Raw genomic sequence first — 126083 nt, 5'->3', positions numbered from 1 at the left:
AACCGTCGTATGAGAGCGGTGCAGGGCGGCGGCCATGAGCTAACCAGGGCTATGTGCATGATACGCTCTTTACATGCATAGTGTCCTTTCAAAATAAACTTCCGTTTTCACAGGAAGTTAGGTTTAGGCAACACAAACATGTAGTTAGGGTTAGGAAAACGGTCATGGTTGACGTTAACTGACTGACTCGACTTACGTGACTAATGACTTACGTGACTGACGGGGTATACGTTAACAAGTCACTTTCACTGACGATACCGACGAGTCACATGACTAACGGCGTACGAAACTAAATAAGTCAATGTTACTTTTAGTTTCACAGGGGACAACAGCGGTCTCCTGGTTGAAAGTCTTGTGTTTGTTTGACCCATTCACCACCGCTCCCGTCCACCTTCAGCAGACTTTTCACGCTATTAATACTACATCACTTGCTCCGACCGCCGCGGGTGGGTTTACATTGGAGTTAGTTAAAAAGCCCGGTTCGTCACAAACTGTCGCTAAAGGGTGCCTCCGTGTATCGGTTTCCGATGCTGTGGGGCGTTTCACGAGTTGGGAGTGAGACCGGGTTGAAAATGTAACGCTTTCTGCACCTTTTCATATAGGTAGCGCCCTGTGTTCGTAAACTTAATTCCCAGATCGGCTTTAGTTAAACCCTTATTTATTTCCTCCCTATTTCTTATATGTGACTGCACTGTGGTTATATTTATTCCTAATAAAAATCATAGAACAACTATGTCCCCAACAATTTACTCAATTTATTAACTAAAAAGGTAATGACAATATCAAAATTATATATAAAATAAATAAGGTTCACAATATTCTCAATAATAGTATACCAAGAAAATAGTACTTTGACCTTTCACAGAGATAAACAAGTCAGTATTAACCCAAATCAATCTTCTATGTTCCTTTAATCTTCTGAGGTCACTAGCATATATGTCACCCTTTAATGTATTTGGTCTAGCCAAAAATAACATAAAGCAGTACCAAAGGATATGCAATGAACTCTTATGGTTTCTTTTACTTCACCAAAAATAACCTCGTGGGCCCACACACTCACACACACACACACACACACACACACTCACACACACACACACACACACACACACTCACACTCACTCTCACTCTCACTCTCACACACACACACACACACACACACACAAGCCGGCAAACAGAAAAGGACTATTAATGAAAACAAACCTGTTGCAGGCCTGGTCGATGCTTGGGCACGTGGTGGCCAAAAACAGTTGAGACCGTTTCGCCCTAATGAGCCAAAACAATAAGAGCTGAGTACTCACGGTAGCAGAGTTTGTGTCACAGAGTCCTAATGTTGCACCTCCAAGCGGGATGCAAAAAGCTGGAAAGGCTGATAGCTGACCGTGGCAGGCAGGTGAAATCTTCTTTCTCCCGCGTTGCCAGAGGAGCTACCAGGCTTTATCCTGGTCACCTGGAGGCTATCTGGGCAGTCCTCAATGTCCTTCAGCGGTAGTTAGCTTGGCTAGTTAGCTGAAAAGGCTAACGGCGCGATATCAGCTACAGCGTTGATAGCCACTTAACTACTCGCAATGCATACATACGGCGTTTCACTGGCTTGCAGTCCTATGCTCTAGTTTCTACAGCACTATAACTTACAAACACACTTTACACCTTAAATCTCTAATAACTCCGTCTCTCAGTCTTCTTTTCGTTCCACTGTCTTCTCTCGAGCTCCTCCTTCCCGCCTCCCTCACTTCTCTCTCGATCACCCGCTCCTCGCTAGTCCCGCCCCACAGCCAATGGACTTGGACTTGGACTTATATAGCGCTTTTCTAGTCTTCCGACCACTCAAAGCGCTTTACACTACATGTCAGTATTCACCCATTTACACACACATTCATACACTGATGGCAGAGGCTACTAAGGTGCCAACTTTGCCCATCAGGATTTAATCTAAATACTCATTCACACACCGATGGCTATGCCTCCGGGAGCAATTTGGGGTTAAGTGTCTTGCTCAAGGACACATCGACATGTGACCCGGAGCAGCCGGGGATCGAACCACCGACCTTCCGATTGGTGGACAACCTGCTCTACCCTCTGAGCCACAGCCGCCCAATCACAACCAGGTAAAGTGACAGGACACATAAACAACCAATTACATGTAATAAAATTAAACAACACAGGTTGTACTCTAAATAAACCACATGCTCACCAAGTACACTGCAACCAACCTATTTAAAGTGACAACATCCTGTATGTGTATATTGAACTGAACATGTCAATATTAACCAAAACATATTTATTCTGAGCAGAAACACCAGGAAACTGATAGTAGATAAGGAAATCAGCCACAATGGCACTCAGGGGCAGAATAAATTGCCCTAGGGCTACAAAAATGTCGTGCAGGAATACAGAAAATCTGCGTGTGAATTTTCCACATGACACCAGTTCCAGTGCAAATTATCTGTTCCATTTTTGTTTTCATCTGCTGGCTGATTTCAAGCCATATTTTTTCCGTTATTTTGTTGCAGAGGTCGTAATGTTTGTTGGACATTATTGGCTGTTCAGAAGTGGACGGCCCAAACACCACAAATCCGAAAAATGGCCCACTAGACCCGAAAAAAGCCTATTTATCCGACAGTCCGTTGCCCCGAAAACAAACGCTCACTGCTCTGAAAATACACACTCTCCGTGCAACGAAGAGATGTCTGAATATTTTTTTCCCCCACACGAATGTTCTGCCGGGGTGTGACAGCATTCATAAGAACCCACAAAATCAGTTTTTATAAATTTCCCTGCAAATATTTCGGACGAGAATCCGTGCTTGGTGTGGCTGTAAATCATTGGTATCGTTACACTCGTCTCTTTAAACAACAAGAAGGAGCGTCAATATTCCACAATCACAACAAAAGCTATTTGGAGCTAAACACGTGTTAAACACTTGTTTCCATAAAGTGTTTTTCTCTGTTTGTTTCTCTGTTTATCTGCTAGTGGCCCGCAGGACGCCTGCAGGGTCAGATATCTGATGTTAGAATCCACTCATCCTCCATAAATACCAGATAAAAAGTGATTTGATTCAGTGATTCAGTTCTTTGCCTTCTCAAATGTAAATCTGAACAGGAGACTGAAAGGAGAAACCTTACTCAGAAGATGTACCGACAATCAAAGAATGGAAACAACAAAGAAATCTTCCCACGACCCCTGGGGATTAAATGTGTCTTTGTGAATTACACACATATGTTGTACATTAAAATATGATCCCTTTGATGACACGTAGCTGTTGTCCACACTGTGCACTGTTTGAATCTTTTGCAAAAAGAACTATATATTATTACTGTACTTTTCCATTTGTGTTTCTGTCCGTGAAAAAATACAAAAAAACCCACCAAAGAATTCACAGCCTGTCACGGCTCCTCTGTGTTAATACCAAAGCTAATAAAACACTGATGGAGGGTGATTTCATGTAATGATGATAAATCTACTCTGGGGAGTTGTTCAAATATTCAACTCCTGCAAAGGAAATGAGGAGCTCTTTCTTCCCCGAGGCTCGTGAAAACACGACATTATTCTTGTTAGGTCTGCAGTTCATTTGAAGCCCAGATCATCCTCCCACTGCTCACCATGTTTAATGTCAGAGATCGATTTAACCTCTTAACCCATCGTGTGCAATATGTGGCTATTTTATGCCCCTTATCACACACATACACAGTCCATCTCTCAGTGGCTGCTGTGGGCTCCCTCTCCTCTCACTCCGGGGAAAGCCACCAACATCACTTAGCGTAGTGCTGCCCATCTGCACCTGTCAGGCAGCATCTCGTCTCTGCGGTTAAGCTGGCAGAAAATAGCCCTGGGAACAGAGAGCACTATGGGAACTGAAGAGAGGAGGTATAGGGGGCCTTCATCCTGGAGACCCCGTGGCTCATTGTGCTGCTGTGATTACTTCTTAACCTGTTCTCTGGGCAATGTGCTCTGTGACAAAATGTTGTGCCTTAATATAAATCAACCTGATATCACGCCAAAGTGTGTAATAGACTTCACCTGTCCAATAGAGGATAGCGTGTCAGGAGCGACGGCGAGATCGAAAAGTGGGCGATGGTGTGCCACTGTGGTTCAGAGGCATAAGCTGGTCTCTGGATTGGTGTGTGCCGCTCATGTTCCTCCGCCATATATTGTTTCCTATCGGCGGGCCACTGTCAGACTGTCACACCAGCACCGCCCCCCGATCCACCCATCCATCCATCATCTGCAACCGCTTATCCCGTTAGGGGTCGCGGGGGCGCCCTGGACAGGTCGCCAGCCTATCACAGGACTGACACATGGAGACAGACAACCGTTCACACTCGCATTCACACCTACGGGCAATTTAGAGTCAACAATGACCCTAATCGGATCCGGAGTACCCGGAGAAAACCCACGCTAACACGGGGAGAACATGCAAACTCCACACGGATTCGACAGTGCTAACCACTGCACCACCGTGCAGCCCCCACCCCCTGATGCATATGCAAATTTGATGCAAATAAGCTTATTTCACGACGAGTACTGCCGTAAATGTTTATTTTTTTATGTCTTTATTGACAATGTAGTGCAGCACAGCGCCGTAAATAAAGGAATCTATGTCCTTTCTTTGGTCTGTTCTGTTGTCGGGATAGTAAAGCAGTAAAGGAAAGTAATTTCATACTTGCCGATGTATGATTTCAAGAATTTAAAGAACAAAATCCAGTTTACAGTTTTTCATCCACTTGTCCAGTGAAAACCACGTAATTCCAGATGTGTTGATGTTTAATGGTTGTGATAAACTGAAGGATGGAAGTGTTCCTTTATGCTGTGTAATGCATCGTCACAAAGCTGAAAACAGGCTGTTTCTCTGACATCATGAAAAGTGGACTTTTTAGAGATATGTGGTTCTCACAGGACAGCAACGCTAAAAACATATGATGACCTCATAGAACATTGCTGTAGATTAAATTCGCCAACAGGATATAAAGGAGTTCAAATTAGCACAAATTGTTCTTTCTTCCAACTGAAACATTTGGTGGGAAGATAAAAGGTATGAGAACAACTTCTCATTTAGCCCTCTTATTGATCAATATATGATCTTGGGTTAAGCATTGTTAAAAGTGTATTGTTGACAGAAACTGCTGAAACAAAACAGATACTGTAAGAAATAAGCTTCTTTATTCAATCACAGTCACTTAAAAAGAAACTCCAACTATTATGCTAATGTAGAAAACAGAGACTTGTACTCTCTCATTTCACTTAGTACAGTAGGATGTCTCCACTGAGGTGGGACGGGGGCACACACAAGTCTAACTAACAATACGAACACATACACATCTAATCCATCACATCCTGCGCACACAACGATGGCTTCAAAATAATCTCTTAAACATGCATCGGCAAACAGAACTGCATCTGAGAACTTTAGAAAAAAGACATCAGGGAAACTGAAAACAAAAGATTTAAGGTCTCAGGTAAAGGAAATGATCTTCATAGTGGCCAGCAGTCAAATATTACAAAGAGGGAAATGTCATGTTTAGAGGATTGGTCATAGCTTCACATTCTCACTCCCAACTCGTCACATACGGACGCTTGGTCAGGACCCCTTAGCGACACTTTTAATGCACTGGGTACCCCTTCACTGGGTACCCATTAATGTCACCTTTTAATGCAATGAGTACCCTTTTAGTGTCCTTTTTCGACATGCAGGGTAGTCCAATTCAAACAAGTTTTCGAATTCGAAGTCCGAATTCAAACAAAACCACTTTAGGTTTAGGAAAATATCACGGTTTGGGTTAAAATAAGTATGTTTGTTACGTAACTTAAGTTGCGTTCGTAAGTTAAGTACGTTACGTTAGTTAACTTACTTACATACGTAGACTAAAATAAGTCAACGTTGACTTGGTTTCACATGGGACATGAACAGCGGACTCACGGGTAAAAGTCCTGTGTTTGTTTGACCCGTCCATCCACTCCTCCCTACGCTGACTTTGTCCAAGTAGGACTATCTGACACACATTAGCTACTGTTAGGGTTCCGAAAAGATGTCGGAGGGAGACTTTTCACTTTGTCGTTCTTTATATTACATCCCCTGACTTCCTCCTTTACTCCCGTCATAATTACTACGGCCACTAGAGGCAGCCCTGCACATAGTTTGGACACATAGGGCTACTGACAAAGCTGACGAGTTGGGAGTGAGAACACACTGCTCATAAAGTACAAGAAAAAAAATACATGACACGGTCGTAACAATGGCACAATATCACACAATGTGTTGGTGGCAGTGTTTTAACTTTCCATTCCATGCCATTCTATAAACCATCTCTTGCTACAGCTCTACTACCACATACTAACACCTCCAATTCAAGTGTCTAAAAACAAAATCAACATATGTTTGCAGTCTAGCTACCAACAAGCAGCACTTCATTAGAAACATGAAAAAACAACTCCAACAGCCAAATTTGGATGTCTGTTGTTCCAATCTAAAATTCAACATTATTCTTAACAGCTACAAAACCTTTGAGGAAAGTACAGACGCACATGGCTGGGGAATTAAATTTTAATTAACACAAGGCAGTGGAATCCCAAGCAGCAACATACCTTGTTATCTTAATGAAAATGCCGTAAAATCCGACTGTCCAGCAGCAAACTGCTGCTACACTAATTAAAGCCTGGCGTAATGGATTCGCTCTCCACAGAAATTATAATTATTACAGTTGCAATTAGTGCCAATTAGAGAAAAAAATCATTTATTCATGCAGGAAAATGGATGTAAATTATTTGTGGCTGGGCTCTGTGGGAACACTTGTGTAATTATATATATATATATATATTTATAACACGTAAAGGAACAACTTAAAGACAGTGCTGTTAAAGAGCAGCGTCTTTCATCACAAAAATGCTCCAGAAGATGAAATTACACATCTCTTTGCTTTCAGGGTCAAAAAACGTTCATGAAAACTCTCACTTAACACTTCTTGTACACAATGTCTTTAGAGATGAGGTTTAAAACGGTATAAATCTGAGCAAATATGAGAGAACATGAGAAAATTAATATGGCATGAATGATGGGAAATGTTGCTTTGGTTTTGGCTAGGTTCTGCAAATAACGGTGTATGTAATCAAACAACTGGTAGATCAACTAAGCCACACAGGCATCACACACGCACGCACACACACACACACACACACAGTAGACACTGGACAAGTCAGAAAACATTAAAAATCTTGCTATTCTAAAATCTTTCTCGCTCTCCACAGAAAAGCTATATTGCATACTGTAAAAGGTAAAGAACCAGTGGTTTTGACTAATACTAAAAAAACATGTTTTATATATATATATTATTTGCACATAAATAAATCTGCTGATTTGAATTCTGGTATTTTCACTAGAGACGTGGTTTAGCACTTTCTTTCTTTCTTTCATAGGTATAGGAAATATACTTTCCATTCATTAAGGGCTGTTGAGTTCTATCCCTTTGGTTCAAGTCTTTTTGCAGTTCTTCCAGAAGTCTCCATGTTGTCTGTGCCGGTCACGGAAACATGACTGTGCAAGAGTTCAGTGGCCTGTTCTCGGATTGTAGAGATAATCACATTTGCCAACCCCCCACTGGACAAATCACTGTTCCAATTTGATTGTCTGGATGACTCAACCTTTGCGTAAAATGCCACAGCGACAAACTGGTACTAGGTCCTGCACGTGAGAACATCTGCGAAGGGGCCCAGGAGGTTCTTGTTGAAGATACACCTGACCCACACCAGGTAGGTGGTGAAGGGCTTAATGTTCTCTGAGAAGGTGTAGTTCTGCTGGGGAAGGATATAAGGCATGTAGGTGTTCTCTCCCTGCTCCTGGATCCACACCTCGTACTTCACCTCTCTCACCTTCAGGTATTTGAGGTTCCACGGGATCTGCCAGGACACTGTGAGTTTAGCCTCATTGGTGGTTTGTACCGAGGTCTGACACTGGGGCTCCCTGACCCGGCCCGGGTGGACTGTGCTGGCCGGCTTTGACTTCTTCACGCTGGGCTTTGTCTTCATGCCCTCTTTAAGGACTTCCAGGAAGGAAGGGATGTCCACCAAAGTGTCCTGATAGATCCGGAAGAGCCACTCTGGGTTGCGGCAGCACAGGTGCCTGGGGACGTCTTTGCTCGCCAGTATTCGCTCTTGCTCCTCCTTCTCCAAGTGAACGATGCCCCCTTGTTCCCAGGGTCGGTCTGGGTGGGTGATGGTGTTCTCCTCCTTGGTGTTCCTCCAGGAGACGTAGTGGAGGTCCATGCCCGGAAGGGTGGCTAGGGTTTTATACGGGGTGTACTGCTCCGGGTTTACAGCGAAGGGGAACAGCTCCACCACGACAGCTCCTCTGGGGAGGAAGAGCGAGGTGATGAGCTGAGCTCCGTGCATGCTGACTAACATGGAAGCACCGCTGATCACCTGGACGATACTGGGGAGAGTCTGGTCCTCTAGGTTTACTGTGACCACTCGCATCTGGTACTCCTGGGCCAGCGTCATGATTAGCTCCGCTTCATTCAGTATCAGCCTTGTTGTCGAGCGACTAAACACAACAACGTATTCCTCCTTTTTCTCATCCTCGCTACTCCCTCCATCCTTCTCCACCTCCTCCGCCTTTGTGATGTTCATTTTCTCCATCAGAGCCCTGGCGAACTGCCGGATCTCATTTCCTGAGACCAGCATGTTGGCTTTGGGCCCCTGCGGTTGAACAAATCCGTACTGGTACCAGGTGGTCATCTTGGACAAGCCAACGTAGGATTTGGTAAAACACATGAGCTTGCCAAAGTTTCTGAGCTGTTCTTTGAGCAGTGGCTGCTTGCTGCTGAGGAGTCGGTAGAGGTCAAAGTGTGGGCCTTCACCCCAGCCCTCCATAAAAACCAAACGCGCCTCGTCATCTAAGTCTGAATACTGTTTCATGGTGTAGTAGGCTGGGATCAGGTCATCATGGAACACGTGCATTAGGTTGTCTGGATTAAACCGGTTTAGGATCAGTGTCACATCTGGCACGAACACGGGCTTAGGCATAAACTTTAAAGCAGCAGCTGGGAGCTCTAAAAAATTGAAGTACTGGGTGTTGTGATCCTCTACTGAGGACAAGTCCAGCAGGGCAGGTTGGAAGCGCCTCGACCCCAGGTTCGGCAACATGACGGAGGAATTGGAGTGGAAGAACACAAACTCCTCGGCCTCGGAGCAGTAGCAGAGGTAGTCGAAGCGGCAGATGCGGTCGGTGTGCATCTTGCCGGTGCAGACCATGCGGGTGCCGTGTTCCTGAAGAGCCTGCAGGGCGACGTGGTAGTCGATGCGGGCCTGCGAGAGCTCCTGGGACTGCCGGGTCATGTGCAGCTCCTCCTCCAGCAGGGTGGCGTGCTCGTTCAGCTTGGAGTACTTCCAAAGCAGAGCTGCGACCACGGAGACCAGCAGCCCGTTAAGGAGCGCGCCCACGCTCATCCTGCAGCCTGCCACTGAAGCCCGCATCACTGCCGCTGCGGACCCACCTCCCGACTCCGGCTGGCCTCCGACCTCAGAGGGAGGCGACGAGACATCCGACACCAGACAGCAACTTGGGAAAGGGGGAAGATGAGGGTTGACCACAGGGGAGCGGGGAGGATAGGGCAAGGTAGGTGAGGAGAAAGCGAGGAAGGGAAAAGAAGAACATAAGGTTTAGAACAAACTGATCATAAAGTCAAGCTAAAACCGTAACTGATTATTTGGGGTGTAAGAAAATATTGAAAAATCAAATATAGTTTTCCAATATATCACCTTACAGTATCGCAATATATCACAATATATTGAATCGTAACCCCTGTATCGTGATACGTATCGTATCGCCAGATTCTTGCCAATACACAGCCCTACTGATTATTGCAAATAATGACCTGATTAACAGTGCAGGAGACACCAAAGAGCACTGATATAATTAACAAATCAATAGTCGAGCCTATAAATGTTGCAGTGCTCTTTACGTAAGCGATACAATGCAGTGATTCACCGGAGCAGGTTTCAGCTCTCACCTTTGGGAATAGCGGTTGTTTACCTTGGCGAACAAATGAGACATTTTCCTAACCTTACATCCCCTGTCACCCTCTCTGGGTATGTCAAGACAAATTACACCGTGAGGAGGCACAGAGAAAAAGAACAAGAGTATTGCTCTCAACTCGGCTCATCTGCATACTGAGAGAACAAGTGAGTCATTGAGAGACTCTAAATCAAACCAACAGTTAACGGCCAGCAGCTGCCTGCAAGCACGAGGCAACTAGCATGCTAAATACCCATCTGAGGGGTAGCTCAACCAACTTACAGCTAAGGTTTCACATCAATTCATTGGTTTGCCATTTTATTCCTCACTGCATGCAACATGCACCAACACACAGCTGAGAGGAGGGAAATGGACGATCTCAAGTCTGTGCTTTGGTATCACATCCAATATGTGCCAAAATGGGATTTAGAAAGCTCTTTCCTACTCTGAAACTGGCCTTCTGATAGAGAGTAAACTAAATCAAGTCAAACTAAACCAAGACAGGACAATTTGGCCAAAACAGCACACCACACACTAACAGATTCATTCATGAACAACAATAGACCCCATTAAAACAAAACGGAAATCTCGCAAAATATCTCGCGATCAAACGTGACTTTAGTGTAATTAACCATGGCGGACGACAGTTAGGAAGAATTAGCGGTTAGTTTTCGCTTTACTTTGTACTGAAAATTCAAGAAGAAAAAATAAAAATGATGGATGAAGTCAAGGAGACACGTTAAATAAACACTTGTGTTGTTGCCAGAAATCAACAAGTTGGTTCTCCATTTCTGAGCTCCATCTTACTACTACTTTATGCTTCGCGTTTTGCATTAGCTCATGCATTAGCCACGGTGGTTGTCCTTCCTTCTTCAGTCAGCTTGGTTCCCAATTGGCTATCGTTGTTTCCCACGTGACGCCGTCATCGGCTGTCCTTGGGATTCCCCACACACAACAGGAGATCCCATCGTAAATGTTGAACATGTTTAATATTTACGATTTGAAATCAGTGCATCCGGGATGGACTTCCGAGTCGATCTGGGATGTAAAAAACACTCTTAATGCACCTCACACCCCAGGAACATCTGGAAAGATAATCTTTAACTCATCAAACAATCAGGGCTTTGCTGATCGTCGGGGGGAATCAGGCCCAAAATCGGCTTGATTCTCGTGAAGTGTTAGCGATAAATGAGCACACACGCAACACTAATTCATAAGTCGACATGGACAACACGCTGACACAAAGCTAGACTGGCAACATGTCGATCTTGGATCAGTAGTATTCCATAACTCACTAAACAACTTCTAGTGCTGCTCTGTCTTTTTCCTAATACTCCTTTTTTATCATGTACACTGTTTCATTTTATTCCCTGTTTACTGTCTTATATGATTTGCACTTTTGCTTTTTTGTTCCCTAGTTGTCTCTCTCTCTCTCTCTCTCTCTCTCTCTCCTTCCTCTCATCCTCCGGTTTCTTGCGTGCTGCCTCTGTTCTGCAGGAGCAGAGCAAAATCCTTGGGCTATTTTTGACATCCCAACAAGTACAATATGTCACTGGCAACAGGGTCACTCTTTGTGATGAAACTCGGCAAATGCACACAGGCACAACATGCACAATTCAAAACACAGCGCTGTTCAGCTGCTCCAGAGAAGAGAGGACAATGTCAACTGAAAAGACAAAATGCATAAAAATGTAGTAAGTCTTACTGCTGAACACTGACATATCCAACCATCTATTGTCTACTTTAGGATGAGAACAGCAATACTATTATAACATGACAGTTACCAAATCCATCAATCTGTATCTTAAATGCGACTTTCTCTACAAGGATTGATTAAAACCCACAGACTGTATAGAAGAAGTGGACGTAGTCTCCGTGACGTCACCCATTGGTTTGTGGACTGCTGTTTTGAAGCCTTGAGTTCGGCATTTTGTCCGTCACCATCTTGTTTTTTTGCAACCAGAAGTGATACCAGAGTGTGGAGCTAAGTAAAACCGAACGCTGAATAAGACGTTTTTAGGTGACTTAAAATGTTACAATTAACTTTAATGAACAGAAAACACACTGTGAAAGGGTTAAAGTTGTAAGACGAAAACACGGACAACTCCCAACGCCGTGGTAGCGACCTGTCAATCACAAGGTAGCCACGCATTAAAGCATCCTCTGCTTTATGGTCTATTTGACTCTAAATGGGACCATAATTTACTAAATGAACCTCACGCTGTATTGAAGAAGACTTGAAACTAGAGATTGAGACCATAAACTCATGTTTACAATGTTTACTGAGGTAATAAATCAAGTGAGAAGTAGGCTCATTTTCTCATAGACTTCTATAATGCACTAAAACGGAGCGTGTCAGACAGAGTGTAAATGCAAGTATATTCAGGCAGACAGTGTGAGGAAAATAAAGTTGTTGTTTTTTACATTACAGCATGTAAACATGTTCTAGTAGAAACACAAAATACAAGTATGAACCTGAAAATGAGCATGATATGGGACCTTTAAATCACTCAGTGCATAATGAGCCTAAGAAAGCATTATGTTATTTCCCATGATAAGATGTCATGGACAGTGGATGTGAATATATACTGTACAGTTGCTTTGATGCTGACGCAGCAGCCAGAATAAAGTGAAATGAAGTGTGAAGAGGATGCTGCTAGTGAGGCTAACATTAGGCAGGCATCCTGCATGCTCCATCAGTCCACAAGGACAAGGGCAGCACGAGGCTCACAGTGCCAGCAGTGCACACTGGCTCCCACAGGGACGCGTGTCAATGCCCTCTGCAATTTTTCCCGAGCCAAGCAACCGAAAGCTTCGAAATGTCAAAGCCACTGCAAGACGCCGCAGCACACACAACACCCTCATTTGCATTAGCACATTTAACAGGCTACAAACAGAGACCTGTTCTCTGGTTCTGGTCGGGTTATTTAAAACATGCAGGTTCTTATCAAGCTAAAAAGGAAAACCTACAACATGAGCGCACTGTCCTGAATCCGCTCTCTGTGTGCGTAGCAATTTAAAGTGACCTTGAAGACAAGTGGCTTTTGTATCTCGTCGGCAGAGTGGAGGAGCGAGCCAAGACACTGCCCCAGAAGAAAAATGTTCAAATTAGGAAAAAGGTCACAGCAGTACCAAATATAATCAAATGTTAGATGAGATCCATCTCCTGAGCTATGCTAACGCTGGGGAATGGTCTCATATCCATATTCTATTTCTGAGTAGGTATGCTATTAAGTAAGCCACTGCTTTTGTGTCCATACTGGTAAGTATGGACACAGAAGCAGTGGCTCTCCCGTTTTTCATTGCCCTCTCCCGGTTTCCTCCTGGGGTCTATTTGGCATGGAGAGGAGGTTGTGTTACTCTTTGCTCTACATATCTGGCATGAAGAGGAGGTTGTGTTGCTCTGGCTCTACATATCTGGCGTGGAAAGGAGGTTGTGTTGCTCTGGCTCTACATATCTGGCGTGGAGAGGAGGTTGTGTTGCTCTGGCTCTACATATCTGGCGTGGAGAGGAGGTTGTGTTGCTCTGGCTCTACCTGTTTGGTGTCGAGAGGTCGTATTGCTCTGGCTCTATCTGTTTGGCATGGAGAGGAGGTCGTATTGCTCTGGCTCTACATGTTTGGCGTGGAGAGGAGGTTGTGTTGCTCTGTCTCTACCTATCTGGCGTGGAGAGGAGGTCGTGTTGCTCGGGCTCTTTCTGTTTGGCGTGGAGAGGAGGTTGTATTGCTCTGGCTCTACCTATCTGACGTGGAGAGGAGGTTGTGTTGATCTGGCTCTACATATCTGGCATGGAGAGGAGGTTGTGTTGCTCAGGCTCTACATATCTGGCGTGGAGAGGAGGTTGTGTTGCTCTGGCTCTACCTATCTGGCCTGGAGAGGAGGTCGTGTTGCTCTGGCTCTTCCTGTTTGGTGTCGAGAGGAGGTTGTGTTGCTCTGGCTCTATCTGTTTGGTGACGCTGGGAAGCTGCTTGACATCCTCCTGGATCCACCTTCTCACATATGGTCACATTATATGTATTATTTTTTGTCATATGGATTGTCTGTGTTGTATTTTTATTATGCTGTTACTCTGTACACACGACATCTATTGCACGTCTGTCGATCCTGGAAGGGGGATCCCTCCTCTGTTGCTCTTCCTGAGATTTCTTCCATTTTTTTTCCCTGTTAAAAGGGGTTTTTTTTGGGTACGTTTTTCCTTATCCGATGAGAGGGTGGTACTGTAAAGGATGGAGGGTGTCGGATCCTGTACAGATTGTAAAGCCCCGCAAGGCAAATTTGTGATTTTGGGCTATACAAATAAATTTGACTTGACTTGACTTGACTTGACTTGACTTCCCTTCACTTGTCACAATTCTCCCATATTTCTCCCGATTTATGGCAAATTTCCACACTTTTTTTCCCCTTTTCGTTATCTCAGCCTGTTTCTGGAACTGAACAGCATGTGTAATCCCTACTGTTTACACCCGGATGACAATACAGCTACACCAACTGTCGTTTCCTCCTGGCGGAAGAGATCAGTCTACGCACGCAACACAGCTTACAGCGCCCGAAGTTGGGCTTTGCTCGATGCGGCGAAAAGCCAGCGTGGACTAACGCAAGCCATTGGAAATAACGGGTTTCAGAGCGCAGTGGTGCCGTTGTCGCCGTTGTGTCTGAAAGGACCTTTAATGAGTGAGAGAAGGAAAGAGAAATGGAGAGAACTAAGAGAAAGAAATACTCAAGCAGATGAATGAAAGGCATCGTTGATAAAAGTACTAAAACCTTGCTTGAAGATTTGCACTTGTACTGAAAAGCTGATCTCAAGTCGGGATCCAGATCTGCTATTTCTAAAGACACATCAGCCTCAGTTGTAGATCAACAGCAGCTGTGATCCAGTAACAACACAGTCCCCCGTTAGCCTAGTTACATCACCATTTGACTCGTACTGACTATCATTTTCTAACAGGAAAATAATTACAAGAGATGTAATAAATTCAAGAGTTGGGGGGGGTAGTCAAAGGCTGACTACATTATGATGACATCTTTGCACTTGGTTTGACATTAACATTCAAATAAAGATCCCAAAGCAGAGCTGAGTACACTCCACTGCACAACGCTGTGCTCACACACTGGCTGATCTGAGAACCACCATATAGGCTACCAGGCAAGTTACAAAACACACAACCTTTTTGTACATCAGCACTTCTGCAGTTGGATTTCTCTGCCCAATAAACCCCGAGGCAGTCCGCCCACATGTGGAATACTTTACATGAAAACGCATACTTACAGTACATACATGCAGCGATGCAGAAAATATCTTTTCTGAGTGAGACATGATTTAGGGAGCAAAGATTTGTTTCGTGTGTGCATTTCTTCTAGAGCCTTGAGCCCACTGTAAAATGAGCACGATACGGGTCTTTTTGGTCAGAAACGTAAAACTGTTGAAACACGCAGAGTTGGATTTATGCTTGATGTATGAGGTATGGTAAATGGAAAAAAAAATATTTGTCTCTTGCCGTTGACTACCGTTCATATTTTTTTTTTGCAAAATAAGGCGGGACTTCGGCTTTCTAATATATTTCTATGATAATGAGTATACATTTTCTCTTGACTGTGTGTTTTCCTTTCATCTTCAGAAGTATTTCCACTGACCTGATCACCACATCCCCTTGGTAAACTGTCAGTCACTGCTCTCTCAGCGCTGACGCTGAAGCTCCGGCTTTCCCAGCGTTACTGGTTAGCATATCTGTTTGCTCTGGAGACGGAGAGCAAAGCAGCCCAAATGATGTGGTGGCAGACTGGAGACTCTAATGCATTTTAATGAGAATCCTGGAAAGCTAAGGGGGGCTTTGGGAGTCGGGAGTGCCGGCAGTAGCCCTGCGCTGTGGCGGCTCATTCGGGCCCTGATGTTCATCATTCATTGCAACTCACCGTCCCCCGTCTTCCCTCCTTCTCTGCATATCTTCCCCTTTTCAAATAATTTCAGAGTGCCTTGACATGTCTCTTCAAAAGAGGAATTAAAAAAAAGAAGAAGAACATCGACTGCATCACTTTTTTTCTTCCTCCCTCCACCTGCTTTTCTTTCCCTTCGGCCACTTGATTGCTGATCTCCTCTGGCCGTGATGATGCGTCCTCATTCGTTGTCATCTTTATTCCTGGACCAAGTGTGGCCTGTCAGGTTGGATCAAGCAGCTAGGAGCTCAGTGTGGCACTATAGGGAGAATTAACGGCCCAGCAGCCATAATATGGCTGTGTAAAGACAAGTCTCATAGCCTTTTCTCTCACTTTACGTCTTTCTCAAACACGTTTGGACAGAAAGACACACACACACTGTCCTGTTACATAAATGCAGTGCAACGCCATTCAGTCTATTGGTGGAAAAATAGGCTGGCTGCTTCATAATGACTGGCAGTGAGTGTCAGAAAATGCCCCTGGTCTGTGTGAGACTCATGGCATGTCTGTCTACTCGCCTACTCCAGACAGAGACTGATTACTCGCCTGATTGATAGCCTGCTACTTAACAACATTCCCTCTGTATCATTCGCTAACAGTGACCCACTATGCCTCATGAAATACAGCAGATATAAGAGCAAAACTGTACACTACACGGTGCTGTCTCTTCTCCCGAGGGACACAAGAAAAACAAAGGCGGATGTGGACAATCTGCAGACTCTGTGTGTGTTTGTGTGACAGACAGACAAAGAGGAACAAAGTGAGAAGGACATCCTCTAACACATAGCACTTCAGGACTGGCTGAGGACAACAGGCAGAAAGGGACCGAAATATAATATCGAGGCTGGATGGACACTTGAAGATATCTGCAAATGCTCACGACTTTATGCTTTGTGTTTTGCGTTAGCTCATGCATTAGCCGCCATGATGGCAGTGGCTGTCCTTCCTTCTTCAGTCAGCTTGGTTATTAATTGGCTGTCGTTTTTTCCCGCGTGACTGCGTCATTGGCCGTCCTCGGGGTTGCCCACACACAACAAGATATCCCAACGTAAATATTGAACAGGTTTAATATTTGAAATCGGTGCGGCCACGATGGACTTCCAAGCCAAGATGTAAAAAACACTCTTAACATACCTCACACCACAGGAATATCTGGAAAGATAATCTTTACAACCATAAAAAAAAATCGGATCTTTGCTGACGATCGTCGGGAGGGGGGAAATCGGGCCCAATATCGGCTCGATTCTTGAGGCGGGGGTGTAGATGGACTCGCAGGTGACGAGGAAGACGTTGACAGTATGGCTTATCCATTTTGCAGAGAGAATTGGAGGTAAGCTAGCTATGTTTTACTATATCTGTTGTACGTTGTTATCTTGATAGCTGCGCTCTGATTACTGTAAGAAAAGCAAAAAAAGCCGCTGACGTTGGGGAATCGGCTCGTGACTCCTCTTCAACTGTGCGAGAGCCTTTGGACGGTGGACCAAAATTTCTGACGTGTCAGAAATTTATCCGACGGTTGGTCGGGAGGAGTTAATCGATCCTCGGTCCCCCCTGTACACTGCATAGCAAATGACGCCTGACAAAGATGAAATTCGGTCCAACTCTAAAATGAGTCGTGCGGCTCAAAATTCGGGCCAGAACTAGACTTAAATCGTACAGTGTATGCCCAGCTTTAGGGAACGTACATTTGCCAAACTGACCACTTAGTTGTCATCCTTGAATTCTTTTCCCTTGTGAAGCCTAGTAAAAAAATTTTGTTTGAAAACATTTCAGACAGAGCCTAAATCTCACCTTTGTGTCGCTTGTCTAAGTACATTTTCCAGTGCAGCGTGTTCTTCGCCTGATTGTGGTGCACCGAGCCGTAAGTGGCTCACCCGAAGCCCGAGGGGGCAACAATGAGCCCGTGCCCCTCTTGAAAACAAACTTTGGTAAGCCAAATAAAGGTGAGATTCATGCTTTATCAGAATTTCAAAATATATTTTGACTTTAGGACTTTAAGGATGAAGACTTAACTGGTTTATTTTGCAAAGGTACATCCGGATAACTTTCCTCAGTGAAAGCACAGAGCGTTTCTATGGGAACCATCCAGGACTGTCTCCCACTCACTAGATGAGACAGTCAACCCCAACAGGGCTAATAGATGTCTAACAGACCAAAGCACTCACATGTGCACCAGAGGGTCCTACATTTACCGACCAAAATATAGAGAGAAAAACAAGAAAACTTGACATCAATTTCAAACTTGAAAAATAAAACAGAAAGTCACTAGTTGCATTGTAGACTTTCATGCAGAAACAGACACAGCCCAGAATGACAACAGACACTTATTAGATGCACCTCTTTTGGTTCTGTATAGAGGTCGTCGTGCCAGAAATCCTGTATTACATTTGACACCCAGGACCGAAGATGTGACACGCATCAGCTCCTCCACAAGCCTCTTGAACTATTATGATCGCCTAAAAAGACCTTTTACAGTGTAAATCTCTCTGCAGAGACGTTTATGTGCACCTTTGCAGAGGTACCCTAATACATAATCTGCTTTCTAACACAGTACTGAACCCCTATACTATGTGTGAGTGCATCCAATGTGACACATTTGAAAAAAGCCACGTAAGTCTGCCTCAGCAGTCAGAGGACGTGGAAATACATGAATATCGGTTATTTTAGAGACGAGACTGCGAGCGTATTGTTCACAGAGGGTGAGCCAAACTCATCTCATTCCTGCACAGGTCAGCGTTTCAGTTTTGTGAAGAGAAGCAGAGAACGGTTTTAAATTATTCCCAAAGACAAGAGCAGGAAATACAGATCAGAGTGACGAGTATAACGAGGAGAGCTCTGGGTCTGTCACACAAGACCCTGTTGAACGTCCACACTCCTTTCAGACATAAAAGAGGGCAGGGGAAACAAAAGAAACTGACAAATTAAATTAAATTGCATGTGGTGATGTAATCGAGATGGGACGAGATTTCACAATAGATGAGTCAGGCCTGCGCAGAACCGATCACTGGCGATCTGCGCACAATGCATGCTGGTTAGATATGATCCCGACTTGCTCTGACGCCATGCACATGTGGACAACGATAACCTCGCGAGATCGAGGCGGCTGCATGTTTTAGAGCCAGGTGCCGCAGTTGCTCTCAACCGACTGCAAGACCCAGGGCATGATGGGAAACTATCGTTTTGACAACAAACACCACATGTTGTAGAAAGTCCAAACTTTCTGTGTAATTGTAAAATTAACACTAGATTGTAGGCTATAAAACGTCGGGTCGTCGGCTTTTTAAGAGGTTAATTAAAACTCGATGCAGCATTTTGAAGAATCGATACAGTATCGCAAAACATAATATGGCGATACTCGTGTGTATCTATACTTTCTTACACCCCTAATGCAAAGTGGCCTCACATGAATATGCAACAGCTTGCAAAACATATTTTTTTTCAATTTTGAGGTCTACAACCACATTTGAATGGCAGGGGGATTAAAATAAACCCCATCAATATTAACTGAAGTGTAGTTGTCACAAAAATCAAAATCAAACTTAAATCAAAGGGCCACTGATGCACCATAGGTATACGCAGGCAAAAGAGTCCATTGTCCATGCAAAATATACGTGTTTCTGATGATTTATTTATAACACAAAGAAAACACGGCTGTCGTTGCCTCTCTTGTTCTGGTAAAAAACAATAAGCCCACCCAGGTGCATGCTGGTCCTTCCTGCCTACCTACCTATATAACCACAGGTGCCCACAGTTTTACACGATTCATAAACAAAATTTAAAATACTAATTTAAACAAGAAAATAGTTCAACTAAACAAATAATTAGCAAAAAATCAAAAATCAAATCTAAATAAATTAAACATCTAGACTAATAAATCAAACAATACTACTTATTATTAGTAAAACAACAACTAAATACCAACGACAAATAAATAGCTCCAACATGAAGTATTGTAATTTCCAGGTGTCTTTCTATAACTGTAGATCTTATATGAGTCAGAGATCCATCTGAAGAATAAAACAAACTCCAGGGACAAGAAACAGCATCTCGCCTTGTAGCTGATGGACCGTAAATACCACACAAGACACAAGCAGCATTGTGGTATTTTCATTTCCACAGTGCTGGTGTCATTGTGGAGCACAGACAGACAAACAGACCAAGAGATACACCTCTCAGCCTGTTTTCATTTGCTCAGTTAACTGCTGAGTTACAATGCAGCACACTGAATGAATATGATTATAATAGGAGCGATTCTTCTTAGAGTTGTGCCCTAAACATTACTTTCAGCCTACATGTTAGTGATACACACTAGGGAGCTGGGTATTGATGCAGTGAGGCAGGTGCATCCACTGAAACTCAATTTACTCCTCTTTATTTGTGGATTGGAGTTTAACTACATTGTTTAAAGTAGAGATCCACAGAATGCATGGGAGTTATTAAATTGAAGAAAAGGATATCACAGCGGGGTATATCGTGGGATAAGCAATGATTTTTTCTTTTCTCAAAAAAATAAAGCTGATGTGCATATTAATGATGACTAGAGGTCAGCTTGAACACATGTAGCGCAAATACACATAGCCAGGTAGTTAAATAGTAAATTACAGGTTGGTAGTAGGGATCCAATCCAACTTTTTCAGTCCACATACTGATACCTGGGCTTTGGGTACTGGCCAATACTGAATACTGATCTGATACCAGTGTTTAATTAATAACCTGTATGCCTCACCGTGTGAAAGTGACTGGCATCATTCTTAAGCCAACATCAGGCTTGACTTAAATATTGCTTTCCCAACTTTGTAAAACAAAATGTGACAAATAAATACAGATAACTGAATTGTTATTTATCAGGGCTTTCAAAGTTAACGCGTAATAACGTGTTAACGCAAATTAGTTTTAACGCCACTAATTTCTTTAACGCCATTAAAGCAACTTGTGATTTTTAGGTTGTAGTGGGCTCAGTTTTAAAGCAAAAGTGAAGATACTGGCATCATATGAAACTAGAAAAACCTGTGGAATCCATTGGTACCAACCATATCATACTAGCTTGGTGCTAAAAACTGTCATGGCCATTTTCAAAGGGGTCCCTTGAACTCTACCTGTGAGGGTTTCTGGACAATATTTGTCATTGTTTTGTGTTGTTAATTGATTTCCAATAATAAATATATACATACCTTTGCATAAAGCAGCACATTTTTCCAATCCCATGTTGATAAGAGTATTAAATACTTGACAAATCTCCCTTTAAGGTTCATTTTGAACAGATAAAAAGAGTGTGACTAATTTGAGATTAATCACGCGATCAATCGTGACTAAATATTTTAATCGATTGACAGCCCTGTTATTTATTATTAAAATAATAAATTGCACACCACCTACTTGCAAAAAAAATCTTCAAAATTAACAGGATTTACAATTCAAGTGTAAATCCTTTTTAAAAGAAGCAACAAATTGGTCAAACAGGAATTCAAATTAAAAATGTAAATATGTAAACATAGAAATTAATTGAATAGATTGGCCACACTGTAGCAAAACCCAATCCAGCATCCCTAGGAGAAGGTAGGCTACTACATGTTCAATTATTTAAATTATAAAATGATGTATTCATATCTATATATATATATACGTATATATATATATATATATATATATATATGTATATATATATATATACATATATATATATACACACACATACACATATATATATATATATATACACACATACATATGTATATACATATATATATATACATACATATACATATATATATACACATATATACATACATATACATATATATATATACACATATATATACATATATATATACACATATATACATACATATACATATATATATACACATATATATACATACATTTATATTTCTATATATACTTATATATATATATACATACATACATACATACATATATATACATATATATATATATACATACATACATATATACATATATATATATATATAAAATACTCATTCATTCACTTAATCTTATAAGCTTAATTTTAATGCTATTTTTTAAAGGTGTCTGATATTATATATAACAGCACTAAAGAGTTCTAAGGACATATACATGTATTAGATAACTAATTAGATATATTTATAGCCTACACATCTGTAAGCATATCTTGAACTATAAGTGTATGCCGGCAGGACACACTCATTTGTGAGATATCAACACCTGCAACAGTGACAGCCAGGCTAACAGCACCGATTGTAAATAGGGTAACAGATAGAAACCATTATGTGGACAGTGATTCTTACCTGAGGTCTCAGTGAGAAGGTGTCTGCTGTGTGTGAGGACAGCTGAGCGGTTAGCTCATCAGGAGGCAGCTCAGAGTCTCCCTCACCGGGCTGCAGAGACGATCCTCCACATCAACACCAGCCGGGTACCGTTAGAGGAGATGAACAGAAGATTAGCGGCGGACACGAACACTGTTAGTAAAAACAACCGCGTGTTCAGTCACTCGGTTGTCCGACTCCCAGGCGGTGCTTTGCGGTGTTGTTTACCAGCTAGCCTAGCTGGCTGTCACAGAGCAGAGAGGCGGAGAGAGAGCAGCTGCCTGGATACCGACTCCGCTCTGCTGCTGCTCCAGCAGGCTCCGCCCACCACCGAGGGAAATCGCGCGCTCAGATCTCGCGATAACACACGACCTATCTAGTTTTAGTTTTATTTAGAAACTAATTTCATACTTTATTTCAAAAGTTCAATACAATATATTTGCATGTTCACATTTTTCATTACAATTCTGTAAAAACATTTTATAGTATACAAATTATACAAAAACAAATTATAAATGATACAACAAATAAAATGTAAGGAAAGGAAAAGATTAATAAAAACAAACAAACAAACAAAAAACATTTGGGGTCTGTTAAACAATTGGAATAAATGTAAAATGTCTAAAAAATTTAATAGTTTTAGTCAATTCAGAATTTTTGAGTTGTAAGTTATCAATCATGGTCATATTATGTTTTTAAAATCAGTATCTTTAAAAATAAAAAAGGAGGGTATTCTTTTAAGCCATATCATTTTATGTAAATAATATTTTGCTAGGATAATAATCAAATTAATTATGTAAATCTCATCTGCCGAAAAACTCGGATTGTTGATAATGAGTAATATCTCAATCTTTGTTAGTAACAACCTCTCTAATTGTCACATCTGCCTCTGATCTAATTATTTCATGTTGTGCATATTTATCTGATACAAAGAAGTATTGAGATTTATAAGGGGAGACACCACAGGCGAAAACAGTGTTTTTTATGCACTGGTCAATTTTGAGATTTTAAGCTATTTTGCTTCCATAACATTTCTTCTTTCAGACTAGTGGATAGAGAACATCCAAATACACATTTAGCTGTTTATTTTATTATTTGCGTCTGTAGATATCTCCTAAAATCACCATTAGATGTTGCCTCATTTACATATTTAAACATAACATAGGGTGAATTAACCTAATGTGGGCCATTTTTTGCATTTCAGACTTATTTATTATATTATAATAACAGATTATATTATGATATGATGCCAATACATTAAATCCACACCCAGTACCAATCTGAAATCCCCAGGATGTGGTCTAATCAAACCAAAAAAAAGAACATAGACATATCAGTACTCTCATGCCAAGTATTCTCAGACAATGACAGTCATGTCTGAAATGTGGGACACTGAAAAGTCTGTTGAAAGGCCTAAAATCACCTTAATTAATGTAGGAATGTATGTTTGAAAGGGCTTCAAAATTCATAATAAATCTCAGAGCTCCATGGTAGACAGTATCCAGCATGTGTAGGCTTTGAGAAGATGCATATGTAACGTCCCCATAGTCCAGCACAGACATGAAGGTGGCAGCGACGAGCCTCTTTCTGGCCTCTAAGGAAAAGCAAGACTTGTTTCTAAAAATAAAAACCCAATTTCAACTTACGTTTTTTCACCAGCTGCTGAATGTGAGGCTTAAAAGACAGAGAATCATCAATCACGATTCCAGAAGAGTGAGAATGAATGAATGATTTGGAGTAGTTGCCTGAGTGTTCATGGATCATGTGTCATACTAAGTAAGGCTGTATGTTCACAAACGACCACTACAGTACAAGAGCTGTTGGAAGTTTGAGTCTAACTGTCCAAAGAGAGTAAAGGGAGACAGAAATAATCAGGGTTAGATCTCAGAAAAGCACGAGGCAGTGTAGGTGAGACCTGGTATGGTGTGAGACAGGAAGCCAGGGAGGACAAGTCGACTGACATGAGGAATTTTGCTTTTGTAAGGATCAGGTGTTTCTGGGGAATGTGTGCAACGGCAGTTGAAAGAAGCTTTTAGGCTCTCTCAAACACCTGGGAAATAGAGTGGTGCAGGGATATTTTTGTAGGCCAACCAGGAAGTAGGAACCACCCTGGTTCCCTGGACAAAAAGCCAATGGAATTGTTCCATTAGCTTTTGGATTATTGCAGAAAATAAGCTCTGTGGCAAACAAATGTTTATGATACTTACATGTTTTGTTCAGCAAATGAACACCACTTTTATGATTTTTTAAGTGTAAATACAATCGCCAGAAGTAAAAAGCAAACGTTAGGCTATAAACGAACTACACCACGGTCGCATGAGCGTGAGTAAACACAACGAGGCTGTAAAGGAGGACGAGTTGGCGTGATGCCGTTTAGTAGTCTCAATTAGCCACTTGTTAACAACCGCCTTTTTTAAAACACATAAAGGCTTCAAAATTCACCAGTGGGGTATTTATTGATGTATTTTATGTCGTAGAACAAAACACTAAAATCTCTTCAGCATGTGTAAAACACAGACCTTATTTCAACCATCTAACTAAAAACCCATTGACTTATTATTATTATTGGATATTTTAGTTTAAATCCAGTAGTTGGTGGTAATGCAACATTTTGGATGCTGGAATAAAACTAGAGGAAAAGAAGAAGAATTCATATCCATGATGTAAGTTATGATCAAACTTATACTATGACATATGGGTTCATCACGATAGCTTTAAGTGAGACCTTCTTGTGAGTCTTGAATACCTCCTTTTTCTGAAGCTCTTATAGTGGGCCCAGTGAATGGAAAAGGTATGAAATAAAGTTATTAGTCCCAGAATGCTGTGCTGTAATGTGATCAAGAGGTAATAAGATGATCATTTAACAAAAAACAACTCATTTTCATTTTAGATTTCCTCCATCAACCTTTGAAGCAAACTGAAATGTTGAGAGCAGTGGATAAGTAGCCTCCACAGTGTGGTGGCAAAACAAATAGAAAGCAACACTCCCACCTTGAGTTTAAAAAAAGAAAAGCAAGCAGCATATTGAGTATGACATCATAATTAAATCATTGACATGTCAGTTTGCATAACTATTAAAGGCTTAAAGGCATGGCCTATAGACTGAAAGATCTGGTCACCTTGTCCTCGTCTTTCACACTGTGGTTAAAAACCCCAAACACCTCCGGCTGGATGACACATTGAAGGACCAATATAACATAAAGTAGCCTATGTTAATAATGTATTGGTCCACAACAAGGTGCCAGAACAGCTTTAGTGCTCCTTGTTATAGACTATCCAACAGCATTCTTCCCGACAAGGAGATATTTCCTGAAGAAACCACTGGCATCAGGAAAGAGAATAAAGTAATAATTTGCAGTGACTGTTTTCTGGGTGAATGCCACAAACTTGCCGACATCTGACGATATTACTTTTTTCCTTGTGACTGAAGCTTATCATTTTGATCTTAAATCCAGGTCAATTGGACTTGCTCAGCATTCCTAAAGATGTCACAGAGCACCATACAATGTTTACTGCTTAACAGTATCATGCAGGCTACAACTGTATGAAGCACCTACATCTGTTATGTTTCTCCAGTCATTTATTTATTTATTTTTTCAAATGTTTTTTATTGTTTTTGAAGAACACGGTAGGGTGTCCATGACATGAAATAAAAACATAGAAAAAGGACCATGCACCTTCCCTGCACCACGTGTTGGTCTTGGTCAGACAAAAGGGAAAAAAAGAAGAAAAAATAATAAAGAAAAAAAATAGCATATTAGGAAATAGGAATAGGAATAGGAAATAATATGAAGTCAAGCACATTGTTAAGTAGAAATAAAACAGTAATGACAATAGTATTGGTTAGAATTAACGTAGGTGAGGTGGAGAGAGGCATATGTTATTAGTAGTAGTTGACGAGTTGAAGGATGCTGGTAATGTGGATGCTGGCACATGGGCATGATTAATGGGACACCTATTTTCCACATATTTCCATTATGTATGTGTGAAAACAGTTATAGTATGCCATACTATAAGTAAAAATATACAGAACTCAACAAAAAACAAACATGTCATACAAAAGTAAATGAGCACTGTTGTGAGGAAACACATAACTTTTGTGAGATAATGAGACAGAAACACAAATATATTCTGAGGGGACATGTCCTTATTGCAGACATGGGTGTAGGCAGGCTGAGATTTCTCAGTAAAACTAACATCCTACCTACATACTCAGGTGAGTCAGGCTAAAACAAATGGTCACTAGATGTCACTGCACGCCTTTTATTGAGAAGACCAAGCAACACGGACCAACACTGAATCCATCCCACAGAAATGAATGCTGTGAAAACCTTGTACTATGAAACACAAATGGTCACCATATCAAGTATTGTGCCTGGTATTAAATTGTATGCTATTTAGGGGACATATTGGACCTCCTGCTCATTTAAAAACAATTTATCACGCTCCCTTTCATTAAGGCCACACTGCCATACTTTTATCATTTAGATACTAATTATATCGTGTATTAATTATAGGTGTGTAAATAGAATAATGTTTCAGAAACCTTTTCAAATCAAACGACTTTGTTTGACGTCAGAGTAGAATGCGGTTGGTGATGCTCTTATGCTTCCTTTCAGTGATCCTCGTAAAGACGGACTCTAAGCTCCCAAATTGTGAATAGGACTACATGCATCTTGTCCCGCAGGAGAGAAAGCACTTTTAAGTTGAACAATATTTGAAAAATAGTGAAATGAAAAATCATATTTTTTTGGAAATAATTTCCGGACATGTGCAAAAGTATGGTAGTGTTAAAAATCTCGACGTTTCTTCAGTACGTGAAGGCAGCATCACAGCCCCACCGCCTCTTGCTGGGAGGATACAACGACTCCGATTTAGTGATGGGAATTCCGGCTCTTTTTAGTGAGCCAGCTTATTTGGCTCAGCTCACCAAGAAGATCCGGCTCCTTCAGCTCCCAAACGGCTCTTCGTTTTACCACTTCTGCCTTTTATAATTCAGCCAAATTTAGCGCTGTTTTGATTTGTGATTAGTATGTTTGCGCATATATCACTTAAATTATTCAATATAATTATACTAATCCCTATAATTTCTAGAATACCATAATTTGACATGCTGCTTCGTTTCCGACTGTCACTCATCTTGTCTGCTATTCGCGCATCACACTCCTCTCTCTTTCTCTCCTCCTCTCCCTCCTGCTCTGTACCTGTAGACCGTCTGCACGCCGCGCACCACCTGCCCCTCCCTGCTTGATGGTATGATCCTTGTCTGTCATCACCTGATTGGTCGCACAGACGTCATTAACACAACATTCAGTCACAGTCAGTGCATGGAGTGCCCGTGGTGCAGAGAAGATCATCCTATCATTCTGCCTTGAATTAATTAAAGGTCCCATATTGTAAAAAGTGAGATTTTCATGTCTTTTATATTATAAAGCAGGTTTAAGTGCTATATAAAAAACTGTTAAACTATCAAAACGCTCAATATATGGAGAAATGCACACAGTCCGTATTCAGAAATTGTGCGTTACAAACAAGCCGTTAGGATTTCTGTCCATTTGTGATGTCACAAATATACAATATTTAGACCATTTCACGGTTTTAAACGTAAACATTCTAAATGTGTCCCAGTTCATTTTCTGGTTGCAGTGTATGTGAATGACATCAGCTGGCAGGAAGTACACATGGACCCAAGCTGTTGCCTAGCAACGCAATTCTGTTGCAATTTTGTCGCAATTCCCTCGAAATATGCTAAAATGGAGCGTTTCAGACAGAGGGTAAATACAGACATATTCAGGCTGACAGTATGAGGAAAATAAAGTTTTTTTGAACATTACAGCATGTAAACATGTTCTAGTAGAAACACAAAATACAAGTATGAACCTGAAAATGAGCATGATATGGGACCTTTAAAGAAAAAAGAAGAAAAAAAACGTCTCTCTGAAGGGAGGCGGCTCCCATCGTTCGCTTAAAGAGCCGGCTCTTTGAACCGGCTCGTTCGCGACCCACACATCACTACTCCGACCAGGGCTGCCGTTGCCAACGATGCAATGCTTCGTTTTACAGATGAACCCCGGGCATAGGCACCTTCCGAGTGCCGCGGTCAACCTCCAAGAGGCGGTACCCTCCTCGTCTTCTTGGATAATTTACGACAAGCTTCAGTAGAGAGCACCTGAAGGACCCAAGCTACCCGGTAGAGACCGGACTCTGGGCTTTATGTGTACCGCAGCGACGCTGGAGAGGTGAGCTGAGCGTAGTAACTTTAGCTTGCTACATGCTAACTACGGCTAGCTGTGTGATATAATGTAAAGCACCCGTGTGACTGTGTGGCCAGCGCTTTGTTACACAGCTGCATGCTAAATGTGTAGACAGTATTGTTGTGTGTGTGTGTGTGAATTAGCGGGCTATAACGTTAAAGAACCAAAGCAGCCAGCCAGTGAAGCTAACTAACGTGTGTTAATCAATGAACAAGGAGCTAGCCGCTGCTAGGCTAACGTCAGTATGTTGGTGCTACCGCTGGGCCCGTTATATGCAGCTCTGACTGCTGGACTAGTCTGTCAAACTCGTTGCAAAACAGCTGCCTGTAGATGCGACTACAGGAAGCCTTTGATTAGAGTTTAGGAAACTTGGTTCACTGTAGCAGCACGAGGCAGCACGCCAGGATGTGTTAGCTAACGTTGGTTAGTGCAGCACATCCTGTCAAAACAAGCCCAACGCCTCCTCTCAGTGTTCAGCAAGCAGGGGAGACAAAGTTTCTATGCGCTAACGTACATATATATAACACTAAGGCTGGGACGATACACCTCTCTCCTGATTCGATACTATCACAATACTTGGGTGCCGATTCGATATGTGTTGCGATTCGATATTGCCATTTATTGCAATTTTTGTTAACTTTTTTAAACACTAGACCATGGGGAAAAAGTTGAATCATAAACTTCTAGGGACTTTTACTTTGGAAAATATCTATAATCTATAATAATCGACCTCTAATTGATAATAATCAGAACCAAGAAGTATTCAACTGTCAACTCAAAGAGTTACAGAAGTTTCACAATAACAAATCATAACACAATCATCTAAAAGCATCTTTGGAAATGTTTGAACTGGTAATCGACAGGTGCAGCGCTTTGTTTCCAAAATGATGTAGGCTTACAGAAGGGCTGGGACGATACACCTATCTCCCAATACTGTCACGATACTTGGGTGCCGATTCGAATTATTGCGATTTTTGTTAACTTTTTTTAACACTAGACCATGGGAAGAAAGTTGAATCATACACTTCTAGGGACTTTTACATTGGAAAATATCTAAATTAATACAGTTAAAATGTTTGATTTCCAGCATGTATGTAGTCAGAGATATCCGGAAGTCAAATATATCAGTCATTGTCAGACATTATTTATTACATTATTTTCAGCAACCTAAAAAGAAAAGAATAAAGACATTTCTCTCACAAATTAGTGGTATTTTCTTTTTGATTTATAAGAGACATGAAATGTTTTATACTTCTGGTGAATATAATCCAATCAATCTTATTTCCATATATGTATTTTGTATATACAGTTCCCTTTGTTAACATCTTTTTTGGAAAACCGGACGCATTCACATGTATATACTTCCTCTAACTTCTCCAAGGTGGTCTCTAGCTCTCCCGTCAGCTCTGTTCTTTTTATGCATCCATGGTCAGCTCCATCGGGGCCGTTTGAATACATTTAACATAAATGTCAGTATATGGGTGCTCTACAGTTGTAACGTCGGCCTATTTGACCACAGAGATGAGAATGACGGCTGGCTTGACAGCACGTTACCGCGATACGATAACGTTTCCTGTCCATGACAGAGTTAGAATGCAGCTTTAACAGTGATGTCTAGCTCTGCTTTTCCCGGCCATGTGTGAAACCCAAAGTGTCTCCATACTTAACTGTATGTGTAGTGTTTACCACTTTGGATTTAACATGTGAGGGTGCAGGTCGTATCCATGAGGACCCTCTGTCGTTTTTTCCTTTTTTGTTTCGGTTCACGGTGGCTGCTTGCCGTTTTGGTTGAAGGATACGGAACGGAAATGCCGTCACGTTACTCAGATTACACCAATAAAAGCAGTAACCTCCTTATACCTCCGCATAGACTGAAATTGAGCAAATATATATTTTCTGGCATTAAAAAATCAATTTCAAAATCGTAAAAAAAAAATTGCGATACATAGGTGAATAATTTTTTTCCCCACCCCTAATATCCAAGAATTATTCTGCTCAATGCTTCATTCTAAGTAAGGGAGGGGGCTGGCACATATTGTCATTCAAATATTACAATGAGGTGAACATGAGAAATCCTTTACATTAGGGGTGTAACGATATGTTTTTACAACGATACGATACGTATCATTTTTCACGGTTCCGATACGATTCAAGGACGATATTTGGCTCATCTAGAGTGATACGATATGATACGAATCAATGACTTGAAATCAATACAGTAACTTTTTTTTTGTTGCCAAAAATTCAATCAATGTGACTTGGAAATAAATAGCTGGATACTGGACTGAATCTGGACTGAATGATCTGAATCGTAACCCCTGTATCATCATACATATCCTATCACCAGATTCTTGCCAATACACAGCGCTAATAAAAAGTGCCACTTGGGTTTCATGGAAAGATTGGTCGTGTTGCCGTTGTATATTATCTGGCCTTTGCATATTCTGCAAACAGCGAGCGATTTATCAAGGACATCTCCCTTTTTGCAAAAGCCAAAATGTTTCCACATACTGGACCTCAAATGTGGCTTGAAATTTTCTCGCTCGTCTGGCTTTTTCCCGCCATCAGCCATGCTTCGTTTTGTTGTCGTCTTTCTGAGGTTGGTGCTGCTGGCGCATATTGATGACGTCATACAGGGAGAGCAAACCGGAGTAACATTTAATATTTCTTTACTATTTAAGTGCTAAAAAATACATCCATATAATGTTTGTCGTGCTTAAATACATGTTGCAATTCTTGGTATTGATACAGTCGATTATTTACCTTGCAAATTGATTTGGGATCAATATACGTCCCCCGTGAAGGACAACTTACCGAGTACCTATTGATGTAGTAGGATTGTAGGAATATAAATCGTTGCACCCCTACTTTACATTTTTATTTGGAGTCGTTATGTCTTAGTTAGTTTAATGGTCAACTTTGCATGTGTAATATAATAAGTGAAACTGTAGTGATTGTGTGTGTTTCATATAATTTAGGAAGCTGGAGCCATGGGTTTCTCCTTCAGCCTTCGATGAACTGAATTAAGCTGGACCTGCGCAAATCAGCCAAGCTGCCCCTGCCTACAGTGGGGGCTCCCCTCACCCCATCGCCCTCTCCAGCTATGGCAGGCTTCAAGCGGGGCTACGATGGCAAGATTGCCGGCCTGTATGACCTGGACAAGACGCTGGGTCGTGGCCACTTTGCCGTGGTCAAGCTGGCGCGTCACGTCTTCACCGGGGAGAAAGTGGCGGTGAAGGTGATCGACAAGACTAAGCTGGACACCGTGGCCACGGGCCACCTTTTCCAGGAAGTGCGCTGCATGAAGCTGGTCCAGCACCCCAACATTGTGCGTCTGTATGAAGTGATAGATACTCAGACCAAGCTCTACCTCATCTTGGAGCTGGGCGATGGAGGGGATATGTTTGACTACATCATGAAACATGAGGAGGGTCTGAATGAAGAGCTTGCTAAGAAGTATTTTGCCCAGATTGTCCATGCTATCTCCTACTGCCATCGGCTGCATGTGGTGCACAGGGACCTCAAGCCAGAGAATGTGGTGTTCTTCGAGAAACAAGGGCTGGTCAAGCTCACTGACTTTGGATTCAGTAACAAGTTTCAGCCGGGAAAGAAGCTGACAACCAGTTGCGGATCTCTGGCATACTCTGCACCGGAAATACTGCTGGGTGATGAGTACGATGCTCCAGCTGTAGGTATGTAAAACATGCACTCTGATGAATGATGCTAAAGGAAATGAGTCACAGTGTTAAGTAGGAAATGGCAGAGTGATACAGTGCAGTACTACCAGACAGGATTTGAGCTAGATCTTTTGATTCAGCTCATTTATGAAAGTCTGGTGCTTTCACACAAGCATGGTTGTTCATCTTTTATGATCCATTGTTTTAAGTTGTATGGACCTGGCTTGTTGCCTGTGGCACCAACCCAGTGTCCAGTTCACCTCCTGGAAAGCTTGTCCCTGTGTCAGAACACAGGCTTTTGGCATCAAACTACACAGGACATCTTTATCAAAGTCATATTAAAACCCAGCTTCAGCACAGTGGTGTAATGAGGTTGGCAGAGTGGTTAACACCTGTTTCACACATTTTTGTCACACTTTGCTGTAACACCTCGGCTGTTAGTTTGCTTACAGAGCCTGAACACGTGTTCCCCATGGCTTGTTTTGTGTTTAGATCGCCTCAATCCTATGCCAGGGCCCTGTGCAACAGAATATGCAGAGTTGGACTAAATATCAAGCTGTGTGTTCCAGTAGCATTATGCTGCTAACCGTACTTGACGCTGATCATTTTGCAGGAGGCCATGTGCTACAAGGTCAGTTCTTCTAGCACTGATGTCCGTGGGTGTCCCATTGCACTAAATTAACTGGCTCATTGATTTTCTATGAGAGTTGACAGAGTGCAGACAAACAGATTGTGTGTCCTCCCATTACTGATATGATATCTTTCACATCAGGTAGCTTCAATGATGGCAAAAACATGGGACTAAGTCCAACTCTTGAATTGAATAATGAGATGTGCCCGGTTAAGCTTGTTTTTCGGCCGGTGTGGTTGTTTGTGTGGTGCTAATATCAAAGGAGTCTGAAATCGGTCTCATGATTGTTTATGCGTGTAGAAAATGCTTTCAGAGGCAGTCAACTAGGTATTATTTGCTTCCCCTTTTTTGGTCACGGTTCTCACAAACAAAAGAGGTGCGGCACAGGCAATGAGGAAGCTGTGGTTACTTTCTCATGAACTTTATGCACACACAAATCCACACATGCTCACTCATCCTAAGAACTTTGATATGGTTTGTTTGACCCTGGAAAGTGACGTGAAGGAGGTAGTATATTGCTCTGCAGTGCTGCTCTGTGCTATTTGAGCAATTGTTCATAGAGGAAGTCCATTGCAGTACTCCTAAGAAGTGACTGGAAGCTTTACCTTGTCCTAGAGCTAGGTGATGGAGGGATTTATCAGGAAACAGGAAGAGAGTCTGAATGAATGGCTGGCTGAGAATGCTAGATTGCTCTCTTGCTGCTGGCTGCATGTGGTGCATAGGGAGCTGAGGGTCAGGGTGCGTGGGGTTCTTACAGATTTCTGACCTGTAGTATGAGCTGTGATATGATCAGCTATGTAGAACTGGATTTTTCAGTTAAATTTTCTTGAATGTACAGTTAAGGTTTTTAATTAAAAGGTTCCCACTTAGGGACCGTTACTACAGAGTCAGATTTTGTGAAGGTAGAAGTAAGTTACCGCTTATATTGTTGTAGTCTGAGTAACATGATGTCATATCCGTCCCGTATCCTTCAACCAAAACAAACCGCAGCAGGCCGGAATGAGAAAGAAAACGGCGGAGGGTCTGCGTGGATACAACCTGCACCCTCACATGTTAAATCCAAAGTGGTAAACACTACACATACAGGAAAGTATGAAAACACTTTGGGTTTCACACATTGCAGGAAAAGCAGAGCTAGATATCATGGCTAAAGCTGCATGCTAAATCTGTCATGGACAGGAAACGTTATCGTATTGCGATAACGTGCGGTCAAGCCGGCTGTCACTCTCATCTCCGTGGTCAAATGGGCCGACGCTACAACTGTAGAGCACCCATATACTGACAGTTATGTTAAATGCATTCAAACAGCCCCGATGGAGCTGATCATGGATGTATAAAGAGAACGGAGCTGACGGAAGAGCTAGTGATGACCTTAGAAGTTAGAGGAAGTCGTGTGACTACGTCTGGTTTTCAAAATAAGGTGTTAACAAAGGGAACTGTATATACAAAATACATATATAGAAATAAGATTGATTGGATTATATTCACCAGAAGTATAAAACATTACATGTCCCTTATAAATTAAAAAGAAAATACCACTAGTTTGTGAAGGAAATGTCTTTATTCTTTCATTTTTGGGTTGCTGGAAAAAATGTAATAAATAATTCCTGAATATGACTGATATATTTGACTACAGGACATCTCTGACTATATACCTGCTGAAAATCAAAAGTTTTTACTCTATTAATTTAGATATGTTCCAAAGTAAAAGTCCCTAGAAGTGTATTATTCAATTCTTCCCATGGTCTAGAGTTAAAGAAGTTTACAAAAATCGTAATATCAATACTTGTAGAATTGCAATACTTAAAAATCGCAATACATTTCGAATCGGCAACCAAGTATCGTGGTAGTATCCGATCAGGAAATAGGTGTATTGTCCCAGTCCTAGTAAATAAAGGCAGGAGGGTCTTTATTGTGAAAGAAAAAAATATTTTCTTATGACAAACGTGCTGATTTATGATTTGTCCAACACTTGAAGTATTTAATATCCTTTCTTTAAACCTACTGCACTGTTGAGGTCAGCATCTGAAGACTAGAAGTCCTCAGTTATCTTCACAGTAACTGTATTCCCTCATGTGCTCTTATGTAGCTGTATATGCCTTTTCCATTCCATGAATTTGTAGTGAACCACCATCTGCACTGGTTGCACTAAGAGGCTGTTTGCCACCCTGCACTACTCAGTATTATTGATAGTCACTGTCTGTGTGCAGCTCACTGTACTTTACTGTGCTGAGCTGTGCTCTCTGCCAGGTAGTTGTTGTGTATGTGATGCACTTAGGCACTGATAGGAAAGGTACTACTTTTGGCTGTGCTATACAGCCACAGCCCTCTGCAGTTGTTGTGTTGAGAGTACTTGGAGCCATTGATGGCCACTCTCTGGTGCTGTGTTGTCTTGTCTGTTCTCTTCTGTGCATCACGGTGCAGTTTAGTTAAGTGTTGCTGTGGCTGCTGTAGGGCTTGTGATGCTGTGGTCGGAGCCATTAGCCTTGTGTGTTTGTTGCTCTGATAATAAGTGTAGTGAGGTGAAAGTGCTTATTGTTTGCACTACTGTTGTCACGATACTGGAATTTCTAACTTCGATGCAATACTTTGAAAAATATTGATTTTCAATACCATGGGGAAAAATTGACACAACACAATTTTTATTAGGGCTGTCAATCAATGGAAATATTAAATCCCGATTAATCGCACAATTTTTATCTTTTCAAAATGTACCTGAAAGGGATATTTGTCAAGTATTTAATACTTTTATCAACATGGGAGTGGGGCAAATATGCTGCTTTATACAAATGTATGTATATATTTATTATTGGAATTCAATTAAGAGCACAAAATAATGACAAATATTGTCCAGAAACCCTCGCAGGTACTGCATTTAGTATAAAAAATATGCTCAAATCATAACATGGCAAACTGCAGCCCAACCGACAACAACAGCTGTCAGTGTGTCAGTGTGCTGACTTGACTATGACTTGCCCCAAACTACATGTGATTATCATAAAGTGGGCATGTCTATAAAGGGGAGACTTGTGGGTACCCATAGAACCCATTTTCATTCACATATCTTGAGGTCAGAGGTCAAGGGACCCCTTTGAAAATGGCCATGCCAGTTTTTCTTCACCAAAATTCATTGTAAGTTTGGAGCGTTATTTAGATTCCTTTGCGACAAGCTAGTATGACATCGTCGGTACCAATGGATTCCTTAGGTTTTCTTTTTTTATCTATATTTATATTTATATTTTTATCAACTGATTCCGTCTGTGTTTTCTGCATCGTCAACAAAGTCACAGGGCCTCACATTAACTCACATTTGCAGCCCAGGCCACAGAAAAGTTTTCTTTTTAGGGCGAAGCCCTTTTTATCCGCTAGGCTTACTTTGAGCTAAATATGAAGGGACATAAAAGTGAAGATCATCTGTATAGCTTAATTGAGAACCACATTCCTTATCTTTGCATTTCTTCTTCGTATAAATCACAGTTGAGGCAGGATAATGTGCAGTGATAATTAGTTTCATTACAGAGGGTGATGTCTTACCTTCATGTTCAAACTGATAGTGGAGACAGGCTAAAGCTTGTATTGAGAGGTTCAACATGTTCTTAAGGTGATGGAAAGCCCTTGACTCCCAAAAGCCTTCCTGTCTTCATGTACCTATTGATGATCCATATCCACCTCCTCACCGCGCTGTGTGCCCGTGCCCTGCAGAACTGTTGAGCAGGCCTTGGCGTCTGCACCACGAGGGCATCAGAACTGTGTCTCTAGAGAGCAGCCAGAGGGGCTCTTAATTGCAGTCCTGGTTTCTGTTGCCTGCTGCCAATAGATGGGAAGAACAGTTAATCCATGCTATTGTTTGGATTGGGCCAGGAGAGGATGAGAGGGAGGCAGGACGCAGCGATTACACAGTCCTGTGTTGACACAGACTGGCTTGCTTTGATTAGAACTCATTCATCTGGTTCTCACCACTGGGCGAAAGACCAGCCTCATTATCTGTACCATTTTCCTCCCCAAACAAAATAAATGTTTCCACTAGAGTCGGGTACAAGTAATAGTTTACATAATTACTCCTCGGGTAGATGTGTTTAGTCTTGAATCATTCTTGTGAGCGCAGAATGAATAACTTAATGATGACAGAAAAACTTTGTCTATATACTTAATGTGCACATACATTTTCTATACACCCAGGGGTGCTGCATGGCCAAGACGGGTTAAAAAAAACGAATTCCCTGTGCGAGCAATTAATCTCGACTGAACTCCATTATGTTATTACTAGGGCTGTCAGTCGATTAAAATATTTAATCGCGATTAATTGCACATTTTTTATCTGTTCAAAATGTACCTTAAAGGGAGATATGTCAAGTATTTAATACTCTTATCAACATGGGAGTGGGCAAATATGCTGCCTAATACAAATGTATGTATATATTTATTATTGGAAATCAATTAACAACACAAAACAATGACAAATATTTTCCAGAAACCCTCACAAGATGGCAGAGTCAAACAATATTCCTCTGGCTTTTTATGCTTCCGCGGAGGTGACAGTTGTGGCTGTAGGCATTATGTTTTCGGGTTGTCCGTCCGTCTGTCTGGTCCATTCTCGTGAACGCGACATCTCAGGAACGCCTGGATGGAATTTCTTCTACTTCGCATTTCTGCACTTAACATAACAAATATGCTCAAATCACAACATGGCAACCTGAAAGCCCAACAAGCATCAACAGCTGTCAGTGTGCTGACAATGGCCATGCCAGTTCTTCCTCGCCAAAATTTAGCGTAAGTTTGGAGCGTTATTTAGCCTCCTTTGCAACAAGCTAGTATGACATGGTACCAATGGATTCATTAGGTTTTTCTAGTTTCGTATGATACCAGTATCTTCACTCTAGCTTTAAAACTGAGCCCATTACAACCTAAAAATCACAAAATCACAAAATCACAATTTGAGTTAATGTGTTAAAGAAATTAGTGGCGGTAAAACAAATCTTCACTGACGTGTTATTATCGCGTTAACTTTGACAGCCCTAGTAAATACTTGATCTGTAAAAAATGTGAATAACAACCCCTTCTATCTTTGTTTCTGGTTTGCTTATTATATAAAGCACTGGTCCTTTTGACTCATGTGTTAAACGGCCAGGGTCACAGAAGGCCTTCTTTCATTACCATTAGAGTTTATCCAATGGGAACAGAAGAGATGCAGTATAACACTTGTATAAATGTTATCTGGCTTAGCTTCAATGTTTACACTTGCATTTCCGTCCCAGTAAATCTGTCTTAGCTCCTCTTTGGATTGCGTTTCATGGATTGCTGTCAAGTAGCACTGTGTTGAAAGTGAACCCTGGTGTATGACGGTAATACAGGGCTAACGGTTCAGTAGTACAGCCACTGTGAATAGGAGATGATATGATGCAAAATGAGGAGTTGTGTCCTTCTTATGAATTTGGACTATACACACAAAACAAAATTCAAATTTACATTGTAGGTTAGATTGTGAGTGCAGCACATTGACAATCAACATGCCGTTTATTTATCTTTCAGCTGCATTTTGCTCAGTGCATGGTGCATTTTGTAATGGCAGACCAGAGACCAGGATGGAAAGATGCATACACAGGCACACACAAACATACACACTCTAGTACAACAGTTTTCCAGTCACGTAGAGGTGTAAAAGAGGCGTGTGCTAACACTATGTGTTGCATAACTCAGCATAACTGACTGAAGGTTTGGAGGAATTGTGCATGGACAAACAGGTCCGTCAGGATTTTACTAATAACCATGACTTTGTTCTGCCCCAGTAACCCATGACCCTGGATCAGTAAGCCAGTATGCACAATAGCAACTAAATGCAATTCAGACATCATCCATTTTATTAATTAAACCTGTGCTTTTCATACTGTCAAAATGTCTTCTTTACAAAAGGCCTATGCTGCTGGTTTTCAAGTAATTGGCCATTTTTTTTGTAGCTTTATTAGCTAATACTGGTCACTGGCAGATAGATTACATCACTAGTAGGGCCACACAATTATGGCCAAAAAAGATAATCACAGTTGTTTTGATGATTATTGAGATCACGATTATTCATAGATTTTAGGGACAATATATTTTTATTTTTACTTCATATTTAAATATACAGAGCACTGCAAAAGAACATATATTGCTAAGGAGTGAAAGTCAATTGTTCGTTCCATTGCAACATCAGCGCCCAGCAGCAGAGCTAAGCCTCCGCCGTTTTGGACTGAAAACAACTACCGGTAAAACGTCTGCCTACAAAGTGCCGTACAAAAGTAAAACAAAATTAAGCCAGTTCTGATGTTGGATCTTAATTTTGGACTCTGCTGTACAGTTATCCTTATCAGGTATCAATTTCTTTTCAACTTCACAGAGGCTAAGCATGTCTGCAGCCAATATGCATCATTGTTGTACAAAATGTTGGTGTGCTGAACTTTTCTAAACTGTCATACCAAAGATATTTAAAAGTCATGGGAATTGGGGAAACAAGTGGTTTGTGTTGTTTGTCAACACAGTTTTTAGAGGGTATGTAATAGACCTTCTCAATCAATCTTATAGGTACCTTTACAATACTATGAATACAATGAAAAGTATCACAACTGGTTAGCTCTGCAGTTTGATCCATGGTGTTCCTCATCTTAATGTTTGACATCCTGCTTGACAGCATTGTGATACTCGGTCTGGTATAATTGTTGTTGCTGCAATTACCTTCATTGACCACGGACATGGAAGTGGTATGAAAATGTGTTTCTGACTATTACTGAATAGATGATCCAGTCTTAATTAAGTGGCTGAGAAACTATGGGCCTATAAAGCCGGTTAGACTGTCATGGGAAATGTAAGTGTGTCTGTTTGTGTCCTACTTAAAGTCTGTGAGGTGACACAAGAAGTAGTGAAGCTGCATCTCAAGGGAGAGAGGAAGGCTGTGGAAGGATGTTGCATGTGAATGAGGATGGGAATGCCATAAGACATACATCATGTTCTATTTCCATTAAAACCAATGTTATTCATGACACCAGGAGTTGGCAGGTCTGGTATAGGTCTTACCAGGCTGAGTCAGGGCTGGGCGAAATGGAGAAAATCCAATATAACAATATTTTTGACCAAATACTTCGATATTGATATTGTAGGTTTGACCATTGATGCTTTTACAAAATATTTACGCAATGAGATTATTGATAAGTTATCATCAGTAATGTGGACATAATGACTAAGTGGGTAAAGGCAAATAATAGAACTGCTGGAACAGTCGGGTAAGTTCCGAAACTTTACAGTAATGCAGCCTTTAAAACCAGGAAAAGACAACACTTATGCCATATTACAATATCCAAAATCTAAGACGATATCTAGTATCATATCACGATATCTATATAATATTGATATATTGCCCAGCCCTTGGCTGAGTTGGGTTGATTTTTGTTTTTACTGGACCAGTCCGGTGTACAAAACTAAACCAGTTTGATGTTAGCACCCTTCTGACCAACATCTTTGGTGGAGATGGCCTCATCTGACTCAGAAACATTTATAGGCACCTTTATTCCAGTTTACAACCATTTACATAATGAAATTACCTATGTGTAGGCCTATGGGAACTTTCAAAACGCTTAAAATGTATTATTGCGGTGCCAAAAGGCGCGGTGAAAAATTTTGGGTGCACCTAAATCATGTGCTGGTGCACCTACACCGTGCACGTTGTGTTTGTTTACTAGAAAGTTCATGTGTTTTTTGGGGTGGCGAGATGAGACATGGCAAAGTTAGTCTCAAAGAAATCTAAAACTGCACTAATATCGCAACATTTTGGATTTGAAACTGACGAAAGAACCGAAAAACAGACGAGGCAAAGTGTAAACGCTGCAGGAGTTGTTACATTCCCATTCTTGGGCATCAAATCGAGGTCTGAACCAAACCGTGGATTTGGAGAATCATTACACCCCTATGAATGGACCCTTAAACCTCGTGCATTAATTTCAAAGCATAAGAACGCAGTAAAAGACAGTGGGTAACCTGATATGCCTTTGCATTACTGTGTGTGTGAAAGAGTGATTTTAGAAAGCCAAGGAAGGATTGAGGCCTACTTAGGCACGGTGGCTAAGAGAGCAAGTGTTCAGCTGTCGGTCAGTTTTGGTGGGGATTAGTCAAAGCTTGCCGTGCTCCTAAGACACCAAGAGAGACACATACCAATGTATGGGAAGACAGGTGGCAAAAGTTGTGAGCTGCCCTCAGTCTCAAGACATGAGGACATGCTCTGAGTCAAGCTGCTAGACTTCATTTCAGGATGAGAGCTTACATTGCTAACAGGCAAATTAGTCGCAATATTTCATAACTTGGAGAAAAAAGCATTTGGTTTATTTGTTATAGATATAGTCGCGCTAATCAGAGTTCCTCTGCAATCTGTTGACATAGCTGGCTGGCTGTGTGTGCTTTTAGTACATGTTAGTGCATGTGAGCGTGCCCCACTCATGGCCGCCGCTCTGCACTGCTCTCATAATGGCCATGCCAGTTTTTCCTCGCTAAAGTTTGGAGTGTTATTTAACCTCCTTTGTAACGAGCTAGTATGACATGGTTGGTACAAATGGATTCCTTAGGTTTTCTAGTTTCATAAAAAACTGAGCCCGCTACAACCTAAAAATCGCAAGTTAGTGGAGTTAAAACAAATTTGCGTTAACGCTTTATTATCGCGTTAACTTTGACAGCCCCAAAAATAACATGTAATTCTGATCTCGTAGTTATCACATAGTGCTATTAATGCTCACTTATCAAACAATCGGACCATTCAGTCTGATCTTAAAGTGGTCTTATCTTTCATCCTCTGCTGCTCCTCCACCTCCTCCACTCTCATTTTCTCTGCTGAATGATTTACCTACAAGTCCCAACTAGGCACAATTTAAGGACCTGTCAGTAACAGTATATTGAGGAGGGTATCAACTTCAATTGAGTTGAAGAATATGTGAGGCTAGTCAATAAAACAGTCATCAAAAATGACCAGACATTCATCTTTGGTGCAACAACAGGATCCAGGCCAACTAGCCAGCCTGTAAGTTACAAACATGTTAGTCTGCATATCAACCAGTCATCAGTTAGCATGCCAAACAGCCAGCTAGGCCTACCCAGTGGCCTGTGATAATACAGAGTGATGTGTCTCATTGCACACAGCAGCAGCACCACCTCTCATTTGTCGTGGATCACTGAAAGGAATAATTACACTTAATCACCTGTGTTTCCATGCCTGCTCGCTGCCCTTTGTCTACAGTGGAGTGATACTGGGATAATCCAGCAGCTACGGCTTTGGTAAGACCAACATCAGATCCTTTCCTCAACTCCCTTCAAAAAGTCCGGATTTAGTCTGTGATCAAGAAAAAGACTAATAGAATGTGTCTGTGATGAAATACCCTAAAACCGTCACTCCCATGTCCACTGGCAGTAGAAAGAGGTACTGACAGCAAATGTGAACTCATTGGACTGATTCACTGTTTGGCTGCTCACCAAGAGCTGGCCAGATGCAGTACAGTGCTGGCTGCTTTATCCAGGATGTGAACTTTTGGATAAGTCAGCCAGAGAGTGCCTGTCCTACTCAGCAGCTCATAGTGTGTATTAATAGTAGATGTGTCAGATCCAGAGCACAGCTCAACCTGTTGCACTGTCGTTAGGGAAGTAAGGGAAGGATGAAGGGAGAAGATGACAGAGGAGTACAGTAGAGGACAAGCTAAAGTGAGATGGAAACATGTCATACTGAGGTTGACATATCACACACACTGACCATGCTGTAAATTCTGGCTGACTTATACAGTATAATTTATAGTACATCACAGTATTTTTGATATTTTCAATGGTAACAGTGGTACACCATGATGCTGTATTATCTTGGGAATGAATGCTGATTGTAACCTTTCCCACTGAAGACAAAAGCCAGATGTTAGTGGGTTTTTTGCCAGTGGGAAAGGGGCTTAAGTAAAATATTGGGTGTGTATTTTATATATGGAAAGTGCTTTTTTTTTTAACACAATCCCACAAGTGCCCACAGTGTTTTGACCACACTATAACACAGTTTTAAAAAGCATTGGGACTTGATAACTTTAGTAGTGTTTCTAGTTTTTGAGTTTAAAGCGATTAATTTGAGTGTTTCTCAGTATTGATCTGGTCCAGTTCCTTCAACACGGTCCTGTCATTTCAAGCTACTTTGTGGTTTATCAGAGCAAATCGCCTGAATGCAGAGTAAGGAGAGGAAAAGATGCCAAGAGACAAATCCCACTGTCACTAATTAAAGCATCATGGTGCCACTGTAATGCAGAGAGGAGGAGGAGGAGGAGAGGATGCTCAAGAGATAGCACATGTATGTATGTGTGTGTGTATTTGGCGAGGAGGAAGACAAGATAAGTGAAACATGGTGGGGTCCAACACCAAAAACTACAACTTAGGAAAGGTGAGTTAGGGAAAAAGGGAGTGGTGGTTGGGCTGTTGTGGATTTTACTTAATATATCCTGATTTTAGTGCTGTATAAACAAGCTTTATTGTTAGGCTACTAATAGGTATATTGTTGCTTTTTAAATGAGAGAGAGAAAGATGACAGTTTTGAAACAAATTAAATACTTGCTTATTATTAAATGCAGAACAAAGAAGGGCAATGAGGCTCAGCGATTTTTAGCTCATACGCTTTCGTTGCGTCTGGTTGCTATGAGGACATTGTCGTTGTTCAGCACTTGTAGTGTGCATGTTGGATGTGACGATGTTTGTGGTCTTTGTCCCGCCCCTCCTCCACTGTGATTGGACAGCTCGGTAAAACGTGACAGTGAAGAGTACAGCGTTTTACCCAAAGTTGATTAATTTTCAACTCTCGGCGAGAGTTTTAGAGGGGTTGAAGATTGGGAAGGAGCGAGATAGCTGGTATGAAGGATGGGAGGATGATGGTGCAGGATGCCAGGACGATAGCTAGCTATTGGATTGAGGTGTATGATTGTAGAGAAAGCCTACAATATAAAAACAAATAAGTAAGTTTGAGTAAGGGAGGGGGAAGGCAAGTAGAGGATAGAGGAAAGAGGGGCTGGGTTCTCCCCCTCCTGTTTCCTCTAAGAGCATTGTTTGTTTGTTGAGGCTGAGATGGGAATACATAAAGAAAGTGCTATTTTCATTTTCATTTCCTTATTGTATTTATACAAACAGAATAATTCATGCTGTCATTACCGACGGCTTGAATTACTGGTGCAAATATGAATTCAAGCTTCTTCTTGTAAATCACTTGAGAACATTTAAAATGTAAATGTTTAATATAGACTTCCATGCCAGACTGTGTGAGATGGAAAGATTATAGACGAATATTGATGTGTAGAGCTGCCATGTTATTTTGTGCCAGAGGGCCTGACAGAGGCACGTTTCTGTCTCTAAATTGAGACGGGGAGAGTTGCTATAGTAACGGATGCTGCTGTGAGGGAGCCAGGTGTGAGGTAGTATGCCTGTGGTCCCTGGAGGTCTCTGGCTCTGGCCCTCTACTCCCCTCCCCTCTCCATCTCTGGCTCAGGTCAAACTTGGGCACATATCTACAAATGCAGACTCATGCAAGAGACAATGTTGAACACTCACACAAATAAATTGATAGCACAAATGAAAAGATAACCTGAGTAATAGCGGTGGGGGAAAAAAAAATCGATTCGCCTATGTATCGGTCCGTCTTTACCAGCATTCATTTTGAGACGTCACCCACTTTTATTGTCTTCCAGTGTCCGTAGCATTCTCTGAGATGTCCAAATGATTACTTGGTCCATTTACTACCAATCACTTTAGATGCCACAGTTGGCTAACGGCATAACAAGAAGCAGTAAAAGTGAAGAATTGTTAAATGAGAATGAAAAGTAATTCAAACATGCTGAATGGAGGCTCTGAACAGGATAAAGGCTAAAGAGGTACTATGCTTTTGTGTGAAATTCAGGTTTAAAGCGAGTATATTGTGCAGTGCCCCCAGGTTTCAAGGCTAATGTCACACACTGACAGTCTGAGACGATGCTTGAGCTGTATTTGCGTGTGTGTGTGCATTTTTACAGTTGACTGCAGGCTATAGCGAAATCATTAGCGCATTGAGACGTGTCAGGAGGATGTATGTGAGGAGGGGGGGATGCTTCATGAAACTAGCATCATGACAGCGTTTCATCTTTTTCCAAGGACTCTACTGCCGTTGCCTGAATTCCTCTCCCTTTTTCCTTAACACATAGTTAATGCTATACTCCTGGGTTGTTGTTGTTTTTGGGAGTGCACTAGTGGTACAAGTGGTTGCTGCCATTACAAATTGAAGATGGGCAGATTTGGAAAGCTTTCAGTACAGATAGAGATCCTGGACTCTTGATCTTGTGTGATGCTTCTAAAATGTTTATTTTGAACCACATTGATTTTACATGGAACAAAACCCTCTTTTATGCTGAAGGATACATTTCCTTAGTGACATTTTCAACCATTGATTTTTCTAAATAGAATCAGACCATGCTCTATTCATTTCATTGTCAACACAAGTGCCACTTCAATCTCAAGAATCTATCATTTGGAAAGTTTTAATCCCTTTTTTGATGGTCTCAAGTCTGCTGAAACACCAGACTACAAAGGCTCAATAGTGTCAGACAACCCTGATATTTTGCAGCACAGACCGAGCGCTCCCCCGAACCCCGTATAAAAGCAGAGCCGTGCTCGATGAAGCTTCAGACAAGCCAGCAGAGGAAAGCAAAGTGCAGTAATGGCTCTCCAGATTGAGGACAGTCAGTCACTAACAAAGGCTTTGAAACTACAGCCCAAGATGAGATTCAGACCTTCTATCAATCAGACACTTTCAAACAGGAACGCTGTATTTGACGTGAGACAATGAGCAGACGTTCTACCTAGAGCCGTTCTGGTGTACGAGCTTAAACCGATTTGATTTTATGCAAACTGTCTGAATTGGCATTCGTCATCATGGCACGTTCTGGCAAATAAAAAAGTAGCCGACATCAGCAACGTGTGCCGACGGTTTCACGGCGCTACATCCAACTTGTATTCCATTAGTAATGACCAATATGACAACATGATTAACATAATATTATTTTTGTTTTAGGGCTGTCAAAGTTAACGCAATAATAACGCTTTAAAAATTTGTTTTAATGCCACTAATTTCTTTAACGCGTTGACGCAACTTTTTAGGGTTGTACCGGGCACAGTTGTAAAGCTAGAGTGAAGATACTACTATCATATGAAACTACAAAAATCTAATGCATCTGATGAATCTAATGAATTATGGTACCAACCATGGTATACTACCATGTTTCGAAGGAGGCTAAATAATGCTATAAACTTACGCTAAATTTTGGCGAATAAAAACGGGCATGGCCATTTTTCAAAGGGGTCCCTTGACCTCAAGGTATGTGAATGAAAATGGGTTCTATGGGTACCCACGAGTCTCCCCTTTACAGACATGCCCACTTTATGATAATCACATGCAGTTTGTGGGCAAGTCATAGTCAAGTCAGCACACTGACACACTGACAGCTGTTGTTGTCTGTTGGACTTGGTTTGTCAGGGCCTTAAGTCGTTGCAGTAACTCTCTGCAGAGCTGCCTCCTCTGTGCTCACTGTCTTTTTCTACTTACAGAAGTAACCAGATGAAATTGTCTCAGATGAGTTTCTCTCACTCACCCACTCATGTTCTCTCTTTCTGTCTCTTGCATTTTTTAGACTTGTCGGGTGGTAGGTTACATAAACATTGTTTAAACATAAGTAACATTAAACAAAATCCCTTAGAGCTAAAGAGCTAGCAATAGCTAACTTTAACATAAGCTGACAGTCATACTCCAGAGCATTTAGACTGGGTAGCGCATGGCAGTCCAGCTACAGTAACTCAGTTGAACAACAGTCTACCTTGCAGGTCACAAAATGCTTTGAACAAAAATAAGTAACAGATTTATGTACAAATGCAAAGGCTTTCTAGCTTATTCTATCATAATTACAGAACTATAGAGTATTGTAGACGCTAGAGCCAAAACAATTAGTCGATGGTTAAAAAATGAATTCAAAACTATTTTGATAATCAATGAATCGTCTTCTTTTAAGCAAAAGTACCAGAAATTCATGACTTTTCGAATCCAGAAATTGTCCAGTTGTGATAGTAAACTGAATATATTTGGGTTTTTTGCTGTTGCTTTGACAAAACAAGCAATCTTATGACATCAACTTGCTTTGCGGGATTATCACTGCGACGATTAGGATCAGCGATTTAATGAACATGATCTGACACCACCACCAAGAAGTACTGGATGCATGCTATATAACCGAAATTGCTGAAAGCTTGTCTTGGAGCAGCGCGTTGATAAAACACAGACATAATTGATCTTGAGGATTTGCATGTTGAGCGATTATATACACAACAGTAAACCTGCTGTCTCCTACATGTGGAGCTGCAGCAGGGCTGTCTGTGACAGCGGATCTACAGCCGTCACCCAGAGTGCTCTCTTATCTGCCTGCCAATGACACTACCATTATGTTGATGTGATGAGAGCATGTGTGTGTGAGTGCCTGAAGTGTGTGTGAGTGCTCTTCTGGTTGACAGCTCCGTATATGTTGGTGACAGCCTCGAGAATTGAACACGTGACTACGGTGTGTCTGTGTATGTTCCTTCTGCATGTCTTCTAATCTTCCAGCTGTACGTTTCATATGAAGATAGCTTGAAAACGATTGTCTGATGTGAAGCTCAGTAACGGACAAACTGAAGACTCTTTTTGCATACTTCAAAATGATAGAGTTGGCTGTGTTCCCAGTTTTATCTGCTGTGTGTTATCAGTCTGTACTTTACTAAAAGTAAAATTCATCCGCTGTATGTAAACTGGTTGTCAGTAAACTTTTGAGAATTTAAATTGCTGTGAGCAGATGGTATAATCAAGCAATAGCTCATGACCAGGGTTTTTCCTGCATAGAGAATTACGAGGTGGATTGCACTTGATGGATTTCTGTCATGTGTAACTGCAATTGCGGCATTACGCAGATGTAGTGGCGCTGTAACATAATCAGCACAGTGAACCAGGAAAGGCGCTGCCAAAACTGCCAAAGAAGAAGAAACGAGCCGTCTATTTAAGTAAACAAAACTCATTTTCCCTGCCGTTAAATGTTTTTTTTTTTTTTTTTACAAAGCTTATTTCTGAATTTTGTTAATACAACTCTGACAACCCACTGCACAAACATGTTTGGACTGATAGATAGCTGGCGTTTATAAATGCCGTTGCAAGCGGCAGTCAGCGTTTGTGAAAGCCGCTCCTCACGTCATGAACAGTTTCATCACTTTAATGTTGCAGCTGGTTAAGGTGTTCGTTTTAAGTACTTTACATGCTTAATAATGATATACTACTAAATAATACACCACAGTTTATTAGTTGATTTATATTTAGTGTTAAGAATCTGAATCTGCACATAGCTAGTAACTAATATTGTCAAATAAATAATTGAAGTAAAAAGTACAATGTTTCCCTCTGAGATGTAGTGGAGTAGAAGTGGGCTATAAAGTTTTGTAAAATAGAAATACTCAAAGTACAAGTACCTTAAAACTGTACTTAAGTACAGTACTTGAGTAGCCTACAGTCCATCACCGCTAGAGCACAACATTGTTTACAAGAGCACAAGATCTAGTCTCTTAATTTTGCTTTCGAAGTGCACCAGATCGATCTATGCCTTTTTTTTGTTAGGCAGAGGTGTGTTACTTGGCGTGGCGAGGATGTTGCTCCACTTTCTCCGGAGTTTCGGGTTGCCGATAGCTCTGGAGAGAGGTTTCACACTTGTATTGAATCTAATCGGGAGATAGGTGTAACATCCCAGGCCTACTGAACAGGTAGAAGTGAGGTGAGAGTGCGGCTACTGGTGTGAAATAGTGTCAGCAACACATAAAGGGGACTAAGTGTAAAGTGAAAGCAAACTTGTTGTTCTGGTCATAAGCGATTGTGACAGTTGGAGGTCTGAACACAGTGAGGAAGACAGCAAGAGGAGGATTGTCATAAAGCATACAGCAGCACATCAAATTGTTCTGCTATGACCCAGATCCTTTTTAGGTATTGATTTCTTTTAAGCCGCCCTTGCTGGAGTTAGGCGTAGCCAGACTGCCAGGCATCTTCTTCTCAGTAAGGTATAAAGAAAGCAGCTGCCAGTGGGAGATTAGAAGTGTACTTATTTCAAAAAAAAAAAAAAGATTCAAACAATTCATGACATTTATGTTCACACGTAATTAGATATCCAGGCTTAAGTTGAAACATGAAGAGGCAGGGAAAATAAATACATGTATCTTTTAACAGCCTCACAAACAACAAATCGAGTGTTTGCTTAATTAAACAGGCTCTTTAAAGCAAATGTTTAAAGCACTCTCCCAGACAACTTTATGGGCTGTGAAGGATGGTTTATTTCTTAGCACATCAACCTGTCCCTCAGATCAGACGAATAGCACTTTGGCTGAAATGAACAATTCCACTGCTTGGGTTTCAGGCCAAGGTTGCCATGTCTGCACGCTAGAAGGGCACTTGGTCGGAGAGCCCAGTGAAAATATAGCAGTGAATGCATCTTGATATTAGGGGTGGGAAAAGAAATCGATTCACCTATGTATCGCGATTGATTTCTCTAATGCCAGAATCAATATATTTGCTTCATTTGAGTCTATGCTGAAGTAGAAAGAAGTTACCACTTTTATTGTTGTTTTCACACATTGACAGAAAAAGCAGAGCTAGATATCCTGGCTAAAGCTGCATGCTAACTCTGTCATGGACAGGAAACGTTATCGTATCGAGTTAATGTGCGGTCAAGCCGGCCGTCACTCTCATCTCTGTGGTCAAATCGGCCGACGCTACAACTGTAGAGCACCCATATACTGACATTTATGTTAAATGCATTCAAACGGCCCCGATGGAGCTGACCATGGATGTATAAAGAGAACGGAGCTGACGGAAGAGCTAGAGACGACCTTGGAGAAGTTAGAGGAAGTATACATGGGTGACTACGTCCGGTTTTCAAAACAAGGTGTTAACAAAGGGAACTGTATATACAAAATACATATATGGAAATAAGATTGATTGAATTATATTCACCAGAAGTATAAAACATGGCATGTCCTTTATGAATTAAAAAGAAAATACCACAAATTTGTGAGGGAAATGTCTTTATTCTCTGATTTTGGGGTTGCTGGAAAAAAATTAATAAATAATTCCTGACAATGACTGATATATTTGACTTCAGGACATCTCTGACTACATACATGCTGAAAATCAAACATTATTACCGTATTAAGTTAGATATTTTCCAAAGTAAAAGTCCCTAGAAGTGTATTGTTCAACTTTTTCCCATGGTCTAGTGTTAAAAACATTAAAAAAAATCCCAATAACTCGTGATATCGAATCGCAATACTTGTAGAATCGCAATACATATCGAATCGGCACCCAAGTATTGTGAAAGTATCGAATCGGGAGATAGGTGTATCGTCCCATCCCTAATTGATACTGGCAGTCCTGAATGTCCATAGAGTATAGACTTTATCTGATAGTCACACAGAATTAATTGATTGCTTAACATGCTGGGAGAATTAAGCATTACATCTGGAAGACGAGACTTGAAATCGGAATATCAAATCGCAATACATAAAAATCGGCACCCAAGTATCGTGATAGTATGGAATCTGGAGATAGGTGTATCGTTCCAGCACTACTGGACACAGCATGCATAAGGAAGCAGCTGTGGCAGACAGTGGTCCAAGGGTTTAACTTGTCTTGTAAGAGCAGAAACACAAGCAAAACACAGGCTGTGTATCCGTTTAGAGCATAATTCCCGTTTCCTGTCTGACTTCCAGATGGCATTTGTTCTGAGAGTAGGCAAAAGTGAAAGGCATTAGTAACACTGAGCCACTGCTAAAGCTGGACAAATGGAGTGTTAGAGGGACAACAGAAGCAGTTGATGGCTTTGTCTAAAATGAAAAATGCATCAGTTGGGTCACTGTGTCCCCATTTAAAAAGCACCAACCATGTTTTGATTTGACAAGTTTGTGTAATGGCTATTAGCCAAATAGAACAAGCCTTTCCTTTCAGGCATGTTAATGCACCAAAAAGCTGCCTGAATACAAGATGATATAATGTCCAAAGAACAGCTGGCGTTACATTTATAGGTGCTCACTGTGCTCAACATCACAACATCTGCAATACTTTGGAAACCTACGACAACTCTCCTCCAGCCTGCACTGATGTCTCCTCTCCAGTTGAAATATGAACAGACACAGGAGTAGACAAAGGTTAGCTCAGCATGATCAGCTCGCTGCTCAGTGTACCAATTAGGTCTCTACAATGTGTTGGCTCTGCCTCTGTTTCCACACTGAGGAAGGCTGTGGCTGAGCGTGTGTGCAAACACATTACAGCCAGCAGAAATGTCACTCGCAGTCTCATAAATGATGGACTTGAGCCCCCTTGTTTACGTTGGATTTAAAATGTGAGGGTGCAGGTCATATCCACGCTGACCCTCCGCCGTTTTCTACTTTCTCATTTCGGCTCGCTGTGGTTTGTTTTGGTTTTGGATTGATACGAAATGGATATGGCATCACGTTACTCAGACTATAACCATAAAAGCAGTAACTTCCTTCTACCTCCGAATAAACTCAAATGAAGCAAATAAATCGATTCTGGATTAAAAAATCTATTTAAAAATCGCCACCTCTCCTTTCCCACCTCTCGTGTCCAGTGTTTACATTGCCTTGTTATATCACTTCTGCTGAGTGAACATGGGTAAATGAGATTGGTATAAAGCATGCCTCAGGGACACTCCTCTTCTATACTGTGCCATGCTTGATGGAGCAGAGACCTTGACCCTGGTGGCTGTGACAGACAGGCTGGAGCAGAGCCAAGCTGAGCTCCATAGACACGAGCTAGAGCAGCAGTGTCGGTCAGCCGTGTTGGTGGGGCACAGGTGTGTCTTGAGATTGAATTTGATGGGTGGTATTAAAATCCAAACCAAACAAATTACATTTACGTCAATCAACTGAACCTTTCCCCTCAAATAAGTGCTCTTAAAATCAGCTCAAGTCCAGCTCATTCTGTTAGCTCTCTGAATGATCACTCACTCAGTTTAATTAGACACAGCAGCACTGCCTAGCCTAAAGCTAAGGCCTGCAATGCTGATACTAACCCAGCAAAGCCGGGTCTAAAGATAGTGCTAGCCCAATTTAGAATGCATCAGATAGCTAACTCGAGGCCAAGCTTGTGGCTGAAAGCATTTCGTAATTTGCGTGAAAAGTCTTTATCATGCTTTTCGGCCACAAAAAGTAGTTTCGATTTTTTTTTAGTATGTGGCATTTTTTCTCGTGCATCATCAGGGCTCCATTCTGCCAACCTCATTAAGTATTGAGGGCATCTGAGCATTTGAGCTTAATTGGGAAGTTACTTAAAATTCCTCATCATGGTAATTACTTCAGAGCTGCCAATATTTCACTGGAGCTGCTGTGATGTCTTTTTCTCTCCCAGCCTGAGTGAGTTGGCACGGCTTCGCTGCTGAACACGGGAAATCACGGAGCGGGTTGCTAACGCTGGTATAATTTGCTCCTCCTCATCCAACAAAGTTATCCCACCTTTCAAAACAATGCGCCATGCCAACAGCTATTTTACTGAGGAGTTTCCACCTACTATGGGCTAGGTGTAAGATTTAAGTTGTATTTTATGTCTACGTTGGAACTATTTCAGCTGGTGCAACCATTCAAATGTTAGTAGCTCGTAAACTCTGAGTTAAGTTAGAAATTACGTTCAAACTAGGCTACGTCTGAACTTACGCACAGCTGGTGCAACCCAGTGCTGGGCTGTTTGTTTAGAAGTAGTATGTGAAATGTGTTTAATGACCTTGCTCAAATATGTGTGTGTAAGAGGGAGAGTTAAGGACACTGCACACTATAAGTAGTGACAGGAAGGCGTTTGCTGTCCTTGCTCCATGCTGGAGGCTCTTTCTCACCCTCCTGCTGTTAGCACTGTATACACTGCTGGAGCAAGGTGTGTGTGTGTGTGTGTGTACATGCATGATGTGTTTATGGTTGCATAAAGTCTGTACGGCCCAGTGCTTCTGCATGTTGACAGTTTGCTTTCTCAGGGTGCAACTAGCAAGTGCATATGTGCACACTTGAATAAGCACACATACACACAGTGGAATTGATTTGACATTCATTATACTGTTGGCATACTCGCACACATTCACACTTTTGCATGATGACGTTGCGCATGAGAGCTTGTTTTGGGTTTCTATGAAATGGATATATTGTGCACCTTTTCCATTCCACCTGTGATGAGACAGCTGTGAGAGTAGAGGATTGGTTAAAATACCACAGGAGAGAGAAGACAGGAAAGAACTGACATTTACTGCAGGGTTCTCACACTTCCCTCCATCCCTGATGTGCACCGGACTCTGAGTGCATCCCTACTTCCCTTAATTGTCTCCTTGTTTCCATTCAATGGCGTCTTTTCCATCATAGTCACCCTTTCTTCAGACAGAAGGAAGACATGAGAGGAAAGAGGTATCGAGGAAAAACACATTTGTAAAAATGAGACGTCCTTTCCACTCAAGTGACGTCAATTAGCGACGATGTCTGCACAGCAGAATCAGCTGTCAGTGGGCTTTAACTTCTCTGCAGCATTGATCGTTGCCTCGGAGTTTATATTTGAACAGATAATCTACAATTTAGCTAAAATGAAGATACTGGCATCATATGAAACTAACCTAGGAAATCCATTGGTATCAATCATGTCATACTAGCTCGTCGCAAAGGAGAATGAATAACACTTCAAAGTTGTGCTACATTTTGGCGAGGAAAAACTGATATGGCCATTTTCAAAGGGGTCCCCTTGACCTCTGACCTCAAGATTTGTGAATGAAAATGGGTTCTATGGGTACCCACGAGTCTCCCCTTTACAGACATGCCCACTTTATGATAATCACATGCAGTTTTGGGGCAAGTCATAGTCAAGTCAGCACACTGACACACTGACAGCTGTTGTTGCCTGTTGGGCTGCAGTTTGCCGTGTTATGATTTAAGCATATTTTTTATGCTAAATGCAGTACCTGTGAGGGTTTCTGAACAATATTTGTCATTGTTTTGTTGTTAATTGATTTCCAATAATAAATATATACATACATTTGCATAAAGTAGCATATTTGCCCACTCCCATGTTTATAAGAATATTAAATACTTCACAAATCTCTCTTTAAGGTACATTTTGAACAGATAAAAAAATTGTGACTAATTAGCAATTAATCGCTATTAACTATGGACAATCATGCGAATAATCTTGATTGAATATTTGAATCGATTAACAGCCCTAACTCAAATCCCTTTTCAGACTTAGTACAGATTCAGAAGTGTATTTCATCTCATCCTCAACTTTTCCACGAGGCTGCTTTATTGACGTTAGAGCACATTAACATGTTTTTGGTTTTTTTTATTAGAGTCCACAACTACTACAGGGTGTGGTCAGATTGGGCTGCCACAAAATATAATATTACACAAATACAGAAATTGAGTGTGACTAGAGCTATTTTTATCTGCAGCAAGCCCTTGCATTGCCATTCATAGATTTTCTCTGTTTTTGCATGTATTTCTATTAAATCCATATTATGATGACAGTGTTTCATATTGTGTAGAAAGATCTTCTTATTCTATCCATCTTGGAAAAAAAGTAAATTATAGCCCCCATCACAACTATCACATTGTGTGATTTCCCCATTCTGACTGAATGGAAATGTGTATATGGTTTTATGTTGTATGCTGTACACATGGATTCAAACTGTGTTTCTGTTTGGTTCCCTCTGTCTCAGATATTTGGAGTCTCGGTGTGATTCTCTTCATGTTGGTATGTGGCCAGCCACCCTTCCAGGAAGCCAACGACAGCGAGACCCTCACCATGATCATGGACTGTAAATACACTGTACCGACCCACGTCTCCAGCGCCTGCAAAGAGTGAGTGATGCATACAAACTGCGGCATTCACACACTGACCTGCTCTGTCTACTCTCTCTACTCTCTGTAGAGATGGGTACCAAAACTCGGTACTAAACGACCCCGGGGGCAAATCTTTCAAGACCGTAGTATCGATAAGCTCCAATGTTAACGGTTCTGCTATCGGTATTGGAGAAATTAAGAAAATTGATTTATATTTAAGCTACATAAGCGTCATCTTGAACCTTTGATCTCACAAGCTCTGTTTCTAATTTTTAATAAGATTAAAACATTTGTCAATGATGCATTTTCCAACCCAGAAGAGAGCTCTCTCTCCCACACAGACCGGAGAACCTGCTCTTAGCGCCAATGGCGTAGAGAACAAAACGGCCCAAGGTGTGGTTCTACTTCACTCGAGTCGATGCAGACAATGATCGTTGCTAAAAGTGTAACATGTCTTTTGCTTGTAAGTGCAGAAACACGAGCAATCTGTCAAAACATCTAGCCAAAGTCACCAGATACAGGAGAAATGCACCATTTTCAACAGACTATCTCGTAGTTTATCCCTCGTTATAGTTTATAATAGCGATTTGTTTGAAACATGACCGTTTCTTATACTACAAATAATTACTTTATGTATTTTACATTTTAATTATCACATTACCAGTGATTTGTTCAAAACAATGTTTTCGCAGTTGCTAATTGAATGTTAATTTACATACAGTACCTATGACAGTATGACCTATACATATACTTAATTCTGTTATTAATTTTTTTAATTTTTTTCTCTTAAAACACAACAAAAAGAATCGTTAAACTGTTAAAGTACCGGATCGATAAGCAGTATCAGTAACAGTAGTAGTCCTGTTAAATCCCTACTGCTTTTTGATGGATACAGTTGGAAATAACTCTGATAGAGATTGGTGCGCTCTATTCCCCCGGTGTCTTCTGTGTTTTCTGTCCCACCTACCACTGTATCCCTCTGTGTATTAGTTTAGTTGTATTGGTTGTATCGCAGTCTTCTCCTTCTCTCTGTGTCTGACAGTTTAGGAGAACAGCAAATCACATTAAGCCTGTTGACCTGTAACCATACTGCAGTTACTGTAGCTTGCACCTGCCCACAGCAGGAGAAACATCTAATATTAGCACTGTACAGTAATTATGTTTCCATTAGCAACCTTCTCTCAGTTATTGTTTGATTACATTACTGACTCAGTTCACACTAAATAATAGACTAGTAATGAGTTTAACAGCACAGTCACTAACAATACAGCATGTTCAACCACATTGGAACATCTTTTTCTGTGTCTCATATCTGTGTATATATACTACTGTACAGATATATACTGCATATATAACGTGGGCTGTAGAGCCACAGTAGGAACAACAGTTTTCTGAGAACTGCCTCGTGGCTGAACAAGGAGTGGAAAAAAATATACGTTTATTACATATTTTGTCACAGAAAATATGTTTTAAAACAGCTTTTCAATTGTTTTTCATTGCTGCCTTTTTTAATTAAGACAAAGTCAGCAACTTCAGTACTTCATTTAGCAAAAACAATATGCTCCAATCATAACATGTCAAACTCAAGCAAAAACAGCTGTCAGTGCGTCAGTGTGCATGCCAGTTTTTCCTCACCAAAAATGTGTATGAGTTTGGAGCGTTATTTAGCCTCCTTCATGACAAGCTAGTATGACATGGTTGGTACCAATGGATTCCTTAGGTTTTTTGTAGTTTCATATGATACCAGTATGTTCAGTCTAGCCTTAAAACTGAGTTGAAGAAATTAGTGTTGGTATTAAAACAAATTTGTGTTACCGCATTATTATCGTTTTAACTTTGACAGCCCTAGTATCAACTCATCTGAGATATGCCGATTTTTTCCCCCCAGGATGGTAGATGTGCAGTAACATGAAAACAGATCAGAAACAGAAATGCTACATCCACACTACGAGGGACAAAAGCAACAAAACGATGTGGCAGGCAACATTGTCACCGGGTCGCTGTTGAAGTGTAACTCAAGCACTCGTTGATCTAGTTATGGCCTGAAATAGTACTGGGAACTGGATATTTTTTATAATGTAACAGGGAGACTAGCTCAACTTCAATTTGTAGCGTGTCACGCCCGTCGCACAACGGCAAATGTCGGGCGTCAGTTTATAGCTTCATGTCACCGGCTTCCATTGAAAATAACTTGTAGCCTGTTGCTGTGTTGCTCATAGTGTGAACACAAAATCTCAGTCAGGGTAGAAACAAAATCCATTTTCAACACAATTGTTTGTAGTTTTCTGGCACAACTCGCTTCACTATCACAACAGCATTTAAATGATATGTCCACCTGTGAAGCCTGACCCAGGCGCTGGAGCACGGCGGTAGCACACTCATTTATTCCAGGCCCCGCAGACCAATTTGCTCCAGTAGCTGGCAGAGACTAAAAGCCTTCGAGCAGTTTGAGCAGCCCAGCTGCAGAACAGCACCGTCCAACTACACACAAAAACACATGCTCTACACTCAAAATAAGTGAGGCAGTTAGGCAAATAAATTAACAGTTGCATAATTAACCATGTGTGTTAGTACAGCACGCTCTTAATTCTTGCACTAATTAATTCTCTCAAGATACACTGGGGTAATTTTTGAAGCAGTATAGACGGACAGCTTTTCCATCAACTGTGGTCAGGATTAATCAAGACAGTATTCTGTTCTCCACACAGAAGATAATGAAACCACCAGACCCTTTTGTATCCACTATTAACTTTATAGTCTACATTTTTCCTGAGTATCACAACACTTAATTTGCCAGACCTGTTGCAGATTTGATTGTAAAAGACAGTCGCACACATACTCAGAATCAGAAATACTTTATTCATCCCCAGGGGGAAATTGCAGTATTAATGACAATTTTGCACAGTTGAATTATTGCACAAATGATTGTACAGTGGAGTTAAGTCAGTATTGTGTATAGCAGCTGATGAAATAAGTCCAGGTCCAGTCTATTGACACTCAGAGGGAGGAGTTGTAAAGTTTGATGGTCACAGGCAGGAATGACTTCCTGTGGCGCTCTGTAGTGCAGTTCGGTAGAATGAATCTTGCCGTATTTCAAAGTGGATCAGATTAGACAAACTGTCAGAGGTGAAAACTCAAACTTTTTGGAGATAAGAAGTTATTTCAGTTCAACACCCACATGTGTTTGAATTGACGCAATGGCTGAGTGGATTTCATGGGCATGAGCAACGGCATTAGAGCCACTGTGCTCAACATGTTATGAAGGCCAATTCTTTATTTCCACGCTCTCGCTGCACATCGGAGTATTTTTAGACACAGGAAATAAACGCTTATCTCCTCTGAGTCCAAGGAGAGATCTGACTAGATTGAAGTGCTAAGCTGAAGCAGCTGTGAGCAATCTGATGGGCTTTGACTTCAGAGCACAAGAGCTATTTGTCGCATGCTGTGTCCCAAGCTTATGTTTTTTTCTTTTACCTTGTCACTCACTGGTGAATTATCCACACATATCACAATGTTGGATTTCCAACCAGCCTCTGCTGATGCTGCAGTGCTTCATCCTACTGAAGGATAGGTTTTGTGTGGCTTCACCCAGTTCTCCTAAGGCCCAGACACACCAACCACGGTACCTATTTACTTTTCATTTAGCAAGAAGGGGTAGGAACACAGAGTGGTAGCTGATTAGTGTGAAACTAGAATGTGTTGACCTTTGCTCGTCAGTATGGGAATCCCACTAAGAAATGTATTTCTACGTAGAGTCGCTGACACAAGTGTAAATAAATAGCATTGTTCAAATGCTAATATGTTTAATGAAGAGAGGGGTTTAGTGTAAACACTGTGGCCACTGGAGGAACACATGTTGTTTCTGCAGCGTCTGCTCTCAGCATCTGACTTGTGGCTAATTGGGAGAACAGAGCTTGTCTGCTGCCTTATGTTTGTGGGCAGCGCAATAGTGGAGGAGGTAGAGAGCCATAGTGAAGAGAATAGGAATCATAAAAAGATATATTGTGTGTATCTCACAGATGAAAACAAGAAGCGAGGTATGGTTTGTATAGGGGAGTGAAAAGTAGGGCTGGGACGATGTACCTATCTCCCAATTCGATACTATCACGATACTCGGTATTGTGATTCAATATTACAATGTATTGTGATTTTTGTTAACTTTTTTTAACACTAGACTGTGGGAAAAAGTTGAATAACATACTTTTAGGGGCTTATACTTTGGAAAATATCTAAATTGATTTTCAGCATGTATGTAGTCAAGAGTGAATAGATTTTTTTCCCACCCCTAGACATTAGCGTAATAAACGTCAAGGTTTGTTGTGAGTCTCCTCTTGGGTTAGTTTTTGATGCTCCCGTCCTCTAGATATCAGTTCCCACGAGGCCCACTGTCTTGTTCTCTGGCTGCTTTTTGTCAACACAATCTTCAGATTTTCTCTACTTGTGTCTCTGTCTGTGCCGTGAGGGGATGTTTCTGTCTTTCTGCTCTTTATTCCCCGTTGACTCACCAAAATGCATTTACACGCCTCAATTAATTAATTATTCACCGGCTCGCTTTTGCAATCCCACACTCTCCTCCTTCTGAGTTTTGTTTGGTTTTGTTTGGTTTTGTCATCCTTGATTTTAATCTCTAGGGATTAGAGTCAATATAAAATGTTTGTTTTACAGCCCAGCACCCCTCCCTGCCCCGGCCACCATCGCCCCCATCGACACATAGAAAGAGACAATTGCACTGTAGCTCCTGTCTTCGTCGCAGCCTGACGTGTGGATGGCGATCGTGCGGACTGTGTTTTTGAGCCAATCACAACCAAACAGAACACTATGTTCCTTCCTTTCCTGTCATTACTGTACAAACCACACACGTGTGCACACACACAAACACTCAGCCTCCTTCTCTGTATTTGTCTCACACACATCACTGACACAAAGATGCATCTGGGATTTAGGCAGTTCATTGCCTGCTGATTTCCATTGTTTGCATACAGTTTCCATTGTTTGAGTAGAGAAAATAATATCCATGCCTATTTTCATGCTAATTTTTCTCTCGCTGTCCTTTTCACACACTAACACTTCCTCTGGCTCGTGTGTTGGTGGGATGGGATCTCTCACACACATCGTCCTCTGAGAATGTGTGAACTAGCTATTAAACACTAGTGTGAGTGTGTGCAACTTGTAATGGAAGAATATATAAGAGCAGGCAGCCCTGTGTGACTGCAAGTACTAGCCTATGTCTCTGTATAGGTCCCAAAGGAACGAGAGAGAGAAGGATAGGACAAGACGGCCATTTGTAGGGAAGCAAGTGTTGGTTAGAGTACCACATATACTGAGAATTCAAGAGGGCATCCTTCTTTGTTTGTGCTGTAACACCAGTGAGCTATCTGTTGCTTTTAGGGGTGTCACCATTCGATTTGACTTTCGATTTTCGATTATGGAGTCTTGTTTCATAAAGATCAGCAGATCATTGGTTTTATGCCCGGACAACTGTCATTTAGACTTTCAAATTCTTCTTTAAAAAGAGAATTGAACTCCCTTTTTATTTAGAAAGTCTTTCAAAAATTAGACTAATTAGACTATTGGCTAAGTAATGTAATCAGTGTATGCCTGAACACTGTGTAACACCGACTACCACGGCAAGCCTAATTCTAGGTCTTCCCCTCCATGCGTGAAAATTAGCTTTCTAGTCTCACTCAGGCTCATGAGCAGTGACCCTGATCAATAAGCTAAAAAAATATCCATCATCAGAATTAATCATTAATTTGTCCACGCTTACATATTCTGCAAGTGCATCCGTGTATACTTTTTAATTTTACGTGTAATTATTGAACCAACTTGGTAGTACTGCAGTGATTGTCATCCGTGTGTGCAGTTAGTGGGGCCTTCCCTGCCGCCTCTATCTCCCCTCCACTGCTGGTGCTGCTGCTGCTGCTGCTGGCTGTAGTCCTCAGGGAGCCTGGCTCGCTCTGACTAATCCCCCCACATGACTGACAGACCAGTAGAGCACCACTCTGCCCAGCCTGTTATCCTGTAGCCTCCATCCCATGGTCTGCTCACACAAATACGCTTGGGGATTGGACAGAGTTGGGGAAAAAATTAATTCAGTGCAGCCAAAAATGAGTTGGAAATGCACCGGCTTGGTTGCACAGCTTTAGTCTATATGTGTGAATATGTAGGTGGATGGGTGTGTTTGTGTGCGGCTGTCATATAACTATACCAGACCTTCTTAAGGCCTTATTTAGCTTTTTGTGTTGTAGCTTTTTTTTTTTTTTGCTTCATACCCCTTGTCACTAAAATCATTCAATATATATTCTGTATGTGGGGTTCAAGTCAACCTACGGTAACTTGGGTCCTGTAGTTCAACAGATATAGCACCTACTGTATAAGGCCCTGACAGTCCAGATTATATTAGTCAAAATAGATTTGTAGAAGGGCTGTCAAAGTTAACGCAAATTTGTTTTAACGCCACTAATTTCTTTACTACTAGTAAAACTAGAAAACCTAAGGAATCAATTGGTACCAACCATGCCATACGAGCTTGTCGTGATGAGGCTAAATAACGCTCCAAACTCATGCCAAATTTTGGCCAGGAAAAACTGGCATGGCCTTTTCCAAAGGGGTCCCTTGACCTCTGACCTCAAGATATGTGAATGAAAATTTGAGCATATTTTTCATGCTAAATGTAGTATGTGAGGGTTTCTGGACAATATTTGTCACTGTTTTGTGTTGTTAATTGATTTCCAATAATAAATATATACATACATTTGCATAAAGCAGCATATTTGCCCCACTCCAATGTTGATAAGAGTATTAAATACTAAACAAATATCCCTTTTAAGGTACATTTTGAACAGATAACCGATAGAATATGCGATTCATCTCGATTAAATATTTTAATCGATTGACAGCCTAATTTGTAGATGTTAAGTCCCTTCATGATTTCATTTGAAGCAAGTTATCTGCACAGTTTTCTTGTCGTTCGTTGTTTCTTTTTTTCCCCTTTGTCAGTCTGTCATCTGCCTATTTGTCTACCCTTATTATGCAGATGATAAAGATGGCTTACATCTGGATGCATGATGCTTTTTTCCCCCTGTATTAATTTCAGTCTTCTCACTAGATTCCATATCTCACCTAATCCTATTAAATTGCAATCTCAGCTTCCAACAATGTCATTTGTGTTTGAATTTTAAGCTCCCAGCTGACCAGCTGTAGTTTCACATCCTCGGCTCTGTCAAAGCAAATGTCTCGCACAGTCTGTCACTGTACATTATACACCATGTATTCAATGCCTCCATCTGCTCTTACTCCACATACTCTAACAACGGGTTAGATTGTACTAGAACAACAAGTCCTAGTTCAGCAGACAGTAGTATTCACCCCGGGAGACTGGTTTACTGAGCCTCTGCTCTGGGCTGTAAAGTTTTTATCAATTCAAGAAGGATGTTTGACACTGTGAGTCTGAGACATTTGTTAGGTTCTGTTCTCTTGTTGCAGCGTTACATTTAGTTGTTTTTAGCGTCTTTCTTATAAAACTCTAGGCCTCCTATCTTTATATGTTTCATAGGCTATGCAATGCTGTTAGAGAATATGCAATATGTTGCTGTGGAAATAAGGCTTTGATTGAGGAAAACGTGTTAGTGTTACCAATGATTGATTAAGGAAAGTGCTTCAAATTTGCATCCCTAGAAGCAGCCCAAAAATTCTGATCAAACAAACACACTGGTGGGGCAGAGTGGTGTGACAGTGTTAACATAGTGAGAAGCAGAGCTCTAGAGTCACACCGGTCACTCATCAGTAGTTCTGACAACACGGTCCTGATGGGTCTGTTCCCTCAGGCTGGTGGAGCAGGTGGACACCTTCAAGCACCTGGGAAGCAGTCAGTCAGCGCCGGTACTTCACAAGCATACAGATGGGGTCTCCAACACCCAGGAGTATCTATTTCTCCTCTAGTCACTCATCTAATCTGCTCTCACTTTGAACAGAACATCTGGGTTCAGCTCTCTTACACTGCCAGAACCAAAATGTCCAGTTGGTGTGCTGGAGACCACATCCCTCACATTAATAAAACCGATAATGTGTAATCATTTTACAGGATTTCTGTGTCTTTTGAATTCAGATGCATTTTAAGTTTCTCTCTCTCTTCTTATCCCTCTACTCTCGCCTCCTCCTGTCCTCAGTCTTATAGACCGTATGCTTCAGAGGGATCCCAAGCGACGGGCCTCCCTGGAGGAGATTGAGAGCCATGCCTGGCTGCAGGGGGTCGACCCGTCCCCAGCCACCAAGTACAACACTCCCCTGGTGTCCCACAAGAACCTGTCGGACGAGGAACACAACAGCATCATCCAGCGCATGGTGCTAGGAGACATCGCCGACCGAGAGGCCATAGTGGAGTAAGTTGTGTGCTATGTTTGTCTTTCTCTCTGGAGTACAAACTGGAGTATAGAGCTCAAACGCATGCTTTCACTCATGTCCACAACAATGTAATGTTGGTACCCTTGGTTGGCAATGCTTTGTTACATTGCTGGCATATAGGCCTGGCGTTACAATATAGTAAAATGTGAAGTTCACAAACAGAACTGGAGCTGTTTTCTTCGTCAGTCAAAACTGGTCATGAAGATGATGCACTTGCTAATAAAATGACCCAACCCAACCTGCAGACTACTTCAAGTAGGGACAAAGGAGCTGAGTGGGCAGTGGTGTATGTTTGGGAACACTTTATAATAGGGGTGGGGAAAAAAATTGGCCCCGCTGGAGCTGACCATGGATGTATAAAGAGAACGGAGCTGACGGGAGAGCTAGCGACGGACTTGGAGAAGTTAGAGGAAGTATACACGTGTGACTATGTCCGGTTTTCAAAATAAGGTGTTAACAAAGAGAACTGTATATACAAAATACATATATGGAAATAAGATTGATAGGATTATATTCACCAGAAATATAAAACATTATATGTCCCTTATAAATTAGAAAGAAAATACCACTAATTTGTGAGGGAAATGTCTTTATTCTTTAATTTTTGGGTTGCTGGAAAATAATTTAATAAATAATTCCTGACAACGACTGATATATTTGACTTCAGGACATCTCTGACTGAAACCTGAAACTGAAATCAAACATTTTTACTGTATTCATTTAGAAAGTAAAAGTCCCCAGAAGTGTATGATTCAACTTTTTTCCCATGGTCTAGTGTTGAAAAAGTTAACAAAAATCGCAATAAATTGTAATATCGAATCACAATACTTGTAGAATCGCAATACTTAAAAATCGCAATACACATAGAATCAGCACCCAAGTATCGTGATGGTATCGAATCGGGAGATAAGTGAATCGTCCCAGCCCTGCTTTATAATAACCATCATTTATAAATGGTAACTTGGGGAGACCCAGTAATGTGCGGAGTACACACACACACACACACACACAAACACATGTTTTCAAATCCCTGTACAAAATGACTGAACATTAGATTATCCGGTAATTCAATGTCCACCCACACAGGAATCAATGAAAACTAGACCCACAGCCTGCATACAGCCACATGCAATTAAATTGATAGCAGTCACACTGTTCCATTTCCATAAAATGTGAGTGAACCTGTTTCTGTTTCACTTCACTGTGCTGACGCGTGAAGAGCCACACAACACAGCCCAGACGTTAACTCTTCACCCCTGCAGCTATGAGAGAGACCCGGTGTGCTGCTACATGCTGAGAAAGAGTTGCATGAGAGAACATAGAAGGAATAAAAGAGAACAGCTGTTGATTTCAGAGTTATGATTTCAAGTTCACACTTGTCAGTCTCCTTTCACAGTTCACTGTGATCTTCCTCTATGGAGCTACCGGTGGTGTGATGGAGAGAAACACACGCGCACACACACACACACACACACACCACTTTGAGTGTCGATTAGGGTTGCAAAATTCTGGGGATATTCAAAATGGAAACTTTCCATGAGACTTAACGGGAACAGGGAGTGTTTGTGTGTGTTTGTGTGCCTCTTCTTTAGATACTGTGTGGATGAGCTCCTGAGATACCTGTAGAAAGAGAGAGAGAGAAACTGTACATGTGTAGCTCACAGGCTTCCCCACTGAGCATCAATCTTTGATGGATCCGTTGTGTCACAGTGTGATGTTGCTACTACAGTTGTGCGTTACCCTACATCCTCTACTCCTGTCTGATGCAGCTGCTCTTTCATAAGCTGGAGTGTCACACAGCAGAGACCTTGCTTAGCTATCACAGACTGTAAAAGTCTGGGAGGTTTCCATTCACTACAGTCAACTACAGAGAAGGAGTTTGGATTGGCTCTCATACTTAAATACACATTGCCCCCCCCGGAATGCCAGCCAATTAGCTGTGATTAAATAAAGTAAACTAGATTATCAGCAGCACAACATGACATACTAATATACATGTGGTAATATACCAAAGGCACCTGGTGTAGTGAACAAGAGACCACAGCACTGCACTCTTCAACATTAGATGTTGCGAACCAGTCACCACATGTGTGAATCAACAGAAATATAGTGAATGATTTATCAGAATACAACATATTATGACTCCTCTAAAGGATCACTGAGGCATTGAGGGATTTACTCTAACGTTACATAACAGTATGACCTGTTCCAGACAGACACATAGAAGCTCAGCGTGAGCGTACAAACACACATACACAGTGCATAAATGCTCTCACTCCTCCCGTGTATACAGCTGTTGGCAGCATTAGTTTCATTGATATGAAAGAGGAATGCTCTTCTCTTTATACAGACTTCACATGTTCCACTTAGGTCACAGAGGTCAGCAGGTCATGCTTCACAATGATATGTACACTTGTATTGCGACAGTGCTATACAGGTGTATTGTTATCCTGTGTAAAGTTCTTGTGTTGATGTTGCTGAAATAGCTTTGGTATTTTCATTTGTTTTGTGCTGAAGTTGTTGTGGACATATGTTGAGCTGCAACAATTAGTTATTTATTCCATTAGTCGATGGACAGACAATGTGTCTGCAACTATTTAGAAAATCTCATTTTTAATAGTCATTTTTAAACAAAAATGCCAAACGTTTGTCGGTTCCAGCTTTCTCAAATGTGAGGATTTGCTGCTTTTCTTCATCATATATGACTGTAAACTAAATATATTCGGGTTTTGGACTGTTGGTCGGACAAAATAAGAGATAGGAAGACGTCACCTTGGGCTGTGGGAAATAATAACATATAATAACAACAGCATTTTTCACTATTTTCTTCACTATTATCTTATAGACAAAACAATTGATTAATTGAGGAAATAATCATCCAATTAGTCGATAATGAAAATAATTGTTAGTTGCAGCACATTTATTCTGTGCCGTGGTATTGCAGGTATTAATTATTGTGACATTTGACAGTTGACTGATGCACACAAATCACTGAATGTCATCATGTTGTTAGATTATTTGGAATTGTCTCTAATGTCGACATCCAGTGTTCTGCCCTTATTGTCCTTGACTCCGTTCATCCCCTTCCTCATGTCTTGTTTTCCATTTGTAATTGTTCTCAATGTGACTGTGTTGTTTCAGAGCCCTGGAGACCAACAAATACAACCATATCACAGCCACGTACTACCTGCTAGCAGAGAGGATCCTGAGGGAGAAGCAGGAGAAGGAGGTCCAGACCCGCTCCTCCAGCCCCAGCAACATCAATAAGGCACAGTTCAGGTAAAGGAACTAAAACTCTGCTTACATTTCAGCTGAAGGACGACCTTCCTCATGCTGCGGCCTGTGTGCACAGTTCCAGATTTTTAGTGAAGAGTGTGACTTAGAAATATCACTGCTCATCACCATAATGACTATGTGAGTCATGGTATGAGCCCAGAAGAGGGTAATTGACCTATCTCGCTCCGCTGCCTGTCTGGCTCCCCTCGGCAGAGCCCTGCCATAGTTGCTTAAGACTGGGTTACATCTCCAAAGGTTTCATCTCCATTTCTGGGTTCACTGGGCCTCCACCTGCCGGGCTCAGGGGAGGTGGAGCGGAGGAAATAGGAGACAAAATAGGTTGAACTAGAGATGTTCCGATACCATTTTGCCTTCCCGGTACTCGGTATCGGCCGATGATATACCGTTCCGATACCAGCGTGATAAAAAAAATAAGTACATATAGTTATTATTAATAACCCTCTGAGACCCACAATAGACCCGTTTTTGTCTTTTTTAGGGGGCTACAGGGGGTCTTTAGGGGGAGATAGCAGGTCAACAGTAGATGTCACATAGAAGTGGTGTACATCATCTAAAAGCTGGGAACCTGGAGATTAATTTGAGATGCAGCTCAGCACTGTGTGCCAAGTTGTTCTAGTCATAAATCAGAAATAAACATGAATTAATTAGTTTAATTACTCAAAATAAACTGTAAAAGTGTATAAGAGTTTAGAACATTATGATGGAAGTATATGATGGTCATTCCCATGTTCTATTATGTCTCATAAGTAGTTTTTTGTTACACAGATTTGGTGCTAAATTTACGCACTTTTTTACCATTCGAGAATTGATAAAAATGACTAATGATCCCTCCAAAATACCACATTAAGACACCAAGACCTTGAGAAACACCGTAGAAAAAGCCATGCTGTGATTTGGTATCAAACACTTTTGACATTTGGAGATTTCTGCAAGAATTGACATTTTTTGACATTCTAACTCTGTCATGGACAGGAAACGTTATTGTATCACGGTAACGTGCAGTCAAGCCGGCCGTCACTCTCATCTCCCATATACTGACATTTATGTTAAATGCATTCAAACGGCCCCGATGGAGCCGACCGTGTGTATCCTCCCAGCCCCACTGAGCTCTGGTGAAATGAGCCTTTTAGCCTCCAGTGCTATGATCCCTGTGCAGCAGATAGCGGCTAATGTGTTTAAAGAAGACCTGATAATTGGCTCAGACTGACCCACATATCAGGAGCTGTTCCACTGCCAGGCCTCCTGAACATGCACACACATTTTGCCACACGTGCACTAGCACGCCCACATCCTCAAAAGCTGATTATTAAAAGGTTGTTTACTTGAAACTAAGGCTGTCAAACAATTAAAATATTGAATCTTGATTAAAACTCAAAGTTGAGTCCTTTGTTTTATCTCTCCAGGCAGTCGTGGCCCACCAGAGTGGACATGCACCAGGACATAGAGGACAGCTTGGCAGCTTCCTCCATCTCCCATGCTGGAGGGCCACAGTCCCCGGCCCGCAGCGCAGAGAACCTGCTCAACGGACATCGCTCCAAAGGCCTGATGGAGCTGGGCCGACGCGAGGAAACCGTGACCGACTCTGCAGGACCGCCTGCACAGGTACGCTTCGTTTTCTTTTCCACTACTGGGAATATTAAAGGGATGTGGCTCCGTCACCTCCTGTTTAAATTGATTCTAATGCATGTGGCTACTCTTTTTTTTTGTATCCAGGGAGCCTCTGCTGCTGCCTCGGGCTCCGCTCCTGGGTCTGGTTCTGGGACCAACAGGGCCTCCACACCATCCACCTCAGCAGCAGCCAAGCAGCGGACCTGCCTGTTCAGGTGGGGTTCAGTTTCAGAGGAGGGTTGTTATTTTGTGTATTTTGCTTTTACGAAACTTTCACATCAAATTATCACTGAATGAAAATAAAGTTAGTTAGAAACCAGAGTAGTTATCAAAAATGAATTACATATTTTGATAATAATCATTCATGATTCAAGAAAAACTCTGACTCCAGCTTCTCAAATCTTTTCTCTGTTTTACATCAATGTGGATTCTTCAGCTCTGATTGTTACTTTTCACTGTTTTCCTTTTTTAGAGCGATCAATGCAGTAAATTATAGAAATATGAATTGATCATGTAATTAATCGTTGGTTGCAGCCCTTCAAAATTGTTTCATGTTTTTTCAGGGTGGAGGAGGATGAAGAGGAGGAAGAAGAGCACGACCCGTCCCCCTTCCCGAGCCAGGTGATCCTGAGGCGTAAGCCTCCCTCCATCACCAACCGCCTCACCTCCAGGAAGAGCGCCCCGGTGCTCAACCAGATCTTCGAGGAGGAGGGGGAGTCGGACGACGACTTCGACATGGACGAGGGCCTGCCTCCCAAACTCAGCCGCCTCAAGATGAACATGGCCGGGAACGCCGCCAACGTGAGCTCCGGGGCCGCCGCCTCCTCCTCGTCCCCGGGCTCCACGCAGAAGCGCTACCACCGGCGCAAGAGCCAGGGGAGGGGGTCGTCGTGTTCGAGCTCCGAGACGAGCGACGACGACTCGGAGAGCCACCGGAGGCGTCTGGATAAAGACTCGGGCTTCGGTTACGGCTGGAACAGGAGGGACAGCAGCGAGGGCCCGCCCGGCAGCTCGGGAGGCAACGGAGGAGGCAGCGGCTCGGGGCCGAGTAAACCTCCCGGAGAGGGAGGGGGAACCTCTGGTCCAGACAGGGGGAGTCCTCCTGGAGGGGGTGGTAACGGGGGAGGAGGAGGGGGTGGTGGCGGTGGAGGGGGAAGTGGGGGAGGAGGGAGGAGTAAAGGACAAGACAGCCCCTCCAGTTGTTGTAACAACAGTAGCACTACTAACCCGTCCCTCACCTCTCTGTCCCGCTCGTCCCGCACGGCGAGCCGCAGCACTGAGCTGGTGGAGAGCCTGAAGCTGATGAGTCTGTGCCTCAGCTCCCAGCTGCAGCACCACCGCGGGGGGCGGGGGGGACGAGGGAGTGGAGGTGGAGGTGGTGGAGGAGGAGTAGGGGGAGGAGGAGGAGGAGGGGGAGGAGGGGGGAAGTTCATCATAGACCCTCGCAGCCTTTCAGGAGGGAGCGTGAAAGTCCAGGAGAAATCTGCCTGGAGGATGTGCATCGGTTCCAACGGGAGCCTGGACACCATCACCCTCCCCACCACCGCCCTGCCTCGCAGCCACGCCCCGCACCACCACCACAACCACCACCACCACCACCACCGTAAAACAGCGCCACATGCCCACTCGGGGCCAGGCGTCAGGGACGCTCACAGCAACCTGAGCGCTCTGAAAAACGGCGTGCTTCAACTACCTCTGTGTGAGAAGACCATCTCTGTCAACATCCAGCGGGGCGGAGGCTCCAGGGACGGCCTGCTCTGTACCTCGGCTCCGGCCAGCTGCTGCCAGGTCATCTGAAGCTCCTCCCTCCGCCCGCGCTCACCTCTCAGTCCCTCTGCACATCCCATTACTTACTGTGTTCAGCACATAGCTGAGCTCACATCACCTCCCCATCAACACAACCCGCCTTCTGCTGTTGTCTCCACTTCCCTGTCACCGAGGTGCATGTTGGTAACCCTTGTTTTTAACATTTATTAGCGTCTTTAGTACCTTTTTCTTTTTCATCCTGGTTTTATGTCCCCCAACTGGCCTCCAGATTAGTGCAACTATTATTTTTAACAGTATGCTGTTTTTTTTTTAGAACAAATTGAAATGAGGAAAGTTTGATAGTAACTGGATATTGGAGGGAAAACATAATAGTAGAAGTACACTTCTTTTAGCTGTACTATAAAGGGAACTTTTGTTTTAACGTTATGAGCATAAAGTCAATATTTGGAAGGAAAGGTCAATATTAGGAGTAGCAATTTTAGGAGACAAAAGTCGTAATAATTTAGGAATAAAGTCATAATTTTACAGAACATTTTTAATATTTAGAGACGGTCATAATTTTACAACAAAAAAAGTCTCATTTTGAGGTTAAAGGCCTTTACACACTTAACATCGAACGGCAGCTGGAGAATCGCAGAATGGCACTGAAGGCTTTTCTAGACAGTAAAGATGTTTTCGTTCTTCTCCCGACTGGCTTCAGCAAGAGTTTGATTGGCAGATGGTTCATCCAATCACCTGACAAGTAGTTTTTGAAAGTGCCTGCCCTCTTCCAAACAGTTTCCAATGACAGCTTCTCAGACGGTTCTGTGTAACAAACCATCTGGTGGGTTGGGTTATTTACGCACCGCCACTGTTTTTTTTGTGTGATTAATTCTCTGGTCAATATATTTTACTTTAACACCCAATGCGAATATTTGGTGCTGAAAAAGGCCTCACACTGAGGTCAATTTTCTGAGCTTTTGCACCGCGAATAAAGGCGTCAACCAATCACATCATGTGAAACGGACACATTCAATACGTAAACTAAATAGTACAACAACACAAATGCTCCGTAGTCTGAACAAAGATACCAAACTTTATTACTCCTTTCACCACTCCTTCCTTTCTTACCTTTCACATTAAAAGCACTAGACATATAATATTCTTCACGCGCCCCCACCCCCCACCCCCACCGGTGTGTAAAGGCCTTAAGTTGTAATGATTTAAGATAAAGTGGTGATTTTCTTGAAAAGTTCTGACTTTATTCCATTAATGAAACTTTTGTTTTCTTATATTTCTCACATTTAAAATTTTCAACTTTATCCTCAAAACACTGCAATGTTCTTTTTACACTTTTATTCTTAAATTTATAATTTTTTTTCTTTTAACAGCAGCCCTTATACTCTGTGGTACTTGTAGTAGTTCAACAGAACTATTAAAATAGTTTCCGTGTTGTACTGTAGCCGGCAGAAACACTCCCCCCCCCCCACCTCTCGCTCCCTCTGAATGTTGGCAAGCAGCTGGATTATAAAGTGGATTGCATTTCCATGAATCCACACAGGAAGAGAACAGGTTTTAATTTTGACTCCAGTCTGGACTCCATATTGCACTCAGACAATCTGTTTTATGTTGTTTTTAAAAATGATTTCTACTCGAATGAATTGAGCGTATCTGTTAAAAACCCCTTTACATTCGGGCGGCAGCACACTTTTACTTTGAAAAACCACCAGGTTTCCTCTTTGCTGTCTCTTTTATTAAAGTGTGTGTGCACTCCTCTGTAGCAAGATAATGCTCATCACCTCAACACGTTTTGGAAATGTTACTGCTGACCATATATTTAAAATGAGGTGTTGTTATTATTTTTTTAATTCATATTTCAGTGTGTTGCTGTAGTAGCTGGTAGAGAACATTAGTGTGTGTCTGGCTCTCACTACCGATATCCCAGTAGTGTGTTCTGATTTGACCTCTGCTGGCTTCTTTCAGTCCCACCTGCACCCACAGGTCACCCAAAGCTTACTGTACATGTGGGTGCAGTGCGTTCACTCCTGTATGGAGTATGTATATACAGTATGTTGAAAAGTAAAGTTTATTTTTAAAACTTGTACATTTGTTTTTTTGGAGCGATCTGCTGTTCGAAAACGTGGACAGAGGCCTGTGTGACGTCTCCTTGGTTAGAATAAGTGTGTGTTTGCAGCAGGAGCTCAACTGTGCAGGAGAAAGAGCTCACGACTTCCAGCTTTAATATATACATAGACGCCGCATTGGACGGCGATATGTCAACGTGGGCGCCATATTGGGCCAGGCGAGACTGGCCTGTAAACAAATACAAGTGAACGGGGGAACTACTGTTTTTCTGTATAAAAAGCACTATAACATCTACATTCTCCAACCGATTTCAACGAATAATTTTATATTACAGGGTTTATGATCTACGAGAAGTAAAAATATATAAAGTTTTGTCTCCAGTTAATTAAAATCTGGATAGTTAAGCTATAATCGCTGCTAGACGCTCAGGAGACGAGTGTACCGGAGGCTGACATGAACCGAATTACTGATAAATAATAAAGAATTATTAAAACTCACATTTTTCAAGTATGGCTTTGGTTTATTTTCCTTGTTTAAAGCTAATACTTGTAGAGAGGTTCCTGTATAGTATAGTATAGTATAGTATAATATAATATAATATAATTTACTATAATATAATATACTATGATATACAACAAAACGTCTTCCTCCGGTTAGCAATCATGCTTTCAATCTAACACTGCTACTGCAATTACTATTATGTACTTACTAACAAGAGCAATCAGAATAACAAATAGTAGTACATACATAAAAAATGGTAACAATACATATTAGTATAATAATATTAGTTATGATCTGAATTTACTGAAATAACGGTGATAATACAGCAATTATAAAAAACTAAATAATTAACGTAATCGTTAACCAAGACATACCATCAGTTTTATTGTTTGCAATATTAGACACATCGTTTTTAATAAGTATCGTACATTTCATGTTTTAAACACGATATCATGTTAGATATGAACATCAATAAGCTAACATTAACTTATATCGATTACAATAACGAGCGTTAGCTAGCTCTTATTTGACGTTACGGAAGCAAACGTGTTGTAAAGATGTGAAAAATGCTTAAAGGAAAATTGTGATATGATAGAACTAGTTTTTAATAATGACCTAATAATTGATTGAATCATATCGAAGGACAGACCGCTGATCCATGAACCGGTAGCAGCGACGTTAACGTATTTAACAGGTTTTTCACCAAAATCTTTGGGAAAAGAAGTTAATGGTAACTTAACGTTACTCCTCGTAGATCATAATCGTAAATCAGTTGATAAATGAACAGGTTATGGTGTTTTTTATACAGAAAAAACAGCAGCTCTCCCGTTCACGTTGTATTTGTTTACAGGCCAGTCTTGTCCGGTCCGATACGGCGCCCACGTTGATGTACGATCCAGCAGTCGATGCAGCGTCTCTGTATATATATCTCTATGGAGCTGACCAAGAGACGAACAGATGAAAGACAGGAAATGGGGAAATTCTCTAAGGGCATTGGCAATAAGCTATACGGTGTGTTGCAGCTATCTGTACAGAAACATTTTTATTAGTTTCACTCTTTTTTTATTCCAAACTTGAGCAGCCTCACATTGGACTGAACAGGAGAAAAAAAAAAAAAAGGAAAGCTATGTTTGAAATCTTTCTTTCTGTCTTTGGTTGATGTCTGACTTTTCTTTTTAAAAACCAAATGTAAATAGAGTTTGTAAATACGGTGCTCTTTCTCTTTATCTAGAACAGCGGAGTGAACCCTTTGGTGCATAGCTGTACAGTAATCTAGCCTTATGATAAATAGTAATACTGTATGGGTGTCTCAGCTAAAGCCTCTTCATACTGTCAGGTCTGTTCGACTGTCGTCTTACTCGGCTGTATCCAGGTGAATGACGTGCATGTGTTTCAGTGTTTGACATTCAGTGACGCAGAGTGAGAGAGAGTCGGCCACAGAAATGTTACTGGACCAAAAAGCAGCAGAAAAAAAAAGAGTTGGAACTGACAGAAATATTCAGTGTATTATTCTGTAGTTGATACCTGTCGTCAGAAGTTACATATAGCTATGGTAATATCCAAAAATAAAATGTGGAATACTGTCTCATACGTGGGCTTTTCTGGGTCTTTCTTCTTGTTTTTCTTTCTTTTCTCAAACTGGGACCAGTGATCCTCTAGTGCTGGAAGTTATTCAACATTACTCAGTGATATTATTCGGGTTGTGCAATTAATCAAATTTCAATTACGTGTGTTATAAATCCAGCGCACCCTTTTCCTTTACAGCGGTGCGCTTTTCGCTCTGCTCGGCGGGTCGGGGTCAGGCTTCCAAAGTGCACCGGATTGATGCATTTACAAAATGTTCTTTCTAAATGGTATGACGTTTCCAAAGTCAATGACTAATCGTGTTAAATAAAGGGACCCGTTTGACCTCTGACCTCCAGATATGTGAATGTAAATGGGTTCTACTGGTACCCACGAGTCTCCCCTTTACAGACATGCCCACTTTATGATAATCACATGCCGTTTTGGGCAAGTCATAGTCAAGTCAGCACACTGACACACTGACAGCTGTTGTTGCCTGTTGGGCTGCAGTTTGCCATGATATGATTTGAGCATATCTTTTATGCTAAATGCAGTACCTGTGAGGGTTTCTGGACAATATTTGTCATTGTTTTGTGTTGATTTCCAATAATAAATATATACATACATTTGCATTAAGCAGCATATCTGCCCACTCCCATGTTGATAAGAGTATTACATACTTGACAAATCTCCCTTTAAGGTACATTTTGAACAGAAAAAAAGATCCGGAGTCAGAGTCTGGAGGCTGTGATCCAGGTCATTGAAGGTGTTGAAAAGCAGTCAGTGGTGATCAACGTGCTACATGACACTGAGGAGGTTTTACTCTCTATGCTTGGCTCTCTCAGCTCTCAGCCTCTCTGCTCAAGTAACCCAGAGGCTTCCAGACCAGATGGCACAATCCCAGTTTATTTAGAGTTGATCTTTCTATGAACTTCATTTCCTCACAAACACCGTGGAGCTTAAACCAGGAACTGAGAGTGGTGAGTTCCTGGTTCACATTGTAGAGCATGTTCATTCATAATTTCCCTCTTTATAAGGTTTAAATCTACTTTATTGTCCACAACCGTTTTAATACATTAATAATGTAAATACCAGTGCATAGAAAAACAAATACTCAGATAGGCATTGCAGTTCAAGGCACCAGGGGTGTAACAAGAGTGGATGGTTTAACTTCAAGTCATATTCATCAACACTGGAAGTAACAGACTGATATTATTACTAACTGATAATACCCTGGTCACATCACATGCTAACATAAGACAGCCCAACGAAAACCAACATTTGTCATGATCTCTCGTTTATAGAAGCAAAAAAGAAAGCCACATTATTTAAATCTGAGCAACTGAATACCTAATTGCCTGATTTAATCACTGCCGAATACTTAAAGGTCCCATATCGTGAAAATAAGTTTAGATTGTGTTTTATGTTTGTACAAACTTTGATGTGTAAAATAAAAGTTGTGAAAATGTGAGGTCGCTTACTACTTCCATTCCCCATAGCTCCCCAATAACTAGACCGCCTCCCAGCTTTACAAGCCAGTAAGAATTTGATCCGGTTGCTGCATCGAAACCAGATAACCAATAGTTGTCGAGCTGAACATTTTTAGAACTCCGCTCCCTTTCCGAGCCAAGTGCGTGATTGAGAGAGTAACGTTAAGAAGAAGAGAGGAACGTTAGCCATGTTGTTGAAAAACGATCACAAAAGTGCATTATTCATGGCTGCAGTGCTTTAAACAAATCACTGCACCGCCTTCTAAAAGAGAGAGAGGTCGCTGACACGTGGATGGATTTTATTTTTGGAGACGTATGTGTGTACAGCACATTTTACACCGCAGCAAAAAAAGTATTCATGAAATTTTTCGACATACAATACTATGTCTTTTTTTAATGAAGTTTTTCGATATAGAATACTATGACTTCTTTTTTCATTACATTTTTCGACATAATGACTTTTTTTTATGACAGTTTTCTACATACTATACTATGACTGTTTTAATGAAGTTTTTCGACATACAATACTATGACTTTTTTCATAAAATTTTTCGACATACAATACTATGACTTTTTTAATGACATTTTTCGACATACTATACTATGACTTATTTTTTCATGAAATTTTTCGACATACTATACTATGTCTTTTTTTCAATGACATTTTTTCAAAAAGAAACTACTCCAGTTTATTTGGCCAGATAGCTCAGTGTGGTAGATATCTGGTTGGAATACTGGAGGTCGGGGTTTGATTCTTATGTGGTGCAGTCAGTTTTGAGTACTAACTTCTAATGACGAAGTCAAACATACGAAGAGAACTGTCCCAAGTGCGTGTGGCATTGGTGGCTTGGTTGCTAAGTTCTGGCTGCGGCAGAGCAGGATTCGATCCCCACCCTCACATCGATGCCCGGTGCCCGACAGTGGAGTGAGACGAGCTTCTCCTCACAGGTTTTTGGAGATAGAATTTGGGGCTTATACAACAGAAAACCAGAGATTGTAAGACATTTTACTGAATAAAAATGGCAGGGTTTTGGCAACCCTAACCCTTAACCTGGGGCAACCCTAACCGGTCATTCTTGAATCATGCCGGTTTACGGCATGATTCAAGAACTCTCAGCTTGTATCAGCCTCTCCACTCAAGTAACCCAGAGGCTTCCAGACCAGATTGCACACTCCCGGTTTATTCAGCGTTGATCTTTCTATGAACTTCATTTCCTCACAAACCCTGTGGAGCTTTAACCAGGAACTCAGAGTGGTGAGTTCCTGGTTCACATTGTAAAGCATGTTTCAGGCCTCCGGCGCTGATATTTAATAACAGGACAAACACACACCAGTGGGTACAGCTGGACACACATTTCATTTCCTTCTTTATAAGGTTTGAATCTACTTTATTGTCCACAACCGTTTTAATACATTGGTATTGTAAATACCAGAGCATAGAAAAACAAATACTCAGATAGGCATTGCAGTTCAAGGCACCAGGGGTGTAACAAGAGTGGATGGTTTAACTTCAAGTCATATTCATCAACACTGGAAGTAACAGACTGATATTATAACTAACTGATAATACCCTGGTCACATCACATGCACGTCACAACATAAGACAGCCCAACGAAAACCAACATTTGTCATGATCTCTTGTCTATGGAAGCAAAAAAGAAAGCCATATTATTTAAAGCAACTGAATACCTGATTGCCTGATTTAATCACTACCGAATACTTAAAGGTCCCACATCGTGAAAATAAGTTTAGATTGTGTTTTGTGTTTGTTATAAACTTTGGTGTGTAAAATAAAAATTGTGAAAATGTGAGGTCGCTTACTACTTTATTTTTTCGATATGCAATAGCACTTTTTTGTATATTTATTAATTTTTGGGGGGTCTTAAAAACAATGTACATAGTTGTATAACATAACAAAAAGGTGGCCGGTTCACGGCATGATACAAGAACTGAGGAGATTTACATTTTTTTAATTAAATGTTTATATCCAAAAATGAACAACAAAGTTTGACCAACATGATTATAGCTTTTTTTTTAATTTCTATTGCACAATTGAATTTTCTTTCTGAAATTCAGACTACATAAATGCAGATAGATGGTTTTCAAAGTAAAATGTTATGTTTAACATTTCAATACCATTGACGTATTTAGTAGTGATTACATTCCATAATTAGGTATTTGGTTGCTTATTAAGATTGAAACCTTTATGGACACTATTTTCTTCCATACTGTGGAGTGCAGAACTCAGTGTGAGTATTGGTGTCCAATTACAAGCAGCTTTTATAGTGAAAAACAGTCAGCATAAGTGAGTCAGTCATTTAAGCCGGCAGGCTATTAGATGGAGCCTTTGGTTTACTGTGTTTACGCCATCACCCTGTAGTCTTAGAACTCTTTAGTAATCACAATTGTAGGTAATCCCAAACAGTACTGATTGACTCAACCCAAAGAACAGAAAATAACAGACAACCTTTCATCAACAGTCATGGATATAAAATCTATTATTTGCTACAGTATATATATATATAGTACGTCATAATACAGCATTCTCCTGTGATTTCAATACCTGTTAACCACCCCATTTATCTCATGTGTAAACCACCCCAACATAAAACCTCATTACAGTACATCTCATTTAGTGAGTAACCGAAACACATCAGGTACACATCTCTGTATCTAGAACGGTTAACCTCTGTCTGCAGCCCAGTCAGTCATGCTGTGAAGATATTGCAGGTAAGCAGCACACCCTTGGTGGTTTGGTCTTAATACATACATGTCAATGTGTGATCTGTTAAAGCTGTGTGAAGCAGCGGCTGCCGGCGGTCCGTCACCGTCTGTAGGTCCTCCTCTCCTCCTCACAGGATGCTCTTAGTGAGCTCCGAGGCTTCGAGCATTTTCTGAAACACAGCAACCAACAGGTTCATGTGGATTTGTTTCACTACAGCAAGGTGCAGTTCGTGTGTGTTATATGTAATTTATTTAAAGGAGTTTAAGGAGTTTAGTATTCACATTTATTATGTTATAATTCAAGTTTTATTTCTATAGTTTTGGCCCTCATTTGTACCATTAATAATAACACTGCATCCAGTTAACTGTTTAGATCCTCACGGAGGTTGGAAACAGACTTATTTGACGGAGAGAACAAAGGTCAACAGTTAAATTATTGCATTGTAAACATCCATCAGATTACTCTTTACATTCTCTCTGCAATGACTTTCATGAGAACAATGGAGTGGCCTCTGTATGTAGCTAGAGTGAAGATACTGGTATCATATGAAACTAGATAGCCTAAGGAATCCGTTGGTACCAACCATGTCATACTAGCTTGTAGTGAGGGAGGTTAAATAACGCTCCAAACTTGTGCTAAACTTTGGCGAGATAAAACTGTCATGGCCATTTCCAAAGGGGTCCCTTGACCTCTGACCTCCAGATATGTGAATGAAAATGGGTTCTATGGGTACCCACGAGTCTCCCCTTTACAGACATGCCCACTTTATGATAATCACATGCAGTTTGGGGCAAGTCATAGTCAAGTCAGCACACTGACACACTGACAGCTGTTGTTGCCTGTTGGGCTGCAGTTTGCCATGTTATGATTTGAGCATATTGTTTTATGCTAAATGCAGTACCTGTGAGGGTTTCTGGAAAATATTTGTCATTGTTTTGTGTTGTTAATTGATTTCCAATAATAAATAAATACATACATTTGCATAAAGCAGCATATTTGTCCACTACCATGTTGATAAGAGTATTAAATACTTGACAAATCTCCCTTTAAGGTACATTTTGAACAGAAAAATGTGCGATTAATTTGCGATTAATCACAATTAACTATGGACGATCATGCGTTTTCCTTGTTCATTTCTCAAAGGTTGTGCACAGTCTAGCCTGAGGATACTGCAGAGGTCATGTGAACCTCTTCACTGTCTGTTGTGTTACCTGTTTCCTAAGTCACCCAGAGGTATAAGGTCTGTTTCTGTTTCCCACAATGACATTAAGTTCTGAGCAGTGTTTTTTAAAATAGCATTACATGTGAGTGTAAGGCTGCAGGTCTGGACAGTCTCTGGCAGATGGAGTGTGTCAGGGACTGAGGACGAGCTCTGTTGATCATACAGAGTCATACAGGTATTGTTTTGTAGCGCTCTGCTGACAGCACACAACTCAGCGAGGGTCATCAGGAGCAGGAGAGCAGAACTGGAGTTACTCTGTAAGCAAAAACCTGATCCTGGAACACAGATCTGATCTTTTCACAGCTGTCCAAACACCGCTGGGGGTTTTTCCACAAGGTTACACGGGAGCGGAAAAGAGCAGGTCTGTGTGTAAAACTAAAGATGGAAATGGACATGTATTGTACAGACAGTTGGCAACACTTCCCGGTTCGCTCTTTGATAACTCACAGTCCCTATTCCCTTGATGCTGATCTTGGCAGAGCTACTCTTTAATCAATTAATTCCTTCATGCTTCTGGCAAGACGCAAAGCAGCCAAGTTTCTGTCCACAGGCTGGTCCTGAGGCAGCCGTTTAGCTTATAGAGCTGATTCTGCAGTAGGGTTAAACACAAAGTGACTTCCCCAGAAACATTAAGCGCTGATTAATGAACCTGCAGTAGGCAGAATGTTTTTGTCATCATTGCGCAAAAATTCCATAATAACCTTTCAGCATATTGTAATTCAAGTGTTCTTTTTTTTTTTTTAAAGTTATTTTTTTGGGGGCATTTTCCATTTTTTTATTGAGAGGACGGTGGATAGAGTCTTGGAAAGGGGGGAGAGAGAGAGTGGATGCGGAAAGGGCCACAGGCCAGATTCGAACCCGTGCCGCCGCGGTCAGGACCAAGCCTTGTTACATGGGCGCCCGCTCTACCGACTGAGCTAACACAGGCGCCCGTAATTCAAGTGTTCTGAGAAAAAACTAGACCACCTCCTCATGGCTCTGTTTTCAAGCTTTAAAAAAATCTAGCCCGTGACGGGAGACTTTGGCCAATCACAGGTCATTTCAGAGAGAGAGAGCGTTCCTATTGGCTGTTCATTCAACGGAGGCAGCTGTCAATCACTCATGAACTCTGATCAAATGGTCAAACTAGGCAGCGCTGATCAAATATGACTCAATATTCTGTTACTGTAATGCCTATTTCTCTCCTCAAATGTTTTCAGAAACATCTTGTAGTGTACTGTTTAGCTGTAAAATGAGATAGTTTGCTCCGGCTGGTGGGCGGTGCTTGGTATTTCCTCAACTGATCTCAACATGGCTTTCTCATTTTACAGCTAAACAGTACACTACAAGATGTTGAGGCGAGAAATAGGCATTACAGTAACAGAACATTGATTCATATTTGATCAGTTCCAGCCTTGTTAACAAGGGGCCATGATACAGGTGGGATCATCTCCATCTCATCTCCAAACCTGTAGCGTTCTCTTTGTGGTAGCTTTCAATAACCTCACAGCTCAACCCCGTTCACCCTGTTGTGTTTGGAGCCAGAGCCACTCAGCATGGCCAGCTAATTGTTCTGATATGTCAGTGTTGATCAGAGGGGAGAGGAAGCAGCCTTATTTCATCTCTCCCTCTCTCTCTCTCTTTCTCTCTCTCTCTGTCTCTCTCTCTCTCACACACACACACACACACACACACACTAACACACACACAGAGCACTATTCTGCATACACATAGAAACTCATACATCTACTGCAGGTCTGGTTTGATTCAACCCTCTGGGGTGTAGGTGCTACTCACTGGGATTACAGCACTCTGGATCAGGATTAATGTGTGTGTGTTAAATCTATTCACCGATTACTTGTCATAATCTGTGATAGTCAAGATATCTGTGTGCGCACACGTCAGGTACTATGGGGGACGGAACCTGCCACAATAACATTTTTTTTTTTTAAAATGACTCGATAAATAAATAAATATGTCATTAAATGTAGCAAAAATAATATTAAAAGTAAATTTAGCCATTAATTAATTGATAAAATGTGACATAAATTGATATTTCTGTTTTAATTTGCTTCTTTATTTATTTATGAATTATTATTTATATTTGTATTGATTACCTTTAATTATTATTATTTAATTAAAAAGAAATGTGTAAAGAAATGTATAAAGAAAAGAATACAGAAATAAATAAGTCTTGGAAATAAATAAGGGGTGAAATGCAAAGGGAAAATTCTGCAAAAATAAATAAATAATTAAATGCCTAAATACATAAATAATTACACACATTTAAAAATAAAAAAAATAAGTGCAAAAATAAGTGCAAAAATGAATAAATAAATAAATGTAAAAATAAATAAATAAATACATTTAAAAAAGAATATATATAAATAAATAATTAAAAGGGAAAATTAAACAGAAGCGTAAATAAATAAGTGAATTTATACAAAGATAAATAAATAAAGAAGCAAATTAAAACAGAAATATCAATTTATGTCACATTTTGTCGAACCCACGATATTTTCTAGTAAGCTCACCCGAACCCGACCGACCCTCGGGTTCTGGGTCGACCCGCGAGTCACTAGTGGTAGTATTGTTCAAATACATTTTTGTTATATTTGTTGAAATTCTCATTACATCCCGACAGCAATCATCAAATCAAATGCTCTGACAAAAACAAAAACAAAAATCTGGTATCTTTGTCTGTCGCGGGACTGTAATAGGCTCGTCCAATCATTTCACTCGGCAACAACAAGCTGTGGCCGTGCTCGGCTCGGGATTGGCTTGGGCGAGAGTATGGGCGGGACCTCGATACAGCGGCTCCACTCCAAAATCACTACTGCACAGACTCCAAATGCGCAAGATGTCAGCTCCCATACCTGGGATAATTTGACTTCATTCTATCTCGTCCATCTACAATATATACACCGTCTATGGTTTGGACATTATGGTTATGTTTTCAGGACGTACTATGGGCATCTTTTCATATGTATTCACTGGGATGACTCTCAGCTGTACCTACTGTTTCTCTGTCTAATGAAGTCAGGGTTAAGGTATGAAGAGTTCATTCTGCTATGATTGATCTGCTCAGATGGCGGCGCAGAGGAAGGTGACTTTTAGCTGGAGAAGTGCAGCCAAGAAAGTCACTTGTCCGTCTGATCAAGTGTCTCCTGTGGGAATTTGAGATCTCGCTCACCACTTTATGTTACATACCCTCCCGTGACTGTCGTCTGGGTGCACGGAGTCAATGAGCAGTTCAGTAATATCATAGCCTGCAGTAGGAGCTGTCGGCAACATTTTCCCAGCAACTACTGAACTGTAGAAGTTACTGTGCTCAAATTGGCATTTTTTTTTCTGCATTTAAAAAACATCTAATCGAAAAAACATCTCAGTAAATTGGAAGCTGTGATGATGTTATGGTGAAAAGAATATTAGTTTTACTTTATAGTTTTTAGTTCATTTCTATTGTAATTAGACTCAGAATTCATTCAGATTAAGACGTTATGATTCTGAAGTCAAACACGTGTTGGTTCAACCCCTTCTCAAACTCATCAAATACAGACCCTTTAGCATCTGTATGAGACACACCAGGCTTTCAACTAACTCCAATGTAAACCCATCCACGTCATTATTAGACGGTCAGAGCAACGGACGTAGTATAAAGAGCGAGAAAGTCAGCGTAGGGAGGTTGTCGGGGTGGATGGTTGGGTCAAACAAACACAAGACTTTCACCCAGGACACCGCTGTTTGTGTCCTGTGTGAAACCAAGTCAACGTCGACCTATTTTACCTTAGTTTTGTTCCGTAACTTACGTATCTAACCAACGCCACATATGCAAGTTACATAACAAGCATACTTATTTTATGTAACGAACGTTCTTAATTTAACCCAAACCACAATCTTTTACGCCGTCTAACCAGGAACTTTTTGTTGCCTAACCAAACCTAACCAAGTAAACCTAAAAACTAAGTAAAAGCTACGTTGGAAGTTTATTTTGAAAAGACACTATGCATGTAACGAGACATAGAAACGGATACGCCGTCCCTGACACATCCAAAACTGACGCTAGCGCGTAGGACCACTGAACAAGCGTCAGTATTTGATGAGTTGGGAGTGAGAATGTGTTGGTTTCTGTACACGACTCTCGCTACAGGTCTGGACCACTCAGAAGTTTTTGTTCGTAACTAATGTCCGGTTCAGACTACACGATATCAGCCCGATTATAGCCTGGCACGACCGTCGTAGGGTGTCGACTCCGATCGGAAACGATAAATGAGTGTCGTGCGACAATCGATCGTTTTATCTCGTGTAGTGTGTCATAGTACACGGCAACCGACGCCCATCTGGGACGCCTCACAACGTCCCGACAGAAAGTCTAGCATGTTTGATTTTTTTTTCCCACAACGTGTTCCATCACAGCTGTGAATTTGACCGGCTTAGCACAGATGCACACATCTGTAAACAGAAGCACATGGCTACTTATTATGCAGAATGATGTCATCGGACCTTCAACTGCTGCCGGACCTCGCAGTAGGATATTCAATCTAAGTTGTGTCGGAGTAAAAAACACCACCGCCGTTGCGTCTGTGCGCATGGAGCATCCCTGTGATCTCAGTTCATCACACCTGCTGCATTACGTGTGCACCAACACTGGCTGAACTAGTTTGAACGCCACAAAAAGTAAATGACATAATCAAAACAGCCCAAAAACAAAACTGTCAAATGTTTCTGCAACAACTGTGTTACTTTGGCTTCTTCTAACCGAGCAGTCTGATTGTTCTCCAACCATCTGAACTGTATGTCTGTCTACTTCAGTCAATTTATTGTAATGCTCTGTGTCATGTCGCGGTCTAACTGCCTTCATTTTGCTCAGTCTGAATGCTTTTCTGTCCGTCTGCCTTCTGAGGCCGAGGTCAACGAGGTTCATCGACAAGGTAGAAAAAGAAGGAAAACACTGACGCACCAGGACAAACGTTCTTGAGTAAGTTATAAAGTAGATGTGAGAAGGGTAAGTATTATGCCATGCTCACTGTTAAATCAACTAGTTTTTAATCTTGGTTATGACTGAGGAAAAGGTGATGCTGCTAAATATCCCAACTTCCATGTTATATCACAGATTCACAAACAAACCACTGGAGTTAGGATATTAGAGGAGTATTTAGTTAACAACAATATGAATGACTAATATCATCCAAGTCCTCAACAGTAAGAACACAAAACCCTACAAACCAGTATCACCCAAAGTCACATAGCCAGAGCTACTCACCCTCCATGGGACGGTCTCTGCAGAACCAAGAGACCAGAGGACAACACTGATCAAACCAAACATCACTGGCTGATATAACACAAAACTAAAGAATACACCTGGCCATGGCAAGCATGTCATCATGACTGCAGCCTGTGCACGACCAGAATTAAATCACTGTATGCAAGCTGCAGTTTTATATCACGACGTATACTAACGTAAAATATTTTGCACTTGGTGGCTTACATTGCAGCAATTTTTTTTTCTCGTAAATTTGAGACTTTATAATATGAGAAAATATTAAAGATTTTTTCTTGTAAATTTGTGAGTTTTTTCTCGTACATTTACCACTTTAATGTCAGAGAATATTCAGAGTTTTTTTCTCATAAATTCTCATGTTTTTCTCGGAATATTACCCCTCTGCCTCAGCTCCATAATAGTTATTATTATTGTTTTGTTTTTTTACTTACAATGGCCCTTATATGCCGTCATATTTTTATTCTACAGAATAACATTTCTCATTACCTGTAACGACGTGAACTCACGACCCTTCAGTGGTAAGGATTGCAGAAATCACCTAATTTCTGTGTGTAATCTTTATTAAAAGCACCAAATCATGTAAATTGGGGATGGGAAAACTGTACGTACAGAGACCAACCTGTAATATGGCTCCATATTGTGCGGCAGCAGAAGTCTGACAGAGCTCATCAGCGAAGCACTCAGCCCTGTCAGTCCACATCAAACAAATGGCTGCGGTGCGGAGCAAGCTAATGCTTTACTGTGGAGCCATATCAATACTATTAACATAGGGCACACCATTTGTCTTCGGCAAAGTGCTCGGGGACGGGCATCAAGAGCTCATTCTTAATGCTGAATGGGAAGCTATGGACGGGCATGTTGTAATGGACGTATACATAATACCTCCACTGGTAGCTGGACTACGGAGTTAATACAGCCTCAACAGGGCCACCACATGTGTGTGTGTGTCCTAATGTATGTTTGAATAAATCACTATATGATAAATACCTAATGAATAACATTCACTTGGGCTGGACAATATATTCTATTAACATTAACATAGCAATGAATGCATATGTGATATTTATATCTACACTAAATAAACCACTTTCACAGCGGTTAATGGAGTGTGCTACACTGTAGGTCACACATGGAGACCTTGGTTAACAGTTTTTGTATAGTTTAAATATCCACCATGTAAGATTATGATGTTTACTATTTTCTTGTTATAGTGCTAGATTACACATTTTATTATCTACGACAGTATATAGAGCCGTAAGGCAGTATTAGTGTGCATGGTAGAAGGAGGTTTTGGAAAATGCTGTGAAGTCTGCGTAGGTGTGGATCGCAACAAGTTTTTGACGTGTTATACACCGTGTTATACGCTGTGATAGCGTATTATAGCGCACAGTGAAAGTGTGGTAACGTTTAACGTATGGAACATCAAGTCGGATGTAACTTTGGTGGAAATCACCTGCCGTAACGCTGTGATTGCTTCTCAAATAAACCCTCGTTCAAGCTTTCTCTGCCTCCCGTGAGCGCATTGTGTCTTCACAAAAAGGATTGAAATTAAGTGGAACACGAGTCAGAACTGAGATACCCTGCAGACTAAGTGGCCCAGGAACTTGAAGCATGATAAAACGGCCACTACAGGTCGCTAGTCAATCAAGCTTGTTCTGATACCGATTCCGATTTGAAAGGCATGCTCTCTTTTCTTTTTTTTTTAAAATCGCCAAAATTACACCATTTATCATAGCCAGAAACTGTAAAAACGATAACTAATTGTAATAACTATACAACAAATTATCGTTGAATTTTCAAATTTCCAACTGTCCTCGAACGAATCATGTGTGACGAATACGTCCATCAGAAAAAACAACCAAATAAAATAGTTTCATCAAAATCACTTTGACATCACATTTAAATTTCGCAAAAAAAATAAACTTTTTGCATGAACCAGATCCTGTAAAAAACATTAAATTCTACGCTCCTCAGCGCTACTAGGAAGCCATGAATGACTTGGCTGAACCAACAGTCATGTGACAAAAATTCAGTGAAACTTCAACTGAACTGCTGTTTACACAGAGCAGAGAGGAGAGGACAAGAGAGGTTGTAAAAATGTAAATAGTTCAATATGTATAACACATGGAACCCCCATTTTCCCCCAATATTGGTAAAAATGTTGTATATATAGATTCCGTTTTTTTCCAATTAAATAAATTATCAAAGAAATTCAACTTGCCTTTTCTCTTTTTTTTTTAAGATTTATGGCATTATAACAATTATACTGCACGAAAGACATCGCTGAATTCTCTCTAGGTCTAGCAATGATTGTGCTGTTTGCATAGAGGTGAAGGACTTAAAAAATAAAATGTGACAGGAGCAAAAAAAATGCCCTGAAACTGCAAATATAAAATATATGAATGGGCTTTGTTATTCTAAACATGGCGAGTCTTATTGAGTGACTTTATGTTGAAGCTGGCCTTCGTCCATACACAGACTATGTTGTCAAGTTTTACCTTTTTCTTGAGGGCCTCCAGTGATTCAAACTCCAGACGGGCCAGATTGATCTGGATGTGTTTGGGAACATCTGGGATGAGGAAGGTCAGGATGAACTTGACGGCCAGCAGCCCATGCTGAAATCACAGAATAACACGTCAAGGGGATTAAAATAATTTAGACTCCTTTGTCTGCAGCTGTTATTTGCATCCTTTCTTTTAATGCAGTAAGGAGAACATGCTTTGAAAGATCGATATAGCTTGATTATGTTTTTATGGGATACTGAGCTGTAAAATCAGAGAGGACAGAAAAAGGGAAGAGGAACGTCAGGGTGAGACAGTCAGTTTCTATACAAATGTCCTTGAAGCAGAAGAAATAAAGCAGTCTGGTTGACTGTCAGTGTTGTCTCTGTACTCCAAATTCCAGATTCAATATGTGGTCAATGTCAGTGATTGTCTGCTGATGTCTGTGGCTCGTAGACGCTTGGTATCCATTATTCCCTACAGATGCTCTGTGCCTGAACTGCAGCCATCTTCCCTTCTTGCTTGTTTTGGGGGGCTTTTTGTTTTCAGTCTGGTCTTCAACAAGTAAAACGCATCATCATTAGCTTGCTGGACTGTCCTAGAATTGGGAAGCAATGTATAAAAAGGGCCATGACTCTCACACTGTGCATCCAATATCTACTTGGACACCCTTAGACATAGATAAAGCTTAAAAAAAAAAATAGAATTGCCGCCCTCGCGGTTGTATGCCTTTGACCACCAAATTCTAATCAGTTTATCCTTAAGTCCAAATGGACTTTTGTGCCAAATTTGAAGAAACTCCTTATAGGCGTTCCTGAGATATCGCATTCACATTCTGTGGCTCAGAGGTAAGCAGGTCGTCCACCAATCGGAAGATCGTCGGTTTGATCCCTGGCTCCTCAGGTCACAAAGGTCACGAAGGCTGTGTGTGTGTGTGAATGAGTATTTAGATTAGATCCTGATGGACCTTGCATGGCATCCTCAGCCATCGGTGTGTGAATGCTGTCATGGTGGTCGGAAGACTAGAAAAGCGCTATATAAATGCCACTTAAAGTCCATTTAGGCATAAATGTCCCTTAAACATTATAGTCATTGTTTAATTTCCAGATACTACAGAGCCAACACAATGACAAACACATCACTGTCCTGTTGCAAACAGTGCAAATGACCAAAATACCACAATAAACCATCCGACAGTATATATTCCATTGCAACCTGGTGTTTCTACACTCTGTGGTTTACTCATATGCAGAAAAGTACATGTACTGCATGAGGGGACACGTGAAGCCTGCTTAACATACAGTATGAGCTATTACCCTGAATATTGTGTGCTTATAGATGTCTTTTCTTCTTTACGCATGTTCTTCTCAGATCTCAGCTTCCCTGGTTATCAGACACAGGTGACCGACACGCATCTGAATCAGCAGCATGTTTGCTTTCCCATGAAGATGACACGACACATTCACTTCCATTAATGCTGAGCAAACACAGTTCTCAACTGCCATCACACACACACGCACACACACGTGTGAACCCACACAAACGCACTTAAAAGGCCGTTCTGCACACACACACACACACGCACCTGTGCCAATCCATCTGGAGGACTGCCAACCGCCATCAGCTCCTTTGATTCAGTACCCTTTTCCTCATCATAGTAATGGACTCATATATGCTACAGTAGACAGAGAGCAGCTAGGAGGGCACACTGCTTCACAGAAATGGGTTTGTGGCTAATACAATTACGTGATTTGGCATAAGACGAATGATTATAAGCCACTAGTGGTAATATGTGCATTAGGGCTGGGACGATTCACCTATCTACCGAGTCGATATGTATTGGGATTTTTAAGTATTGCTATTCGATATTACGATTTATTGGGATTTCTGTTAACACTAGACCATGGGAAAAAGTTGAATCATACACTTCTAGGGACTTTTAATTTGGAAAATATCTAAATTAATACAGTACAAATGTTTGATTTTCATTACGTATGTAGTCAGAGATGTCCTGAAGTCAAATATATCAGTCATTGTCAGGAATTTTTTTTTTTTTTTTTTTTCCAGCAACCCAAAAATCAAAGAATAAAGACATTTCCCTCACAAATTAGTGGTATTTTCTTTTTAAATTATAAGGGATATGTAATGTTTTACACTTCTGGTGAATATAATCCAATCAATCTTATTTCCGTATATGTATTTTTATGTATACGGTTCCATTTGTTAACACCTTATTTTGAAAACCGGACGTAGTCGCACGTACTATATACACTTCCTCTAACTTCTCCAAGGTCGTCTCTAGCTCTTCCGTCAGCTCCGTTCTCTTTATACATCCATGTTCAGCTCCATCGGGGCCGTTTGAATGCATTTAACATAAATGTTAGTATATGGGTGCTCTACAGTTGTAGCGTCGGCCCATTTGACCACGGAGATGAGAGTGACGGCCGGCTTGATCGCACGTTACCACAATACGATAACGTTTCCTGTCCATGACAGAGTTAGCAGACCGTGATGTCTAGCTCTGCTTTTCCTGCAATGTGCGAAACCCAAAGTATTTCCATACTTTACTGGATGTGTAGTGTTTACCACTTTGGATTTAAAATGGTAGGGTGCAGGTCGGATCCACGCAGACCCTTTGCCGTTTTATACTTTTTCGCTTTGACTCGCGGCGGCCGGCTGGTTTGTTTTGGTTGACGGATACGGAACGGATACGGAACGGATACGGAACAGATACGGAACGGATACGACATCACGTTACTACAGACTACAACAATAAAAGGTAACTTCCTTCTACATAGACTCAAATGAAGCAAATATATCGATTCTGGCATTAAAAAATCCATTACAAAATCGTAAAAAAAGAAACACATAGGTGAATTGATACAATGTTAATACTAGCTTCCACCACAGATGCTAGCCTACATTTTGAAACCATTCTTTCTAGTCAGAGACTTTTAATTTGACTGAATTGACCTACACCAACAGTCCAATGATCTTTCTCAGGGATCTTCAGGATGTTACATATTATTTGTGCACGGGTAACACAGGATGAGGAAATTTGTGGAACAACTGTGGTGCCTCAATTTGCTTCCAAGATGAGCTGTTAAAAAGAAATAGCAATTTTGAGCCCCAGTAATAAATAAAGCCCCGTTCTGTGCCTTTGCAGTTTATACTAAGGATTTCTACATTTCTGGCTCGAAGAAGCACAGACCAAGACGTTTTGTCATTCCAGTCAGCACAGCAGCTCCGCTAATTAACAACAGAACAAGCAGAGAAACCCCTGATCTTAGTGACTTGTCATATTGATTGAAAGTGCACAATAAACACACCAGCTCTTAGTTGATTGCTAATGCTATTCAAGGCTAATTTATATTTCTGAGTGTTCAGCAGCGCAAGGTTAAGCTGAGACGGAGAGGACGCCAGTTAAGGCTCGGAGGAGAACGTGACTTCTGTTCTTTTCAAGGTCTGACAATAAATTCGGTTTTGTCTGACATAATGGATGTGATGGAACTTCAAATGCTCTGTCTGAAAGGTATTTTCATTGTCATCACTACACTGAGTACACTAAAGTGGGAAAGGAACTTGACTGATCTTCTCCTTCACCTACATGATCCCCCATGTCTCGTCCTGTGCATTCACAATGGGTGAGACCTCCTCTGGACAAAACACAAAGGGCCCTATTTTAACAATCTATAGTGCATGGTCTAAAGTGCGTGGCACAAGTGCATTTAGGGCGTGACCAACTCTACTTTTGCTAGTTAAACAGCACATAATGTGGGTGCAAAGTAAGGCGCGAGGGGCAATGGGGTTGTATTTAATCTCTTAATAGGTGTGTTTTGGGCGTAACAGGAATTAAACCAATCAGAGTGTCATCTCCCATTTCCTTTAAAAGTCGGATGCGCCTGCACCAGGCGCATTGCTAAAGGCAGAGCGGTTTTCTGCTGAGGATCTGCTCGTGCGTAAAGTGAAAGTGCGTGAGCAGATGTATGTGGTGCTTGGCCGGTAGACACTCTGCCACCGCTGTCCCATCAGCAACTCCATTTGACTGCATATGAGCAAATGCACCGATAACCTTTTTAACCAGTGCATGCGGCACATTAAGTAGCAAGTAGGAAAATACTGCGCCAGACTTTAGACCAGGTTTCTGTTGCTCAATGGCGCCATCGCTTTCTGATGCCTCAAGATAGCCATGTGCCAACAATGAGGTGTCCCCTCATTTTAAGACCAACACGCCCATTGGCGCACAGATGGGCACAAGTACATTTGCTACTTACACAACGTGGGCACTGACTGTGAAAATGACAACTGCGTTGGTCTGAAACTAGCAATGACAGTTGCGCTGTGCGCCGCTTTGCAAAAGGTGTAAAATAGGGCCAAAGCTTCCAAAATGGGGCAAAGGTAAGGCTGGGTACCAGTACTCGATACCTTTTAAAACCAAAATAACCCAGTAACAAGTAGTATCAAAACTTCTCCAGTGAAACGATACCTGCATTCGATCCTTCTTGTACCCAGATCTCTGAAAAAGACTATTTGTATGGTTTTGCTCTCAGCCAATCACTGCAAGCTTTCTTAGATTTAATGTGACGGTGTGATTGGCCCACTACGGCAGCAGCTACAACCCATACAATCTGTGGTGTGGTAAAGTCGAAGCGGTGTATTTGACAGATTCGGCAGATGCCACCAAACGTTCGTCGAAAGTCTGGCGAAACGACACGCCTGTTGTGTCTGATAAAAACAAATGCAGTGGTGGTTGCATTCATCATATCCAAAGGTATCAAATGAAGTACTATATTGGTTTCAGTATCACTTTAAGGGCACTGGTATTGGTATCGTAATTTTTTACCCAGCCCTATTGGCTAAGGCGAGTCCCTAGCACCATCCTTAATGTTACTTTAGCCATTTTGGTAATGAGAATAATCCTCCCCAGACCCAGTGGGCGTCCTAATCTGAAGACCATAATCTTTGAGAGCATTCAGCTACACCGCTGACAAGACTGCTTTTTTCCACTATTCAGTATTCAACACTTAATGCTGTTACCAAGGCAACGTTTCACTGTTAATTGGAAAATTAACATTTCAATCCACCATCAATCCAACTGATGAGGAACCATTAATTCTGCCATTTCATGTGTGATCTGACATAAGCAGAATATAATATTCAAACTCAGACTCTCTGGCACGTGTTATGGAGTTGCCACTAGAGACTTCACTCGGTTTCCTTTTCCTGGATCAGCCCAGTCAACAGGACAAAATGTTGCCATTGTATGTGTCTGCCAACCCGGTCTCACGGGAAGGTGCATAAATACCACGACATTAAACAAACATTTTGCATGTCATGAGTATGCGTTTTAGCCTTTTCGTGTGTCATTTGTACGCCACGCAAACATCCGCAGTTAGGTTTAAGCAAGAAAACCGCTTAGTTAGGGTAAGAGAAAACGTCATGGTTGGGCTTAAACTAAGTACGTAAACGCAGTAAAACACATATGGAAACAACTATGGAAAACACGTGACAAATGTTAACAAACAGCATGTGACGTCATGTGATCGTCACTAACGTAACTTACAAAACAAAACACCGGTCAACAACGGTCTCGAACAAGTGTCTCCTGGTTAAAAGTCTGTTTTTGTTGGGTCTTTTTCGCTTTCATGCTACGTCACTAACTCTTCCCACTGCATTTATACACGGATGTGTTAACATTGCAGTCAGTACAGGATACATGGCGTACAAATGACACACGGAAATCAAGAAAGGCGTATTTATTGCACGCAAAATGCCTTGCGCATTATTGTGGCATTTATACACCTTTTCCTTTGAACAGGCTGGTTTCTGCATACCACAGATAGGTTGAAATGTCAAATGAATACCTGTACAGTGAAGGCATCGCATTATATAAGGTAAGGTTGAGAGGTTAAGTTGCCAGGTGCACCGAGTCCCAAGTCCACTCAGTACATGCAAAGCCCAGGCACCCAGTAAGATGCTAGGCTAGGCTAGATTACTGGTGAGTCCAGGTCTGATGCTTTTGCAGTTGCTAGTGGGCGAAAGATAATCTGATTATCTAAAAACACAGTGTAATGAGATTACTGTGTGGTGGGCTGCTGAAAATAACCTTGGAGAAACAGACAAATTGGCAAACCCACATGAAAGCTGGCACACAAAGGCACCTTTATTACCAAGCACAGCTACAATAATGATGACTAGTTTCTCTTTGCTGAATTTATACTGTCGTTCTAGACTTCAGTCTAGACTTTATTACTGTCAACAGAATTATGATTTAACATTTTACACTAAAGCTCATAAAATCAACCTGCTGAACCTTTAATGAATAAAGTCTTATTGTCTATTGTAATAGAATACTGTTTATTTAAAACTGGTATGTCTTTACTGATTTAATGCTGCACTATCAATATATTCATATTGACAATGGATCCAGGGATCCAGTGATTCAGTGTAATGTGAAAGGCGTTACTCGTAGTGATTATCACCGCTCGGCCCTACAAGTTAGGGTTAGTGTTTTAGCATCAATCAGCAGCATACAGCAAGCAGACTGTCACAGTTAGAGACTAGCTGGAGAACATAGTGGAACATTTAGCAGCTAAAGACAGATATTTCCCTCAGGAGTTGGTATAGACCAAACCAGAGATAAAAGGAGAGTGAACATTGGACTTTGGATGTTATTATTATTAATATTGGCTTCATCAGGTGGCCAGAAACATAACAACATATTAGCCATAACAACCAGCCAGCCAGCCATTATAAAGTGATAATGTGTCACTTTTGTGTTTACAGATTGTTAAAAATAAACTAATCCGGTTTTAACTCATACGGGTCTGATAGCCTGAACACTGTAGAAAGAAATATGTATCACTAATGAATGGGGGTGTAAGAAAATATTGATAGACTTGAGTATAGCGATATTATGTTTTATGATGCTATATCGAATCTCAAAAACGCTATCGATTTCTAATTAATGGTTTACATGTAAAGATTGGTGGCTCGGACTGCAGAAAAAAATAGAGCTATGATGTTACAGGGACTGTAGGAGCTAAAGTGTATATTTATCTAATTGACACAGGGGTGTGGTTTCACCTATTTTTACCTGTTTACTTGGACCGCGGGAGTTAGACAAAGAGGGTGAGATAGGCTTGGATATTTTCTGTTGACCGTCACTTCACGTTTAGTTATTCCAAGTTATTGTTTGTAATTCCTTTAATTGAATAAACAGTAAAAAGCATCTGGACTTTTGGGAACGAGTCACGCAGTAAAGAGTCTACTTCAGCCTCTTGGTGGCCTTTTAATTGCTAGTAGTCACTACAGGGACTGTGATCAATGCAATTGCAGATCCCTCTCTTCCACTCTTCAACTTTTTTATGCTTTTTTTAGATGTTATGCATATGGTAGTGTGTTCTTTATACAATGACAGTTTTCCTAAAAAAAAAAAAATCGCAGTATATCGCAATACAGTGGCTTATATGGATCAAAAAGTTAGGGACAGAATCATTCCTAGACAAATACTGTTTAAATCATCCTTGAAAAATGATCTTGCCTCCCTTCATTTTGGGTGCTTTGTGAGTGCTGGCGGTTCTAGACTCGTTCAGTGTTAAACCACATTTTATCTATCACTGCCCATGAATAATTACAATTTACCCTCTCTGGGAATAAAGTGGGGTGAAATATGTACGTAAATATTTGCCACAGTTAGGGCGACCGGATGGGGGGGGTCCAGGCTTAATATTACGGGGGCACCGGCCCCCCCTTGACTCTCCCTTAGAACCGTCATTGTTTGTGAGCTGACAGACCCGTGACTCTGGAAGAAAGTGTCTGTTTCTGTAGCAGGCTGGCCGGTTGCCTGGTTACTGCTCACTGATGTGTGTAAGCCCTATATAGTAATTACCCAGGTATCATAGCACCGCTGCTGGAAAGCGACGAGACGCTGCCCTCCCTCCGTCCCGCCCGTCCCCACCCCAACCCCATAACCAAGATAAGAAGGGCTGAATGATTTGATTTTAACCCTCAACTGTTTGAATCTTCTTTTTCTCTTTTAAAGAATAGCAAAGATAATGACGGATCTAACAAATTTGAAACTGATGAAAGACTTAAAAATGCATGCACTCGCTAACGGCTTTACATAAAAAGTGCCTCTCATGGCAGTATGTTGGATGTCAATAAGCGACATCTGCTCTCCCCTTGGTACACTAAACATTATACAACCTGGCTCTCATTATTCTTGTTGTCCCGTCTCTTTAATAGCCTGCTCGCTCTATTCTAGGAGACGTGCTGGATGGTAGCAGGGAGGAACGTGCTCAGATGTACAATCAGCTTCATCATAAACACACATGCGTTGCTTCTCTCTCCATCTCTCAATCCATCTTCTCTCTCTCTCTCTCTCTCTCTCTCCTCAGACCCTTTCATTTCTTCTCTTTCCGCCCCTGACTGTTTCTCCCTGTCGTCCATTCTGTCCGTTTCCACCGTCATTTCATTTACTCCTTTTCACTCCTCCCATCTCCACTTTGATCTTCTATCACAGGCCTGAGGTATGGCGAGCCGTTTCAACATTAAATAGCTAAGATTGACTATATCCGGATTTAACATTAGAGATATCTACAATTACGTTTTGACTAGTCAGAATTCTTATTCCAGATACAGTATCTCTAACTGGAGATATCTGTAATTCAGTTCTGACTATCCTAAATAACAGTTACAGATATCTCAAACGTCATTATGACTAGTCAGAGTTGTTGTGCATGACGTTGCTCATGCAAGGCTTCCCATTGGATATCGTCCCAACAAAGCATCTGAACAGTGTCAGCAGAAGCTTTTGCTAACTTGAATAGTTTGGTAAAGTTGGAAAGATATTCACAGATTCAAACTTCCCAGATCAATAACTCATAAGAGAAACATTGTTAAAAGACAAACGAGGGCTCTTTCTAACCGTAGTGAGGTAGACAACAAGCTACAACCTCATTTTAATCAAAACGAGCCTTTAGTCCTCCGAGCTGGACACATAACATCGGTCTCTATGTGCAGCCAGCTGTGAGAAGAGTGATTGAAATAGTATGAGTTCATCATCGAGTGATCTGTGGACAACGAGAGCTTTGTTCACTAGAGAGTTGTGACCTTCTGACCTAACTACAGATATCTGCAACGTCATCTCACCTAGTCAAAACTCTAATTCAAGATATCTGTAATTACATTTCGACAATCCGTAACTCCAGTTTGAGATATCTACAACGTCATTCTGACTACTCACAATTTACTTTTAGAAATCTAAAAAGGACAATGTAGATATCTTCAATTTAGGGGAATTAAATATATCTTGAACTGGAATTCTGACTATTCATCAGTTGGACATCACATTGGATATCCGCAATGTGAATTAGGGATATCTGCAAATTAATTATTAATTATTAATTAATTAATTAATTAATTAATAGATATCTGTAATGAGAAACCCCATACACATGAATGGCAAAAGTAGTTTGAATCATACTAGTCAAAATGTAATTACAGATATCAAAAATTTGAGTTTTGCCTCGTCAAAATAGAATTAGGGATATTTTGAATTAGAGTTTTGACTAGTCAAAATGACGTTGCAGATATACCTCTAATGAATATCCAGTCTAGCTATTAAATGTTACAACGGCTTGCCATACCTGAGGTCTAACTGCTCCAGTGTGTCATCGTGTGCAGGATGCCATTGCAGGACGGATCACTGACACACACAACCACACAGAAAAAGAGAGTAATAGCCTAACGCACGCTGTGAGCTGCCCTAGTTTTTTTGTTTTTTTTCTATGCTCACCAGAGCAGCACTTCGCCTCCTCTCTTTATTCAGGTGAGGGGGCAGAGTATAAGTCAAACAGGGAACATCACCCCGGGGCCGGCGTGCAGTCTATTGCTATAAAAAGTCATGTTCGGGAGACAGTTTGAAGGAGGCGGGGATGGATGAGAGGTGGCATGCTCCCTGTTAGCACAAGGGTGCGTCACTTTCCTACCGTCTTCTTGGCTGACTTTTTTTAATCAACAAGACTGCAATCCTAAAGCTCTGCAAGCAGCTCCTAGAGTGTGGCCATTAACCAAACAATACAAGTGTTGGATGGAACAATCAACACACTGATGATTTTGTTATTCTTACAGCAGTGAGGTCAAAAATATTAAAGGGCCAGTGTGTTGCATTTAAAGGGATCTATTGGCAGAAATGGAATATAATATTAATAAGAATGTTTTCTTTAGTGTATAAATACCTGAAAATAAGTGTTTTTGTTACCTAAGAATGAGCCGTTTATATCTACATACGGAGCGGGTCCTCTTCACAGAGCTGTCCGCCATGTTTCTACAGTAGCCCAGAACGGACAAACCAAACACTGACTCTAGAGAGAGCCTTTCACATTTTTGAGTCTTCCACCGTTGTTTTCCTACACCCTGGGCACACGGGAGAAGTTTCAGTTGGTTGCAATCTGCAACCTCACTGCTAGATACCGCCAGATCCTACACACTGCTCCTTTAAGTTTGTCTGAAGTTTGCCCCTCTGTAACACAACTGGCTTGTTGAAGTTGACACAGTGTCATGAAGTTGGAGCTGGAGGAAAGCTCTGGAAAGTGTTGGATGGATGAGCGGACGGACCGTCTTCACCATAGAGCGCTCCAGGGATGATGTATTTTTGGAGGCCAACCAGGAAGTTAGCATCGCCCTGGTTCCCTCGACAAAAAGCCAATGGGATTGTTCCAGTGGGTTTTGGATTATTGCAGAAAATGAGCTCTGTGGTAAACACACGTTTATGACACTTACACGTTCTGTTCAGCAAGATAATCTCCACAAACAAACACCACTTTTATGATTTTTGAAGCGTGAATGCAATCACCAGAAATAAAAAGCTAATGTGAGGCTATAAACGAACTACACCGTGGTCGCGTGAACGCGAGTATAAACACAACGAGGCTGTGAAGGAGGACGAGTCGGCCTGATGACGTTTAGTAGTCTGATTTAGACACTTGTTAGCAACCGCCTTTTTTGAGACACATAAAGGCTTCAAAATTCACTAGTGGGGTATTTATTGATGTGTTTTATGTGGTAGAACAAAACGTTAAAATCTATTCAGCTTGTGTTAACCACAGACCTTATTTCAGGAATCTAACTAAAAACCATTGACTTCTTGACGAAGGAACTGGAAGTGCTAAAATGCTCATTTCCGGGTTTTAGGACTCATTCCTGTAGCACTCTATTCTGAGCTCTGCTGCTAGTCAGGCATGAACAGGTAACCAACAACAAACTGGGAGAAAATGACAGCATTTCATTTAGTTACCTCGTTTGACAAACTGTTCACTATGTCACCTGGATTATGTAGCCACTATTCTATCTGTATTTTTGAGTAGTGTTTTGTATAAATGCAAATTCATTCATAAAGATATGAACAACTGATTGAGTCAGACCACTGAGAATCAGAACTTAGTTGTTCCTAATTAGCAATATAGACAGACTACAGAAATAGGTTTCACTCATCTCTCTTACTTACACTGTAAACATTCAATACATCAACAGTGACAGAAGTCTGTCCAGATGGGGGTTCCCGGGACAAAGTCAGTGATCTACACCTAAACAACTCAATCCATCTCTCACCAAAGGAAGGTTTTAATTAAACACAAGGTTATCCTGACAGCTGTTGAAGGAGAAAAATCACTCACAGTGAACAACTTTTCCATGAACAGCAGAGTTCATCATTCAGCTCTGTGTGTGCAGACCACACATTCAATCAAACATGCAGACAATCAATATGACCCAGTTTCTGCCTCAGTGTCAGCAGAGAGCCGCCGTACAGTGAGGTACAGTAGGACTTTATATACTGTAGAGCCTTTTACAGTCTAGTGGACGGTTAGAAGAATCAGCCCTCAGGAGATGGTGAAAGCAGCACAAACATACAAATGTTTTCTCTATGAATGTCCTAAAGAAGCCTCTCCACACTGCATCATCCATCCTATTCACTAAAGCCTCGCTGGTTTCTACGTTTGTGTTGTTATTTTGAGCTTTTTCCTCTGGAGGCATGAGGTGTGTGTGTGTGTGTGTGCTGTCGGAGAGAAAAGGGGAGGGGGGCTGACGCTAACGTTAATAGAGACGGACTCAGGAGAGGAAGAATCTGGATGTGGGGATGCTGGATTATAATAATATACACACAAAAGCCTGAACAATGATAGGCTGACAGGAATACACACACATCAAATCTCTCTCCCCTCCCTCAGTCTTTCTCACCCATTCACTGTCTCAAATCTGAGTTGGTCTAGTTTGGACTCTAGCTCCATCTAGTGAGAAGAAATATCCATCAACTCAACTACTGTAGTGTGGTTGAAGGTATCTACAGGCGCAGAGCAGGGCTGTACCTCCATGTTTCATTTAAAGGCCTTTATATTAAAGCTGAACCGAATGCTTTGAAGCTTCGACAGAGCTAGAGCTATACAGCTCTATAGCCAGTAATACAGCTTTCCTTGTAGTTAGCATTTTATATAGTATCTGTTCGAGAACAGAGCGTCAGTGTGGAACAGTTGTGTAAAAAAGCTTTGGACATAAATTGAGACCCCGAACGTTATGTTTCTCCATTTGGCTGTTATACCATTACACCATTGTAGGTTCCAGTAGTTGTAATGCAGGACACTGCAGGATTTAGTCGGTAGTGTACCTAGAGCACAGCCGGTTACAATAGAAGTACATAGCCAATACTGATTGGCTCTAGACCAAGGTTATAATAGTTGGATTTTTCAATTAGTCATTATTTTTATTTTAGGTTTAACTTTTCAATTTCGTTTTTGTTCATTTTTACTAAGTTTTCAGAGCGATTTTGCTCGTTTTATTTTGGTTTTAGGTTTCGTTTTTATATATATTTAGTTTTAGTTTTACAGTAGTTTTAGTTTATTTTTTATTAGGGCCAGCTATAGTGTCTCAGAAGTATGTAGCTACATATACAGCACATACAAAACGTATGGTTGGAGAACTGTTTAGGAATGGCCATGATGTTTAATCTTCACGCGACTTCAGTGTCCGATGTGAGTGTGAGTGTGTGCGTAGCGCCATCTCAAGTCTGTTCGGTTTCTGTGGTTCAGTGTCACGAGATTTGACGGAAATTCACGCAGTTTCCTTTTTTTCCGGTAGTGATATATCATAAATAAAAAACTAAAACGGAAAGGAATTTATGTTCATTTTTATTTTATTTTTTAGGCAATATCGTTTTTGTTTCCTGAATTTTTCTTAAAGAATATTGTTTTTATTTATTTTCAGTTTACAAACAATATTTTTTCATTGTTTATTTTAGTTTTAGTTTCAGTTTTAGTTTACAATAATAATCTAATTTTATTTTATTTTAAAGAAAAATTGTAGCTTGCACACTTTTCTAATATATAGGATGTTATTGTTATGCTATGTTCATATTTTATATTTTCTAAGCTATTTGTAGTAGTCTGGTATATCTATCTATCTATCTATCTATCTATCTATCTATCTATCTATAATAACCCTGCTCTGGACATCTTTATTTTGAAAAATGGACTTGACTAAACGCAGGTTGGCATTCTGACACAAGCCAAGCCTTGTTTTATAACAAGTCATACCACAATAATTGGATACTGTATGGGATCATGCTTTTGGGAGTGAATTTCTTTGTGCATGTGTGTGTGTGTGTGTGTGTGTGTGTGTGTGTGTGTGTGTGTGTGTGTGTGTGTGTGTGTGTGTGTGTGTGTGTATATGAATTACCTCAATAGCCACCGTCACCAGTATGAGCTGTATGTCTGATTCGGGAAAGTAAGCCTTGACTTGTGGAGACATGCCTATCAGCGAGCAGTTGGTCACAACGGCGATCACGCTCATGGCCTCAAAGGCAAGCTGGACACAGACAGTGAGACAGTTATAGGAACATGAACCTTGCTTTAAAAATAAAGAACATCAGGTTATGTGTTTAGCTTTTCTAAAAAATAACGTCAACTGCTTTCTTTATGTCAAGAAAAATCTGATAAATCCATGAAAAGTTGCTAAAGCAATCAGCCTGTGTGTCTCACCTGCCAGACTCCTATGTTCGCCGCCGGGTCAGAGAAAGGTCGTTTGAACACGCGACACATCTTGAAGGCGTCCGAGTGAACCTCTGTGATGTTGTTCAACACCACCAGGACGGCAGCCAGAGGGTAAACGCAGGAGAACAGACTGACGTATCCAAACAGCAGGAACAGCTCCAGGTAGTCATCGAAGGTACCCTGAGAGAGGGAGGCACAGATGGAGGTATTCACCTTCACTCTGAAGGTCACATAATACCAAAATCATCTAAAGGCTTTCAACTGCATAAAAATAGACCACATAAACCTACCAAGTAGGTGCTCATGTCGGCCTCCAGCCGGACTTGCTCGGCCAGAGGAAGCTCTTTGTCATCCAGAGTTCTTGCCTTCTGGACTTTGCGCATCATCTTCTTGTTGCGTCTCCTCTGGAGCCAGTAGGGCAGGAAGGCCTCCATGAACTGATTCAAGATCTGACTGGTGATCAACAACGTGGCCAGACTCTGGATACAGACAAGAACAGACACCAAGTGGATTGAGGGGAGGAAGGGGTATTTAAGGAAGGGGGTAGGACGAATGGAAAAGGAAAGTAAATAAAAGTGAGGAAACAGAAGAAAACCACAAAGAAAGTGAAGGTAGGAATTAAAGAGGGAAAAAAGAACACAGGGAGGAAAGGTGGTAAGGTGTAAAGAGGGAAGTGATAAAGGTATGAAGGAAAGAAGAAAGTAAACAGAAGTAAATTAACATAAACAAAACAAGGAAACAAGCAAGGAAGTAAAAGTTAACGCGATAATAACGCGTTAATGCAAATTTGTTTTAACGCCACTAATTTCTTTAACGTATTAATTCAAGTTCTGATCTTTAGGTTGTACTGGGCTCGAAACTGAGCTTGAAAATGGGTTCTATGGGTACCCACGAGTCTCCCCTTTACAGACATGCCCACTTTATGATAATCACATGCAGTTTGGGGCAAGTCATAGTCAAGTCAGCTCACTGACACACTGACAGCTGTTGTTGCCTGTTGGGCTGCAGTTTGCCATGTTGTGATTTGAGCATATTTTTTATGCTAAATGCAGTACCTGTGAGGGTTTCTGGACAATATCTGTCATTGTTTTGTGTTGTTAATTGATATTCAACGATAAATATATACATAAAGCAGCATATTTGCCCACACCCATGTAGGAAGGATGGAAGGAAAGCTAGGCGTACCTGTCTGAGCAGCACCATGTCCTGCATGACGAAGGCAATGTAGAACAGCGAGGCGAAGCAGTTGAAGAAGTTGAACTACGGGGAAAAGAGTCAAGACAGCCATGATGAGTGTTGACAAGAAGAGCTGCACTCTGATCACTGAAGGATGAAATTAGCAATGTTACAGAAAGCCTAAATATGTGATTTATACTCACTACTAATACTTTGAGGACCAAGTGATTCTGATATGAAGACTCTAGCCGGTGGTTTTCTAAAACACACAGAGGGGAAAACACAGTTGGAACATGTCAGTAACACAAATGAAGAGCAGAAATCTTCAGCTCTTTCCATTTCACCCACAGCACATTTTCATCCTACAGAATTATACACTACTACTCACCCCACTCAGTAAGGAACTCCGCAGCATATCTGTAGATGAGGTTCATGATCTCTATGACCACAGCGTAGATAATACTGGGGATGAACAACAGTATTCCTGTCCAGAATGTGGGCTCCGCATCATGGATTGACATCGCCCATCCCTCCATTATGAAGTAGATCATCATGATGTAGAGGGACAGGTAGAGGCAGAGCAGGACGAAGGGCAGGGACACCAGGTAGACACGCAGCTGCCTCTTGGCGTTGGGGTAGAGAGGCTCCTCGCGGCCCGTCACGGGGTTGAACCCGAGGACGCCGTGGAAACCAGGCCGCGGTTCTTCGAAGGCTTTCTTCCTGCTCAGCGTGCCCCAGCGGTAGGCCAGTGAGGCGCTGCAACGCTTCCACAACTGGTGGAGGAAAGGTTGGGCACAATGTATTATACTCCTTTCATTCATCTGGCTGCATTATCACACTATTATTTTAATAGTCCTTTAGATTGTTAATTCCACTTCAGGTGACCACGTGACTTATAAGCAGATACAATCACTGTCCATACCTCCAGGATAACAGTGCACCAGACCAAGTTGAACGCAGCAAAGATGACGTATTTGTCGTAGTCCTCCCAGTCAAACAGATAGTAAGGCACTCCAATGAGAGCCATAGGCACCAGGGCAAAGGTAAAGTACTCCAGGAAGCCAAAGTAGAGGGCCTGACCCTCACCATAGTAGTGTCTGATGTCATCTGCGGATAGAGAATGGAGAAGACAGTAGCGTTTAATGAGAACGTGCAAGTCGGTCAAAAATATGACAGGAAAATAATCAGAAACTGAAGAGAAATCAAAAGAGGAATAAAACATCCATAAAGGTTGAGAACAACTGAGCTGGAAGGCAAAAGGAGCATCATGTAGAGTAATAACATCTGTACATCAAAACAATGAACAATAATGTGGACTGTGTGTGCTTAACTCTAGGGCTGTCAAAGTTAACGAAAATTCGTATTAACGGCACTCGTTTCTTTAACGCATCTTGCGGTTTTTAAGGCTGTAGCAGGCTCATTTTAAAAGCTGTAGTGAAAAAATCCTAAGGAATCCATTGGTATCAACCATGTCATATTAGCTTGTCGCGAAGGAGATTAAATAACGCTCCAAATGTGCTCTAAACTTTGGCAAGGAAAAACTGGCATGGCCATTTTCAAAGGGGTCCCTTGACCTCTGACCTCCAGATATGTGAATGAAAATGGGTTCTATGGGTACCCACGAGTCTCCCCTTTACAGACATGACCACTTTATGATAATCACATGCAGTTTGGGGCAAGTCATAGTCAAGTCAGCACACTGACACACTGACAGCTGTTGTTGCCTGTTGGGCTGCAGTTTGCTATGTTATGATTTGAGCATATTTTTTATGCTAAATGCAGTACCTGTGAGGGTTTGTGGACAATATCTGTCATTGTTTTGTGTTGTTAATTGATTTCCAATAATAAATATATACATACATTTGCATAAAGCAGCATATTTGCCCATTCCCATGTTTATAAGAGTATTAAATACATTTAGAACAGATAAAAAATGTGCGATTAATCGTGATTAACTATGGACATCATGTCATTAATTGTGATTATATATTGTAATCGATTGACAGCCCTACTTATCTCATGAGGTTTCAAAAGACAAGACAATGAGAGACAATAGTATTTCTTCTACTTACCAAGAGGCTGAAGGGAGAGCTTCACCTTTCCGTACCAAGAAAAAGACAGCTTCTTCAGTTCCTCCCTCTCATGGAGAGGGAAAACTTGGAACAGGATCCCCTTGGACAGCAGTCTGCGAACTAGGATGTAAATAAGATAAATAAAAATAAAACACTTCCTGGGTTGTCATTTTTCATTACCATACATATCTGCTTTAGCATAGTAAGTCCTGATGAATGAAAACATTGTGTGAAGGTAGCTGGGTGAAGTTTGAATAATTAGGAAAACGATTCACTGACTTTTTTTGAGTGACGTGAAAACAGCTTTGCTGCATTTTTATCCCTGGCTTTTGTTTGTCTGAACTCACTTTCCCAACCAAATAAACACGCAGCTTCATTTTCTAAATCAAGGACAGGCAAACAATAGCTGTGAGCCAGCCCATTGTACACAGTGTACTGTCTATAGCAATCATTTCTATTGTCTAACACAGAGTGACTAAATATAAGTACATGAAAGCTCTATCGCTTCATCTGCCATTTCTTGAGTGCATCATTTGTCGAAAATGATTACATTCCGCTTTAACACGATTCCTCAAATAAAAGGCGCTGAATGGAGGCACCCTATCTCCACCGCAAGTTCATTGCTTCCTTATCGCGCTTTGGGAGTATTTCACTGCATTTGCATATTTATTGTTTCCATACTGCAGCCACGGAGAGAGTGAGAGAGAGACAAAGACGGAGAGAGTGAGGTACAGAGCTCAGTCTGCACCAAAGGAGAGGTGGAGGCAGAGGAGGGCTGCCTTCTTTTCTTGCAGCTTCAACATTTCACTACTGCTAAGAAACTCTCCGATATACTGGAGGTAAATGGAGATGTGCCACCATAGCTGCTGAGATAGTAAAATCTGAATTAGAACATCATCTGCTACAGAAAGAAGGAAAAACACACTGATTATGTCAATAAGTTAAATTCACTATTCAGTGGCTATTGTTTGTTAATTGGTTACCATTATGGCTGTGTATTGGCAAGAACCTGGCAATACGATACGCATCATGACACAGGGGTTACAATTCAATATATTACGATAAGGGCTGTCAATTGATCAAATTTTGGTGAGTAAAAACTGTCATGGCCATTTTCAAAGGGGTCCCTCGACCTCTGACCTCCAGATATGTGAATGAAAATGGGTTCCTATGGGTACCCACGAGTCTCCCCTTTACAGACATGCCCACTTTATGATAATCACATGCAGTTTGGGGCAAGTCATAGTCAAGTCAGCACACTGACACACTGACAGCTGTTGTTGCCTGTTGGGCTTGAGTTTGCCGTGTTATGATTTGAGCATATTTTTATGCTAAATGCAGTACCTGTGAGGGTTTCTGGACAATATGTTTCATTGTTTTGTGTTTTTAATTGATTTACAATCATAAATATATACATACATTTGTATAAAGCAAGAATATTCGCCCACTCCCATGTTGATAAGAGTATTAAATACTTGACAAATCTCCCTTTAAGGTACATTTTGAACAGATTAACTATGGACAATCATGTGATTAATCGTGATTTAATATTTGAATCATTTGACAGCCCTAATTAAAATATAAAAAAGAAAAAAAAGCAGCAAATTCTCACAGTTGAGGAGCTCTAACTGTAGAATGTTTGACCTTTCTGCTAGATAAATTAATTAGATGACTAACCTTTTAACGATCTGATGGCTCGCCGGCGGGCCCAGCCAACATTACTGTCTTTAAGAGGCTGTAGCCGGCTCAGTTGTTGTGACCTCTAGGATAATCACAGCCTCGTGACACTTCACAACCACAAACTACAGACCTAGAGCATTCAGAGGATGTATGGCTTTCCCAGGTAGATTGACAATAAGGGGGTTTCTGAGCTGTTTACACAACAGAAGTGCTCGCCATCCGATCGCCGAATAATGCAATTCATGCAGAAATCTCCAAATGTCAAAAGTTGTTGATACCAAATCACAGCATGGCTTTTTCCATGGTGTTCCTCAAGGTCTTGTTGTCTTAATGTGGTATTTTGGATGGATTGTTGATCATTTTTATTAATTCTCGAGTGGTAAAAAGGTTAACTTTAGCACCAAATCTGCGTGACAAATGGCAACCCAAAAATTGCTGCAAAAACTTATGAGACATAAATGAGGATAGAAATGGTCATCACATACTTATATCATAATAATCTTAGCCCTTATATACTTTCACAATTTTTTTTAATAAATTCATGTTTGGGGAAGAGTTAATTGATCAGAATGGTATCAAAATGGTTGACAATTAACTTTCTGTCAGTCTACTAACTGACTAGGGAGGCCGATAAGGATGGAATCTCCTATCATGGTATTATGCAGCTTATTAATACTGTATATACTGTGATATAGTAACATTTCTGTTTCTGGATGGTAATGTCTGCTTTAATCTAATCCAGTGAGTTAAATACCAGACAAACTGATCATCCTATCTGAATGTCAAAGTGACAGGCTGAGAGGTGGATAGACACTCACTTATAGATTTCCCGGGGTAAAGCTTGACCTGGCTGTGTCCCGGTACGTGAGTCTCATCTTTGGCCCGTAATGTGTCCAGCTCGTGTTTAATGATGTACTGACACTCAGCCGTGCTGAGGAAGGAGTCTCCGTCCCCTGGAGAGACACAAACACACGTACAGCCACCGTGACATTCACAACAGAGGCATGTTAAACAGCTCGGAGGCTGTGATAGTGAGGCCAGTGAATTCAAACTGTGACCAATACTGCAGTCAGAGTGTATCAATCGCACTACAATTCATTTTCCGGCTCTTTTGATTTTAGAGCACTTTGCAAGACTCCGAGCTGTGATTATTAGAAACACTGGTTATAATTCAGCAATAATCTTGTAATATCAAACAGCTTTGACTTTTTGATGCCACTGTTTTTTTTACTTGGACCACTACAGAAAATTGCAGATGAACATTTAATATCCAGGAATTCACATTTTAGACACCACCGTTCACTATCCCTGTAACAATGGCCACAATTTAGCACATTGACCATACATGGTCCAGCCATATACTAGATTTTAACCTAGTCTTGTCACATTGTCATTTGATAGATTGGTGTACATCGGACCGGCACATACGGGTACTTCGCACAAAGTCAAAGCCGCACCCACTTTGGGGGATAGAAAACCAAAGACTTCAGTGCAATTTGAAGTGTGTTTGGATTGTAATTTTGACAAATTGGTATGCATTCATCTCTTGTTATACAAACGTTTGTTTTATATACGTCTACTAATTGTTTTCCGATCTTGCCTGAACCTGAGCGTTCGTGATACCTTAATAATGAAGGTTGATCGCCGTCACGTCCCTTCAGTCTTCCCCAGTGGACGGATCGTGGTCATGCGAGCCTACTCTGGATGACGTATTGCCGGTCTGATGTATTATAAATATCGATGACGGCTGCTTTAGTTAAGACTTTATTCTACAGCAGAAATACTCACAAGACAAACAACAGCTTCCTCCTGGACTTTACCTTTAAAGTCTTTGAAGTTGTGTTTGTTGGCGCCGGTGAAGCCTCTCATGGATCCGTCGTTGAACTCCTTGAAGAGGCCCACGTCCTCAGCACCAGAGAGCAGCCTCGGCCTAGTAGCCCCCACCAGGAACATGTTTGGATTCTCCTTCTCCTGAGCCTCGACCCCGGGGCCCAGCTGCTCCACCAGCAGCTCAGCACCTGGGACAAAATGACAGGGTTAATAACACTGAATGTAACGGACAAACAGTGGAAACAAATTAACTCTGACTTCCACACCTCCATTCTGTTGTTTGTCTCGTATCCTGCTCAGTAACCATGCGATGGCTTCCTCCTTGGTGTCTGAAGCCAGCTCAATCACCACCAGAGGGGTGAACCTGAGGGGTGAGCCACTGCTGTCTGCTGACAGCATCTTTCCCTCTCCCAGAGAACCTGCACAGGAAATGAGCCACACAAAATGTGCTGTAAGAGAGGATTTCATACACCATGTGTATGTACATAACAATTTATATGATATACTATCTTAATAAAACGTATAATTTAAAAAGTAAAATAAAAATAATAATATAAAATTTGAAATTTTCAAAGTTAACACGATAATAATGCGTTAAAGAAAATTTGTTTGAACGCCACTAATTTCTTTAACGCATTGACGCAACTTGCAATTTTTAGGTTGTAGCGGGCTCAGAGTGAAGACTGGTATTATATGGAACTAAAAACCTAAGGAATCAATTGATACCAACCATGTCATCCTAGCTTGTCGAGAAGGAGCCTGAATAACGCTCCAAACTTGCACTAAATTTTGGGGAGGAAAAACTGGCATTGCCATTTTCAAAGGGGTCTCTTGACCTCTGACCTCAAGATATGTGAATGAAAATTGGTTCTATGGGTACCCACGAGTCTCCCCTTTACAGACATGCCCACTTTATGATAATCACATGCAGTTTGGGGCAAGTCATAGTCAAGTCAGCACACTGACACACTGACAGCTGTTGTTGCCTGTTGGGCTGCAGTTTGCCATGTTATGATTTGAGCATATTTTTTATGCTAAATGCAGTACCTGTGAGGGTTTCTGGACAATATTAGTCATCGTTTTGTGTCGTCAATTGATTTACAATAATAAACATATACATACGTTTGCATAAAGCAGCATATTTGTCCACTCCCATGTTGATAAGAGCATTAAATACTTGAAAAATCTCCCTTTAAGGTACATTTTGAACAGATTAAAAATGTGTGATTAATCACGATTAGCTTTATGGACAATCATGCGATTAAATTAAATATTGTATTCATATGACAGCCCTATACCTCCCACATTTCCAGCTTTGAGACTTTGCTTCAACATACTGTAGGACTATAGTGGGCGCTATTGTTGCTGTTGTAAATCTCTCATGTAAAATAGCAAACAGAAAGAGAACAAAACAGGGAAAGACGACTGTCATCAGAGCAAAGTCAAAGTAAATACTCTGGAAATCTCCACGTCTCCAGTGTGCACAGTGCACTCCCAGCAATCAGGAGATCTTATCATCAGCTGCTGTGATCTACTGACTGTACAGGGTGAATGAATCATGTATTCATCAGTGACCTGAGAAGTGACAGAAGCAGCTGACAGAAAGGGAGGGGCTGGAGGACTGTAGGAGCGACGCGTAATAACACGACATTAGTGCAATAAAAGTGTTGTTGGAAAGCATAAAAGTGTTGTTGGAGAGCTCAGCTGCTACAGGAGGAGTCTGCAGGCTGACACCGGACCGACGAGGCTACTTCTTCAGAGCTAAATCTCGGTACTCACCCGGATCTGTGTGTCTGTGGAGGAAACGGCTCCGTACCCAGCCTCAGGGGCTGATCTGTGAACAGTCAGATTAGATTAGAAAGGACATGTCTGTCTGTGTGTGTAGTTTGGAGGCTGAAGGCTGCTGGCTGCACCCGATGGTGGACTGGAGTCATGTTCTCCACGTCACGAGCAGCGCAGCGAGCTGCAGCTGTCTGTCACACCCACCGACGGTACAGTCCAGCAGCACTGTTACTGCTAAAGTCAAGTCACCATGAATCACTACATTCATTTCATAGTTTCTGTTTTTCCAAATTGTCTCCTAATGTAGATATTCAAAATGCATTTTTGTTAATTGTATTTTATTGTATTGTTTTTATTAACCCCTTCCCATTCCGCCCTCTTTATTAGAGGGTAGGTGGAGGTCAGGGGATGTTCAGGGGGAGATAAAAAGTTAACAGTAGATGTCACACAGAAGTGATCTGAAAGGTGGGAACCTGAAGATTAATTTGAGATGCAGCTCAGCACTGTGTGTCAAGTTGTTCTAGTCATTAATAAGAAATAAAAATGTATTAATAAATCAATGAATTTAAATAAAGTGTAGAACATGATGATAGAAGTATATGATGGTCAGCCCCATGCTCTATTATGTCTCATAAGTTGTTGCAGCAATTTTTGGGTTGATACCATTTGTTACACAGATTTGGTGCTAAATTTAACAATATTTTACCACTGGAGAATTAATAAAAATTATCAATAATCCCTCCAAAATACCACATTAAAAAATCAAGACCTTGACGAACACCATAGAAAAAAGTCATGCTGTGATTTGGTATGTTAACCTTTTGGCATTTGTAGATTTCTGAAAGAATTGGATTTTTCTGCGATTAGATGGCGAGCACTTCTGTTGTGTAAACTGCTCAGAAACCCCCTTATTGTCAATCTAGCTAGGAAAGCCATCCATCCTCTGAATGCTCTAGGTCTCTAGTTTGTGGCTGTTAAGTTTCATGAGGCTGTGATTATCCTAGAGGTCACCAAAGGTCATTTTATACAGTGAGGTCAAGTTTCTAGTCTACTATGGGGACTAACATCATCACAAATGAATACAGTTGGGCTCATTGGATCCACAAGAGTCTCAGCTTTACAGTGATACCCAATTTATGTAATTCAAGACTGTTTAGGGACCCCAGTATGCAGAAATATTCAGAAACACCATTTTAGAATAGGCAAAAGAAATTGCATGTGATTATCATAAAGTGGGCATGTCTGTAAAGGGGATACTCGTGGGTACCCATAGAATCCTTATTCATTCACATATCTTGAGGTCATAGGTCAAGGGACCCCTTTGAAAATGACCATGACAGTTTTTCCTCCGCCATAATTTAGTGTAAGTTTGGAGCTTTATTTAGCCTCCTTCACGACAAGCTAGTATGACATGGTTTCTTTACTAAAACCGTAAAATTCCAAATTGCATTAATGCATTAAAGAAATTAGTGGCATTCAAACGTATTTGCATTAATGTGTCGCGTTTGAAAATGTTGATATTTATTGTACACAGGTGGGAAATTTGGCCTGATGTCCTTGCTTGAGCAACAGTGAAGGATGCACTAAAATCAATAAGGTTCATCCTCTGGGGATCACAAATATCTATAATATAATTTAGGAAGATCAGTCCAGCGGGAGTGGGCTCCTGCCAACAGGTGGGGGGGCCCTGAAATATCACCTACGGTATAATATAATCATAATCCCTGGCATGCTTCCAGGCCCTCATCCAGCTCTGGGCCTTCTAAATCAGAGGCAAAATATGGGCCCTTCCTCTTTTAATACATCCATAGTAAACCATGTACAATTAATACCTCTTTCACACCAATGACCAGGGTTGGACCAGGGTTATCTGACCCATGTTAAAACCTCCTTTTGTCAACTGAAACCAAGCCAGTCAACAGGGGTTAATCCCTGGTCATGACAATTCAGATACGACCTGGTTCACAACCCGGGATGGTTGCAGGAGAAGCACACAGGTGGAAGTAATAATCACATTTTATTACTCACTTTTAAAGCACAACTTGGTCTGACCCCAGAATACATAATGGATCTCTTAACACCCTATATGCCTGTACGTGATACTAAGATCATCTGATCAGCAACTTCTTGCTGTTCCCAGTTCCAATTTTGTGACAAGAGGCGATCAGGCTTTTGCTGTCAGGTCTCCCAAACTCTGGAAAGCACTTCCTATAGAGATACGATCATCTAACTCTGTATCCACTTTTAAAAAACTTTTGAAAACACATTTCTTTTAGGATAGCATTCCTATAAGTAGAGGGGTATAATTATATGTATGTACACATCCGTTTCCGGACACATGTGTACATTTATACACATTTATGTATTTATACTGTATATTTGTTTTATCAACTTGTCCTACCATTTTACCACTTCTATTTGTATTGATATGTTTTGTGATGTTCTGTTTTAGCAGTTACCATATTTGTTTTACTTTATCTGCTTTTATTGTCTGATGTTCTGTTTTAACAGTTACCATATCTTTTACTTTATTTATCTGCTTTTATTGTCTTGTGAAGCACTTTGTAACATCTGTTTTGAGAAGTGCTATATAAATACATTTATTATTATTATTATTATTATTATTATTATTATTATTATTATTAATAATAATAATAATAATAATAATAATAATTATGGCACTCTTCCAGTGAACCATGTTCAGTGAGATAACACAGGCAGCTAAATGTTTTACAGACATATCATTTATGGAACTTAATCAATTACAACTGTGATTTTTCATGCTATTATAAGTGAAATCAACATGTTTTACACTGAATTTGAAAATTACAATATTAATGTTAACATAGGCTAATTATAGTATTATGTCCTCCTTGAATCATACTGTAGCTGGTTTAATGTTGTATCTACAATAATTATCTGCATTGTAACAAATACACTTGATAACAGCTAGGTAGACTGTCATTACTTCTATTTTTATGATAAATTACAAGATAAACTCAGAAAAAACAGTTTGTAAGTTTGTAAATCTGTGGGTAGAAAAATCACAGGCATTATAGTGTACTGTAGTGCACTGTGATGTTTCTTGGGCGCTACCCACATAATCAGCTGTGCTGCTCATCCCACAGATGCATGATCCTTACAAGCTGGACATCATTGTGAAGGTAAATAAACAGGCTTTCCAACCATGTAAAATACAATGACCATTAGCATTGTAACAACAGAGAAATAATCCACCAAACACTAGTTTCCGAACTTTTTTTTCCCAGTTTATATATATTGATATTTAGCTAGTATTGAACCTTTAGAAGAAGTACAGTAGCCTTAAAGGTTTCAGGTGACTCATAACAGCAAAATTAAACACGTTAGTGCACCGAAAGCTGTGAAAACAATGTGTTACATTGAATATATAACGCTATATTATCATTTACTACTCACCAGCTCTCTCTCTGCTGACTGAGCAGCAGTGTTTAGGACGTGTTTGGAAGCTCTACTTCCGCATTGCGTCACGCCCTGTAGCGGGGTGCGCTTGTTTTGTTTCACAGCAGAAACGGTTACGATGAGCAGGGGACGGAAGAGTGAGCGCACCGCCCGGTGGAGATGTTTCAAAACGACACATCAAACGTATCCAATCACTCTGACTCTACGTCAGAGACTCTCGGGGCACCTGACCGCACAGTATGGCCGAGCGAGCGGTGACAGCGACCAGAGGGTGAGTATCTTCATTTAATACACGTCTCCTGTTTGTGACAGGATGTACACAAAGGCAGGCAATACATGGCACATTCAATAGGTCATATCCGACTCTCTGTAATTCCGAAAAAATCCTGCATGTTGTTAAACACCTGCAAAGTTATAGGAGTTGTAATAAGTCAGGCACTACTCTGAAGTTCAGGTAAACACACACTAACTAACTAACTAACATGGTGCCCACTGCTCAGACAGAGGTGTTATTATGACACTAACACGTTGTCAGATAGAACAGCCTGTCCCGTGTTGAAGAGACCTCCAACATAGTAGTATTACCACTCTTACCATAGTAGCAAAAGTTACACTTTGTGAGTTTCTGTGTGCCACAGATCAGGGGCGGATCTAGAGCATGTTTGATGGGGTGGCCAGGCACACTCAGAGGAGGGGGGCACATTTAAATAACATGTAAAAAGAAAGTAAAAATGGCAGCCCTAAATTTAAGGTAATAATGAACTATATATTAATAATAACAAAATAGTTTTTTTCTGTAAAAAGGAATGTAAAATATGCAACTTGACATGTGATTTGAAGTAGCAATAACAAACATATTTGCCAACCTTCCACTTCCGTTTTTTTAATTGCCCTCTCCTGGTTTTTCAGCTGCGCTCGCCACAGCGTGCAACGGCCAAAGCTGGGCTTTGCTCGACGCAGCGAAAAGCCATCATGGTGTGACGCAAGCCGTTAGAAATAACAGGTTTCAGAACGCTGTGGTGGCGTTGTCGCGTTGTGTCTGAAAGGACCTTCAGTGAGTGAGAGAAGGAGACAGAAATGGAGAGTACTAAGAGAAAGAAATACTCAAGCAGGAGGAAAAATAAATAAATACGGATAAATATTAGTTTATGCCAGAGATTCATACGCCAAGTTCACACCAGAGGGGCGAATTATTCCGTTTTCTTTCCCGGGAATTAAAGGTAAAATCAAAAGTTTAACATAAAAATGATGTTGCAGTGTTCTTATTATTTTCATTCTTAAAAAGTCACCCTAATGCAGGAAACAAAGTCTCTGAAACTCAAGTTTTTCTGGGGAAGGACCCCCAGACCCTCTGCTTTGGTTTTGAAATCCTCCCTTTTTTTAAGGTCTCAAGGTTGGCAAGTATGATAACAAATAACTTACATTTGTACAAGCACGTAGCCTATTGAAAATTCAATGCAACAAGCGATGAAGTTTTACACCATAGCACAACTTCATTAACAACTGTGGAAATCCGCTCTTGATTCGCAGCTGTAGCAGAGTGTTACTCAAGCTTTTTTGCTGTGTGTAATATGTTTTGTTGAAGGCTCTCCTCCTGTCATCCTGCACTGTTCGAAGAAATACCTTCAAATGTGGTTGTTTTGGCCCAGATACTGGGATATGTCTGGGAGGGAAAAAGGGATTCAGTTTTAAAACTACGAGTGATACCTGGTGGTTCATTTATAGGGTGAGTTGTCGTAAAGTGGGACATCTAAGCTCCAGTGGGTGTAAGTCTTCCCCAAACAAATAAAAGTCAGTAAAGCTATTGATATTTAATGTCTTTCTAATACACCTAAAAGCTTCAAAACTTTTATATTCATTATTATGTATTTATTTATTTATTTATTTATTTATAGTCTTATTCTTTGTTTGATGTTGTTCAATTCTCCATGTAACATCCACCTATAAGCCGTGGTTTTGTAACAGCAATAACATTGTAAGTGGTAAAATGACTGAACATGGGATTGCACATTTAGCCTTGAGTGTTTCCTACATTAATGAAGGTGATTTTTAGGCCTTTAAACAGACTTTTCAGTGTCCCACATTTCGGGCATGACTGTCCCACAATAGAAAATCAAGATCTGTCTGAGAAAACGTGGCATTAGCGTACTGATACGTCTACCATTTCTTTTATGAGTGTGATATCTGCATTTTCTTTTTATGGTTTGATTAGGACACATCCCGGGGATTTCGGAGTGGTGTTTTGGATTTAATGTATTGGCTTCATATCACAATATATTTCAGAAATCTGAAATGCAAAAAATGACCCATATCAGGCTAATTCACCTTAATGTACCATGCATTAAGTCACAACAGCAATGATGCTGAATTCCTTATTAGAACAATGTTGTGAACTTCAGCTCATATTTCAGTAATACATTAGATCATCATTAATGTTTATTGAGGCTTATCAGACCTTTATCAGACGTTGGCCACCCGTAGAATCTAAGTGGCCACCCTTTGGCCCCACGCCTGCCACAGATGATGGTTTCGAGAACGTGACATAGTTTGAATGTCAACCGTATACCTACAGGACAGTCATCATTTACCACAGCAGTGCTGTAACTGCTCCCTCATCAGGCACTCTCACTGTTCTTTACCTCCATCAACTTTCTGTTTCTTTTTGTTCTGGCTTCAGGGTTATTCAGAGAGCGATGTCCGTTGTTGGTGCTCACAGTCTGGTCAGCAGTGTGTGGGGCTACGTGGACAGCACAATAAGGTAAGTCTGGTCTCTGACCCACCCATCCACATACACTGAAGCAGACCCTGCAGGCCTGTGATTTAGCTCCTTAGATCACAAGACTGTTTAAGATGCAGCGCTGTTTCAGATAAATCCCCTCCCCGCAATGTGTTTTTCTTACTGTATTTAGATATTTGAGCTTCACTGAGCAGAATGATGTATGTGCACAGTTTCACATTCATCAGCTGAAGGGAGAAAGCTTCTCTCTGCTCATATTAAAGCTTCAGCAGGCAGTATATTTTTGGCATCCATTGGGCAAAGATTCAATAATAACCTTTCAGCATATTGTAATTCAAGTGTTCTGAGAGAAAACTACACTTCTGCACCTCCTTATGGCTCTGTTTTCAGGCTTTAAAAAAATCTAGCCCGCAATTGATTCAATTATTTAATCACAATTAATCGCATGATTGTCCATAGATAACCGCAATTAATTTAAAATTTTTTATCAGTTCAAAATGTACCTTAAAGGGAGATTTGTCAAATATTTAATACTCGAATATGCTGCTTTATGCAAATGTATGTATATATTTATTAATGGAAATCAATGAACAACACAAAACAATGACAAATATTGTCCAGAAACCCTCACAGGTACTGCATTTAGCATAAAAAATATGCTCAAATCATAACATGGCAAACTGCAGCCCAACAGGCAACAACAGCTGTCAGTGTGTCAGTGTGCTGACTTGACTATGACTTGCCCCAAACTGCATGTGATTATCATAAAGTGGGCATGTCTGTAAAGGGGAGACTCGTGGGTACCCATAGAACCCATTTTCATTCACATACCTTGAGGGCAGAGGTCAAGTGACCCCTTTGAAAACGGCCATGACAGTTTTTCCTCGCCAAAATTTAGCGTAGGTTTGGAGCGTTATTTACCCTCCTTTGCACATGGTACCAATGGATTCCTTAGCTTTTGTAGTGTTTCATATGATGCCAGTATCTGCTCTCTTGCTTTAATACTGAGCCGGCTACAACCTAAAAATCCCAAGTATTATTGCGTTAATTTTGACTGCCCTAGTTTTATTTTACTTACTTCATGAAATAGAGATGAAAAAAAATAACCTAAAGATGAATTTGGTCGTCAGTGTTTTTGTTCCAGCTTTTCTCTCTCTAAACTACACTGCGTCATCAGAGCCTGCCTATTAACGTAAGGCAATACCCTCTGCTTCATACACTGAGCAGCTGATGCAGAGATGACAAGATACAGATGATCAGATCAGATATGGCGCTCTTAAAACACAATAGGTGCTAACATTCAGTCCTCATGCTGCCCTCTGCTGTTCTATTTTCCCGGTACGGTCTAAATCCCTCAAGCATAGTCCCACACTGCAGTGACTCTATGTAGTTCTGTAGTTCATGAACCTGATGATTGAAGTCTTTCTGTCTGTGCAGATGGTGCTGGATCCCCAGCTGGTTGTCGTCATGGTGTCCCACCTCTCAGGTCCAGCTGCAGACTGCAGAGGACATGATGCTGCGATGTAAGGAGCAGCTTCTCGAGCTGTATTAATGAAAAGAGTAATGGTTGTATTGTAGTAATGGAACGCTTTCCATCTAGTGTTGCAGCTCCCAGCTTTCAAACCGGAACCAACATGGCGGCTCGTTTGGAAACTTTTATATCATGAAAATAATTCACCGAAATGTGTATCTGAAAACATTTTATGTGAGAAATAAGCCATGCAGTCGATGAATCTGTCTTTATTCTAGATCAACAATGCTTAGTTTAAGAGTTTCTAGGGAGTTTCTAGGGGGTTTCTAGAGGCGGTGAGTCGCGTCGGACGCCCCTGATCTGCATAAAGTAGCCTGGACCTCAATTTTATGCAAAATGGAGCAGCCAACGTGACGCACCGTCTCTCGTATCGCGCCGCCACGCCACCAGAATACATTGCACGGCTGCTTACATGGACAATGAACGGGAAGCGAGGAAAGGACGGAGTCTTTCAAAGAATCCTTAAAAACCCCTTTTCTTCCAAGAAGGGTTCTCCAGAAGCAAATGGTTCTGGGTAGAGCCTGCAGCCCTTCAGGAAGAACCCTTTCTGAACCCTTATTCCTCTCATGGTCTTAAATATACACCAATGCACTGTGGCCTTGGGCGGGTCTTGTGCGTATCCGTCATACTCAAACAAGATGCCACTTCAGAAGCAACAATAATTGGTCAAATCGACCAACTAGCATGAAGAACACAAAATGACATCATCTAAGAGTGAGGCTGTGCAGCTGTATCTTTGACTAATTTAATTTCTCTGTTTCAGTTCAAAGAAATAATCACTCCATTTTTAGCTCTTCATTCCTCTCTTCCCTTTCTTTTCAGGTATAGACAGCACTTTCTCCAAACAGTACGTCCCCATCTCCAACGGCAACCTGTTGTGGACCCTGACCTTTAGCAGCGACCGTGTCAAAGACAAAACCCCCGTGGTTCTGCTCCACGGGTTCGGAAGTGGCGTGGGCCTTTGGGCTCAGAACCTGGACGCTCTCTCCCAGCGTCGGCCAGTCTTCGCCGTGGACCTGCTGGGCTTCGGACAGAGCAGCAGGCCTCTGTTCTCCACAGACGCCCGGGAGGCCGAGGACCAGTTTGTGGAGTCCATAGAGCAGTGGAGGGCTAAAGTGGGACTGGAGTCCATGATACTGCTGGGTCACAACCTGGGAGGATACCTGGCTGTGTCATACTCTATTAAATACCCTGACAGGTGGGTGCAGATTATGGGATTCCTCTTATCGTACTGTTGGGGTTGTTTTTCATTTTAAAGGGATCTTTTAGTCTTTGGTGCTGATCTTGTTGATATGAACTGTGTGATAAATGTTATACCGAGGGCAAAGCAGTTCAATCTGAAACATTCAGCAAATTAGACTTTTTGACTGACACTGGGAGGTGGAGAGTGGCAGGTTTTTGTAATATTTCATATTTATTATCAAGACCCAAGTTAAAATAAAGCCGAATAATCCTTTAATCGCGACTGTTCTCAGACTGAAGAACAAAGAAGCAGACCGTGCCCAGAAGGAGGAAAAACCACTCCGACGTGAATAATGATTGTGCCCTTCAGTGTTAACACGGTTGTAGTGAAACATGCCAGCATGTCTACAGGATATAGTTGTAGCCGTGTGCCTGGAGGTGCTGGCAGCCTGCGATAACAGCAGTGTCCTCCAAGCCTCTCTCCTCCCACTAGACTGTATCTCTCCTGAATCATCTCCTCTCGCTGCGTCTCCGGCTCCGAGCTTCCAGCCGGCACCCAGCTCTCCCCGAGGGACGTCTGATAAAATGTCCTCAATCTCTTATCGCCCTCCTTCATCAGTAATGCTAAAAAAAAAAGTCCCTCTTCCTGTCCTCTTATTGTTATCTCGGTGTTCCCAATAGCCTTTATGTTCTAACAGGAGATGCTTTTAATCAGGGACATACTGTATGTCCTTATTAAGGCGGAACCATGCTCATTGTTCGTGTTATGGCCTAAAGAGAGAGTTTGCGGTTTAGTTTACAGGACAACATAATAGGTTACAAATGGAGGACCTTAAGATCATTTGTACTGCTGTACTGTCAGGACATGTGATGCAGTTGGCATAGATTTTGGATTGTTTTTGATGCATGGGCAGTGTGTCCATAGTGTTCCCTTGCTATCACCCAGTGCATGTGAGGATGACTGTGGATAGAAAAGATGAATTATTGCTATTCATTCATTCTTAAAGTATAACTCCGGTTTATTCCAATTTATTTTCATAACTTTGACCATCATTCCAATTGGTTATAGGGACTCAGGTCGTGGCTGACGATCAGACCGTACAGTGTGAGCACATAAATCGTGAGCTTTGTCTTTACATCGCAAACGATCTACTCGTACAGTAGGAGTAGGAAGTACACAACAACATTTCTAAAAACCGTACACAGTGTATGCCCAGCTTTAAAATGATACCCGATACAAGTAGTTTACTTCATTCAATATCCATCATATCAATGGAAGCTGTGTGTGTGTCCCACTGGCTAGCTAATTGCTGCCACACTGCACAGCACACATTCTGGGGGGGGTTACCGCTGAAATGCCGTCGTCGTGGCTGGAGTAAAGGAGGAAGTCAGGTGACGTAGTATGAAGAGCGAGAGAGTCCGCATAGGGAGGAGGTTGGGGTGGATGGATGGGTAAAAAAAGACAGAACTTTCACTCATGCTATTTTCCTGGTTTGCACTCAAGGCCTTGCTGCTGTATTATGTGTTTGATGCATTGCATCAAAGCCAATGTTGCTGCTGATCATTGACATATCCCAGACTGTAAAAAAAAACCCTATCATTTAGATTACAACAAAATGTTGGTTTTTTTTGGTGTTTTTTACAACTGTGGCATTATGTAAGCAATTTAAAGGGTCAATATTCTGGAATTCAATAAATATTTGGTAGTTATGACCAGGGCTGATGTTGATTAAAAGATTTAACTCAGTGAAAGTGTATATATTTTATTATTTATATAATGTATTTAGTGTATTAATGTGTTCATCTCTGGCCTACAGAGTGAAGCACATAGTGCTGGTGGAGCCCTGGGGTTTCCCTGAGCGGCCGGACACAGTAGAGGCAGACCGCCCCATCCCGGTGTGGATCAAAGCCCTCGGGGCCATGTTCAGTCCCTTCAACCCCCTGGCTGGACTCAGACTGGTTGGACCGCTCGGTAAGACTGGAACAGCAAGGTGGTAAAAGATGCTGCCGGCAAAGTGAGATGAGGTGATCTGTAGTGGCTGCAGGACAAATGGGGCTAGATAAGAGTAAAGCAAATTAGTATCAAACAAAACAGACTAATACACTGTTCATTTAAATGAGAAATATGAAAATGAGAGGAATATGAATGCAGGGTATGTAAAAGAGTAGCTGAGCATCTGTAGTATACAGAGAGAAAATAAGATATATGAAAATATATGCATGATGAATGCACTGAATGAATGAATAATAATGTTGACTCTGGTTGAATCAAGACTGTAAAAACAAAAGAGGACATGGTTAAAATGGTTTGCATCTACACATATTTTTTAAGGCTGTCAATCGTTTAAAATATTTATTTATTTATATATTTATTGTGATTAAATCGCACATTTTGTATCTGTTCAACATGTACTTTAAAGGGAGATTTGTCAAGTATTTAATACTCTTATCAACATGAGAGTGGACAAATATGCTGCTTTATGCAAACGTATGTATATATTTATTATTGGAAATCAATTAACGACACAAAACAATGACAAATATTGTCCAGAAACCCTCACAGGTACTGCATTTAGCATAAAACAATATGCTCAAATTTTAACATGGCAAACTGCGGCCCAACAGGCAACAACAGCTGTCAGTGTGTCAGTGTGCTGACTTGACTATGACTTGCCCCAAACTGCATGTGATTATCATAAAGTGGGCATGTGTGTAAAGGGGAGACTCGTGGGTACCCATAGAACCCATTATCATTCACATATCTTGAGGTCAGAGGTCAAGGGACCTCTTTGAAAATGGCCATGCCAGTTTTTCCTCACCAAAATTTAGCACAAGTTTGGAGCGTTATTTAACATCCTTCTCGACAACCTAGTATGACATGGCTGGTACCAATGGATTCCTTAGTTTTTCTGGTTATGAATTATGCACTAATGAAAACATAGTTATGAATATTATATTACATTTCTGCTAATAAATCCCCTTAAATGCTACACACTGGCCCTTAAATATACAGAAAACTATTTTGACTACTAATTAAAACTAGTCATATGATGAGCACTTGATAGCACAAGAATTCCACTACAGCTGATTTCTAATGTTTTTGGTGGAGACTTTGAAGAGAAATCAAGTGAAAGTGTGGTTCCATTTGTGCCCTCCAACCCTCCTCGTGTCAAATGTAATGAAGCAGCCTCGTCTCTTTAATGGCTACATGCTCGGTTTTGACACTTGAGCGTCCCCTCTGTGGCCCCTGCAGGGCTCACTCTGGTCCAGACTCTGAGACCCGACTTCAAGAGGAAGTTCTCCTCCATGTTCAGTGACAACACCGTGTCAGAGTACATCTACCACCTGAACGTGCAAACCCCCAGGTCTGTCTCCGCTGCCTTTCATTTAATAACTGCGATTAAAGCAATTTATTCATTACCCTTGTTGCAGCCATTTGTTAATGCTAAAGTTCTGCCTTGTCATCAACTTCTGAGTTAGTTGTTCTGTATTGTCTCAGTGGGGAAACCGCCTTTAAGAACATGACCGTTCCCTACGGCTGGGCTACGAGGCCGATGCTGCAGAGGATGGACCAGCTTCAGCCCGACATCCCCATCACCATCATCTACGGGTCTCGCTCCAGCATAGACGGCAACTCAGGCAACACCATCAAAGGGATGAGGCCACACTCGCATGTGGAGATCATAGTAAGTTCATTGTGTACTGGATGAGAGAATTCATGCACTTCTATTTAATTTTTTTCAAGTCCTTCTGATTTGCGATAACATAACTTTTTACTATAAATGTTTTAACCCTCTGAGACCCACAATAGACCCGTTTTTTGTCTTTTTTAGAGGGGTACAGGGGGCCTTTAGGGGAAGATAGCAGGTCAACAGTAGATGTCACATAGAAGTGGTGTACATCATCTGAAAGCTGGGAACCTGAAGATTAATTTGAGATGCAGCTCAGCACTGAGTATCAAGTTGTTCTAGTCTTAAAAGTCATAAATCAGAAAAAAACATGAATTAATGAATTATCTAAAATAAATTGTAAAAGTGTATAAGGGTTTAGAACATGATGATAGAAGTATATGATGATCATCCCTATGCTCTATTATGTCTCATAAGTCGTTGCAGCAGTTCTTGGGTTGATACCATTTGTTACACAGATTTGGTGCTAAATTTAACCATTTTTTAATCTGTCAAGAATTGATAAAAATGATCAATAATCCCTCCAAAATACCACATTAAGACACCAAGACCTTGAGGAACACCATAGAAAAAGCCATGCTGTGATTTGGTATCAAAAATCTTTTTTTCTGCGATTGGATGGCGAGCACTTCTATTGTGTAAACTGCTCAGAAACCCCCTTATTGTCACTCTAGCTAGGAAAGCCATCCATCCTCTGAATGCTTTAGGTCCCGAGGCTGTGATTATCCTAGAGGTCACCACAGGTCAATTTATACAGCGAGGTCAAGTTTAAAAAAATTGTCTCACTACAATGAAATGGCTACTATGGGGACTAACATCATCACACATGAATACAGTTGGACTCATTGGATCCACAAGAGACTCAGCTTTTTTTATTTATTTATACTGCATTCAAAAGACTGCATGTGATTATCATAAAGTGGGCATGTCTGTAAAGGGGAGACTCGTGGGTATCCATAGAACACATTTTCATTCACATACCTTGAGGTCAGAGGTCAAGTGACCCCTTTGAAAATGGCCATGCCAGTTTTTCCTCGCCAAAATTTAGCCCAACTTTGGACCGTTATTTAGCCTCGTTCCCAACATGGTTGGTACCAATGGTTTCCTTTGGTTGTCTAGTTTCATATGATATCTGTAGCTTCACTCTAGCTCTAAACGTTTTTCTAAAAGCAATGAACCAGTAAAAACCTTCTCTTTCTCGCTTCCTGTTTCTAACCAGACCATCCGTGGCGCCGGACACTACGTATACGCTGACCAGCCGGAGGACTTCAACAACAGAGTTTTGCAAGTGTTTGATAAAGTGGACCAAATCAGACGGGCCCAGTTACTGAACTCTGGAGTAAAAGGGGAACACCAATAACAGACTTCACTGGAGCCGCCGCTGTTGGAAACACAGACATACAGGGTTCCACCTCCTAGAGGCAGGAATAAGGAGTGTATTTTTATAACGTGGGAAAACACTTCAAGTGTGAATGGATACCTGTATATCTGCTTATTGTTTGTGAAGAAATACAATAAGACTCAGTGTTTTAGGAGAGTCATTTCTATGACATTTTAAATGATGTCAATCTGAAACAGAATCGGTGTCATTCAAAAAGCTCAGTTACAGTGTCGTGTGTTTTCCTGTCACCCGCGGTTTGTGGTTCTGATGCAGACAGGAAGCGTTCTCTTTAGTACATCACTGCATCAGCACCAGGAAGCAGATATAGATTCATCTGCAGCCAATAATAATTTGTTTTATAGCATCCGTCCTCTCTGCTAGGTTTCTTTTGGGCTTTCCTTTCTATCTCCAAAGTTCATTTCAATTGCATTAATTATAAATGTGAACTCAGATCAGCTCTAGTCTGAGGCAGAAATTGTCAAATGAAACCTACGAGGCTGTTTTACACTCTGAAGCTGGTGCACAGCCCTACAGGGCAGATTAGACTGCTTACACCATTTGAATGCATAGTTTAAAAGTGCAGTGTGTAGGATCTGGTGGTATCTAGTGGTGAGGTGCGACCAGCTGAAGCCTCTTCCGTGTGCCAAGCGTGTCAGAGAGCTACGGTGGCTGATGCAAAAAACGTGAATGGCCCTCTCTCTAGAGCCAGTGCGTAGAGTGTGTGTGTGTGTATACAGGGGAAGTGAGTGGTGAAGCAAGAGAGAGAGAGCGGCGGCGACGGGAACGAGTAATGTTATCGACTCCGGCCCAAACTGGAAAACTTAACGTTAGTTAAGTTTGAAACATGGAGGTGCATCATGGCAGACTCCGTGGAGAGAGGACTCGCTCCCTATGTAGATATAAACGGCTCATTCTAAGCTATAACGAAAACACAACGATTCTTATTATCAGGTGATTATACACTAAAGAAAACAAACTTATTAATATTATATTCCATTTCTGCCAATAAATCCCCTTAAATGTGATGCGTCAATAAGCATCCTTCTACAACGCAGAGGAAAACAGGTTTTACTCCTATAGAAGAAACTATTTATCCCCCCGATCACTGTGAACTTATGACACCAAGTAAAAAGACTATAAATGCACTTTGAGTTTAGATTATTTCGCAACACAACTATTCCCAAGGTCAAAAAGGAACTTCCATGCTCATAGTAAGAAATGTGGACCCCCACGCAAGACAAGATTTACACTATGAAATTAAAAAGGGGATTATAAATTCATGTATTAAAAAAATAAATCAATAATTGATCCCAATTCAGGGTTGGGAGCGTTACTTTAAAGAATGTAATACCTACAATTACTAATTACCTGTTATAAAATGTAATAAGTAATCTCATCCAAGTATCAGCGAACGAGTACCGTTATGGACTCCGGACCTAACAGGAAAAGTTAACAGAGTTTGGATTTGTCCGTTCTGGTGCTACTTCAGAAACACGGAGGTGCAACATGGTGGACTCCGTGGAGAGAGGACCCGCTCCTTCTAAGCGAATGGATACACAACAATTCTTATTATCAGATGATTATACACTAAAGAAAACAAACTTATTAATGTTATATTCCATTTCTGCCAATAAATCCTCCTTAATTGTCGTGCGGAGGCAATAGAAATGCTCCCAGTCTCGCATTCAGCACCTTGAAGCATTTTAGAGACGTGTTAATTGACTGCATGTTCTGTGAACACAACATGAATTGTGTTAATGGTTCACAACAGACTCTGAAACGCTCTAATGTGTCTATAATATAAAAGGCAGAGAGTTTAAAGAGGCGGTAAGAAGAAAGTCAAGTTGATGCGTAACTGTGGATGTTCTGTGTCTGCACAGCAACGTTATCATTTGTCACAGGGAAACATGACTTTGTATTTTTACTGAGCTTCTTGAGTTTGTTGCTCACAGTTTTTCTCTTTCGTTTTGGCTCAATTCTTCGATGAGAATTCTTTTTTTTTTCAAAACAATAACTTCATATCTCTGAACAAATAGTTTGTTGTTCACAAGAGATTCAAATTTCTCATTCGTTCAAGCAAATTACACGTGTTTTGGCACATGTGCGCAAAAAGTAAGTACAATTGTCTACAATTTGCGCAATAACCACCTGCACGTCTTATTGATCAAAACCGACGAGTGAAATTGTCGTCCTCTTCACAACTTCTACACCTTCTTTCATCATATGAGCCATCACATGCAAAATGATCCATTCAATCATCAAAACCTTCAGACATACATGTATATTCCATAAATATCTGTGACATGGTGTTACGTACTGTGAGGTCGTACAATTTGTTGTTTATACTGAACTACTGCAGTTTTTTTGGGGGGGCATGGTTGTCATTTTATGGTAAATTTTCT

The 126083-nt window shown here is 41.1% G+C and overlaps 4 protein-coding genes and 1 long non-coding RNA gene across 12 annotated transcripts; 2 read left to right on the top strand and 3 right to left on the bottom strand.

Moving 5' to 3' along the window:
- Window positions 1-5138: 5138 nt before the first annotated feature.
- Window positions 5139-22573, bottom strand: pomgnt2 (protein O-linked mannose N-acetylglucosaminyltransferase 2 (beta 1,4-)). Its single transcript, XM_037783597.1, has 2 exons — window positions 22225-22573; window positions 5139-9550 (listed from the first exon to the last, which is right to left on the bottom strand). The coding sequence occupies exon 2, from the start codon at window positions 9463-9465 to the stop codon at window positions 7669-7671; it is 1797 nt and encodes a 598-aa protein (XP_037639525.1). The 5' UTR covers window positions 9466-9550; window positions 22225-22573; the 3' UTR covers window positions 5139-7668.
- A 2035-nt stretch (window positions 22574-24608) lies between these two features.
- Window positions 24609-40645, bottom strand: LOC119496436. Its single transcript, XR_005208704.1, has 3 exons — window positions 40635-40645; window positions 25920-25924; window positions 24609-24794 (listed from the first exon to the last, which is right to left on the bottom strand). It is a non-coding gene; the product is annotated as an uncharacterized LOC119496436 (long non-coding RNA).
- Window positions 28243-73964, top strand: snrka (SNF related kinase a). Of its 3 annotated transcripts, none has more exons than XM_037783543.1 (9): window positions 28243-28481; window positions 31475-32188; window positions 54611-54752; window positions 62903-63115; window positions 66279-66416; window positions 67838-68036; window positions 68148-68257; window positions 68606-69417; window positions 69451-73964. In XM_037783543.1, the coding sequence occupies exons 2-9, from the start codon at window positions 31600-31602 to the stop codon at window positions 69837-69839; spliced, it is 2592 nt and encodes an 863-aa protein (XP_037639471.1). In that variant the 5' UTR covers window positions 28243-28481; window positions 31475-31599; the 3' UTR covers window positions 69840-73964. The 3 variants fall into 3 exon arrangements, with proteins under 3 accessions (XP_037639471.1, XP_037639470.1, XP_037639472.1); XM_037783544.1 differs by having other exon boundaries at window positions 28244-28481; window positions 68606-69156; window positions 69445-73964; XM_037783542.1 differs by having other exon boundaries at window positions 68606-73964.
- Window positions 73965-76588: 2624 nt separating this feature from the next.
- On the bottom strand, window positions 76589-113251 carry ano10a (anoctamin 10a). Of its 4 annotated transcripts, XM_037783572.1 has the most exons (16): window positions 113159-113251; window positions 109718-109772; window positions 108205-108357; window positions 107929-108126; window positions 106927-107061; window positions 104429-104548; window positions 103279-103463; window positions 102745-103129; window positions 102560-102615; window positions 102366-102440; window positions 101471-101659; window positions 101169-101360; window positions 100867-100995; window positions 87133-87249; window positions 84617-84633; window positions 76589-78321 (listed from the first exon to the last, which is right to left on the bottom strand). In XM_037783572.1, exons 3-16 carry the CDS (start codon window positions 108335-108337, stop codon window positions 78252-78254), a joined length of 2001 nt encoding a protein of 666 aa, XP_037639500.1. In that variant the 5' UTR covers window positions 108338-108357; window positions 109718-109772; window positions 113159-113251; the 3' UTR covers window positions 76589-78251. The 4 variants fall into 4 exon arrangements, with proteins under 4 accessions (XP_037639500.1, XP_037639501.1, XP_037639499.1 ...); XM_037783573.1 differs by lacking the exon at window positions 109718-109772 and having other exon boundaries at window positions 113159-113236; XM_037783571.1 differs by lacking the exon at window positions 113159-113251 and having other exon boundaries at window positions 109718-109874.
- A 103-nt stretch (window positions 113252-113354) lies between these two features.
- Window positions 113355-124978, top strand: abhd5a (abhydrolase domain containing 5a). Of its 3 annotated transcripts, none has more exons than XM_037783635.1 (8): window positions 113355-113432; window positions 115839-115919; window positions 117336-117421; window positions 118252-118627; window positions 120429-120583; window positions 121865-121976; window positions 122111-122297; window positions 123520-124978. In XM_037783635.1, the coding sequence occupies exons 1-8, from the start codon at window positions 113401-113403 to the stop codon at window positions 123658-123660; spliced, it is 1170 nt and encodes a 389-aa protein (XP_037639563.1). In that variant the 5' UTR covers window positions 113355-113400; the 3' UTR covers window positions 123661-124978. The 3 variants fall into 3 exon arrangements, with proteins under 3 accessions (XP_037639563.1, XP_037639565.1, XP_037639564.1); XM_037783637.1 differs by lacking the exon at window positions 113355-113432 and adding an exon at window positions 113497-113615; XM_037783636.1 differs by lacking the exon at window positions 113355-113432 and adding an exon at window positions 114869-114887.
- Window positions 124979-126083: the final 1105 nt, after the last annotated feature.

The sequence above is a fragment of the Sebastes umbrosus genome, chromosome 11, assembly GCF_015220745.1.
Source record: "Sebastes umbrosus isolate fSebUmb1 chromosome 11, fSebUmb1.pri, whole genome shotgun sequence".
NCBI lineage: Eukaryota > Metazoa > Chordata > Actinopteri > Perciformes > Sebastidae > Sebastes > Sebastes umbrosus.
Note: the sequence above shows the minus strand (reverse complement) of the source record. Positions and strands in the feature narration are given on the sequence as shown.

Coding starts and splice junctions, on each gene's coding strand:
- snrka (XM_037783542.1), top strand. CDS start 31,600: ATGGCAGGCTTCAAGCGGGGCTACGATGGCAAGATTGCCGGCCTGTAT. Junction 63,116..66,278: donor GACCGAGAGGCCATAGTGGA/GTAAGTTGTGTG, acceptor GTGTTGTTTCAG/AGCCCTGGAGACCAACAAAT. Junction 68,037..68,147: donor CTGCAGGACCGCCTGCACAG/GTACGCTTCGTT, acceptor TTTTGTATCCAG/GGAGCCTCTGCTGCTGCCTC.
- pomgnt2 (XM_037783597.1), bottom strand. CDS start 9,465: ATGCGGGCTTCAGTGGCAGGCTGCAGGATGAGCGTGGGCGCGCTCCTT.
- abhd5a (XM_037783635.1), top strand. CDS start 113,401: ATGGCCGAGCGAGCGGTGACAGCGACCAGAGG. Junction 117,422..118,251: donor AGAGGACATGATGCTGCGAT/GTAAGGAGCAGC, acceptor CTTTCTTTTCAG/GTATAGACAGCACTTTCTCC. Junction 121,977..122,110: donor CTGAACGTGCAAACCCCCAG/GTCTGTCTCCGC, acceptor GTATTGTCTCAG/TGGGGAAACCGCCTTTAAGA.
- ano10a (XM_037783572.1), bottom strand. CDS start 108,337: ATGCTGTCAGCAGACAGCAGTGGCTCACCCCTCAGGTTCACCCCTCTG. Junction 108,127..108,204: donor AGACAAACAACAGAATGGAG/GTGTGGAAGTCA, acceptor ATTTTGTCCCAG/GTGCTGAGCTGCTGGTGGAG. Junction 103,130..103,278: donor GGTGCACTGTTATCCTGGAG/GTATGGACAGTG, acceptor TTCCTCCACCAG/TTGTGGAAGCGTTGCAGCGC.